Source organism: Oncorhynchus gorbuscha, linkage group LG07 (genome assembly GCF_021184085.1).
Source record: "Oncorhynchus gorbuscha isolate QuinsamMale2020 ecotype Even-year linkage group LG07, OgorEven_v1.0, whole genome shotgun sequence".
NCBI lineage: Eukaryota > Metazoa > Chordata > Actinopteri > Salmoniformes > Salmonidae > Oncorhynchus > Oncorhynchus gorbuscha.
In genome coordinates, this window is record NC_060179.1 from 43,096,583 (window position 1) to 43,240,761 (window position 144,179).

Below are 144,179 nucleotides of genomic sequence, written 5' to 3' on the forward strand. Positions count from 1 at the left end.
TGTGTGTGTGTGTGTGTGTGTGTGTGTAATGAGTAGGTATAGCTATTGGTTTTAGCTACTGTTTATTGATTGCAAATCTGTACCATTTGATTTAATCAAATCAACCAACTAATACGGTTCAACTCTAATTCCTATTCCCTTGATGCCGATTTATTGTGTGCGTATGTGTGTGTTTCGTGCGTGGTTGCTTGCATGCATGTGTTGTCAGTCACTCAAGTCTTCTTTTGAAACCTGCCTCTGTCAGTCTGAGCCCACAGTGTTTTGTGTTTTCATCTGATCCATCTTCATGACAGCAGTGGGATTAGTCCCTCCATCAGTCTCTGCTGGCTGACAGGATGACCTGTACTGACCCATACAGCCCTAGGCTCCCTGGGCTGTGAGAGACAAGGCCTTATCTCTGCTGCTGGCCCTCTGAGAGAGGCCTTATTTAGCCTACTGTATTACAGTAGTAGTGTGGCCACACCAATCAGCCAATACATAGAAAATATTTGGTTTAAACCTGAGCTCTACATGACGTAGTTAGTGGGTGGAGCTAGGCATCAGATCAAATCACAACAGATCGTAATAACTTTATATCCTGCACCTTATTGTACCATATCCTGTAACTTTGACCCAAACGGTCAATGTGAAACCAGCTCACACTGTAGCCTATCTCTACAGTAGGCACACAGCAGAGACGCTGATCTCTACAGTAGGCACAGAGTAAAGTAGCCTATCTCTACAGTAGCCACACAGCAGAGTAGCTGATCTCTACAGTAAGCATACAGTAGAGTGGCCTATCTCTACACAACTGACTGACGTCCCTGAGCATCACTTGCCAGAGGGCACAGAGGTTACATGCCCAGAGATCAAACACAGAAAGTATGCTACAGGTCCTGTCAAACACACACAATGCATAATATGAGAGTACGGTTAACCAATATGTCTGCAACTCAACACAATCTCTCTGAGCACATTGCTGCGGTTGGCTACTTCAGGACAAACCTTTCAAAAACTCTGTGGATCAAACTACCCTAGTGAATATCAAACACATATGATATCCAAACAACATAAAACAGTGACAATGTCGAGCGGAAAGGTTATGTTAGTTCCACCTGGCCCCCGAAATATACATGTGCTTAGGGGGTAGTGAGATAGGAGTTGTTACTGGACAGGTCTGTGAAAGTTAGAGCTTCGCAGAGAAAAGCAAATTTAACAGTGTCCTCTAGTGGTCAGTACAGTTGACATTTATCTTCCATTCCAGTTCAACGTGAATGTTCTCCTCAATTCGACAGGCATTGAATTAACCAACTATGTTATTTGTTATCAGGCAACTAGATAAGCTTGATAAATGAGATAATATTGACTGTTCGCTGAATGATGACTTGATTTGAGGGACACCTTTGACAAGGTAAGGCAGACAGCATGACCCTTGATTGGATAGGCCTGTCCAGTTTTGTGTTAAAACTGTGTCTTAAATACTTTACATTGAAATGGGTTATGCAAAGGTAGGGCTGTGAAGACTGGTGTCCTATACAGTGAATGGTGGTACAGTAGATTGCACCACGTCCATTTGCGCCCCTACTGGATGGAAACTACAAGTGTAATGGCTGTGCTCAATGCAATGGCACTTATAAATGTAGCTCCTTCAAACAACCCCCAAACAGGGAAACAGATCCCAATAAAAGGTGTTATCACGCGCTCCACTAAGGCAGTTATTTATCTTATAACTTGTCCTTGTGGTAAAAATGATGTGGGTAAAACAAAGCCGCAAATTAAAAGTACGAATTTCGGAGCATCGTAGCATCATTACGTGCAAAAACTCGACTTACCAAGTTGCGGCCCATTTTTGGAGCAAAAACCACTCGATTCCGTCTCTACATGACATTGGCATCGAACATGTCACTCTCCCTAGGAGAGGGGGTGACCTTGATCACTTATTGTTAAAACAAGAGGCTGCCTGGATCTTTCATTTAAAGACCCTTACTCCCTTCGGTCTCAACGTAAACCTTGATCTGAAACCATTCGTGTGATTGTTGTGATTTTGCTGTCCATTGTAAATGTTTTGTAGGCTGATGTAGCCAAATTGTATCTATGATCGTACGCTATCCATTTATGTTTTTTAATATGCTATTTTAACATATGAAAATCAACCAATGATATTAGGCCAAACTTGTCCATGATTACAGACACCTTTGTGTGTCTTCTAACACTATATAAACGAGTCACCCCACAGTGTTTGTCATTATACCCTGATGAAGACAGCTTGTCTGTCGAAACATTGGACATTACATTTTTGCATCTGAGCTACTAGGGTGTGTGGCTCTCCTTTATTTTCCAACAGTAGATTACAGTATCTGGTCTGTACACACTCATTCTCTAGGCCTACCTGCACATGGTCCAGAGGAAACAAATCATCCAAGCCAATTTATCAAACTTTACAACCTATACCAAAAGGTATTTACATTTCTGGCTATATTTCATGTCATGGTGTGGGTGGGTGTCAGTATCAGTCTTCTCTTAGATGTGTGTGTGTAGTGGTTTCTTTCAGTCTGTAGCACACAGGAAACTAGATCCTATCTCACCTCAGCTGGTTCTGATCAGGTTGGCTGTAGGACAGTTTCAAATGCGAAATAAATCACAATAAATGTCTGAGGGCCCTTTGGAATCCCCCCCCATTGGCGTGGGTGACTGGCGAGGGTGGGTGTGGTGGACGGTAGCATTGCGTGTTCATGGAATACCTTCCTTCCTGTCAGTCTGTGTGTCTGTCTGTTCTCGTCCTGTTCCAAACAGCACTGGGCTGGACTTCCTCCTTGGGGGGGCCGGACACTTTGAAGAGACGGACTGAGCGCGCTCCCCAGACGGTTCTCAGGATCAGGCTGGGCCAACAAACAGCCCAACAGGGAACACCCTCACTGGGCCAAACACTTCCTTAAATGCCAACACCAACAAACACCCAGGGTTGGGTTACGCCCATTTACACCCCCGAGACCCATGCAGGAGCAGAGCTGGTCAAGCTCCCATGCCAATGCCCCCCAGTACAGGTTTCCGACAACTAGAACTAGCCTTTGATATTGTAAACATATAAAACACACATGCGCACACTACCCCTCCCTACCCCTACTGTAAGCAACAGAACGTAATATTTTCATTTTAACATCTCCACATCTTAGTGCTGTGTAAATGAGTTTGTTGTGTCAGAGCCGTAGCATCCTGTTGGTGTCTTTCTGTGAACGTCACTGCACAGCTATTTTCAGGTCTCTCCAGAAATGTTTGATCGGGTTCAAGTCCAGCCTCTGGCTGGGCCACTCCAGGACGTTCAGAGACTTTTTCCGAAGCCACTCCTGCGTTGTCTTGGCTGTGTGCTTAGGGTCATTGTCCTGTTGGAAGGTGAACCTTCGCCCCCCAGTCTGAGGTCCTGAGCGTTCTGGAGCAGGTTTTCATCGACGATCTCTCTATATTTTTCTCTGTTCATCTTTCCCTCAATCGTGACTAGTCTCCCAGTCCCTGATGCTGAAAAACATCTCCACAGCATGATGCTGCCATCACCACGCTTCACCGTAGGGATGGTGCCAGATTTCCTCCAAACATGACGCTTGGAATTTAGGCCAAAGAGATCAGTCTTGGTTTCATCAGACCTAAGAATATTGTTTGTCATGGTCTGAGAATCCTTCAGGTGCCTTTTGACAAACTCCAAGTGGGCTGTCATGTGCCTTTTACTGAGGAGTGGCTTCCGTCAAGACACTCTACCATAAAGGCCTGATTGGTGGAGTGCTGCAGATATGGTTGTCCTTCTGGAAGGTTCTCTCATCTCCTCAGAGAAACTCCACAGCTCTGTCAGAGTGACCATCGGATTCTTGGTCAACTCCCTGACCAAGGCCCTTCTCCCCTGACTGCTCAGTTTGGCCGGGTGGTCAGCTCTAGGAAGAGTCTTGGTTGTTCCACACTTCTTCCATTTAAGAATGATGGAGGCCACTCTGTTCTTGGGGACCTTCAATGCTGCCGAAATGTTTTGGTACCCTTCCCCAGAGCTCTACAGACAATTCCTTTGACCTCATGACTCTGACATGCACTGTCAACTGTGGGACCTTATATAGACAGGTGTGCCTTTCCAAATGATGTCCAATCAATTGAATTTACCACAGGTGGACTCCAATCAAGTTGTAGAAACATCTCAAGGATGATCAATGGAAACAGCATGCACCTGAGCTCAATTTTGAGTCTCATAGCAAAGGGTCTGTATACTTATGTAAATAAGGTATTTCTGTTTTCAATTTGCAAAAATGTCTAAAAACCTGTTTTTGCTTTGCATTATGTGATATTGTGTGTAGATTGATGATGATATTTCCGAATAAGGCTGTAACTTAACTAAATATGGAAAAGGGGAAGGGGTCTGAATACTTTCCCGAATGCACATATACACTGAGAATACAAAACATTATGAACACCTGCTTTTTCTGTGACATAGAGAGTCCAGGTGAAAGTGATGATCCCTTGTTGATTTCACTTGTTAAAACCACTTCAATCAGTGTAGATGAAAGTGAGGAGACAGGTTAAAGAATGATTTTCAAGTCTTGAGACAATTGAGACATGGATTGTGTGTGTGTGTGCGCACATGCATACAGAGAGATGAAGGATGAACATGAAGGATTGCCACACAGTCAGGCAGCTGCAATGTTGTCCTCAGTCAAACACACAAGAGGGCATGAGAAAACCATACTGGACAGTACATGACCATGGACAGGCAAACAAAACGTCGACAGTTAGCCAGCTGACGCCTTTACGACGAAGGATACTGCACAAGCTGGAACACCAGTGAGTCACCCCTCAATCAAAAAAAAAAAAAAAAGGAGGAGAGGGAAGAACAGGAAAGAAATTCCAGATGTCAACAGTAAAGTTTGTCCAGCTCCGGTCTGTGGCCACAGGAGCTTTGTGTACCTGGCCCTGCTAAAGCAATTACTCTACGGAGGGAACGACACAACAAACCCAGAGAATTCTCGGAAGCCTTTCAATCAGGCCCTCCGCTGCCTCTCACTGGAACTCCGTGCCAGGCTTCTTCTCGCCCCCCTCCCCAGCACTGTGAACCACTACTAATTTGACAGGGAGAGGTGTGTATGTGTGTGTGGGGGGGGCAGGTGGGTGGGGAGGAGGGGGTTGTGGTGTGTGTGTGTGTGTGTGTGTGTGTGTGTGTGTGTGTGTGTGTGTGTGTGTGTGTGTGTGTGTGTGTGTGTGTGTGTGTGTGTGTGTGTGTGTGTGTGTGTGTGCGTGCGTGCATGTGTGTGTGTATCAAAGAGTAGAAGTGGGAAACCTGGATGGAGAGCATTGGCGGAAGCTGTAGATCCGCGCCTGCATGGGTCTCGGGGGGGTGTTGTGTTGTGTTGTTGAAAGGTGTGGGAATCTGACTGGAGTTTAAATACAGCACAGCAAACCTCTCGACGGATGTACTGCACGGTGCTGTAGTCGTTGTGTCTCAACGTTTTCCTACTAGTTCCTCCCATGGTCTTGCTCCCAGTCTCACCACAGCCCCCACCCATCATGTTGGGAGAGGCATGGCCATCATAATCATCTGGAAATGAAATGAACCAGATCCCTGCTGCAAAGTAAACTGTAAAGCTTTCTTTGGTTTCCCTTAATCTATCTAGTCCAACAGGGACCCCTGTTTATTACCCATAGAGATTTTACAATCAAAGAAAGAGAGATTATTGGATAAAGAAAGAGAGAGAAAGAGAGATTATCTTTCTGACTACTAGTTTAATAGCATATACATAAAGACCATTGTTCTTTGTGCTGTGGTCATGCTTGTCAATACTGTACTGTGGTCATGCTTGTTATATATTTATATATATATTCAATGTAGTATTTTTTATAGTACATGATAATAACTAAGAACATATATACCAAGACACAAGGTCATCAGAATTACTGAAACATACATGACTCCAGATATTAGACAAGACTGCCATCTGCTGGAAAACGGAACAAATACAGTTATTAAACTAGGAAACTCAGGCTGACAGATGTTCAATACATGTAGATGCATAAATAATATGTACCTTTACAGTTGTTTACAATCGCTAGGACCCATTTCTCAATACTTAGGTCATTTTTTCAAAACTCTTCACACAGTGAGCATAACTAACTTTCAGCTTGGCACAGCAGTTAATTTCCCGTTCAACATGCCCTAAAACTACCAAAACACTACATACATGTCTCATGTGATTCCAAAATACAATAATTTGTATATACACCATCTACCGATACAGATACAGTAGCAATGCTAGTAAACCCTGTCATGTGCATCTGGCCACAGGTTCTCATCCACGTCACATCTTATGTCATCTTGGGCAAAACACCTAGGAATGAATATTGTTCCTGCCTGGTCCATCCCTGGCAATATTCTGCAGATATGTCCAGGCATCCAGCCTTCATTGTGTCCAGGAGGGACAATTGATCATGTGGATGGTGGTCATAAACCTTCCACCTCCATAAGGAAAATAATTCCTCTATGGGGTTGAGGAACGGAGAGTAAGGAAGGAGGAAGGAGGAAAAAGAAGATCATCCTGGGATGGGCTGCAAACCACTCTGTGACTGCAGGACTGGTGAAATGCCACATTGTCCCATACAATTACAAACATTTTTGCCACACTGTGACCCTCTCCTCACCTGGCACAACCCTTCCATAGAGGTCATCCAGGAATGAAAAGAGACGCTCGGTGTTGTATGTCCCAATTAGAGGTTAGTGTAACAGCCATCCATCTGAGAATATTGCTGCACACATTGTGATATTGGCACCCCTCTGGCCCGGGACATCCACTGAGGCTCTTTTCCCAATCACATTCCTTACTCGCCACCGTGTTTTGGCCAAGTTGAAACCAGCCTCATCCACAAAGATGAATATGTGGGGTGTTTGCCTGGCTTCAATCTCCATGACTCTCTAAAATAAATCCACAAGACAACATAAGAGTTTGGCTACTACGGTAGTTTACATTATACCTTAAAACATGCCATTGTGTGCCTCTGCCCTGTTTGGTTTTGTTCAAAACCAGTACCATATTTTATAGTCATCTTACCTGGACTTATTGGTTCCTGAGTTGCTTGACTCGTTCAGAGTTCCTCTCAAAGGGGACAGTGCGCAACTGCTTCATCCTGACTTGATGTTGTTTCAGGACTCTAGAAATAGTTGTCATGCTTACATTGTCTGCCAACACTCTGTCCTGAATCGCTGTGAGTTTTATGCCATTGTTTCTGATGACCATATCAATGATTGCAGTTTCCTGCACAGCAGTGAGAATCCTACCTCTCCCGCCTGTAGGAGGTAACAGTTGGGTCCTAAGCAGAAACACAATAACAATTACACACAAGTAGGTTTGGAGGCTTTGTTCAATACACTTCTGTTATGTGCAGTTCAGTCAGATGCCCTTGCAGAATGCACATCTTACCTGTTGTTTTGCCGGAAATTTCTCAGAATAAATGCCACTGTTGAGTGTTGCAGATTCGGCTGCACTCTCAGACCAGCCTCTCTCATTGATAGATCAACATATATTACATGATCAATTATAGTAGCCCTAATCTCATCTGAGACTACAGCTCTTGATCTTCCTCTCGGTCTTCTTCCACCACTCATATGTACTCCTCTCCCTCTCCCAGCCACTCTTCTTCCTCTGTTAGCCACTTCTCTATCTCTGGCTGGGTCCATGTTTACATTACAGTACAGTATTATTCTTAAATGTCCCCTTTTGTATAGATGGTAATGAAATGGAAAGACTAACACCTGGGTAGGTTTTCATCTACAATGGGAATCAGCTGTGGTTGGTCTAATTGTTTTGATAGTATTTCATTTTTTAGATTTGGAAAATATTTCAATTCGCTATTACTGTTGAAATGTAGCAAATTTATGTCTTATTCAATTTTGTGTAATTTTAGGTTTTGAATTTAAGTTTAACAGTTTTGAAAAGAGTATGTAAACATGTGCAAATTGGCCTGTAGGTACATAGAGTTTTGGTGGTGGTTGTGTCTGAGTGAGAAAAGAGTGTCATGCAGGTGAAAGAGGACCCAAAAGCGACTTAACAGAAACAGAGTTTATTCAAGTCCAAACATGGGAATAACAGAAATCCTCTAGTCTGGAGACAGGGGAATAACAGGGAAGGGACTCCACAGCCCGGTGGAAGAGAAGCGGCCACAGACTGCAGGTCGTTAAACTCAAGAGGAGCGATGGACCGTTCAGAGAGGCAGGGGGAGAGAGGGAAACGAAAACAGAATCATCTCCTCTTTAAAGCTGGACTTGTTAGAGCAGCTCAGTAGGGGAAACCCAATCTCACATCTAGAGCCAATCAGTGAAGTGCGGATGACTGTCCAGAGAGGTCGGAGGCTCGGCTCTCCAGTCCCCGAGAACGCATGTCCATGTTGGTAAATTGACAGAGACACCTGGGACACGAAGCATCTGATGAAGGCTTAACAAGGAACATGGAACGACCAGGACAGGGCGGAACACAATCACAGCACGGTGAATTCTGGGAAACAAGGAACCGACAGGACAGGAACGGAGTGGAAAGCCACAACACAAAGGAATAAATAGGGACTCCAATCAGGGGAAAGGATCGGGAACAGGTAACCCAGTGGGAAGACTAAATGATGATTAGGGGAATAGGAACAGCTGGGAGCAGGAACGGAACGATAGAGAGAAGAGAGAGCGAGAGAGTGAGAGAGGGAGGGGAGAGAGAGGGATAGGGGAAAGAGTCCGGGCAGGCGCAGGGAAAGAACCTAATAAGACCAGCAGAGGGAAACGAATAGAATGGGGAGCACAGGGACAAGACATGATAATAAATGACAAACATGACAAAGAGTTTATGAAAATTGAAAGATGTAGTCATTGAATGCATTTTGTGCCATATCAATGAAAAATGATCCATAGTTTAGCCCACATAAACTGCTGTTATGCTCACTGGGTGAAGAATTTTGAAAAAGTGACCTAAGTACTGAGAAATGGGTCCGAGCGATTGTAAAAAACTGTAAGTTTGCGACGAAATGTGAATTGAAACTGTATATAGTGACAAAAAAAGTAACAATATAAATCGATTGCTATTGTAAATAGTAAAAATAGTCATTGAATGAAGACATGATAAAATATTTAATGAGGAAAAATTACAGAGAAATATGTAACATGTTTATCTCATGTTAAACAACAACTGTGGTGTGTGTGTGTGTGTGTGTGTGTGTGTGTGTGTGTGTGTGTGTGTGTGTGTGTGTGTGTGTGTGTGTGTGTGTGTGTGTGTGTGTGCGCGCCCATGTGTTTGTGTGTGTGCGCGTGTGCGTGCGTGTGTGTGTGTGTGTGTGTGTGTGTGTGTGTGTGTGTGTGTGATCCCTCCCAGCTGCATAGGCTCAGTCTCAAAGCCAGGAGGAGAGCGATGTGTGTGTGTGTGTGTGTGTGTGTGTGTGTGTGTGTGTGTGTGTGTGTGTGTATGCGCGCCCGTGTGTTTGTGTGTGAGCTGAAGTCATCCTCTGAAAAGCTGGTCAGGTTCACACCATCAAATCATCTTCGTTTATGCAGCAGAAAAGTCGACGGAAGAATCTCATAACTCTCCTTTTCTTTGGTTTAATGACCACAACATCTTCTGGAAATGAGAAGTGTCATGTTAAATAAAACAATAACTAATACCTTATATTACAGAGGGAAATGATAACCTGTCAAAGTGTTAATGTAACTCACCTGACAGGAATTCAACTGGTTCATCCGTAACCTTAAGGTGGACTGGATTAGTGGCCAGGGGTGTTGTGATGTTGTCCACCCTAAATGGGGCATCAACCAGGGGTGTTGTGATGTTGTCCACCTTAACTGGGGCATCAACCAGGGGTGTTGTGATGTTGTCCACCTTAAATGGGGCATCAACCATGGGTGTTGTGATGTTGTCCACCTTAACTGGGGCATCAACCAGGGGTGATGTGATGTTGTCCACCTTAACTGGGTTATCAACCAGGGGTGTTGTGATGTTGTCCACCTTAACTGGGGCATCAACCAGGGGTGTTGTGATGTTGTCCACCTTAACTGGGGCATCAACCAGGGTTGTTGTGATGTTGTCCACCTTAACTGGGGCATCAATCAGGGGTGTTGTGATGTTGTCCACCTTAGCTGGGGCATCAACCAGGGTTGTTGTGATGTTGTCTATCTTAACTGGGGCATCAACCAGGGGTGTTGTGATGTTGTCCACCTTAACTGGGGCATCAACCAGGGGTGTTGTGATGTTGTCCACCTTAACTGGGGCATCAACCAGGGGTGTTGTGATGTTGTCCACCTTAACTGGGGCATCAACCAGGGGTGTTGTGATGTTGTCCACCTTAACTGGGGCATCAACCAGGGGTGTTGTGATGTTGTCCACCTTAACTGGGGCATCAACCAGGGTTGTTGTGATGTTGTCCACCTTAACTGGGGCATCAACCAGGGTTGTTGCTGTGTTGTCCAGCACTTTGTCATGGATAGTGGTCAAGGGCTTTTTGATGTCTGGCAGTGACAAGGGTTGAAGCATCTCCAACACCTTGACAGGGTTAGGGACAAATTTGATGTTGATTGCCAGGTTCATGTCCACAGGCTGAAAGCAAAAATATGAAATATTTAAGATGGTTATTATTTAACATAACATTTGCAACATTGCAGATGTACTATTTTTATTTTATTTTTTTACCAATATTGACAACAATACATTTTTGGATCAGAGACAACTGAATGAGTGGACTTTAATAAGATAAACACTTAAAACCATCGCTTACTCTATTGCTCCCTGAATCTTCAGCCTCGTCGATGTCTGCTTCTGAGAGGAACATCTTGGGGTACAATTTCTTTGCAAACAAGTTGGCCACCATTAAACATCGCTCCTCATCACATGTGAAGGCTTCAATCCCCAGGCACTGGGATGATAAGTACCTCTTCATGGACTCCCAGTAGAAGGTGTAAGCCCAGTACTGCTTACTGTCAGAGTCGGTACACTTCTCCAGCTCCTCATTAACGATGTTGCGGAATCTGTCAGTGATGCTTTGAAACAGCGTGCAGATACGATCGGCGATAGTCAGAAACTCTGACTCAAGGTCGTCTGATGCAGGAGGGAGCCTCTCCAAGAATAGCAGGACCATTTGTTTCAGGATGATTTTCGTGCCAAAGCCTGGCTTGGCATTAGTGGCGGAGCTCGGCGATGCGGTGCAGGATGTCAGGGCAAAGCCTGAGGGTGGAATGCAGGGTCCTGGGGAAAATCCTGGAGGTGGAATGCAGGGTGCCGGGGCAAAGCCTGTTGTTGGCGAACAAAGTGAAGATCAGTCTTAAATAAAAACCAAGGCTTTATTGTTGGGTTGTTTACATACAAGTTTGGTGATCGACCAGTCGATTGCGATTGGCCGGTTGGTGACCACTGCTTTAGTGTGTGTACTTTACTGGATTCATACTTGGGATATCGCTTTTCAACAGGAAAGTTCAACACTCTCTGGAAGACGTCTTTAACTTAATTACCAAACTGTCTAGTTATAAAACTTGAGCCAGTAAGTAACATTACAGTGAAAATGATCACCTGTCAAAGTGATTGTGACAGTGTAACTCACCTGACTGATGGACAAGTGTTTCATTCAAAACCTCAAGGTTGACTGGATTAGTGGTCAGGGGTGTTGTGATGTCTACCACTTTATCAGGGTTAGGGGTCTCTGGGATCGCCAGGTTCAAGTCCACAGACTGAAAGCAACAAGGACACAATATTTAACAGAACATTTGTTACATTTCATATCTCCTCTTTAACAACATTTACTTGTATTTCTATCAGAGAAAATTGAATGAGTGGACTTTCATAAGGATAAACACTTGTGATCGTTGCTTACCCCACTGCTCCCGACTTCATCCACATTGAAGTCTTCCACTGAGAGGAGCATCTCAAGCTGGAGGTTGTTCAGCAATATTCTGCCGATTATGTTGGTCACCACTAAAAATCTCTCCTCATCAAATGAGAAGGCTTCAATCCCCTGGGGTGATGGGTACATCTTCATGTACTCGCAGTAGAAAGTGTCAGCCCAGATGCTCTTACTATAAGAGTCGATACACTTCTCCAGCTCCTTATTGACGATGTTGTTGGATCTGGCAGTGATGCTCTGAATTAGAGTGCAGATATGATCCGCGATAGTGAGTGGTGGGTGGCATGACGCCGGGGGAAAGCCTGGTGGTGGGTGGCACGACGCCGGGGAAAGCCTGGTGGTGGGGGGCATGATGCTGTGTTAAACACTGATCGTGGGGGCAGGATGCCTGGGCAAAGCCTGGTGGTGGGGGACAGGATGCCTGGGCAAAGCCTGGTGGTGGGGGCAGGATAGAGGGGCAAAGCCTGGTGGTGGGGGGCATGATGTCGGGGCAAAGCCTGGTGGTGGTGGGCATGATGTTGGGGAAAAGCCTGGTGGTGGTGGGCATGATGACGCGGCAAAGCCTGGTGGTGGGGGGCAGGATAGAGGGGCAAAGCCTGGTGGTGGTGGGCATGATGACGGGGCAAAGCCTGGTGGTGGGGGCAGCATAGAAGGGCAAAGGCTGGTGGTGGGGGCAGGATAGAGGGGCAAAGCCTGTTGGTGGGGGCAAGATAGAGGGGCAAAGCCTGGTGTTGGGGGCAGGATAGAGGGGCAAAGCCTGGTGGTAGGGGGCAGGATAGAAGGGCAAAGCCTGGTGGAGGGCAGGATAGAAGGGCAAAGCCTGGTGGTGGGGGCATGATAGAGGGGCAAAGCCTGGTGGTGGGGGGCAGGATGCCGGGGTAAAGCCTGGCATTGGGGGGCAGGATGCCAGGGGAAAGCCTGGCGTTGGGGGGCAGGATGCCAGGGCAAATCCGAGGGGTCGCTTGCAGGATGCAATGGCAATTCCTGGGGGTGATATGCATGGTGCCGGGGCAAAGCCTGCAGGTGGAATGCAGGGTGCTGAGTGATTTACCACAACATTCCCTTGATATTAGAAGGATAATATCATTCTCATACAAACACAACTTATTACGAAACTGTCGAGTTTCAAAACATTAGCTAATAAGTTATATTACAGTAAGACATGGACACCTGTCAAAGTGATCCGTGTCAATTTAACTCACCTGACTGGAGGTCAACTGGAGTCGTGGTCATGGTTGTTGTGATGTTGTCCACTTTAACGGGGTTAGTGATTAGGGGTGCTGTGACAGACTGAAGGCAACAAGGACATCGTATTTAACGTAATATTTGCGACATTGCAAATCTTCTTTTTTTTTTACCAACAACAACAAAAATGCTTTGTATGAGTGGACTTTCATAAAGATAAACACTTGTAATCATTGCTCACCTCACTGCTCCCTGAAGCTGGTGTCCCTTCATCCACGTCCTTCAGCTTTACCAGCTCCTCGACCACATGGTGAACCATGTGCCTCGTTAGCATGGTGGCCCTGGCAGATGTTGCAAACTTTAGTACCAGCCCTGTGCCAGTATAGTGGTGAAGATGAGTATGGATGTTTGTCACCATCTCAAGGATCTGGTACCAGCCAATGTGCCAGTTGGCCTTGCCCCCTTTCTTTGTGACTTTGACCCCACACAGTGACAGCTGGTGGATTATGTCGTTTATGAGGGGCCAGTAATGAAGGTTGATGTCTTCCTCTAGGTGGCCTTCGAAGACTACATAAACTATCATACCAATGATGTTCCTCAGGAGCTCCGAGGAGATTACCAGCTGGTCAGGGCACTTTGGACAAACCTCGCTCGCCTTGGGCTCTGATAGCCAGCTGCGGATAGAGCTTAATGGAATGTAGTCAGCAGGAGCTTCAAACAGCCTCTGGACTTTGGTGCTCACAGCTGCAATGATGGTGCTGATCAAGGTGGAACTTTGGGTGAAAAGAGCTCTCCTAAGGTCCTCAGGGCTGCTTAGGCACTGGATCTTACGGTTGAGTGAGTGGACCATCCTGACACCAGTGGAACGGGAGTAGTAGACTTGAGCGACAGGAGGAGCCTTCAGAACTCTAGAGAGGTTCTCCACTACTGCCAGCACTATGGTGACACTCATGTCACTCAGGGCCATGGAGGACCGGTCACAGGGGCTTTCCATCTGGCAGGACCAGAGGGCCTGGAGCAGCCTGGACACGATGTCCACCACCACCTTAGAGGGACAGCACAGCTCAGAGTACGGCTGGAAGGCCAGGCTCTGGGAAATGCTCTTTAGAGCTCTTACAACTTCATCGCAGCCCTCAGGGTTTCTAAAATATACAAGCCAGATAGAGACAAGAGGAAACACTTTTATGCAAATTGAAACGCATCCTCTGTAAGAAATGTGATACATACAGTAAATTAAGTTTGATTGATATTGGCCCCTGCACTCGTCATTTCATTTAGCATCAGTGGATGGATAGAATAATACATAGACCAAACAACTGTAACATAAAGAGTGAATGTGACTCACAGGTAGGAGAGATCAGCAGTAAAGTCAAGTGAGTTAATGGCCTGACTAAGGTCGGTGGCCAACTCAGTAAAAGCCTCATGTTCAACATCCCTCATTCTGAGTTGAGTGTTCACCTCCCAGGTCTGTCACAGGAAACAAGGGGTGCCATTAATGCCCATAGCAGTGAGGGGAAAATATTGATATCAATGTACCATGAGCCAATGCTAAATAACGACATTGTTTATTAGAAAGGATAACTCACTAACTGTATTTTATCTCCACTTAACTTATACTGTAGACATCTTTCTAATCTCTTACCAGGTGACTTATGTCATTCCCTTCCTCTGCTTCCTTTCTGAACCTTAAAATCAAATACAGAGCAACTGAACATTCCTGCCTTTTTTATCCTTCCTCTACTTTCACATTGATTTCCCATTGAGCCTATGACAGTGATTCAGTGGTGTAGCCAGACATTTGTTTGGTGGGTGGGCCTGCAGACATTTGGGTGGGCCAGAAAATTCCTGCTATTGTACACATTTTGCCATGAGGCTGAGAGAAAATGTTGCAGTTTTAAAGCTAACCAAAGCTACAATATAGATATGTTGACTGATAACGGCACTGAATTATTTTATTTTATTTTTATTTCACCTTTATTTAACCAGGTAGGCAAGTTGAGAACAAGTTATCATTTACAATTGCGACCTGGCCAAGATAAAGCAAAGCAGTTCAACACGTACAAAGAAACAGAGTTACACATGGAGTAAAACAAACATACAGTCAATAATACAGTATAACAAAGTCTATATACGATGTGAGCAAATGAGGTGAGATAAGGGAGGTAAAGGCAAAAGAAAGGCCATGGTGGCAAAGTAAATACAATATAGCAAGTATGATACTGGAATGGTAGATTTGCAGTGGAAGAATGTGCAAAGTAGAAATAAAAATAATGGGGTACAAAGGAGCAAAATAAATAAATAAATAAAATAAATACAGTATGGAAAGAGGTAGTTGTTTGGGCTAAATTATAGGTGGGCTATGTACAGGTGCAGGAATCTGTGAGCTGCTCTGACAGTTCGTGCTGAAAGCTAGTGAGGGAGATAAGTGTTTCCAGTTTCAGAGATTTTTGTAGTTCGTTCCAGTCATTGGCAGCAGAGAACTGGAAGGAGAGGCGGCCAAAGAAAGAATTGGTTTTGGGGGTGACCAGAGAGATATACCTGCTGGAGCGCGTGCTACAGGTGGGTGATGCTATGGTGACCAGCGAGCTGAGATAAGGGGGGACTTTACCTAGCAGGGTCTTGTAGATGACATGGAGCCAGTGGGTTTGGCGACGAGTATATGAAGAAAGGGCCAGCCAACGAGAGCGTACAGGTCGCAATGGTGGGTAGTACATGGGGCTTGGGTGACAAAACGGATTGCACTGTGATAGACTGCATCCAATTGGTTGAGTAGGGTATTGGAGGCTATTTTGTAATTGACATCGCTGAAGTCGAGGATTGGTAGGATGGTCAGTTTTACAAGGGTATGTTTGGCAGCATGAGTGAAGGATGCTTTGTTGTGAAATAGGAAGCCAATTCTAGATTTAACGTTGGATTGGAGATGCTTAACGTGGGTCTGGAAGGAGAGTTTACAGTCTAACCAGACACCTAGGTATTTGTAGTTGTCCACGTATTCTAAGTCAGAGCCGTCCAGAGTAGTGATGTTGGACAGTGGTGATTGATAGAGTCGAAAGCCTTGGCCAGATCAATGAATACAGCTGCACTGTAATGTTTCTTATCGATGGCGGTTAAGATATCGTTTAGGACCTTGAGCATGGCTGAGGTGCACCCATGACCAGCTCTGAAACCAGATTGCATAGCAGAGAAGGAATGGTGAGATTCGAAATAGTCGGTAATCTGTTTGTTGACTTGGCTTTCGAAGACCTTAGAAAGGCAGGGTAGGATAGATATAGTTTTGTTGCAGTTTGGGTTAAGAGTGTCCCCCCTTTGAAGAGGGGGATGACCGCAGCTGCTTTCCAATCTTTGGGAATCTCAGACGACACGAAAGAGAGGTTGTACAGGCTAGTAATAGGGGTGGCAACAATTTCAGCAGATAATTTTTTAGAAAGAAAGGGTCCAGATTGTCTAGCCCGGCTGATTTGTAGAGGTCCAGATTTTGCAGCTCTTTCAGAACATCAGCTGACTGATTTGGGAGAAGGATAAATGGGGAAGGCTTGGGCGAGTTGCTGTGGGGGATGCAGTACTGTTGAACGGGGTAGGAGTAGTCAGGTGGAAAGCATGGCCAGCCCTAGAGAAATGCTTATTGACATTCTCAATTATAGTGGATTTATCAGTGGTGGCAGTGTTTCCTATTTTCAGTGCAGTGGGCAGCTGGGAGGAGGTGTTCTTATTCTCCATGGACTTTACAGTGTCCCAGAACTTTTTTGAGTTAGTGTTGCAGGAAGCAAATTTCTGCTTGGATAAGAGCGTCTGCTAAATGACTTAAATGTAAATGTAAATGTAAAAAGCTAGCCCTGGCTTTTCTAACTGCCTTTGTACAATGGTTTCTAGCTTCCCTGAACAGCTGCATATCACGGGGGCTGTTCGATGCTAATGCAGAACACCATAGGATGTTTTTGTGTTGGTTCAGGGCAGTCAGGTCTGGGGAGAACCAAGGGCTATAACTGTTCCTGGTTCTAAAGTTCTTGAATGGGGCATGCTTATTTAAGATGGTAAGGAAGGCATTTAAAAAAAATCAGGCATCCTCTACTGACGGGATGAGGTCAATATCCTTCCAGGATACCCCGGCCAGGTCGATTAGAAAGGCCTGCTCGCTGAAGTGTTTCAGGGAGCATTTGACAGGGATGAGTGGAGGTTGTTTGACCGCTGACCCATTACGGATGCAGGTAATGAGGCAGTGATCCCTGAGATCTTGGTTGAAGACAGCAGAGGTGTATTTAGAGGGCAATTTGGTTTGGATGGTATCTATGAGGGTGCCCGTGTTTAAGGCTTTGGGGAGGTACCTGGTAGGTTCATTGATAATTTGTGTGAGATTGAGGGCATCAAGCTTAGATTGTAGGATGGCTGGGGTGTTAAGCATGTTCCAGTTTAGGTCGCCTAGCAGCACGAGCTCTGAAGATAGATGGGGGGCAATCAGTTCACATATGGTGTCCAGAGCACAGCTGGGGGCAGAGGGTGGTCTATAGCAGGCGGCAACGCTGAGAGACTTGTTTTTAGAGAGGCGGATTTTCAAAAGTAGAAGTTCAAATTGTTTGGGTACAGACCTGGATAGTAGGACAGAACTCTTCAGCTGGCTAGCTCCGGAATAATTTATGTTTGCTCCGGAATCGACGAAAGCCAATAGTCACATGGATAGCAGCTAGCTAACTGCGAGATCCAGGTATGAATGTCCAGAGTTAGCGGTTGAAGTCCGGGGACATGGAGAGAAAAATAGGTCCGGTATTTTCCGGTCCGAGTCTCGCCATACAAAGATTTTCGAGCTAAAGGATAGCTGATGACCACAAACCGCTGTTAGCTGAATACTAACGATTAGCCAGTAAAGAAGCTTCTGGATTAGCTTCTGGCTAGCTTAGGGTTAGCTTCTGGTTAGCTTCTTTGGAGGATTACAGATTTGAGGTAAATAATACTTTCTTTAAAAATATATATATATTGGTGAGGCGGGTTGCAGGAGAGTTTTTTGAAGATGAGTTTATGGAAAATTCAAAAATATATATATAAAAAGGTATTTCGAAGAAAGTTGTAAATATATATATATATACGGGACACAACAGGACAAAAGACGTCTGAACTGCTATGCCATCTTGGAGCATTCCAGCGTTAGACACTGGACAACTTTATTACAACTCTAGATGAAGGTAATAAGCTAATTGCGCCTGAAGTGTTCTGTGTAACACCCCTCAGCAAATAACATTAGCAAAGCAACAGATTAAATTATGAGCTGTCTTGTTTTCTAAATTAACAAATGAACAAATTAAATAGGTAGTGACATGGTGCCACTATATATGGCTCAATGCAGCCATATTTTTGGCTTATTGGGAGTGTGGCTTTCAGTTAGTTATTTTTGGCAACCCATCCCGTGAGAGTGAATGTCATTCCAGATCATGTGTTCTGTTATATTTCATCAAATGTGTGCACTTATTGCTATGAACTCTATATGATGGTGTTTGTATGTTTAGGTAAAAAATAAAAAACATGGCATTGAGGTCCTATAAAAGTAGAGGGACTCTGTCATAAACCCTCAAAGTTACAGAATGGGAGGAAAATAAATAAGAAATGGGGTGAACTGCAGTACAGCAGAATGGCCTCAAATGCTAGACGCAACACAGTAAATTTAAATCTGTGACACTCAAATGAGTATGATATTTATCTTTATTTAACTAGGCAAGTCTGTTAAGAAAAAAATCCTATTTTCAATGACAGCCTAGGAACAGTGGGTTAACTGCCTGTTCAGGGATAGAAGGACAGATTTGTACCTTGTCAGCTCGGGGATATGAACACTCTAACACTCTAACCACTAGGCTACCCTGCCGCCCCAATAATGATATGTTACATTGTACATAAGAAGTAAGAGTTTTTAAGCCAAAAACAAAATGAGGGAGGTTGGTTGGGGAAGACCCAAAGGTTTCGTGTTCGAATCACAACATGGACAACTTAATTTTTTTAGCTAATTAATTAATAATTTTAGCTAATTAGCAACTTTGCAACTACTTAGAACATTTTAGCTACTTTGCAACTACTTAGGATATAATATACCCCTTCCCCTAACCATAACCCCTAACCCCCAGCCTAGCTAACGTTAGTCACCTAGCTGACGTTAGCTGTTCCATCCTCTGTGTAGCCTGCTGCTAGAATGGACGGAGAGGTATCCCTCGAGTTGCAACAAAATGTAATATAACGTTGGGGATAAAGTTCGGAATGATACAATTCTGCCCCACCTGCCCTGAATGACGGGTCGCCACTGTAGCTAACAAACATACTGTGCAGATAATCTTCAAATTCATTGTTTTACACAATATTTTATCATAGCACTGGCTGACCACTGGCTTACCAACTCCCTTACCAAAATGGCTGACTTTTTATACTGTCATATGAAGGTTCATGTTCATTCTAGTATTCTGATTCCTAATTATATGGTACATAGTACAAGTAGCTGTACTCACCGCTCCAGGGACTTGTTCTTAACAAGCCAGTTGCTCATGTCCTCCACGGTGGTGTGGTGAGGGACATGACACTGGAGGCCTTGGCTCTGGAGCACCAAAAACTGCTTCATCAGCTTCTTCTGCAAGACAAATCATGTTGTCAAAAAGACAATCTGGAGTTTGCTTTAGCCGGTCTGAATTGACAGGTGGGCGGGGTTTGTACTAGGGATGTGCCAGCAGCAAACCACCATGCATCCCACTGCTGGCTTCAATCTGAAACTAAGCAGGGTTGGTCCTGGATGGGAGACCAGATGCTGCTGGAAGTGGTGTTGGAGGGCCAGTAGAAGGGACTCTTTCCAATTCCCCAGTGTAGTTATTGGGGACATTACCCTGTGTAGCGTGCCAGCTTTCACATGGGGAGTTAAAAGGGTGTCACTAAAGATCCCTTGGAACTTATGGTAAGAGTAGGGGTATGAACTCCAGTGTCATGACTAAATTCCAAATCTGCCCCTCATACCATCATGGCCACCTAATCATCCCCAGCTTCCAATTGGCACATTCATCCCCTTCCTCTCCCCTGTAACTATTCCCCAGGTCGTTGCTGTAAATGAGAATGTGTTCTCAGTCAACTTACCTGGTAAAATACATGTGCATCTTTCGTTTTCAAGGTAATTTGATATGTAGTGGCTTCATACAGGAATCAGTAAGTTTTAATTTTAAGCGGTTTGTTTCGGAGAACAAATCGCTGCACTGACATAAGTTGAAAAAACACATACATTTTCCTTTTGAAATAAAAATGTGCTGTTGTTGATGGAGCTCATGAGCTGGACCTCACTGAGCTGGAAATGTCTGAGCTGACTTCTCTCTCTCTCTCTGTGTGTGTGTGTGTGTGTGTGTGTGTGTGTGTGTGTGTGTGTGTGTGTGTGTGTGTGTGTGTGTGTGTGTGTGTGTGTGTGTGTGTGTGTGTGTGTGTGTGTGTGTGTGTGTGTGTGTGTGTGTGTGTGTGTGTGTGTGTGTGTGTTCGTGTGTTCGTGTGTGTGTGTGCGTGCGTGTGCGTGCGTGTGCGTGTGTGTGTGTGTGTGTGTGTGTGTGTGTGTGTGTGTGTGTGTGTGTGTGTGTGTGTGTGTGTGTGTGTGTGTGTGTGTGTGTGTGTGTGTGTGTGTGTGTAAATGATGTACAGTAATATAAGTACCCCCCTTGAGTTACAAAGTGGGATCTTTTGTCAATGATCTACACAAAATACACAATGTAAAAGTGAAACGAAACACATTTACAAATGAATAAAAATGAAATAACTAAAATATAATTGTTGCATAAGTATTCACCCCCTTGTTTAGGCAAGCCTAAATTTGTTAAGGAGTCAAATGTGGCTTAACAAATCACATAAATTACATGGACAGTGTGTAAAAATAGGGCATGGCCTTGGAACTAAAGTTCTATCTGACATTTTGGGTCAAAAATGAGTTATTCACATAGAGATTCCCTTTAGGTGGTCCTTTTCAAGTGAGATATGTCCGATTGTTTTTCCACAGTTACTCTGTGGAGATGGGAGAACCTTCCAGAAGGACAACCATCTCTGCAGCACTCCACCAATCAGGCCTTTATGGTAGTGGCTAGATGGAAGCCACTCCTCAGTAAAAGGCACATGACAGCCCGCTTGGATTTTTCCAAAAGCTTTCTCTGATCATGAGAAACAAGATTCTCTGGTCTCATGAAACCAAGAAAGAACTCTTCGGCCTGAATGCCAAGCGTCACATCTGGAGGAAACCTGTCACCATTCCTGATGCATGGTGGTGGCAGCATCATGCTGTGGGGATTTTTTTCAGCATCAGGGGCTGGGAGACTAGTCAGGATTGAGGGAAAGATGAATGGAGCAAAGTACAGAGAGATCCTTGATGAACACCTGCTCCAGAACGCTCAGGACCTCAGATTGGGGCGAAGGTTCACCTTCCAACAGGACAACCACCCAAAGCACACAGCCAAGACAACTCAGGTGTGGCTTTGGGACAAGTCTCTGAATGTTCTTGAGTGGCCCAGCCAGAGCCCGGACTTGAACCTGACCGAACATCTCTGGAGAGATCTGAAAATAGCTGTGCAGCGATGCTCCCATCAACCCTGACAGAGCTTGTGAGGATCTGCAGAAAAGAATGGGAGAAACTCCCCAGATACAAGTGTGCGAAGCTTGTAGCGTAAAAGCCAAGAATTTTCAAGGCTGTAATCTCTGCCAAAGGTGCTTCAACAAAGTACTGAGTAAAGCGTCTGAATACTTACGCAAATGTGATATTTCTGTTTTATATTTTTGAAAACGTTTTTGTAATGTAACAAAATGTGGAATAAGTCAATGGGTCTGAATACTTTCCAAATGCACTGTATTTATTGAGTCATGAAGAGGAAGACATCAATAGACAATTCTGAGATCTGGGACTTGAATAATACCCATTATCTCAAAACCTTACATTTTGCATTTACTTAGATTTTTTTCCACAACTTTTTCAGAAGAATGGCCATAACGTAGCCACCCCCCACCCTTAAAAAAACAGATTTACAAATGGCTTAGGATTTTGATACTCAGCACTTTTAGGTACCTTTAAGGTGAGGACCTTACTGGGTTATGAAAGAAGAATGAACTACAAAACAGTTCTGAGATCTGCGATGTGAACACTTTGATGCTCAATATCTCAGATCTATGCTTTGTACATATAGAAACGTATAGTCCCAAGGTCTGAAGGGGATGACATGATTTTTTTAATGACTACCATTTCTTCTGTCCCCTGTACATACAACATCTGTAAGGTCCCTAAATCAAGTATAGAATTTCAAGCACAGATTCAACCACAAAGTCAAGGGAGGTTTTCAAAAGCCTCGTAAAGAAGGGCAGTGCTTGGTAGATGGGTAACAATAACAATTAGACATTGAATATCTCTTCAAGCATGGTCAAGTTAATAATTATGTCGTCCTATTTGACCTAAATGCAGCCCATGTTTGGTGCAAATCCAACACTTCACATCACGAAGTAACTGCCTCCTTATTTTCAAGCATCGTGGTGGCTGCATCATGATATGGGTAGGCTTGACATCGACAAAGACTGGGGAGTTTATCAGGATAAAAAGAAATGGGACGGAGCTAAGCACAGGCCAAATCCTAGAGGAAAACCTACATTGCACCAGACACTGGGAGATGAATTCACCTTTCAGCAGGACAATAACCTAAAACGCAAGGCCAAATATACACAAGTTGCTTACCAAGAAGACAGTGAATGTTCCCGAGTGGCCAGGTTACAGTTATTACTTAAATATACGAGTAGCAGCAGTGAGAGTAGCGGTAGACAATGCAAATAGTTCGGGTAGCCACTTGATTTGCTGTTCAGGAGTCTTATGGTTTGTGGGTAGAAGCTGTTAAGTAGCCTACAGTACCAGTCACAAGTTTGGACACACCTACACATTCCAGTTTTTCCTTTATTATTTACTATTTTCTGTAGAATAATAGTGAAGACATCAAAACTCATATGGAATCAGTGGTGAAAAGTACTTAAGATAAAATACTTTAAGTAGTTTTTAGAGGAATCTGTACTACTTTTCCTTCACTTACATTCCTAGAGAAAATGATGTACGTTTTACTCCATCCATTTTCACTGACACATAAAAGTTCTAGTTACAATTGGAATGCTTACCAGTACAGGAAAAATGTCCAATTCGCACACTTATCAAGACAATGTCCCTGGTCATTCCTACTGCCTCTGATCTGGTGGACTCATTGAACATAAATGCTTCCTTTCTAAATGATGTCTGAGTGTTGGAGTGTGCCCATGGCTGTTAAAAACGTAATAAAAAAGGAGTCTGGTTTGCCAAATATAAGGAATTTGATGTATAGCATTTACTTTTACTTTGTACTTTTACTCAAGTATGACAATTGAATGTTTTTTCCACAACTGTACTTAAGTATATTTCAAATCTGATACTTTTAGACTTTTACTCAAGTAGTATTTTACTGGGTTACTTTCAATTTTACTTGAGTCATTTTATATTAAGGTATCTTTTCCTTGTACTCAAGTATGACATTTGAATACTTTTTCCACCTCTGTATGGAATCATGTAGTAACCAAAAAGGTGTAAACAAATCAAAACATATGTTATATTTGATTTTTTAAAGTAGCCACCCTTTTTGCCTTGATGACAGCTTGGCACACTCTTGGCATTCTCTCAACCAGCTTCCTGAGGTAGTCACCTGGAATGCATTTCAATTAACAGGTGTGCCTTGTTAAAAGTGCATTTGTGGAATTTCTTTCCTTCTTAATGTGTTTGAGCCAATCAGGTGACATTGTCTGTAATTGATTTAGAATTCAGGGCACACCGCATGGCTACCACAGCATTTTACAGCGATACCATAATTTGTTTTTTAACACGACAATGACCCAAAACACACCTCCAGGCTGTGTAAGGGCAATTTGACCAATGAGAGTGATGGAGTGCTGCATCAGATGACCTGGCCTTCACAATCACCCGACCTCAACCCAATTCAGTTGGACCGCAGAGTGAAGGAAAAGCAGCCAACAAGTGCTCAGCATATGTGGGAACACTTTCAAGACTTTTGGAAAATCTGGTTGAGAGAATGCCAAGAGTGTGCACAGCTGTCATCAAGGCAAAGGGTCCCTACTTTGAAGAATCTCAAATAAAAAACATATTTAGACTTGTTTAATAATTGTTTGGTTACTAGATTATCCCATATGTGTTATTTCATAGTTTTGATGTCTTCACTGTTATTATACAATGTAGAAAATAGTAAAAATAAAGAAAAACCCTGGAATGAGTAGGTGTGTCCACACTTTTGAGTGGTACTGTATATACAGGCTATATATACAGTATATCCTGTAAATATCTGAAACAGGAAGGCAATTTGCATGGAATGGATGGAGAGAGACTGCTTATGCGTGATCTGATTTAAAGCAACGATATTAGAGTGATAGGCCGTTTTAAAACACTGCGGCTGCAAATAAAAAATATAGTGTTCCCAGAAAGCCAGATTGAGATGTTTAAATTAGACATACATTTAGACCTTATGTTACCCTAACCTTCTGGCCCACAGCCCTGTGTGCTATCAACATTCCCATGTTGCCATGTAATGCTTACAGGATGATTAACCATTTATAAGCCTCATATCTAAGGCTCTTGTCTGTCCAAGAAGTTAGGGTAAAAGGTAGACATGTTATCTGTTATCCACTTAGTTTTAGTTAATATTTTGGGTATATGGGAGGGTCACTATATTTTAAAGTAGGGTTTTAGGTCAAATATATTTTGCTGAAGGGAGGGCCATCCATTTTCATTTCAGAATGGTTCGATTTCCTCCATGTAAGTCTTATCATAAATAACGTTCACTCCCTACAACATTCACATTTACTCCACTGTAACATACACTTTCGATATGGTGTAAGTGTTTTCTGAAATGAAGATGATTTAATTTTACCTGCTCATTGTAGTAGTTCTTGTCCCAGCACCGCTCTACAGTCTGACGGTATTCAGCACTCAGACTGAACATCTTGAGAACAGAAAAACATACCAGGACTTTCTACAAGGACATAATTGAACGATTAAAACTCAAATAAGATATATCATAGGATTTACCTGAGCAGATGTAGAAAGGGCACGCGGGATTTTATTGCTAAAATCCATGAATTATTTGAAGAAATGATAGATGGACTTTTGACAATAACTCAAAATAAAGATGAGTAATCGTAGCTAATTCGCAAAGGTGTTTGTGCTTGGGTTGGCGCAAACTAATGTTTTTAGCTAACATTCTGACATTCTGGAGAAATCAAACATTCCATCTCCATAGAAATTGATTGCGAACATACTGTTATGGAGTGTGCGTATTGTTGCGTAATACTGTAGGCTACTGGTTCGATAATTGTCACACACTGTGTGTGACAGGTGATGCGCTGCGCTCTAGTTCCTCACTCGTAAAAGCTAATGCAAAAATGCATGATGTCGATGATCAAATAACGAAAACATCAACATAGGAATAATTGTCAGCAAAATGATTTGTTTGATTTGATTGACACCTGCATAATTAAATATACAAACATGTATTTATTATCAAACATTAATGACAATGGCAATGGTTAGCCTTTAAGTTAAATACAATCTACATTTATTTACACGTGCAAATAGCCTACATCTATAATCTATTTGCAAATAACAATAATGTATATGATTGTTACAGTCATTTGATACACTGATGCAACGAACCACAACCGTGTTTTGTTGGGGGTGTTGTTTTGGGGGTGTTGTGTTGTGTTGTTGAAAGGTGTGGGAATCTGACTGGAGTTTAAATACAGCACAGCAACCCTCTCGACGGATGTACTGCACGGTGCTGTAGTCGTTGTGTCTCAACGTTTTCCTACTAGTTCTTCCCATGGTCTTGCTCCCAGTCTCACCACAGCCCCCACCCATCATGTTGGGAGAGGCATGGCCATCATAATCATCTGGAAGTGAAATGAACCAGATCTCTGCTGCAAAGTAAACTGTAAAGCTTTCTTTGGTTTCCCTTAATCTATCTAGTCCAACAGCGACCCCTGTTTATTACCCATAGAGATTTTGCAATCAAAGAAAGAGAGATTATTGGATACGGCCTTATCTTTCTGACTACTAGTTTAATAGCATATACATAAAGACCATTGTTCTTTGTGCTGTGGTCATGCTTGTCAATACTGTACTGTGGTCATGCTTGTTATATATTTATATATATATTCAATGTAGTATTTTTTATAGTACATGATAATAACTAAGAACATATATACCAAGACACAAGGTCATCAGAATTACTGAAACATACATGACTCCAGATATTAGACAAGACTGCCATCTGCTGGAAAACGGAACAAATACAGTTATTAAACTAGGAAACTCAGGCTGACAGATGTTCAATACATGTAGATGCATAAATAATATGTACCTTTACAGTTTTTTACAATCGCTAGGATCCATTTCTCAATACTTAGGTCATTTTTTCAAAACTCTTCACACAGTGAGCATAACTAACTTTCAGCTTGGCACAGCAGTTAATTTCCCGTTCAACATGCCCTAAAACTACCAAAACACTACATACATGTCTCATGTGATTCCAAAATACAAGAATTTGTATATACACCATCTACCGATACAGATACAGTAGCAATGCTAGTAAACCCTGTCATGTGCATTTGGCCACAGGTTCTCATCCACGTCACATCTTATGTCATCTTGGGCAAAACACCTAGGAAAGAATATTGTTCCTGCCTGGTCCATCCCTGGCAATATTCTGCAGATAAGTCCAGGCATCCAGCCTTCATTGTGTCCAGGAGGGACAATTGATCATGTGGATGGTGGTCATAAACCTTCCACCTCCATAAGGAAAATAATTCCTCTATGGGGTTGAGGAACGGAGAGTAAGGAAGGAGGAAAAAGAAGATCATCCTGGGATGGGCTGCAAACCACTCTGTGACTGCAGGACTGGTGAAACGCCACATTGTCCCATACAATTACAAACATTTTTGCCACACTGTGACCCCCTCCTCACCTGGCACAACCCTTCCATAGAGGTCATCCAGGAATGAAAAGAGACGCTCGGTGTTGTATGTCCCAATTAGAGGTTAGTGTAACAGCCATCCATCTGAGAATATTGCTGCACACATTGTGATAATGGCACCCCTCTGGCCCGGGACATCCACTGAGGCTCTTTTCCCAATCACATTACTTACTCGCCACCGTGTTTTGGCCAAGTTGAAACCAGCCTCATCCACAAAGATGAATATGTGGGGTGTTTGCCTGGCTTCAATCTCCATGACTCTCTAAAATAAATCCACAAGACAACATACGAGTTAGGCTATTACGGTAGTTTACATTATACCTTAAAACATGCCATTGTGTGCCTCTGCCCTGTTTGGTTTTGTTCAAAACCAGTACTATATTTTATAGTCATCTTGCCTGGACTTATTGGTTCCTGAGTTGCTTGACTCCTTCAGAGTTCCTCTCAAAGGGGACAGTGCGCAACTGCTTCATCCTGACTTGATGTTGTTTCAGGACTCTAGAAATAGTTGTCATGCTTACATTGTCTGCCAACACTCTGTCCTGAATCGCTGTGAGTTTTATGCCATTGTTTCTGATGACCATATCAACGATTGCAGTTTCCTGCACAGCAGTGAGAATCCTACCTCTCCCGCCTGTAGGAGGTAACAGTTGGGTCCTAATCAGAAACACAAAAACAATTACACACAAGTAGGTTTGGAGGCTTTGTTCAATACACTTCTGTTATGTGCAGTTCAGTCAGATGCCCTTGCAGAATGCACATCTTACCTGTTGTTTTGCCGGAGATTTCTCAGAATAAATGCCACTGTTGAGTGTTGCAGATTTGGCTGCACTCTCAGACCAGCCTCTCTCATTGATAGATCAACATATATTACATGATCAATTATAGTAGCCCTAATCTCATCTGAGACTACAGCTCTTGATCTTCCTCTCGGTCTTCTTCCACCACTCATATGTACTCCTCTCCCTCTCCCAGCCACTCTTCTTCCTCTGTCAGCCACTTCTTTATCTCTGCCTGGGTCCATGTTTACATTACAGTACAGCATTATTCTTAAATGTCCCCTTTTGTATCGATGGTAATGAAATTGAAAGACTAACACCTGGGTAGGTGTTCATCTACAATGGGAATCAGCTGTGGTTGGTCTAATTGTTTTGATAGTATTTCATTTTTTAGATTTGGAAAATATTTCAATTCGCTAATACTGTAGAAATTCAGCAAATTTATGTCTTATTCAATTTTGTGTAATTTTAGGTTTTGAAAAGAGTATGTAAACATGTGCAAATTGTCCTGTAGGTACATAGAGTTTTGGTGGTAGTTGTGTCTGAGTGAGAAAAGAGTTTATGAAAATTGAAAGATGTAGTCATTGAATGCATTTTGTGCCAAATCAATGAAAAATGATCCATAGTTTAGCCCACATAGACTGCTGTTATGCTCACTGTGTGAAGAATTTTGAAAAGTGACCTAAGTCCTGAGAAATGGGTCCGAGCGATTGTAAAAAACTGTAAGTTTGTGATGAAATGTGAATTGAAACTGTAAATAGTTACAAAAAATAACAATACAAATCGATTGCTACTGTAAATAGTAAAGATAGTCATTGAATGAAGACATAAATCATTTAATGAGGAAAAATTATAGAGAAATATTTAACATGCGAAACTCATGTTAAACAACAACTGTGGTGTGTGTGTGTGTGTGTGTGTGTGTGTGTGTGTGTGTGTGTGTGTGTGTGTGTGTGTGTGTGTGTGTGTGTGTGTGTGTGTGTGTGTGTGTGTGTGTGTGTGTGTGTGTGTGTGTGTGTGTGTGTGTGTGTAAATTATGTACAGTTGGTATCATAAGTACCCCCCTTACGTTACAAAGTGAGATCTTTTGTCAATGATCTACACAAAATACACAATGTAAAAGTGAAACGAAACACATTTACAAATGAATAAAAATGAAATAGCTAAAATATAATCGTTGCATAAGTATTCACCCCCTTGTTTAGGCAAGCCTAAATTTGTTAAGGAGTAAAATGTGGCTTAACAAATCACATAAATTACATGGACGGTGTGTAAAAATAGGGCATGACCTTGGAACTAAAGTTCTATCTGACATTTTGGGTCGAAAATGAGTTATTCACATAGAGATTCCCTTGAGGTGGTCCTTTTCATGTGAGATATATCCGATTTTTCTTGAAATCCATTTACATTGAAATAAAAATGTATGATCTGAAAGTTCTGTCTGAACAAACATCTTTTCACTGGGTGATATGAGGTTCTGTCTGCAATCCAATTACACAATACTGATTTGTCAGTAAAAAATAATTGTCTGTAAGGTGATATAGAGCACATTTGGAAAGTATTTAGACCCCTTGACCTTTTTCACGCAGTTACATTACAGCCTTATTCTAAAATTGATTAAATTACATCTTTTCTTCATCAATCTACACACGATACCCCATAATGACAAAGCAAAAACAGGTTTTCAGACAAGTTTGCAAATGTATTGAAGGTAAAAAAAACAGTGATACCTTTTTTACATAAGTATTCAGACCCTTTGCTATGAGACTCAAAATTGAGCTCAGGTGCATCCTGTTTCCATTGGTCATCCTTGAGATGAGTCCATCTGTTATAAATTCAAATTATTGTACATGATTTGGAAAGGTACATACCTGTCTATATAAGGTCCCACAGTTGACAGTTCATGTCAGAGCAAATACCAAGCCATGAGGTGTAAGGAATTGTCCGTAGAGCTCTGAGACAGGTTTGTTTTAAGCATTGAAGGTCCCCAAGAAGACAGTGGCCTCCATCATTCTTAAATGGAAGAAGTTTGGAACTACCAAGACTATTTCTAGGGCTGGCCACCCAGTCAAACTGAGTAATCGGGGGATAAGGGCCTTGGTCACCTTCCAACAGGACAACCACCCTAAGCATACAGCCAAGTGTCATGTTTTGTCATTGATTATCATGTCTTGTCATTACATTTACATTTAAGTCATTTAGCAGACGCTCTTATCCAGAGCGACTTACAAATTGGTGCATTCACCTTATGACATCCAGTGGGACAGTCACTTAACAATAGTGCATCTAAAACTTAGGGGGGGGGTGGGGTGAGAGGGATTACTTATCCTATCCTAGGTATTCCTTAAAGAGGTGGGGTTTCAGGTGTCTCCGGAAGGTGGTGATTGACTCCGCTGTCCTGGCGTCGTGAGGGAGTTTGTTCCACCATTGGGGGGGCCAGGGCAGTGAACAGTTTTGACTGGGCTGAGCGGGAGCTGTACTTCCTCAGTGGTAGGGAGGCGAGCAGGCCAGAGGTGGATGAACGCAGTGCCCTTGTTTGGGTGTAGGGCCTGATCAGAGCCTGGAGGTACTGAGGTGCCGTTCCCCTCACAGCTCCGTAGGCAAGCACCATGGTCTTGTAGCGGATGCGAGCTTCAACTGGAAGCCAGTGGAGAGAACGGAGGAGCGGGGTGACGTGAGAGAACTTGGGAAGGTTGAACACCAGACGGGCTGCGGCGTTCTGGATGAGTTGAAGGGGTTTAATGGCACAGGCAGGGAGCCCAGCCAACAGCGAGTTGCAGTAATCCAGACGGGAGATGACAAGTGCCTGGATTAGGACCTGCGCCGCTTCCTGTGTGAGGCAGGGTCGTACTCTGCGGATGTTGTAGAGCATGAACCTACAGGAACGGGCCACCGCCTTGATGTTGGTTGAGAACGACAGGGTGTTGTCCAGGATCACGCCAAGGTTCTTGGCGCTCTGGGAGGAGGACACAATGGAGTTGTCAACCGTGATGGCGAGATCATGGAACGGGCAGTCCTTCCCCGGGAGGAAGAGCAGCTCCGTCTTGCCGAGGTTCAGCTTGAGGTGGTGATCCGTCATCCACACTGATATGTATGCCAGACATGCAGAGATGCGATTCGCCACCTGGTCATCAGAAGGGGGAAAGGAGAAGATTAATTGTGTGTCGTCTGCATAGCAATGATAAGAGAGACCATGTGAGGTTATGACAGAACCAAGTGACTTGGTGTATAGCGAGAATAGGAGAGGGCCAAGAACAGAGCCCTGGGGGACACCAGTGGTGAGAGCGCGTGGTGAGGAGACAGATTCTCGCCACGCCACCTGGTAGGAGCGACCTGTCAGGTAGGACGCAATCCAAGCGTGGGCCGCGCTGGAGATGCCCAACTCGGAGAGGGTGGAGAGGAGGATCTGATGGTTCACAGTATCGAAGGCAGCCGATAGATCTAGAAGGATGAGAGCAGAGGAGAGAGAGTTAGCTTTAGCAGTGCGGAGCGCCTCCGTGATACAGAGGAGAGCAGTCTCAGTTGAATGACTAGTCTTGAAACCTGACTGATTTGGATCAAGAAGGTCATTCAGAGAGAGATAGCGGGAGAGCTGGCCAAGGACGGCACGTTCCAGAGTTTTGGAGAGAAAAGAAAGAAGGGATACTGGTCTGTAATTGTTGACATCGGAGGGATCGAGTGTAGGTTTTTTCAGAAGGGGTGCAACTCTCGCTCTCTTGAAGACGGAAGGGACGTAGCCAGCGGTCAGGGATGAGTTGATGAGCGAGGTGAGGTAAGGGAGAAGGTCTCCGGAAATGGTCTGGAGAAGAGAGGAGGGGATAGGGTCAAGCGGGCAGGTTGTTGGGCGGCCGGCCGTCACAAGACGCGAGATTTCATCTGGAGAGAGAGGGGAGAAAGAGGTCAGAGCACAGGGTAGGGCAGTGTGAGCAGAACCAGCGGTGTCGTTTGACTTAGCAAACGAGGATCGGATGTCGTCGACCTTCTTTTCAAAATGGTTGACGAAGTCATCTGCAGAGAGGGAGGAGGGGGGGTCGGAGGATTCAGGAGGGAGGAGAAGGTGGCAAAGAGCTTCCTAGGGTTAGAGGCAGATGCTTGGAATTTAGCGTGGTAGAAAGTGGCTTTAGCAGCAGAGACAGAGGAGGAAAATGTAGAGAGGAGGGAGTGAAAGGATGCCAGGTCCGCAGGGAGGCGAGTTTTCCTCCATTTCCGCTCAGCTGCCCGGAGCCCTGTTCTGTGAGCTCGCAATGAGTCATCGAGCCACGGAGCGGGAGGGGAGGACCGAGCCGGCCTGGAGGATAGGGGACATAGAGAGTCAAGGGATGCAGAGAGGGAGGAGAGGAGGGTTGAGGAGGCAGAATCAGGAGATAGGTGGGAGAAGGTTTGAGCGGAGGGAAGAGATGATAGGATGGAAGAGGAGAGAGTAGCGGGGGAGAGAGAGCGAAGGTTGGGACGGCGCGATACCATCCGAGTAGGGGCAGTGTGGGAGGTGTTGGATGAGAGCGAGAGGGAAAACGATACAAGGCAGTGGTCGGAGACTTGGAGGGGAGTTGCAATGAGGTTAGTGGAAGAACAGCATCTAGTAAAGATGAGGTCGAGCGTATTGCCTGCCTTGTGAGTAGGGGGAAGGTGAGAGGGTGAGGTCAAAAGAGGAGAGGAGTGGAAAGAAGGAGGCAGAGAGGAAAGAGTCAAAGGTAGACGTGGGGAGGTTAAAGTCGCCCAGAACTGTGAGAGGTGAGCCGTCCTCAGGAAAGGAGCTTATCAAGGCATCAAGCTCATTGATGAACTCTCCGAGGGAACCTGGAGGGCGATAAATGATAAGGATGTTAAGCTTGAAAGGGCTAGTAACTGTGACAGCATGGAATTCAAAGGAGGCGATAGACAGATGGGTAAGGGGAGAAAGAGAGAATGACCACTTGGGAGAGATGAGGATCCCGGTGCCACCACCCCGCTGACCAGACGCTCTCGGGGTGTGCGAGAACACGTGGGCGGACGAAGAGAGAGCAGTAGGAGTAGCAGTGTTGTCTGTGGTGATCCATGTTTCCGTCAGTGCCAAGAAGTCGAGGGACTGGAGGGAGGCATAGGCTGAGATGAACTCTGCCTTGTTGACCGCAGATTGGCAGTTCCAAAGGCTACCGGAGACCTGGAACTCCACGTGGGTCGTGCGCGCTGGGACCACCAGAGTAGGGTGGCCGCGGCCACGCGGTGAGGAGCGTTTGTATGGTCTGTGCAGAGAGGAGAGAACAGGGATAAACAGACACATAGTTGACAGGCTACAGAAGAGGCTACGCTAATGCAAAGGAGATTGGAATGACAAGTGGACTACACGTCTCGAATGTTCAGAAAGTTAAGCTACGTAGCAAGAATCTTATTGAATAAATGATTAAAATGATACAGTACTGCTGAAGTAGGCCAGCTGGCAGTGGGTGCTTTCCTTCTATTCGTTTCCCTCTGCTGGTCTTATTAGGTTCTTTCCCTCTTTCTATTCCTCTCTCTCCCCCTCCCTCTCTCCCTCTCTCGCTCTCTCTCTCTATCGTTCTGTTCCTGCTCCCAGCTGTTCCTCATTCTCCTAACTACCTCATTTACTCTTTTCACACCTGTCCCCTATTTTGCCCTCTGATTAGAGTCCCTATTTCTCCCTCTGTTTTCCGCTTCTGTCCTTGTCAGATCCTTGCTTGATGTTCGCTGTTCTGTGTCCTTGTTCCGCCCTGTCGTGTTTTACCTTCTTCAGATGCTGCGTGTGAGCAGGTGTCAAAGTCAGCTACGGCCGGTGCCTTCCCGAAGCGACCTGCAGTCTGTGGTCGCGTCTCCAGTCATTCCTCTCTACTGACGAGTGGATTTCAGTTTTTCTGTTTTTGCATTAGGATTATCGCTTTTGTTTAAGACGTGAATAAAGACTCTGTTTCCGTTAAGTCGCTTTCGGGTCCTCATTCACCAGCATAACAGAAGGATCCGACCAAGAATGGACCCAGCGACTACGGATTCTCGCAACACTGCCGTCGAGATCCAGGGAGCAATGCTCGGCAGACACGAGCAGGAATTGTCTGCTGCTCGTCATGCCGTTGAGACCCTGGCCGCTCAGGTTTCCGACCTCTCAGGACAGTTTCAGAGTCTTCGTCTCGTGCCACCAGCTACTTCCTGGTCTTCAGAGTCTCCGGAACCTAGGGTTAATAACCCACCATGTTACTCTGGGCAGCCCACTGAGTGTCGCTCCTTTCTCACCCAGTGTGAGATTGTGTTCTCACTCCAACCCAACACATACTCAAGAGAGAGAGCTCGGATTGCTTACGTCATTTCACTCCTTACTGGTCGGGCTCGGGAGTGGGGCACAGCTAACTGGGAGGCAAGAGCTGAGTGTTCTAACAATTATCTGAACTTTAAAGAGGAGATGATACGGGTTTTTGATCGTTCAGGTTTTGGTAAGGAGGCTTCTAGGGCCCTGGCTTCCCTATGTCAAGGTGATCGATCCATAACGGATTACTCTATAGAGTTTCGCACTCTTGCTGCCTCCAGTGACTGGAACGAGCCGGCGTTGCTCGCTCGTTTTCTGGAGGGACTCCACGCTGTGGTTAAAGATGAGATTCTCTCCCGGGAGGTTCCTTCCAGCGTGGACTCTTTGATTGCACTCGCCATCCGCATAGAACGACGGGTAGATCTTCGTCACCGAGCTCGTGGAAGAGAGCTCGCGTTAACGGTGTTCCCCCTCTCCGCATCTCAACCATCTCCTCCCTCCGGCTCAGAGACTGAGCCCATGCAGCTGGGAGGTACTCGCATCTCGACTAAGGAGAGGGAACGGAGGATCACCAACCGCCTTTGCCTCTATTGCGGTTCGGCTGGACATTTTGTCATTTCATGTCCAGTAAAAGCCAGAGCTCATCAGTAAGCGGAGGGCTACTGGTGAGCGCTACTACTCAGGTCTCTCCATCAAGATCCTGTACTACCTTGTCGGTCCATCTACGCTGGACCGGTTCGGCTGCTTCCTGCAGTGCCTTGATAGACTCTGGGGCTGAGGGTTGTTTTATGGACGAAGCATGGGCTCGGAAACATGACATTCCTCTCAGACAGTTAGGGAAGCCCACGCCCATGTTCGCCTTAGATGGTAGTCTTCTCCCCAGTATCAGATGTGAGACACTACCTTTAACCCTCACAGTATCTGGTAACCACAGTGAGACCATTTCCTTTTTGATTTTTCGTTCACCTTTTACACCTGTTGTTTTGGGTCATCCCTGGCTAGTATGTCATAATCCTTCTATTAATTGGTCTAGTAATTCTATCCTATCCTGGAACGTTTCTTGTCATGTGAAGTGTTTAATGTCTGCTATCCCTCCTGTTTCTTCTGTCCCCTCTTCTCAGGAGGAACCTGGTGATTTGACAGGAGTGCCGGAGGAATATCATGATCTGTGCACGGTCTTCAGTCGGTCCAGAGCCAACTCCCTTCCTCCTCACCGGTCGTATGATTGTTGTATTGATCTCCTTCCGGGGACTACTCCCCCTCGGGGTAGACTATACTCTCTGTCGGCTCCCGAACGTAAGGCTCTCGAGGATTATTTGTCTGTTTCTCTCGACGCCGGTACCGTGGTGCCTTCTTCCTCTCCCGCCGGAGCGGGGTTTTTTTTTGTTAAGAAGAAGAACGGTACTCTGCGCCCCTGCGTGGATTATCGAGGGCTGAATGACATAACGGTTAAGAATCGTTATCCGCTTCCCCTTATGTCGTCAGCCTTTGAAATTCTGCAGGGAGCCAGGTTCTTTACTAAGTTGGACCTTCATAACGCTTACCATCTCGTGCGCATCAGAGAGGGGGACGAGTGGAGAACGGCGTTTAACACTCCGTTAGGGCATTTTGAATACCGGGTTCTGCCGTTCGGTCTCGCTAATGCTCCAGCTGTCTTTCAGGCATTAGTTAATGATGTACTGAGAGACATGCTGAACATCTTTGTTTTCGTCTACCTTGACAATATCCTGATTTTTTCACCGTCACTCGAGATTCATGTTCAGCACGTTCGACGTGTACTCCAGCTCCTTTTAGAGAATTGTCTCTACGTGAAGGCTGAGAAGTGCGCCTTTCATGTCTCCTCTGTCACATTTCTCGGTTCTGTTATTTCCGCTGAAGGCATTCAGATGGATCCCGCTAAGGTCCAGGCTGTCAGTGATTGGCCCGTTCCAGAGTCACGTGTCGAGTTGCAGCGCTTTCTAGGTTTCGCTAATTTCTATCTGCGTTTCATTCGTAATTTCGGTCAAGTTGCGGCCCCTCTCACAGCTCTTACTTCTGTCAAGACGTGCTTTAAGTGGTCCGGTTCCGCCCAGGGAGCTTTTGATCTCCTCAAGAAGCGTTTTACTTCCGCTCCTATCCTTGTTACTCCTGACGTCACTAAACAATTCATTGTCGAGGTTGACGCTTCAGAGGTGGGCGTGGGAGCCATTCTATCCCAGCGCTTCCATTCTGACGATAAGGTCCATCCTTGCGCTTATTTTTCTCATCGCCTGTCGCCATCGGAACGCAACTATGATGTGGGTAACCGCGAACTGCTCGCCATCCGCTTAGCCCTAGGCGAATGGCGACAGTGGTTGGAGGGGGCGACCGTTCCTTTTGTCGTTTGGACTGACCATAAGAACCTTGAGTACATCCGTTCTGCTAAATGACTTAATGCACGTCAAGCTCGTCGGGCGTTGTTTTTCGCTCGTTTCGAGTTCGTGATTTCTTATCGCCCGGGTAATAAGAACACCAAGCCTGATGCCTTATCCCGTCTCTTTAATTCTTCTGTGGCTTCTACCGACCCCGAGGGGATTCTCCCTGAAGGGCGTGTTGTCGGGTTGACTGTCTGGGGAATTGAGAGACAGGTAAAGCAAGCACTCACTCACACTGCGTCGCCGCGCGCTTGTCCTAGTAACCTTCTTTTCGTTCCTGTCTCTACTCGTCTGGCTGTTCTTCAGTGGGCTCACTCTGCCAAGTTAGCTGGCCACCCCGGCGTTCGGGGCACGCTTGCTTCTATTCGCCAGCGGTTTTGGTGGCCTACTCAGGAGCGTGACACGCGCCGTTTCGTGGCTGCTTGTTCAGACTGCGCGCAGACTAAGTCAGGTAACTCTCCTCCTGCCGGTCGTCTCAGACCGCTTCCCATTCCTTCTCGACCATGGTCTCACATCGCCTTAGACTTTATTACCGGTCTGCCTTCGTCTGCGGGGAAGACTGTGATTCTTACGGTTGTCGATAGGTTCTCTAAGGCGGCACATTTCATTCCCCTCGCTAAGCTTCCTTCCGCTAAGGAGACGGCACAAATCATCATTGAGAATGTGTTCAGAATTCATGGCCTCCCGTTAGACGCCGTTTCAGACAGAGGTCCGCAATTCACGTCACAGTTTTGGAGGGAGTTCTGTCGTTTGATTGGTGCTTCCGTCAGTCTCTCTTCCGGTTTTCATCCCCAGTCTAACGGTCAAGCAGAAAGGGCCAATCAGACGATTGGTCGCATATTACGCAGCCTTTCTTTTAGAAACCCTGCGTCTTGGGCAGAACAGCTCCCCTGGGCAGAATACGCTCACAACTCGCTTCCTTCGTCTGCTACCGGGCTATCTCCGTTTCAGAGTAGTCTTGGGTACCAGCCTCCTCTGTTCTCGTCCCAGCTCGCCCAGTCCAGCGTTCCCTCCGCTCAGGCTTTTGTCCAACGTTGTGAGCGCACCTGGAGGAGGGTCAGGTCTGCACTTTGCCGTTACAGGGCGCAGACTGTGAGAGCCGCCAATAAACGTAGGATTAAGAGTCCTAGGTATTGTCGCGGTCAGAGAGTGTGGCTTTCCACTCGTAACCTTCCCCTTACGACAGCTTCTCGCAAGTTGACTCCGCGGTTCATTGGTCCGTTCCGTGTCTCTCAGGTCGTCAATCCTGTCGCTGTGCGACTGCTTCTTCCGCAACATCTTCGTTGCGTCCACCCTGTCTTCCATGTCTCCTGTGTCAAGCCTTTTCTTCGCGCCCCCGTTCGTCTCCCCCCGTCCTTGTCGAGGGCGCACCTATTTACAAGGTACGGAAGATCATGGACATGCGTTCTCGGGGACGTGGTCACCAGTACTTAGTGGATTGGGAGGGTTACGGTCCTGAGGAGAGGAGTTGGGTTCCATCTCGGGACGTGCTGGACCGTTCGTTGATTGATGATTTCCTCCGTTGCCGCCAGGGTTCCTCCTCGAGTGCGCCAGGAGGCGCTCGGTGAGTGGGGGGTACTGTCATGTTTTGTCATTGATTATCATGTCTTGTCTCTGTGCTTTCCTTCTATTCGTTTCCCTCTGCTGGTCTTATTAGGTTCTTTCCCTCTTTCTATTCCTCTCTCTCCCCTCCCTCTCTCCCTCTCTCGCTCTCTCTCTCTATCGTTCCGTTCCTGCTCCCAGCTGTTCCTCATTCTCCTAACTACCTCATTTACTCTTTTCACACCTGTCCCCTATTTTGCCCTCTGATTAGAGTCCCTATTTCTCCCTCTGTTTTCCGCTTCTGTCTTTGTCGGATCCTTGCTTGATGTTCGCTGTTCTGTGTCCTTGTTCCGCCCTGTCGTGTTTTACCTTCTTCAGATGCTGCGTGTGAGCAGGTGTCAAAGTCAGCTACGGCCGGTGCCTTCCCGAAGCGACCTGCAGTCTGTGGTCGCGTCTCCAGTCATTCCTCTCTACTGACGAGTGGATTTCAGTTTTTCTGTTTTTGCATTAGGATTATCGCTTTTGTTTAAGACGTGAATAAAGACTCTGTTTCCGTTAAGTCGCTTTTGGGTCCTCAATCACCAGCATAACACCAAGACAACGCAAGAGGGGCTTTGGGACAAGTCTCTGAATGTTCTTGAGCCCGGACTTGAACCTGACCGAACATCTCTGGAGAGACCTGAAAATAGCTGTGCAGCGACCCTCCCATCCATCCTTCCATCCAACCTGACAGAGCTTGAGAATTGGAGAAACTCCCAGGTACAAGTGTGCCAAGCTTGTAGCGTAAAAGCCAAGAAGACTCAAGGCTGTAATCTCTGCAAAAGGTGCGTCAACAAAGCACTGAGTAAAGCGTCTGAATACTTACTTAAATGTGATCTTTCTGTTTTGTATTTTTATACATTTGCAAAGATTTCTCGTTTTGGGGCATTGTGTGTAGATTGAAGAGGGGAATTATTTTTACATCCCATTTTGAACAAGACTGTAACATAATAAAATGTGGAATAAGTCAACGGGTGTTGTGCAGGTGAGTGAGGACCCAAAAGCGACTTAACAGAAACTGAGTTTATTTAAGTCCAAACAGAAATAACATAATCCTCAATCCTTTACAGGAAATGTCCAAACGAGGAAAACAGAAATCCTCTAGTTGTAGAGGGGAATTGCAGGATAAGCGGCAACAGACTGCAGGTCCCTTCGGGTAGGCGCGGGCCGTAGCTGACAGAGACACCTGCTCACACGCAGCATCTGAAGATAAGGCAAAACACGACTGGACGGAACAAGAACACAGCAAACAGCAAACAAGAATCCGACAAGGACAGAAGCAGAAACAGAGAGAGAAATAGAGACTTAATCAGAGGGCAAAATAGGGGACAGGTGTGAAAGAGGTCGTTAGGAGAATGAGGAACAGCTGGGAGCAGGAACGGAACGATAGAGAGAGAGAGGGATAGAGAGAGGGAAAGAAACCTAATAAGACCAGCAGGGGGAAACGAATAGAAGAGAAAGCACAGGGACAAGACATGACAATATATGACAATACATGACAACGGGTGTGAATACTTTCCAAATGCACTGTATTTATTGTGTCATGAAGAGGAAGACATCAATAAACAATTCTGACTTGAATAATACCCATTATCTCAAAACCTTACATTTTGCATTAACTTTGATTTTTTTCACAACCTTTTCAGAAGAATGGCCATAACGTAACCACCCCCCACCCTTACAAAAACAGATTTACAAATGCCTTGGATTTTGATACTCAGCACTTAGGTACCTTTAAGGTGAGGACCTTACTGGGTTATGAAAGAAGAATGAACTACAAAACAGTTCTGAGATCTGCGATGTGAACACTTTGATGCTCAATATCTCATATCTGTGCTTTGCACATATAGAAAGTTATAGTCCCAAGGTCTGAAGGGGATGACATTATTTTTTAATGACTACCATTTCTTCTGTCCCCTGTACATACAACATCTGTAAGGTCCCTCAGTCAAGTATAGAATTTCAAGCACAGATTCAACTACAAAGACAAGGGAGGTTTTCAAAAGCCTCGCAAAGAAGGGCAGTGCTTGGTAGATGGGTAACAATAACAATTAGACATTGAATATCTCTTCAAGCATGGTCAAGTTAATAATTATGTCGTCCTATTTGACCTAAATGCAGCCCATGTTTGGTGCAAATCCAACACTTCACATCACGAAGTAACTGCCTCCTTATTTTCAAGCATCGTGGTGGCTGCATCATGATATGGGTAGGCTTGACATCGACAAAGACTGGGGAGTTTATCAGGATCAAAAGAAATGGGACGGAGCTAAGCACACGCCAAATCCTAGAGGAAAATCTACATTGCACCAGACATTGGGAGATTAATTCACCTTTCAGCAGGACAATACCCTAAAACACAAGGCCAAATAGACACTGGAGTTGCTTTCCAAGAAGACAGTGAATGTTCCTGAGTGGCCAAGTTACAGTTTTGACTTAAATCTGTTTGAAAATCTATGGCAAGACTTGAAACCTGCTGTCTAGCCATGGTCCCCATCACCTCCTAGACAGACATTTAAGAATTAAAACAGTAATCTTGGGTACATTTGGGCGACTTGTGTGGGACACCTGGGTAACTTCATGCTAAATGTCATGTCGCTCACCCATTCCTGAAGTTATCAGTCTGAAATCCTATCTGACTGCTATTCTAGTACATGTGAAAGATGATGCTTACAACAATAAAAAACAGAAAACGTATGCTCTTTCTTTCTCTTTCCTTCCACCAGATCTACTGTGTTATATTATCCTACATTCAATTAACATTTCCACAAACTTCGGAATGTTTCCATTCAAATGATACCAAGAATATGCATATCCTTGCCTCTGGGGCTGTGCTACAGGCAGTTAGATTTAGGTATGTCTTCAGGCGGAAATTGAGAACAAAGGGTTGCAGCCATAAGAGGTTAAATGAAATTATGGGCAGAATCATTTGATGATGGCAATTATTTTAATGATTATTTCATTGGCAAAGTGGGAAAACTTAGGCAGGAAATGCCCATGACAAACAGTGAGCAATTATATTCATGCAAAAAATAATAATAATGAAAGAACACCAGTGCAAGTTTGAATTTTGTAAAGTTAGTGTGGGAGAGGTGGAAAAATAATTGTTATCGATCAATAATGACAAACCCCCTGGCACTTACAACTTAGATAGAAAGCTACTGAGGATGGTGGCTGACTCTATAACCACTCCTATCTGTCATATTTTTAATCTGAGCCTAGAGGAAATCTTTGTCCTCCGGCCTGGAGGGAAGCCAAAGTAATTCCGCTACCCAAGCGCTGGTTGGTGCCCCCCTCGGGTCCATGCCGTGGGGGAGATCTTCGTGGGCTATACTCAAACTTGTCTCAGGGTAGTAAGTTGGTGGTTGAAGATGTCCCTCTAGTGGTGTGGGGGCTGTGCTTTGGCAAAGTGGGCGGGATTATATCCTGCCTGGCTGGCCCTGTCCTGGGGTATAGTTGGAAGGGGTCACAGTGTCTCCAGACCTCTCCAGTCTCAGCCTCCAGTAATTATACTGCAATGTGTGTCGGGGGGCTAGGTTCAGTCTGTTATATCTGGAGGATTATATCTTAGCCTGTGTCCTGTGTCAATGTAAGTATGCTCCCTCTAATTCTCTCTCTTTCTCTTTCTCCTTCTCCTTCTCTTCTTTCGTAGGACCTGAGCCCCAGGACCATGCCTCAGGACTACCTGGCCTGATGACTCCATGCTGTCCCCAGTCCACCTGGCGCTAGGACCATGCCTTAGGACTACCTGGCCTGATGACTCCATGAGCCCAGAATGCCACGTACTGTGTACGCCGTGGACCGCTCGATGTCCAGAGGGGGCGGAGGGACCACAGGCACCTCACCTTCCTGCAGGGGACCAGCCACCACCGGCCTGAGGAGAGACACATGAAACGAGGGGTTAATACGGTAATACCTAGGAAGTTGTAACCTGTAACACACCTCATTTATTCTCCTCAGGACTTTAAACGGCCCCACACACTGTGGCCATGTCTTCCAACAGGGCAGGCAGAGGGGCAGGTTTCGGGTCGAGAGCCAGACCCGGTTCCATGGTGCGAACACGGGGCCTCACTGCGGTGCTGGTCAGTGCTCCACTTCTGCCGTTCTCCCGCTAGTCTTAGCGATTGCTGGACGGCTTTCCATGTATCCTTGGAGCGCTGTACCCATTCCTCTACCGCAGAAGCCTCGGTCTGGCTCTGATGCTATGGCGCCAGGACCGGCTAGGGGACATGTTCGTTGAGGAGTGGCGGAGGGAGTTCTGAGCGAGCTCAGCCCAAGGAACATACCCACCCACTCACCAGGCCGCAGAAACCTGCCCACATCCTGGTTTACACACTCCACCTGCCCATTACTCTCGGGGTGAAAGACTCTTGACACTGTAAAATAATGATTTAATAGCCTACAGTTTTCTTGGCATGTTGTGTTAAATGTGTTAGGCACCCGTTTTACTGGTACGACATACCCCCACTATTTATTTTGCCGGGACGCCGTACAGGACTGTACCGGCTTACTTTCTTCCCCCTCCATTCAATATTTTTGTTAAACAGAAAACCCAGACATATGGCAGCAGATCCACAAGGTCTGCCATGAGAGGTGACTGTATAGTTCCCCTAAGGAAAAGCACCTTTAGTAAATCTGCATTCTCTGTGAGAGCTTCCCATGTCTGGAATACACTGCCATCAGACACACATAACTGCACCACATATCACACTTTCACAAAATGCTTGAAGACATGGCTAAAGGTCAATCAGATTTGTGAACATGGTCCTTAGCTTTGTGTAGTCGCTTTCCATGTTGTCTGTTGTCTGTAGCTTGTGAGGTGTGGAAACACTTTGTTGCTTTTATGAATTTTGTCTTGCTGCTTTTTGTTCTATGTTGCTCTGTCTGTATGCTACGTCTTGGTTGTCCTATGTTGCTATGTCTTGCTTGTTCTATGTTGCTATTGTCTATATTGTAATTGTTTTTAATAACCTGCCCAGGGACTGCGGTTGAAAATTAGCCGTCTGGCTAAAACCGGCACTTTTACTGAAACGTTGATTAATGTGCACTGTCCCTGTAAAAATAAAAAATAAACTCAAACTCAAACTCAGACCATAATTATATTCAACCATTTCTGTAAAATCAGGTATTTCAAGATCATGACTGTACTGCCACTTGTTTCAGTTAGATTGGTTTGAATTTCTCCCTGACCAATATGGCTGTACTCTATACCATCTACTGCATCTTGCCATCTTGATGTAATGTATCACTAGCCACTTTAAACAATGCCACTTTATATAATGTTTTCATACCCTACATCACTCATCTCATATGTATATACTGTACTCTATACCATCTACTGCATCTTGACTATGCCGTTCGGGCATCACTCATTCATATATTTTTATGTACATATTCGTGGAAGGTAGTTGTTGTGAAAATTGTTAAGTTATATTACTTGTTAGATATTACTGCATGGTCGGAACTAGAAGCACAAGCATTTCGCTACACTCGCATTAACATCTGCTAACCATATGTGACAAATGCATTTGATTGGATTTGATTTGGCCTTTTCCCCCCATTTCTGGAAGTTTGAGGGTTTATGATACAGCCCCTCTAGTAATTTCATAGGATTTCTTTTCACTAATCACTGAAGATGACTGACGTCAAGATTTGACCTCGTTTTTCCCCGAGTTCCCAGTTGTCTTGAAAGCACCAATAACACTGGGGAATTGAAAGCAACATATAGGGCAAGGATAGTTACACCGACGGCGGCAATACAAAACAGAGAGAGACCATAGACCACAAGGTTAGGGAGATGACATTTCATGTTTGCATTTTTTTGCCAAGCTCTACAGTCAATGATCACAAGCTCCCTCTTTGGCCTCATGAGTGGAATGTTATTCAAATTTTTCATCATTTCATAATCATGATTTTAACATGTATATTTTTTGACGAAAATCCAGTGTTTCTGTGTCAAACAGTTTTGTTATATTTCAGTCTTCTATGATGTATATGAAGTGTAATATTGGGATGCAAACTCAACATGGAATACAGTTCAACTCTATATCTGACATGGTACACATTTCTTCTTTTTTAAGCCCATAACAATGTGTGTACTTTTGTTTCAAAGTAGATTTGTTTAACAGCACCAAGAATCACTCTGTGTGGCCCTGATTTAGCCCACTGCAGTAAAAGGTTAATTAAGCATGACAGGCTGATGTGCACAATGTCCTTTTATAGAGCAAAACAGTGACAGAGGGAAGCAGCTCCACACTTCCTCTGCTAAAAAGGTGCTTTAACTATCTCATTTGTAGTTTATATTTTATTTTCTATGCAGTAATCTATTTGCTTTAGTTTACATAAATACTACTGTACTCAGTGTTGGAAAAAGTTTTCAATTTTCATACTTGGGTAAAAGTAAAGTTACCTTTATAGAAAATGACTCAAGTAAAAGTGAAAGTCACAGAGTAAAATACTACTTGAGTAAAAGGGCCATTTTATTGTTCTGCTTTGCAATCAAAATGTAATGACTATTTTTGGGTGTCAAGGAAAATGTATGGAAAAGCACATTATTTTCTTTAGGAACATAGTGAAGTAAAAGTAATCAAAAATATAAATTGTTAAGTACAGATATCCTAAAAAAATACATAAGTAGTACTTTCAAGTATTTTACATAAGTAATTAACACCACTGACTGTACAATTCCAAATAAAACTCTCAGAGGACAAAGCTTGCAAGTGGTGTGATCTGACTGGTACATCTATGCACATGTTCTGGGAGGGTCCAACTGTATGAGATCTATGGAACTTTGTCTTGCCCATACGTTTCTGTCCTGGATTACTCCTATCTAGAGAAACTTTAGGTATCAGTTTAAACTTAAAAAAAACTCCTATCTACTTATGGCTGCCCTCACAACAGCAAAAATAAACATTCCGAGTGCATGGTTTGATCAGGAGGCTCACCTGAACAATCTGTGGATCTACTACTATCTTGACAACTTAAACCTGGAGAGGTTCACTGCTAAAATCCACAGAGCTAAGGGCATTATAATACCCACCTGGTTGTCAGCTAGCACATTTAGAACACCAAAACAAAGGAGAGGAGTCCGTCCGCTCATGACCAAATGCCAAACTTTCTCATCCGTAGTTAAGGACATGATTTTGAGTCGGCATAATATATTGTAGCGACCCGCACAGACAGCTGTGCGTTATGTGTTAGGCTAGGAGGTGGTTGTGTTGTACTGACCAGTACCCGGTGTTCGCGGGGTCCGACATGTCAATCAACCTGCTATCTGCCAATCACGGGAATGCCTGGAATGTTCTGATGCCGGGCATCCTGGTGGTTGGCGGAGTGGCGTGGAGGGGGGTTGGGCAGGGGGGGTGGAGCATTGGAAGTTAAGACCAGGTTCAGCCTTTGTTCTCTCTCTCTTACGTCTGGGCTTCACAAGAGAAGGTCACGATTGGCTTGTGGGTTATCTGTCATCTATTTGGCATGTGCTACGACCCAAACAGTAGCCTGTGTAAAGTTGGTTTAATAAACCGTCAATTCGCAAACTCAAGCCTCTGTCTGGACAATTGTTCATTTATGATCTAGTCAGGTCATTACATTGGTGTCAGAAGTAAAAACGTTGATACAAGTTAGCCAGCTAGCTAGCTGACTTATGTGGCTAGCTACCGTAGGTGAGAACGGGGATTGAAAATGCTTCGAGGGAATCCGAAAGTGAAGGTGGAGGTAGGGGACGATTATGGCCAAGGAGGTGCGTGTGAATGGACGTCGGGGGTTCTGTCTGAGGAGATCGCCAGGGCGTCGGAGCGCAGAGGCTGCTTGAGGGAGGACGTTAGAGAGATGGCGGCTGAAGCGGGCATGAGTGCTTCGTCGACTGTATTTCGCGCAGTTGGCTTTATGCCTCACGGATGAAGCTCTGGCCTGTTTGATATTGATTAGCCCCGAGGACAGGCATGATTATAGTGCTTTAGTGGGAGCACTGAGGAGGCGCTATGGACAGTGTGTACAGCCCGGGCTACTGCGCTCCGAATTGAGTAATAGACACAGGCAGCCTGGAGAGCCTCTACGGGTGCTAGCTAATGACATTGAGAGCCTCTCTCGGCGGGCATATGCTCACATGCCCCCCTCCGTGCAGAGCGAGCTAGCACGGGACCAGTTCATACAGGCGCTCTCTCCTACGGAGCTGCGCATACAGACCCAGCTGGCTCATCCTGAGTCATTGCAGACAACCTTGGAGATGGCTTTGGAGAGGGAGCTGGTGTGAGCTGGGGCTTCAGCTGGGGCTTTGGTGGGGGTGCAGGGAGACACACCCTCTGTGCGAGCTGGGGGGCAGAGCAGCCCGGAGCCGGAAAAGCCTGCTTGGGTGGCCGAAATGACAAAACTCATTCGTGTTGTGTCGCTACAGGCGGCACGAAACACATGCCCTGGTCCCAGGGTCTGCTGGGATTGTGGCCAGCCAGGCCATCTGCGCCGAGATTGCCCCATGTCCCCCAGAGCTCAGGGAAACGGCTCGGGGTCCGCATAGACCAGGTAGTGCGGACCCCTGGCTTTCTATCCCAACCACCATCATCTTCAGGAGGAGCCCACCGGCACAGACGGGGAAGCAAGGCTCCACTTCCCCCAGAAGCAGACGAGGGCAAGCGGATGGAGCCTGTTGTTGTGGTGGGCCAGACCTGTGTTGGGGACTTTTGTCATGTCCCTGTCACTGTGGAGGGGGTGCCCTGCTCCGCCCTGGTGGACACTGGGTCCACAGTAACCCTGGTGAGGCCAGATATTGTCCCAGGTTGGACTCAGTGTGAGCCTACAACTGTGCAGCTCCGCACAGTCACAGGTGAGCTGGCACCCATGAAAGGGAAGGGAATAATGACTCTGACAGTAGGGGGCAGGACTGTGCGTCATCCTGTGTGGGTGGCGGCTGTGCAGGACCCTTGTATCCTGGGGTTGGACTTTCTTAGGAGCACAGGCTGCCAGTTAGACCTAAATAGGGGCACACTGAGCTTCCAGGGAGGGACGGAAGTCACCATGGCCCCCCTAATGTCACATTCACTCAACCCAACAAACCCTTTACTCCAACAGTTAAAGCAGCAGAGACTCATGGCTGCGCCCCTCCCCCACAGCTGTGTGTGACTTTTCCCCAGTCCCCCTGTCACCTACGGCGGTGTGTTACATTCCCCCAGCTACGTCCATGACACAGCCCTCTGTGAGCCCGGGCCGCACCCCCCCAGCCCAGCTACCCCAGATGGGAGAGGAGAGGACACTGTCTGCAGTGAGGGAGATATGGGGGAGGAACTGTGTTGGTCTTGACCCCGAGCAGCAGCAACAGTTGTGGCAGTTGCTGTTTGAATTCAGAGACAGCTTTGCGTTGAGTGAGGAAGAGGTGGGTCAGACTCATCTGGTGCAGCATGAGATCGACACAGGTGATGCTCGACCCATCAAGATGCGTCCCCGCCGTATCCCGCTGGCACGCCTGTGCTTTGGCCTGTGCAACGCTCAAACTACTTTTGAGCGTTTGATGGACAGGGTGCTGGATGGCATCCCCCGACAGCAGTGTCTGGTATACCTTGATGACATCCTGGCCCATGGCAGCTCCTTCCAGTCAGCCCTGGGGGCGCTACGGCGTGTGCTGGAGAGGGTGGCTGCCGCAGGTCTGAAGCTCCACCCCGAGAAGTGCCACTTCATGAGGAGAGAGGTGTCCTTCTTGGGCCACCGAGTGGGGAAGGAGGGGATCAGCACCATGGAGGACAAGGTAGGGGCTGTCAGAGACTGGCCCACCCCCACCGACCAGCGTCAGCTGAAGAGCTTCCTGGGCCTGGCCTCGTACTACAGGAGGTTTGTATGGGGCTTCTCAAGCGTTGCTGCTCCACTGAACCGCCTGCTGCCGAAGGACAAGGCTTTCACTTGGACAGTGGAGTGTGAGGAGGCGTTCAACACCCTCAAACGTGCACTGATCGAGGCCCCGTGCTCGCCCCCTGACCTCACCTTGCCCTTTATCCTGGACACAGACGCGAGCAATGTGGGCATGGGTGGGGTGCTGGCCCAGGTGGGGCCAGAGGGGGAGAGAGTGGTGGCGTACTTCAGCAAAACATTTGACAAACATGAGCGCCGCTACTGTGTCACCCGGCGGGAGCTCTTGGCTGTTGTGGCTTCCGTCAAACACTTCAAGTACTACCTGGGTGGTCTGCCCTTTACTGTAAGGACTGACCACTCTGCTCTCCAGTGGCTCATGTCTTTCAGAGAGCCAGAGGGGTAGGTGGCACGCTGGTTGGAGGAGCTTCAGCCGTATGACTTCACGGTGGTGCACAGGGCAGGGGCACGCCACTCCAACGCCGACGCCATGTCCCGTCGGCCCTGTACTGCAGACGGCTGCCGCCACTGTGAACGGAGAGAGGGACTGGAGAGAGAGCTGCGGGCAGAGGAGGGTGTCTGTGCCACAGTGTGTCGGGCGAGCGGGCCTGTCTGCTGTGAGCTGCAGACTATCGACGTGGCTGAATGGCGGCAGCAGCAGGGACGGGACACAGACCTACAGCCAGTGCTACAGTGGGTAGAGGCGCAGGTGAGGCCACCATGGGAAGAGGTGACAGCGCTCTCACTCGCGACCAAAGGGTTGTGGTCGAAGTTTGAGAGACTGCGGCTGGCTGAGGGTGTGCTACAGCGGGCATGGAAGGAGTCAGCTACGGGAGAGGAGAGGTGGCAGGTGGTGGTCCCAAAAGCATTGCGGGAGGCTGTGCTCCAGAGTACTCATGGGGGGGTGGGGACTGGACACTTTGGGGTCACAAAAACACTGCGCCGTCTCCATCAGGGCTTCTACTGGGGGCAGCACAAGAGGGATGTGGAGGACTTTTGTCGCCGCTGTGACAACTGCACAGCGAGAAAGGGCCCCCCAGGCCGCTCTCATGCTCAGCTCCAACAGATCCCAGTGGGGGCTCCCATGGAGAGGGTGGGAGTGGATGTAGTTGGGCCGTTCCCCACCACAGACAGTGGAAACCGCTGGGTGCTCACGGCCATGGACTATTTCACAAAATGGCCCGAGGCCTATGCTCTGCCTGACCAGGAGGCAGAGACCATCGTCAACGCCCTGACAGCTGGGATGTTCAGCAGGTTTGGAGCTGAGAGTCCATCCACAGCGACCAAGGCAGAAACTTTGAGTCCCGTGTGTTCGCCACCATGTGTGAGAGGCTGGGTATGCACAAGACCCGCACTACTCCTCTCCATCCTCAAAGTGATGGCCTTGTGGAGCGCTTCAACAAAACGCTTGGACAGCAGCTGGCCATCGTCTCTTCCAAACACCAGCGTGACTGGGACAAGCACCTGCCTATGGTCCTCATGGCATGCCGCTCCGCTGTCCAAGACTCCACCTCCTGCATGCCTGGCCCTCCTCATGCTGGGGAGAGAGATCCGCACCCCTGCGGAGATGGCGTTTGGTCGGCCCCTGGATAGCCCTCATGTTCCTCCGGGGCCGGAGTATGCCCGGAGACTCCAGGACCGCCTGGAGACAGCCCACACCTTCGCCAGAGAGCAGCTGGTGAATGCAGGTGTGAGGCAGAAAAGGAACTATGACGTGCACACCCGGGGAAGGCACTTTGTGGCTGGGGAGCTGGTCTGGTTCTACAGCCCCCTAAGGAAAAAAGGCAGATGCCCCAAGTTGGACAGTCACTGGGTGGGACCCTGCAGTGTCCTGGAGAGGGTAGGGGAGGTTGTGTACCGGGTGCAGCTTCCTCCCAGGGGGAGAAAGGTGGCACTGCACCGGGACAGGTTAGCCCCATACAGAGGGGCCTCTTCTCCCCAAACCCCAGGAACCCCCAAAATTCCCCTCTCTGGCAATGACATTCTCCAGGCACCCACCCTCAGGTGCCGCAGACAAGGCTCCAGACAGCCCACTCCCCGGTCTCCCCCCCTGTGTCACCGCGTGGTTCCCCAGAGCCACGGACTGTATTACCCGTTCCCGCTTCCTTGTCCCCCATATCCCTGCCTTCATCCCCTGGTTCCCAGAGGGGCACTCTGCGACCATCACGGCCACGCAGGCAAAGGAGACCTCCGGGTCGCTTCAGAGACTTTGTTTGTTCCCTTGGGGACGAGGGACTTTGTGGTGGGGGGGCTGTGTAGCGATCCGCACAGACAGCTGTGTGTTATGTGTTAGGCTAGGAGGTGGTTGTGTTGTACTGACCAGTACCCGGTGTTCGCGGGGTCCGACATGTCAATCAACCTGCTATCTGCCAATCACGGGAATGCCTGGAATGTTCTGATGCCGGGCATCCTGGTGGTTGGCGGAGTGGCGTGGAGGGGGGTTGGGCAGGGGGGTGGAGCATTGGAAGTTAAGACCAGGTTCAGCCTTTGTTCTCTCTCTCTTACGTCTGTGCTTCACAAGAGAAGGTCACGATTGGCTTGTGGGTTATCTGTCATCTATTTGGCGTGTGCTACGGCCCAAACAGTAGCCTGTGTAAAGTTGGTTTAATAAACCGTCAATTCGCAAACTCAAGCCTCTGTCTGGACAATTGTTCATTTATGATCTAGTCAGGTCATTACAATATATTCTGGCTGTATTATTCGTTTGATCTTTTAGTTTTGTTCTTGTGTTGTTATTTTTGTCTAAATATAGCAAAACAGCGCAGTGAAACAGTCCTCGCTTTTATAGTTCTCTTTGCTGAACAAGAAAACACGTTTGAGAACAGAGAGAAAGGAGGCCACCACTGTAATTGGGAGGAAGCGATGACACACAAAAGTGAAAACTAGGACAAGAACAGTGAATGACTGGTGTCTGAAAAAAAGGAGGAGAGATAGAGATACAGAGACAGAGGGTCTGAGAAACCATCAGTAAACCCTGTAAATGTAGAAAAACTATATTCACTAAACCCAAACGTTAAATGTAGGAATTCAAACTGAACATGGATAATCTTAAAACAATTTCCATGTTGAACAACCTAACCTAGATTCAGCAACCAAATTCATCAATAATGTGTTTGAAATATTGGCCTCATTTTCAAATATTAGGATAAACAATAACAGAACAAACAAACAAACAAAACATTTAAAATAAGTGTGGTTTGATAAACAATGTATCTCCTCCACAAATGTTTTACTAATGCTCTCCAACAAAAAACACAGAGAGCCAACCAACGAGGAGTTGCGTCTAAACTATTCACATACATTGAAAGCAAATTCAAATAAAAATAAAAGAAATTGAAGAGGCTATTGATCAAAACTCATTCTAGGAATTATACCAAAACCTTGATAACAATGAAACAGAATTAGCTATTCAAAATGGAACAATCTGGAAAACTTACTTTGAAAACCTTTACAGTACATTTCAAATCAAAGATCTAAACCCCTCCCTGTCATGCCCTGATCTGTTTCACCTGTCCTTGTGTTTGTCTCCACTCCCCTCCAGGTGTCGCCCATCTTCCCAATTATCCCCTGTGTATTTATACCTGAGTTCTCTGTCTGTTTGTTGCCAGTTTGTCTTGTTTGTTCAAGCTTACCAGAGTTTCTCCTGTCAACTCCTATCATTTCTCAGCCTCTCTTTGCTAATCCTCCCGGTTTTGACCTTTGCCTGTCCTGACCCTGTACCTGCCGGCCTGACCTCTCTGCCTGATCCTGAGCCTACCTGCCGTCCTGAATCTTTGCTCCACCTCTGGATTACTGAACCCTGCCTGTCCCTGACCCGGAGTCTGCCTGCCGTCCTGTACCTTTGCTCCACCTCTGGATTACTGAACCCTGCCTGTCCCTGACCCTGAGTCTGCCTGCCGTCCTGTACCTTTGCCTCACCCTTTTTGACTCCTGCCTGCCTTGACCTGTCTTTGCCTGCCCCTGTTGCTACAGTAAACAGTATTACTTTGACAGTCTACATCTGGGTCTTTGATTCCTCATACTCCCAGATTAACACAAAGGATTGAGAAAGAACCATTAAGCCCAACAGAATCCTCTAGACTTCCCCATCAAATTTGATCAAATCAAAACGTGAAAATGAACCATGAGAAACCCAGACAATTTTCCTTGCATAAAAGAAATCTGGATTGATAGGATTGCTCAAGGAGACCCCAAATAACATATTTCTGAAGAAAAATATACATACAAAAATGTTGGTATACAAAAAATCTATGCAAATGTTTGGTATGCATCACTTAATGCCCAATGTTACAAATATGTATCAAACTTTTAAGTGACTATACTTCGCCAAAATATAATACATCAACAACAAAAATACTAAGGCATTTTAGAAATGTACCTTTTTGACAACGTACGAGACCATTCAGGGGAGCAGAATTTAGGTTGTATTTTATTTTAATTTTAGATTTTCAACACCTCTCTCCAATAGTGTAATTACAATGGTTGGTGCTAAATGGCAAAAAAATGTAAATGTAAGAGAGTGGCTTCCTTTTATGTATTGATCGCTAAAGACAATGTTACATAAATGTGACATTGGCCTTTATTAAAGTAGTCATGCGGACCAGACAACACCAGTAATGAAATGCTGAAAGTGAGCTGGCCTAAACTGGTAGATGCACCGCTTCAAATATTTACCTTAATACTGGAAACTGGATGCAAAATTACAGACTTTTTTTTACCCAAGGACGTGGAGTTAGGCAAGTATGCAGCCTGAGTCCAACACTGTTTTAATATTTATTATAAATGAATTAGCAACAATGTTGGAGCAATCTGCAGCCCGAGACCTCACCCTACATAACACACAGATGAAGTGCCTGTTATACGCTGACGACTGAGTATTGTTGTCACCCACAGAACCAGGATTACAACAGAGCCTTTGAAGACCAGTACTGCCAAAGATGGGCACTAACAGTAAACTTTGAAAAGACTTAAACCATGATCTTTTCAGAAGAAAGCCAGATCCCAGGGAAACCATTACCAGTTTACCGACACTAAAGCACAGTACCGGCTGTAATTACCTGGGCCTGGAGATGAGCTCATCAGGGAGTTTCAGACTGGCTACAAAGGCACTGAGTAAAAAGAAAACAGAAGAGCATTTTATGCTATCAAATCCAAACTCAGCAATCAAAATATCCCAATATGTTTATAAAAAAAACATTTCTACTTCATTCTGACCCCAATACTACTGTATGGTAGGGAAATATGGGGACCCATCTTTGATCCTAACTTAAAAAATGGAAAAAGGCTTCATTGAGACATTTTTGTTCGAATTTATCTAAAGTATTTCCAGTGTCCACCAAAATACTCCGAACAACACCTGCAGGGCAGAACTGGGACTTTTCCCTCTGCACATTCAAGTGCAGAATAGAGCATTTCAATTCTGGCAGCATTTAATATAATATAATAATAATAATATAATAATAATATATGCCATTTAGCAGACGCTTTTATCCAAAGCGACTTACAGTCGTGTGTGCATACATTCTACGTATGGGTGGTCCCGGGGATCGAACCCACTACCCTGGCGTTACAAGCGCCATGCTCTACCAACTGAGCTACAGAAGGACCATTTAAATCAAGCATACCAGAGCTCCATTAAATAGAAATCATTTTTGAGTAACAATTTCTCCCAAGAGGATGATGTCCTAGATCAGCTTGCTCTGCAGCTAAAAAAAACAAAGACCAATCAAAAAACTGTTCCATTCCTAAAACCAAAATCAAACAAATTGACTACAAATTGAAAAACTACATTGAAAACTGGACAAACAAAATTAAATTACAAACTAGACTTGATTGTTATCTGTCTATAAATCTAAAAACGTACATTGGCAGAATATCTAAAACTCCAAGATGTAAAACTAAGAAAAAAAATATCTAGGTATTGTAATTTACACTAAGTAGAAACTGAGATGCACTTTCTATGTTCCTACCCAAAATATGACAACCTAAGAAGGGAAACATTGTCACACTGTTCGTAATAATGATGGTCGGACCAAGGCACAGCATATGTTGAGTTCCACATATTTTAATGAAAGTGAAACTAAGCAATGTCAAAATCAAATAAACAATAAACTAACCATGAACCGTGACTACAGATACAGTGGGGCAAAAAAAGTATTTAGTCAGCCACCAATTGTGCAAGTTCTCCCACTTACAAAGATGAGAGAGGTAATTTTCATCATAGGTACACTTCAACTATGACAGACAAAATTAGAAAAAAAATCCAGAAAATCACATTGTAGGATTTTTTATGAATTTATTTGCAAATTATGGTGGAAAATAAGTATTTGGTCACCTACAAACAAGCAAGATTTCTGGCTCTCACAGACCTGTAACTTCTTCTTTTAGAGGCTCCTCTGTCCTCCACTCGTTACCTGTATTAATGGCACCTGTTTGAAATTGTTATCAGTATAAAAGACACCTGTCCACAACCTCAAACAGTCACACTCCAAACTCCACTATGGCCAAGACCAAAGAGCTGTCAATTGGTGGCTGACTAAATACTGTTTTGCCCCACTGTATGCTATGTGCACAAACTCAAAACACATACATTCAAACAATATCCCATAACCCACAGGTGGAAAAAATGCAACTTAAGTATGATCCCCAATTAGAGACAACGATTACCATCTGCCTCTAATTGGGAATCATACACAAACCCCAACATAGAAAATAAACCTAGAACCCCACATAAAAATAATAAACTAGACTAAAACCCCTAGTCATGTCTTGACCTACTCTACCATAGAAAATCTAGGCTTTCTATGGTCAGGATGTGACAAACATACTACCTAGATTTAGAAAAATATATACATCAAACTTTAGACAGATCTCTGATGTTCTTGTTCCTTGTTCTTCATGATGCTCTCTGCGCTTTTAACGGACCTCTGAGACTATCACAGTGCAGGTGCATTTATACGGAGACTTGATTACACACAGGTGGATTGTATTTATCATCATTAGTCATTTAGGTCAACATTGGATCATTCAGAGATCCTCACTGAACTTCTGGAGAGAGTTTGCTGCACTGAAAGTAAAGGGGCTGAATAAGTTTGCACGCCCAATTTTTCAGTTTTTGATTTGTTAAAAATAAATATCCAATAAATGTCGTTCCACTTCATGATTGTGTCCCACTTGTTGATTCTTCACACAAAAAAATACAGTTTTATATCTTTATGTTTGAAGGCTGAAATGTGGCAAAAGGTCGCAAAGTTCAAGGGGGGCGAATACTTTCGCAAGGCACTGTACATATGAGATGAGTAATGTAGGGTATGTAAACATCATATTAAGTAGCATTGTTTAAAGTGGCTAGTGATATATTTTACATCAATTTCCATCAAATCCCATTATTAAAGTGGCTGGAGTTGAGTCAGTGTGTTGGCAGTAGCCACTCAATGTTAGTGGTGGCTGTTTAACAGTCTGATGGCCTTGAGATAGAAGCTGTTTTTCAGTCTCTCGGTCCCAGCATTGATGCACCTGTACTGACCTCGCCTTCTGGATGATAGCGGGGTGAACAGGCAGTGGCTCGGGTGGTTGATGTCCTTGATGATCTTTATTGCCTTCCTGTAACATCGGGTGGTGTAGGTGTCCTGGAGGGCAGGTAGTTTGCCCCTGGTGATGCATTGTGCAGACCTCACTACCCTCTGGAGAGCCTTACGGTTGAGGGCGGAGCAGTTGCCGTACCAGGCGGAGATACAGCCCGCCAGGATGTTCTCGATTGTGCATCTGTAGAAGTTTGTGAGTGCTTTTGGTGACAAGCCAAATTTCTTCAGCCTCCTGAGGTTGAAGAGGCGCTGCTGCGCCTTCTTCACGATGCTGTCTGTGTGAGTGGACCAATTCAGTTTGTCTGTGATGTGTATGCCGAGGAACTTAAAACTTGCTACCCTCTCCACTACTGTTCCATCGATGTGGATAGGGGGGTGTTCCCTCTGCTGTTTCCTGAAGTCCACAATCATCTCCTTAGTTTTGTTGACGTTGAGTGTGAGGTTATTTTCCTGACACCACACTCCGAGGGCCCTCACCTCCTCCCTGTAGGCCGTCTCGTCGTTGTTGGTAATCAAGCCTACCACTCTTGTGTCGTCCGCAAACTTGATGATTGAGTTGGAGGCGTGCGTGGCCACGCAGTCGTGGGTGAACAGGGAGTACAGGAGAGGGCTCAGAACGCACCCTTGTGGGGCCCCAGTGTTGAGGATCAGCAGGGAGGAGATGTTGTTGCCTACCCTCACCACCTGGGGGCGGCCCTTCAGGAAGTCCAGTACCCAGTTGCACAGGGCGGGGTCGAGACCCTGATGACGAGCTTGGAGGGTACTAAGGTGTTGAATGCCGAGCTGTAGTCGATGAACAGCATTCTCACCTCCTCAAAAGTATATCTGTCGTTGCGAATGTCAGACTCCACTCTGTGAGGCACATCAATCTGCAGGTTGAACATGGTATGATTGTAGACTCCTAAATTGTTAGTGCAGTTTGTTTAGGTGATTTTACAGCTAACTAGCTACCTTACATGCTGATATAATCTTTGGTATTATTGTGTGTAGTTAAATTTTTAGCTACCAAGCTAGCTAGCCAGTGTGGCATTCTGTGTTTTACATTATAGCCATTACCATATATATATATGATTAAATATTATCTGATGTTGGCTGTGTGAAGTATCTGCATTTGTGCACTTGAGCATCATCATGAGATTAAACAACTGCTTGCTACATCTACTTGCCTGTTTGTGTGTGTGACAATAACTGAGTAACATGGTGTGGCCTGCATGTTGCAAAACTGTAGATAACAGCCCAGCAGATGCTTTGTCCTTGTGTTTGTATGTGACAATATTGAGCACATGGTGTGACTTGCTGTATCTTACAAAGTTGTGGTTAATCAGGTATAGGGAGGGGTGGTCATCACGAGCTTTAACTGAGATGGAAAAATACTGAACAACACAATAGGAGGAACTGAGCAACTGTTATAACTAGGGGGTGATACCAAAATGAATCTATACATCGACGGAGGGAGGACTCCAAGAAGCGGCAAGAGGCGAGGACCCGCTTGCGCGCCTGCGATAGGCTGAGCAAGTCTAAACCACGCTCAGCCTCTACTGTGATAGGCCAACAGACGGGTTGGAACAATGTCTATCACAGTATAAGAACAACTGTTTACGTACATCCTGTCAGTTCCCTGTTCTGCCCTGCGTGGCATTACAGTGAGCCCATATATCCAAAAGTTGCATTTGCCATTTATTACTTAGCGAATAAAAAATACATAGTATACAATCGGTGACTCATTGTTATATTTATCCTGATACCAGATTCGAATTTACACAACTCTAACACCAGCCACCCCACAGAGAGCATTGCATTGTTGATTTTTTTCCCACAGCAATTTCCCATGTTGCTACCAACCTTATAATGCCAAAATGAAACAAAAAATATTGTTCTCACATATTATTGTTATTTAACACCGTAAATTAAAGGAATCAATGGTTTTGGGAGTATTTTTCCTTTAATATTTGTTTTTTTTAGATTATCACATTAATATTACTATTTGTGTTTATTCATCTTATTTCTATACATAAAAAACGATTGTAATATTTCTCTAATCACCATCACTATTGTTATCATAATTTATCTTTTTACTGTTATGGTCATTATCTCACTTCGCTTTAGCAACAGTGGCTTTGGCATTCATGTTAATAAAGCTTATCTAGAGAGAGAAATCGTAAATAAAACCCATGTTTTCTTTGGATTTGTAATGTCTTTATTATTTTGTGAGTGTAATGTTCACTCTAGATTTGTATTGTTTATTTCACTTTCGTTTATCATCTAGTTCACTTGCTTTGGCATTGGAGAGAGAGAGAGAGAGAGAGAGAGAGAGAGAGAGAGCTGTTGCTCTATTTGTTCACAGCTCATATGAACTTATTTGACCCACACTGCTCCCTGTTGTCATCCCACAGTATTTACCCTTTAACATGGTTTATGACAACCCGGTTCCCACGGTAACCCAGAGGAAACTCTCAGCCTCATTGCTTCTTGCCCAATTCCCAGAGAGAAATCTTGAACCTCTCAAAAGGTGACAACATCTAAACGATGATATCAACTATAACTGTCTTTTCAGTACATATTCCTTGAACAGGAATATACTGCAACATAATACCCTGATGGCACTGATATTGTTTCAAGATATAGGCAAGTCATATTCTTTGCACTGTCATAGTTGTTACCTAGACTGATGCTCCTTTTTCTTTCCTCTTCTGTGTGTGCAACCATCTTATTTTTTGACACCCTGTAGGCCTAGGCTGTCTTAGTTCTGGAGCAGTGGGTTTTGAGTGGAACAAGTGCACTGCCTGAGGGGGATATTTTTAAATATATTTTTTACCTTTATTTAAATAGGCAAGTCAGTTAAGAACAAATTCTTATTTTCAATGACGGCCTAGGAACAGTGGGTTAACTGCCTGTTCAGGGGTATGATGAAGAGAGAGAGAGAGATGAAGAGTTCCCAGGGGTACGATGAAGAGTCCCCAACAGTTCAACTACTCTACTCATCAACCATTCTGATCCGTGATTTCTTATGATGCTCTCAAAGGATTAGTGGAAGACTATGCTCTAAGGTTGTCCCTGTTATTCCAATCCCATTCCACTAATCCAATCTATTTGGGTTGACAAAGATGACTGGATGCTTTTGCCTGTTGTTAAACATGGAACCACCAACCAGTAGGCTAAATTAATTGAAAGTCATGCCCCAAATGTTACCTATAATATGGACACTTGGCAAAGTCACTGTGAAGAAGTACTTGAGGGCATAAGCGTCTGAATTATGCAACAGTCATTGGTGTAGTAGGCAAACTGGGCGCTAGGACCCAGTGCACGTTAGCGCTGCTGCTGCCAGAAGATGGAGACCAGACGGGAGGGAACAAGAGGAAGAGGTAAAGCAAGAGGTTTTACTCCGCCCAATTATGTCCTCGTGAGATAAGACATTTTTGTTTGGACGTCTATGAGAGCGTGTCGGATTACGTGAAGCTTATTTGATCAAATATGCATTTCATAATGTTTAGGCTGTTGCAAATGTAATGATATAAGTGGATGATGCATTCCGGCAACTTTCAGAAAAACTACTTGGTTGTCCCTGTTGTTCACACGTGTATCTGCACTCTCATTGGCTAGAATTGTAACACCTGATCTCGTCTGCCTTCAATAATTGAGGACATGTATTTCCATTGTTAGAGCGGTCCCTCGGCTATCTTGTAGGCTAAATAGAACATATCATCTTTGGGAACAATGAAAGAGCTGTCTGGTAGTGCCACAGAGAGATTGAGATTGTGAACAGTTGTGAAAGGGATAGTAAAAAACGAACCACATATTCCCTTACTTGGAGTAACAGACAATACCAGCCTGACGCATCGAGGAGAAATTGAGACACAGTGAATAGGTGCAGATAGAGAGTCGGGTCATTTTCCACGCAGGTTGAAAAGTATGCTGCAAATGAATGAATTTCATGTGGTGCTGAATTGGGTCATGCAGACCACAAGAAAAGCGAAAGACACACACACCCGCCTCCCGTTGCCTTGCAGGTTGAGCGGTGTGCGCTTTCCATAGAGGAACGGAGCATCTTGCCACCCATTACCAAACCGTAGAAGATAACGGTGTCAATTCTCCATTGGCACCGAATAATCCAAAACAGAAGAGTGCCTTTAAGCACGGAACCAGTCAGAGAATTACCAACACAGACGAGAAAACGAGACACAAACCCGGACCGCAATTCAGTTCACAGTGTAGGCTATACTTTTTTTTCAGATGAAATAACACAGCGTAATTGTGCTTTTATTATAAACTGTCATATTATTGACTCATTCGTTAATGTTGAAATATGATTCATTTAATTTAAATCAGAATAGATCTAAAACAGGAGATATCGTCGACCAGACCCCAGTGAATCAACCGGTCAATTGAAGAGTGCAGGTGCTCCTTGCACCGCGCGAATGCAGGACCACGGAGGAGAGAGACAGGTCGCCAGCAGGTGAGTTTAGTTTCAACATCTGATCAGATTATCAAACACAGATCATTTGAAAGTTACCTGATTAACATAGGCTAGCCATACATCGTGTAAGATATGATGCAATGGCAACTTAAATCATATGAACCGTTATTTATTGGTCAGTATAGGGTTTGTTTGTAGGCCTATGATGCTTTAGGCTATATGCATCACAGAGAAAGATCCCTAATATTTTTTGAAAAAGTGCATCATTTTTTGGTGTAGTCTGAAGATTTCCAGTGGACTTGATTGTGGAATATTCATTCAGCAGATTGGGGCCATTAGGCCTATTTCCCATATATTTAAGGAACATGTTCTCTATACTTTAACTATACACCATGCAATGTGTTTTCTTTGAGGAAAAGGTGACATCTTCATGATAGCTTTAAGGGGCAAGGGTATGAGGTCAGGTCAATGTAAAAGTGATCTCTTCTGAACCAAACTCACTGCGACAACACCACCATCCTTTTCATCCCCCAACATGTATTAATCTATTGGCTGTACATTTTAAATCAGGCAGGATATCCTTTACCGGGCAGCACTCTGCATTTGCTATTCAGTACCATTATACACAAACAGATTAATGAAATTGGCACTCAGGAGGCATCATAAAGTGAGTGTACAGTCTGGTCAGTGGCGGGAATATCTCACTGGTAATGCCCTGAAATGCATTTAAATGAGTGTCTGACTCTTGAACAAAAAAACAATAAAAGCCGCAAGCCTTCTGGGGAGTAATGCACTCTAAATGAAACATGATGACAGCGAAGAGTTGGACATTCATTTAATTCACCATGTATTGCTTGATGACGAAACAATACTTCCTTGCCTTGACCTTGTATGGCAATAACAGTACCATACTTTGTTTAAACCTTTACACACGTGGAAATAGGCCTATGGGCCAAATGTAAATGTTTCTAACTGAATAAATATGGTAGCAATTGAACGAGAACACTTTGGAGATTATGGAGAAATGATCAGACCAACGGTGAGGAGACAACAGTTCTCCTGACTGAAGACTGAATTCAAACATTAAAACTGTTGATTTTATGTGCATTTGACATTTACTGTACTTTTTGCAACATTGGTCAATAATGGAATCTGAAAATACTCCGGATACATTCAGTAACATAATAACAATATTCATGAAAATGTTGAGGTAGGTGCAGCATATAAGAAAAAAATATTACAAAGGTTTGAGTGAGAGGCCTAACTGGTGTCTCCAAGTGGACACACATCTGTCCAAACTGTGCACAGTTCCTTCGTAATGTCAATGCACTTTTATGACTCAAGGAAAGCGCCTTCAACTATAAAGGTGCTTTTCTTTAAGCTCCTAGCTTTGCCATTGAGGAACTGAAGCAGGTAAAACTTATCGTTTTCTGTTTGGAACACAGCCCTGCATCCCCACCATCAAACAATTACTGTTGTTGTTTAGGCAATCCCCCCAAAAACATCCATTATAAATCTCAGTCTGGGTCAGGTGGGCATCATTTGTGAACATGACTAGCTGAGATACACTAATATGATCTTACAGCGTTAGGCTTTCACAAGGCACTTCAACTAAACATTTTGTAACTTTGGTGCACATAGAATGGACTTATGAGTGCACATTTCCTTCAAAATATGACAAACATAGGCTCATTCTGTTTAGGACAACCCAGGGTATGACACATGTCATCCTTGTAACTGTAAATCAAACATAGCGATCAGAAATGTTGATATTGTAAATGACATAATGTTGAAATATGGAAATGCAAAGTTCATATTTGGACTCACGGGTGTGTGGTTGCATCCAATGTCAGCATTACAGGGATTGTCAAGGACATCAGCTACACCTGCACATCTATGCAATATCACCAGACAAAATGAGAGTGAGAGAAAACCAAATAAAACAGACAAACAAGGAATATTCAATGACCTTAAAATACCCTATACTCAATTCCAAGAATCAACACCTTTATTTATTATCATACGAAGAAAGCCTGTGTAAATGGTTAGTGGGTTTGGATGCAGGTTAATGTTTATTGTCATAAGTCTTGTCCTGGAGGGAGAATGGAGCGATTTTTTTATATTTTTTTTATTTTTTTATAATTCAAATTTTTATTTACATATTATAATATTTTTTTTAAATTCTCGTTAGTAGGGACGTCAAACGTTCAGCCTGCTGCATAGGACCTATGGATGCTCTAGTCTAGAGCACCTGGTTAAATTGAGCTTAGGAGGATGTTTTTGAATCTCTAAATGGTTAAACTTGTGAAATATTTGATAATTAAAATATGCGAGTTTGCTTTATTTACTATCATCCTAAATTAAAATATTGAATTATTTTGTCATATCTAATTAATCTACAGTATATTACGCTACTTTACATGACGTGGACAGTATGTGATACTACATTACACAAGCTGACATTTTGACCACATCGAATTTGGAGGGAAATCACACATCCTTTTTACCTCAGATTGCTGATGTTAGTATAAAAGCTTATAGTCACAATGACCTGAGCAATTCCTTAAAACAGATCAATATCTTTGGCTTTGTACTGTTGATTTTGTCATAGTCGCTGGGGCTCGCAGGACTTAGAACGCAGCTATCATTTTCTTTCTGAAATGGAACGGATCATTTGGACGGTCTCTTTTATAAATGTCGCTGGCCACACACCAATACACAGATTTGAAAGTCAAACTTTAGTCACTGTTGATATCCTATGGCCAGTCTTGATTTGTTGAAGTTAACAGAAAAATGTGTTTGCTCTCTTTTTCCATGATGGCGGTCACCCAAAATCAACATCTGCCATTCCAAAATGTAGATAGAAGCCTTCTACAAATTCTCATCTAACCAACATGTACAGTGGCTTGCGAAGGTATTCACCCACCTTGGCATTTTTCACATTTTGTTGCCTTACAACCTGGAATTAACACAGATTGTGAAACAAACAAGAAATAAGACAAAAAAACAGAACATTTGAATGTGCATAACTATTCACCCGCCCAAAGTCAATACTTTGTAGAGCCACCTCTTGAAGCAATTACAGTTGCAAGTTTCTTGGGGTATGTCTCTATAATCTTGGCACATCTAGCCACTGGGATTTTTGACTGTTCTTCAAGGCAAAACTACTCCAGCTCCTTCAAGTTGGATGGGTTCCGCTGGTGTACAGCAATCTTTAAGTCATACCACAGATTCTCAATTGGATTGAGATCTGGGCTCTGACTAGGCCATTCCAATACATTTAAGTGTTTCCCCTTAAGCCACTCAAGTGTTACTTCACTTTAGCAGTTAGGGTCATTGTCCTGCTTGAAGTTGAACCTCCGTCCCAGTCTCAAATCTCTGGAAGACTGAAACAGATTTCCCTCAAGAATTCTCCTGTATTTAGCGCCATCCATCATTCTTTCAATTCTGACCAGTTTCCCAGTCCCTGCTGATGAAAAACAGGGTTCTCAGGGTGATGAGAGGTGTTGGGTTTGTGCCAGACATAGTGTTTTCCTTGATGGCCAAAAAGCTACATTTTTGTCTCATCTGACCAGAGTACCTTCTTCCATATGTTTTGGGAGTCTCCCACATGCCTTTTGGAAAACACCAAACGTGTTTGCTTATTTTTTTATTTAAGCAATGGATTTTTTTCTGGCCACTCTTCCATAAAGCCCAGCTTTGTGGAGTGTACGGCTTAAAATGGTCCTATGGACAGATACTCCAATCTCCGCTGTGGAGCTTTGCAGTTCCAGTTATCTTTGCTCTCTTTGTGGCCTCTCTGATTTAATGCCCTCCTTGCCTGGTCTGTGACTTTTGGTGGGCGGCCCTCTCTTGGCAGGTTTGTTGAGGTGCCATATTCAATTTTTTAATAATGGATTTAATGGTGCTCCATGGGATGTTCAAAGTTTTTGATATTTTTTTATCTGATCTGTACTTCTCCACAACTTTGTCCCTGACCTGTTTGGAGAGCTCCTAGTGGTGTTGCAGACTCTGGGGCCTTTCAGAACAATTGTGTTTGTATATATACTGAGATCATGTGACACTCAGATTGCACACAGGTGGACTTTATTTAACTAATTATGTGACTTCGGAAGGTAATTGGTTGCACCAGATTTTATTTAGGGGCTTCATAGCAAACGGGTGAATACATATTCTCGCACCACTTTTCCGTTTTTTTATTTTATTTTAATTTTAAATTTTTAAATAAAAAACAACAACATTTTACCACATTTTCTCCCCAATTTTGTGGTATCCAATTGTTAATAATTTCTATCTTGTCTCATCGCTACAACTCCTGTCGTGGAAATTTCCTGTATTACCAAATTATGAGAGAGCAAACCACACACAAGTCAGAGTTACAGTGGGGCAAAAAAGTATTTAGTCAGCCACCAATTGTGCAAGTTCTCCCTCTTAAAAAGATGAGGCCTGTAATTTTCATCATAGGTACACTTCAACTATGGCAGACAAAATGAGAATAAAAAAATCCAGAAAATCACATTGTAGGATTTTTTATTAATTTATTTGTAAATTATGGTGGAAAATAAGTATTTGGTCACCTACAAACAAGCAAGATTTCTGCCTCTCACAGACCTGTAACTTCTTCTTTAAGAGGATCCTCTGTCCTCCACTCATTACCTGTATTAAATGGCACTTGTTTGAACTTGTTATCAGTTTAAAAGACACCTGTCCACAACCTCAAACAGTCACACTCAAAACTCCACTATGGCCAAGACCAAAGAGCTGTCAAAGGACACCAGAAACAAAATTGTAGACCTGCACCAGGCTGGGAAGACTGAATCTGCAATAGGTAAGCAGCTTAGTTTGAAGAAATCAACTGTGGGAGCAATTATTAGGAAATGGAAGACATACAAGACCACTGATAATCTCCCTCGATCTGGGGCTCCACGCAAGATCTCATCCCGTGGGGTCAAAATGATCACAAGAACGGTGAGCAAAAATCCCAGAACCACACGCGGGGACCTAGTGAATGACCTGCAGAGAGCTGGGACCAAAGTAACAAAGCCTACCATCAGTAACACACTACGGCCGCCAGGGACTCAAATTCTGCAGTGCCAGACGTGTCCCCCTGCTTAAGCCAGTACATGTCCAGGCCCGTCTGAAGTTTGCTAGAGAGCATTTGGATGATCCCGAATAAGATTGGGAGAATGTCATATGGTCAGATGAAACCAAAATATAACTTTTTGGTAAAAACTCAACTCGTCGTGTTTGGAGGACAAAGAATGCTGAGTTGCATCCAAAGAACACCATACCTACTGTGAAGCATGGGGGTGTAAACATCATGCTTTGGGGCTGTTTTTCTGCAAAGGGACCAGGACGACTGATCCGTGTAAAGGAAAGAATGAATGGGGCCATGTATCGTGAGATTTGAGTGAAAAAAACTCCTTCCATCAGCAAGGGCATTGAAGATGAAACGTGGCTGGGTCTTTCAGCATGACAATGATCCCAAACACACCACCCGGTGCAACGAAGGAGTGGCTTTGTAAGAAGCATTTGAAGGTCCTGGAGTGGCCAAGCCAGTCTCCAGATCTCAACCCCATAGAAAATCTTTGGAGGGAGTTGAATGTCTGTGTCGCTCAGCAACAGCCCCAAAACATCACTGCTCTAGAGGAGATATGCATGGAGGAATGGGTCAAAATATCAGCAACAGTGTGTGAAAACCTTGTGAAGACTTATAGAAAAAGTTTGACCTCTGTCATTGCCAACAAAGGGTATATAACAAAGTATCGAAATAAACTTTTGTTTTTGACCAAATACTTATTTTCCACCATAATTTGCAAATAAATTCATTAAAAATCCTACAATGTAAATTTCTGGATTTTCTTCTCATTTTGTCTGCCATAGTTGAAGTGTACCTATGATGAAAATTACAGGCCTCTATCATCTCTTTAAGTGGGAGAACTTGCACAATTGCTGGCTGACTATAATACTTTTTTGCCCCACTGTATATCTTAAAGTCCACATTTAATTATATGAGCTTCACCATAGCCCTATGACTCTCAGATCAATTCAGTGTCTATAAATGAATTGTCTGAGAGTGCTTACAAAACAGTTCTTAGTATCATTTATAGCTAAGACACACCCATCTCAACTCACATGACGAATAACAGATCTTAGGATCATTACACAAATAACCTTTTACTTGAAAGAGGAGTATATTTATAGCATTAGCTATAAATTATTGTTCAGTTTAGTCTCCTAAACAAAGTTCTTATCTCGCTCTTGGTACAACATAGTACCAAACCTTTACCTTATCCAATGGAATATATCAATTGTCAATTCTAGATATTCCCATCTCAAATACACACCCTCCTGGACAAGCTCACCGAGACATTGAGCCTCTGAAGGTCATATACTAGATCAAGATAAGGGCAACCTCAGAGGGGACATGTAATAGTTACAGACACATTCCCATAAGAAGACAAGGCTGACCTCTCCCCTCTCTGGGCCCCTAGTGACTATGCCCTAGCAGAGAAGGGATAACTGCAAACTGCCAACAGTATTATCCAAAAGAAGACATCCTAACATACAAATACCTCACCTAAGCATTATTATGTAAATAAAACATCTTATTTATGAATGTTACCTAACTATTTCTGATTCATCCCTAACAATCCCCTCTCAAGGGACATTTTCCCTTCTGGAGAATCAGAACATTAAATACATACTTAATATTTAAAATAAAATAAAAAATAAAATCCCTTCAATGTCAAATACCTTAGCTAATATGTAAGCTTTCTCCCTTCTGAAACTAAGTGTACAACCTTTATTCTACAAGACTGAATTGCACATATTTAATAACACAGAATAATCCATTTGAGGAAAATAAAAACATAACATAACATAGAAATGCTCCATGAGAACATGAGAACCAGTATCTAAACACAGGCCTCATCACAACATATAGGACAGTCATCCCTCTAAGTCCTTGTGCTCAGAGATGTAGTCAGGAATAGAGAATAGGTCAGGGAAATCATTCATATTCCAAATCATAATTAACAACCCAACTATTTATCCAACCAAAATGTAGAATTACATTCCTCAGTGATTCAAATTGGTCTTATCACGCAAAGTAAAAAACTCAATTTAACACACATCAATATTAGCAGAATTTACATTCATATTGACATTCAGTATAATTATCCCATAATTCTACTATTAACTTTTTAAATCATGATTATAATACAGATCAGTATCTCAATGCATTCTTAATATAAATTACTATAATTTTACATGGTGTAGACATCTACAATCAACCTGATACCACAGAAGTCTAAAACAATTTTAGTGGCACAGTTGACCAACCCCCTCTCTCAGGCACTGATTCTTCTGGCGTCCTTTTCGTTCTTCTTCAGATAGCTTTACAGTTCAAAGTGGATAGCCCATGATAATGTCCCAATTTCAATGTCTCATCTTTACCACTCATTATGTCTTGTCCAGTCATCAACCAGTATACCAGCAACATAAGAAAAGGTTAGAACAGATCTCTCTCCATGCTCACTCCACGTGGACTCCTCTCACGCTCCTGAGAGAAACATGAAAGAAAAGCAGTTGATAGCTTAGATCTGATGCTGTACACCGATTTCTGGCTTGGTTCCTTTCTCTCAGTAGAAGTGGTTTTGGAAGGGCCTTATGCAATGCCTTTGTCACTCTTCTTCAGCCAGTTACAGGAGGTTTTGAGGTACACACACTTCTGTCCAAATATCTCTTCCATGCATTAAGATATCGTCTGATGTCACTTTTCATGATAACCTCGAATGAACAGATCAGAACAACAGTTTAGTTCAGTTCAATAACTACATGATAAATTATTACTTTTACCAATTATTCTTAATACACATATCCATACCTAAACATATTTCAAAGAGAAAAGATATACTCCGCATCACACTGTCAACTCCACCGTAGAGCCAAGGATCACGAAGTTAGACTTTTATCCCCTCGGGAATAGAACAGAACAAACACAACCATACAATACACTCAACAATACAACACACTCCTTCACATATCACTCAAGGTGTATAAACTTCAATCCAAAACCTCACAAAACGGAATCCTCCCCCATGTCTTACACATATCTCTCCATGAGAATAATGTAAAAAACAAACTACTTACTGGAAAAAAATAAAACAAAATTTCAAATAACCTAATCAAATAAAAATCACTAAACTGAAAAAACCCATATGGTCATAGGAAAATAAACTTAAAGCAGCATACCCTTAGTTAAAAGCAATGCCCTCTCCTTCTTCACATTGGTCCAAATTACAAATATGGCTAAGAACTATAAACTCAAACATATTTATCAATAACACAAATGATCTTGAAATCAGTATTACAATTGACCATACATTCATTATCCAAATGGCCTTCCAATGAGGGTGATCAAGCCACAACGGAAGGTCATTATAGAGGTCATAGGTCATACAAAACCTTTCAAATAAGTATTTTTTACTATATTAGACAAATTGCAAAAATAGTCAATTATTTCCTACTTGCTTGTATCTCAGTTTCTCAGTACATTCCTTTATTTAAAGAATTAACGTGTTTAATTAAAACTCGTAAAAAAATCCATGTGCGTGCATGCCCCTTTAAGATACCTTTGCACTAAAACAAATGGAAAACTCACCAAACCCAAAGGATTAAAAAAAAAAAAAAATCAAACATAGTATTTTTTTTAAACACCAACAAATAGTCATAAATGTTTTATGTGTGTATTTGCAAACCTTAATGAAAAAACAAAAAGTTCCAGGCCCTTTTCAATTTGGTAGTTTATGGCCTCAATCTCACTCACTCTCCCCAAGATTATAGTCCCAGGACACATTTCAAAGAGAGACCATGAAACACCTATTTTCCCAGAAAAAAAACACAAAACACTTTGTTAGTATTCATGATACTACATTGATTCAGAAACTCAAGTGAACTATAAACCAAACCTAATGATAATTCCACTGTACCTCAAATCATTAATCGTAAGTTTTAATCAACATCAAAGTATATGTATGCTTAAATGAACATGCTACCCTTCGATACAATTATCCTGATATCATTACTATCTAAATGTAATACTTTTTTCCTCTGTCGCAAATGTAGTACATTTCTCAGCGTAAGGAATCAGTCGTTTAATCCCAGGCATTTAATAAACACGTAAACGTGTTCTTCCACGGCTCATTCAATTTACATATTTTAGATGACTTCCATCCGTCCTAGAAGAAGGAATCGTACTCAAACACATCAGATAATACAATGTTTAATTAAGTAAAATCAACTCCTAAAATCAACAATAAACAGTAAATAAATAAACAAACCCCTTTAATCAGCAATCTAATAATTTCAACCTGTTGATATACATTTAGTAAAAACTATCCTGATAAAAATCTAAACAAACTTTTTTCCACTCATATCCACAATGTTTTCATTCCCCAAAGTTCAATACTGTTCAGCGCATACATTAATGATCTTCCTTCTGTCTGTACAGGGTCTGAAGTTCCAATGTATGCAGATGATACAGTGGTACATGCATACAAATAACAAACAACAAACTTCACAAGAACACACTACTATAATGGTTCAGATGACAAACTTGCTCAGAGACTCATGTTTGCATCTCAATAAAAAAAACAGTCTGCATGTTTCTCACAAAGAAAACAACTGATGCACCTGAGACAGATCTCTATGTATCAAGGGAAAAGCTCCCGGGGGTATCTGATTTTAAGTACCAAGGCATCACTGTGCTTCTTTACACCTGCATTGCTTGCTGTTTGGGGTTTTAGGCTGGGTTTCTGTACAGCACTTTGAGATATCAGCGGATGTACGAAGGGCTATATAAATACATTTTATTTTTTTATTTGATAAATTCGATTCATACTTGATTTCAACCTCTCTTTTAAAAAGCAAATAAAAAAGGTAACTCAAATAACCATATTCAACCTAGCTAATTTCCCAAACACATATGCAATTGGTTTTGACTATAGAGGTAACAAAACTATAATTCAAATCTATGATACTCCCCCTGGAACTCTAGGGGCAGTATTTCATTTTTGGATGAAAAAACGTTCCCCTTTTTAAACAAGATATTTTGTCACGAAAAGATGCTCGACTATGCATATAATTGACAGCTTTGGAAAGAAAACACTCTGATGTTTCCAAAACTGCAAAGATATTATCTGTGAGTGCCACAGAACTGATGCAACAGGCGAAACCAAGATGAAACTTCAAACAGGAAGTGAGCAACATTTTTGAGGCGCTGTTTTCCATTGTCTCCTTATATGGCTGTGAATGCGCCCTGAACGAGCCTACACTTTCTGCCGTTTCCCCAAGGTGTCTGCAGCATTGTGAGACGTGTTTGTAGGCATATCATTGGAAGATTGCCCATAAGAGACTACATTTACCAGGTGTCCGCCCGGTGTCCTTTGTCGAAATTGGTGCGTAATCTTCAGCTGCAAGCATTCTTCCATGTGATTCAGAGGAGAAAGCAGACTTCCACGAACGATATATCATCAAAGAGATATGTGAAAAACACCTTGAGGATTGATTCGAAACAACGTTTACCATGTTTCAGTTGGAGCGAGTGGTCGCATCTGCACGTCGCTCCAACGGGTAGTATAACTTTTTCATTATATTTCATTATATCACAACGGTTTGATTTGTCTTATCCTAGCAATTTCTTCTCAGCTAGCTACATAGCCGTCTTTGTATCAAAGATAATTGCGTAATTATCGTATTTCGCCGTCCTAACGTAGTCTTCACTAGCCAGCTAGCTAACGTCCACTGATTAGCTGCACTGGGAAAACTATTACACTCAACTGAACGACTTGATTAGTTTAGTGTTAGCTAGCTACATAGCTGTCTTTGCTGTCTTCGTATCATCGTATCCAAGATAATTGTGTTGTTTAGGTTTAGAGTGTGTAGTCTTAGAGTGATTATCTTAATTTACCGAGGTTAGCTAGCCAGCTATTTGTCGTCCTTAACGTAGGTGACTCTGCTAGCTAGCCAACAGCTAGCCAACGTCTTCTGTATAGAACTCAACTACCCGGTCGCATTCACAGGTTGTATCACATTTTCACTTCATTTCATTACAGTACAACGGTTTGATTTGTTTGATCGTAGCTAGCTACTTAGCTAGCTACATAGCCGTCTTTGTATCAAAGATAATTGTGTAGTCTAGAGCGATTTTCTAGGTTCGCTAGCCATCTATTGTCGTTCTTTTAACGCAACGTAACGTAAACAACACTGCTAGCTAGCCTGCTAGCCCCCGAATAGCAACACTGCAGAAACTATTCACTCAACGGAACGACTTGATTAGTGTAGTGTCAACAACGCACCCACTGCCAGCTGGCCTACTTCAGCAGTACTGTATCATTTTAATCATTTTAGTCAATAAGATTCTTGCTACGTAGCTTAACTTTCTGAACATTCGAGACGTGTAGTCCACTTGTCATTCCAATCTCCTTTGCATTAGCATAGCCTCTTCTGTAGCCTGTCAACTATGTGTCTGTTTATCCCTGTTCTCTCCTCTCTGCACAGACCATACAAACGCTCCTCACCGCGTGGCCGCGGCCACCCTACTCTGGTGGTCCCAGCGCGCACGACCCACGTGGAGTTCCAGGTCTCCGGTAGCCTCTGGAACTGCCAATCTGCGGTCAACAAGGCAGAGTTCATCTCAGCCTATGCCTCCCTCCAGTCCCTCGACTTCTTGGCACTGACGGAAACATGGATCACCACAGACAACACTGCTACTCCTACTGCTCTCTCTTCGTCCGCCCACGTGTTCTCGCACACCCCGAGAGCGTCTGGTCAGCGGGGTGGTGGCACCGGGATCCTCATCTCTCCCAAGTGGTCATTCTCTCTTTCTCCCCTTACCCATCTGTCTATCGCCTCCTTTGAATTCCATGCTGTCACAGTTACTAGCCCTTTCAAGCTTAATATCTTTATCATTTATCGCCCTCCAGGTTCCCTCGGAGAGTTCATCAATGAGCTTGATGCCTTGATAAGCTCCTTTCCTGAGGACGGCTCACCTCTCACAGTTCTGGGCGACTTTAACCTCCCCACGTCTACCTTTGACTCTTTCCTCTCTGCCTCCTTCTTTCCACTCCTCTCCTCTTTTGACCTCACCCTCTCACCTTCCCCCTACTCACAAGGCAGGCAATACGCTCGACCTCATCTTTACTAGATGCTGTTCTTCCACTAACCTCATTGCAACTCCCCTCCAAGTCTCCGACCACTGCCTTGTATCCTTTTCCCTCTCGCTCTCATCCAACACCTCCCACACGGCCCCTACTCGGATGGTATCGCGCCGTCCCAACCTTCGCTCTCTCTCCCCCGCTACTCTCTCCTCTTCCATCCTATCATCTCTTCCCTCCGCTCAAACCTTCTCCCACCTATCTCCTGATTCTGCCTCCTCAACCCTCCTCTCCTCCCTCTCTGCATCCCTTGACTCTCTATGTCCCCTATCCTCCAGGCCGGCTCGGTCCTCCCCTCCCGCTCCGTGGCTCGATGACTCATTGCGAGCTCACAGAACAGGGCTCCGGGCAGCCGAGCGGAAATGGAGGAAAACTCGCCTCCCTGCGGACCTGGCATCCTTTCACTCCCTCCTCTCTACATTTTCCTCCTCTGTCTCTGCTGCTAAAGCCACTTTCTACCACGCTAAATTCCAAGCATCTGCCTCTAACCCTAGGAAGCTCTTTGCCACCTTCTCCTCCCTCCTGAATCCTCCGCCCCCTCCCCCCCCTCCTCCCTCTCTGCAGATGACTTCGTCAACCATTTTGAAAAGAAGGTCGACGACATCCGATCCTCGTTTGCTAAGTCAAACGACACCGCTGGTTCTGCTCACACTGCCCTACCCTGTGCTCTGACCTCTTTCTCCCTCTCTCTCCAGATGAAATCTCGCGTCTTGTGACGGCCGGCCGCCCAACAACCTGCCCGCTTGACCCTATCCCCTCCTCTCTTCTCCAGACCATTTCCGGAGACCTTCTCCCTTACCTCACCTCGCTCATCAACTCATCCCTGACCGTTGGCTACGTCCCTTCCGTCTTCAAGAGAGCGAGAGTTGCACCCCTTCTGAAAAAACCTACACTCGATCCCTCCGATGTCAACAATTACAGACCAGTATCCCTTCTTTCTTTTCTCTCCAAAACTCTTGAACGTGCCGTCCTTGGCCAGCTCTCCCGCTATCTCTCTCTGAATGACCTTCTTGATCCAAATCAGTCAGGTTTCAAGACTAGTCATTCAACTGAGACTGCTCTCCTCTGTGTCACGGAGGCGCTCCGCACTGCTAAAGCTAACTCTCTCTCCTCTGCTCTCATCCTTCTAGATCTATCGGCTGCCTTCGATACCGTGAACCATCAGATCCTCCTCTCCACCCTCTCCGAGTTGGGCATCTCCGGCGCGGCCCACGCTTGGATTGCGTCCTACCTGACAGGTCGCTCCTACCAGGTGGCATGGCGAGAATCTGTCTCCTCACCACGCGCTCTCACCACTGGTGTCCCCCAGGGCTCTGTTCTTGGCCCTCTCCTATTCTCGCTATACACCAAGTCACTTGGCTCTGTCATAACCTCACATGGTCTCTCTTATCATTGCTATGCAGACGACACACAATTAATCTTCTCCTTTCCCCCTTCTGATGACCAGGTGGCGAATCGCATCTCTGCATGTCTGGCAGACATATCAGTGTGGATGACGGATCACCACCTCAAGCTGAACCTCGGCAAGACGGAGCTGCTCTTCCTCCCGGGAAGGACTGCCCGTTCCATGATCTCGCCATCACGGTTGACAACTCCATTGTGTCCTCCTCCCAGAGCGCCAAGAACCTTGGCGTGATCCTGGACAACACCCTGTCGTTCTCAACTAACATCAAGGCGGTGGCCCGTTCCTGTAGGTTCATGCTCTACAACATCCGCAGAGTACGACCCTGCCTCACACAGGAAGCGGCGCAGGTCCTAATCCAGGCACTTGTCATCTCCCGTCTGGATTACTGCAACTCGCTGTTGGCTGGGCTCCCTGCCTGTGCCATTAAACCCCTTCAACTCATCCAGAACGCCGCAGCCCGTCTGGTGTTCAACCTTCCCAAGTTCTCTCACGTCACCCCGCTCCTCCGTTCTCTCCACTGGCTTCCAGTTGAAGCTCGCATCCCCTACAAGACCATGGTGCTTGCCTACGGAGCTGTGAGGGGAACGGCACCTCAGTACCTCCAGGCTCTGATCAGGCCCTACACCCAAACAAGGGCACTGCGTTCATCCACCTCTGGCCTGCTCGCCTCCCTACCACTGAGGAAGTACAGCTCCCGCTCAGCCCAGTCAAAACTGTTCGCTGCCCTGGCCCCCCCAATGGTGGAACAAACTCCCTCACGACGCCAGGACAGCGGAGTCAATCACCACCTTCCGGAGACACCTGAAACCCCACCTCTTTAAGGAATACCTAGGATAGGTTAAGTAATCCCTCTCACCCCACCCCCCCTAAGTTTTAGATGCACTATTGTTAAGTGACTGTCCCACTGGATGTCATAAGGTGAATGCACCAATTTGTAAGTCGCTCTGGATAAGAGCGTCTGCTAAATGACTTAAATGTAAATGTAAATGTTAATTTGGAAAAAAGTTTGGCGTTTTGATGACTGAATATTCGGGGTTTTTTTGGTAGCCAAACATGATGAACAAAACGGAGCGATTTCTCCTACACAAAGAATCTTTCAGGAAAAACTGAACATTTGCTATCTAACTGAGAGTCTCCTCATTGAAAACATCTGAAGTTCTTCAAAGGTAAATGATTTTATTTGAATGCTTTTCTTGTTTTTGTGAAAATGTTGCCCACTGAATGCTACGCTATATTCTACGCTAGCTATCAATACTCTTACACAAATGCTTGTTTTGCTATGGTTGAAAAGCATATTTTGAAAATCTGAGATGACAGTGTTGTTAACAAAAGGCTAAGCTTGAGAGCTAGCATATTTATTTAATTTAACTTGCGATTTTCATGAATAGTTAACGTTGCGTTATGGTAATGAGCTTGAGGCTGTATTCACGATCCCGGATCCGGGATGGCTAGTATCAAGAGGTTTTAACATACTACCTTACTAGTCTGGCCCAAGCTTGCTCTTCAACATTAATACCCATTCAGTCCTCTGCCAACAGGCTCTCAAACTACTTGTTAGGAAACCCAATAGCTATAGAAAGCATTAAGCTCCTGATTTGGAAAAAATCTTATGCAATACACTGACGCCTGTCTTGTATTCAAGATTCTAAATGTCCAGGCTCCCTCACTCTCAGTACTTTTATTGAAAATAAAATCCAAACTTTAATTTAACAGCATACGAAATGACTGTATAGTTCCTTTAAAGAAAAGTACCTTTAGTCAATCTGCTTTCAGTGTGAGAGTTAACCATGTCTGGGATACCCTGCCATTAGACACACACACACAACTGTGATTAACGATGCACTGTCCCTGTAAAAATAAAAACTACTCAAACTGCAATCAACTTTAATGACCTGACATTGTTCCACATAATGGAAACAGATTATAATGTTAGACGACATGAACGTTCTTGCTCAAATTCACTGGTGTTCACTAAACAATCAAACCAAGAATCAATAACTATCAGAATATATTATCAAAATGTTTCCTTACACACACCTGAATCACTTTCAGGTCAACATATCCTATTCCTTTTTTTCTCAGTGGGCAAAAATTGAACCCCTCTCATTTCAACGTTTTTCCTTACCTCTATCGTAAGATTAAACCAAACTTTACAACTTTCTCTTCTCTTTCCTCTTCACACTTATGAAATGTCCAAGACTTTAAAAATAACACACACAGTGCCAAAATTATAACATGTGTCAGTCAATCTATAAGAATGAAAAACATTTCGGTGGGCACCACTCTATCGCCATTATCTCTCCGCTACTATTTAGAATTTCTTTAATTTAGTTAACTGTCTCCTCTATTGATACAGTCATTTAAATACGACTCCATTCTCAATACATTATTCCAGCAGATAATTTAGTGAACAGACACCGTCTTGCATCAAAATTAGCTTCACTATTATTTTAAGTTGAATGAATGAGTCTTTCAATTTGAACCAAACAAGCTATTTAAAACAGTCCGTTTATATCTTCACCAAACACTAGCGACCGTATCTTTCCAGGCAAAACATACAAATAGTTTAATTACAATCAAAAACTCAGATTTTAGTTAGAGCATTGGCTAGGAACCAAACCCGGGCCTCCAGCTTGGGCGGCAGCTATGCTCACCACTATACCACCAACGCAATGTGAATGACTAAGATTTTTCGCAAATAAACCCACTTTACAATTGTCTGTATTCGTAAAATCAAGAACCGTCACTTTCGGCAATTCCCAGAAAAATAGCCCTAATTTAAAGGCCCAAGCTTTACTCTGGGTATGATTCTCACATGCCAAATGAATAGATTAGCAATCAAAGACTAAAAATCGACATTTATAGACTAGGAAACAGATCTTGCGCCTTTTAGTAAAAGTAGATTATTTTCTCTTGCAACATATTTCAATTACTTTACTACATCACATTAATCACGCAATGATAATTAGTTTGATGGAAAACCTTAGGCTTTGTATGACATTATCAATTACGTCTAGATTCCCTCTTAATTCGCTCTAATTTATGGAAAACAGTTTATTCTATAAATCCCGCAACTCCTCTCATACTATGAAGAAAAAATAAAACATTTTCAGACCTTAAGGGCAGTTTTATTTAAAATGTTGTACCTAGATGGAAATAATCCAATAAGCGTTTTATAGTTACATCGTTCGGGTAAGATAACCAAAAGTGGACACACTCTAATCAGTTTCTAGAGCTCAATTTCCCAGATTTTGTAGACTAGTTTAATAGTGCTTAAAACCTGTTAAGTCTACCCCCCACTTTTTCGAACATTCTGTTAAAAATCGCGCAACATTTCAGCGTCCTGCTACTCATGCCAGGAATATAGTATATGCATATGATTAGTATGTGTGGATAGAAAACACTCTGACGTTTCTAAAACTGGTTAAATCACGGCTGTGACTATAACATAACGTGTGTTTCATCGAAAAGTACAAGAAAAACTGATCAATGAAAACTGGAAAATATATCAATGCGCCACTTGCATGTATTGTCTATTGGAAAGCAAATTACATGGAGCTGAGATTGCAAGTCCTACAGCTTCCACACGATGTCGCCAGTCTTGTCAATTGCCTGCGCTTTGTTTCTTGGTCAAACGAGTGAGAGAGAGCCCATTCCTTCCGGTCTCCGACAGGATGTTTTGGATGAGAAATTTCCGACCATGATTTGAAGACGTGGAGCTATTGAATACACATCTCCCCGTGATCAATTTGATAGATTATTAACGTTTACTAATACCTAAAGTTGGATTACAAAAGTATTTTGAAGTGTTTTGTGAAGGTTTATCGTCAACTTTTTTAATAAAAAAAAAATGACATTGCGTTTTAAAACGCTGTTTTTTCCTGGATCACACACTCTTCATAGATCGATATTTAGGGTATATATGGACCGATTTAATCGAAAAAAAGACCCAATAGTGATGTTTATGGGACATCTAGGAGTGCCAACAAAGAAGATCGTCAAAGGTAATGAATGTTTTATATTTTATTTCTGCGTTTTGTGTAGCGCCGGCTATGCTAATTATTTTGTTTACGTGCCCTTCAGGTATTTCGGGGTGTTGCATGCTATCAGATAATAGCTTCTAATGCTTTTGTCGAAAAGCATTTTAAAAATCTGACTTGTTGGCTGGATTCACAACGAGTGTAGCTTTAATTCAGTACCATGCATGTGTGTTTTAATGAACGTTTGAATTTTAACGAGTGCTATTAGCATTTAGCGTATTGCATTTGCATTTCCAGATGGCTTGATGAGAGAGCAAACCACACTTAAGTCAGAGTTATATCATAAAGTCCATATTTAATTATATGAGCTTCACCATAGCCCTGTGACTCTCAGATCAATTCAGTGTTTGTTTTTGTTTTTTGAATAAGGTTATTTTTTTCATGTCACTTCACCAATTTGGACTATTTTGTGTATGTCCATTAAATTAAATCCAAATAAAAATCAATTTAAATTATAGGTTGTAATGCAAAAAAAATGGAAAACCACCAAGGGGGATGAATACTTTTGCAAGGCACTGTCTGATTAATATTGTTGCACATGTACTGTATGTGTAAATATGTTTAGGTTTTCAATATATCACAAACAGTTTTTCATATTGATTGTTAATTTGGACACAACTGTATTTTAACATTGGGGTATTTATCAATATGTCTTGTTAACAGAAAGCAGCGAAAGCATCAAGTTTCATGAATATAAATTGAATTTCAGGTTATTGTACTTAATCGGGTAAAAACTGCTGAATGAGTCCAAAAATGATGTGATGTGATTTTCTTGTATGATATACCAGAAATCACCAAGATAGTCTATCTGCAAAGTCAAAATTGGCTATATTGTAAAAGTTCTGGATTTTTTGTTGTTGTTTCTTTTTGTTAGGGCTAGGCATTAGGGTTAGCAATGTGGTTAGGGTTAGGTTTAAAAATCAGATGTTATGACTTTGTGGCTGTGCTAGCTAGTGACCACTGCAGAGCTGTCTCCAGAACAAGATTCATGACGAGAAAAGCTGACCTGTAGTTTAGATATCCGTCTTACTCCAAAACAAAATTGTAACTGTTAAGTAGTGTCTAATAAAAATAATTAGCAGAATGTCAGGTGTTAGGGCTGGGCTGGAACAGAAACCTGCACAACCAGTAGATCTCTAGGAGCAAGGTTGGCCGTGGATGTTCTAGGCCTATGCATTGTTACTTGTTGTATTGAATTGTTGTAGTCCTACAACCATAAAAAAATATTGGATGGCTGTCTATCCTATTTATATGTAGCTAGCTAGCTAACGTTACCTAGAATAGATGGTTAACTTGATAAACAACTTACCCATGTGCTACACATCATTGTGGCCTTCACATCCTGCTGCTAACTTTACTATCAATTCAGGTACTTCACCCCGCTGCGATTGCTTCTTTGGGAAATCTATCAACTTTAATTTTGAAAAATAGATTCGTTCCCAGTCGTAAGGATCATCCCACCCTCGAATAATATGGTCAATATGCAAATTTTGACCTTGAGAAAACAACTAGACTAAGTTAACTATCTTAGATAGCTGTTTACAGCCACAATGGAACACTGTTGTTTACAAATGTACCAATAGTTATTTGGGTTTCACGGTTCTCTTGCGCTCCTCCTCAAAAAGCCTTTAAAAAGTTGTATTGAGATGTGCCTTTGTTAAGTAAATCAGGTGTTCAATGAGGGGAAAAGGAGACTGGAGTGCCACGTTAAATGTTAACTAGCAGCTTTGTAAAGCCAATATGCAACTGTACTGTATGAATGAATCACAGCACAGTTTCACCTTATTTACAGGAAAATTGTTCAGTACCATACTATATTATTCATAGTAGCCTATCATACACCGGAGCATACGATATATGATAGAACATGCTGTACTGGAAACATTACACACACCACTGCCCTATTTGGCAATTGTCACACATCTACTGTAGCCTATGTCCTGTGCCGGGGGCAGGTTGGAGAGCTGGTAGGATGGTACAGCATGACACACTTTGGTGGCAGGTAAGGCGATGCATTTACAGTGTAGCTGCATGGATAGGTATTATATTAGATCAGGCCCTGCAGCGGCTGCATTCCATTCGGAATCGACAAGGTCCGAGGAAAGGGGAAGACAGCGAGTGGTAAGATTGGACTGGATTGCAATTGCAGCACTTCTGGCTCAGCAACCAAAAGCAGTCGACACAACAGCAGGGATTGATGTCACCACAGGGTTGGCATTTGGTGGTAGGATCCCCCCATCGTCATGGTAATCGATCAAGATCTGGTTTTCTGGTTACCTTGGAGCCCTTCAGCAGATGTCTGAATGCTTGGCAAATGGCCAAATTCCTCAGTTCCTCCTCATCATATAATACAGCCAAACCGTCTCTCTCCCAGCCTATAGTAGACTCCAGTCTATTCCAGTACAGCCTTGGAGTCAGAGTACCCCATCCATTTCACATCAAAGGGATGGATTCTCCTCCCTGCCTATAGTGTCAGTCATGACATGAAACATTCCTACACTGTAGAATACATGCAAGGTGAGGGGGTTCTATAATCTACAGTATATTTTCCTGAGTGCAGTTACTTGACTGTTGAGTGGTTTTGTGTGTCTATATCTTGTTAATTGCTTTTGTTTGATGTAGACTAGCTATTTCATGTTGAATGGTGCTCTGTAGCTCTACAATCAGTGGTCTCCAACAGGTCGATCGCGACCAGCCCACTTATGAGTAGCTCGCCAAACAATTCTGAAAGTGCATCTATTTTTCACGTGTTCCACCGCAAACTGTCATAAACAAATCTCACAAGTATCATACACATCAAGCTCCCTGCTACTATCGAATCAAATCCACATTAACATTATTCCACCCCTAGTTAGCCACAATTGGCTTAAAAAGCTAAACGTAACACAATATCTGCCAATTAATTTCCAGCAATATTGCCTCTGTATGTATGTGTGGTATGCGTGTCTACTATGCACATAGTGTAGCAGAATTATATCATGATTGTATCAATCGGGTGGGCTTTTGTTTAGCAAACTCTGTCATGACAAATGTTTTGCAAAATGCACAATTAAAGGGGTATTAGACTCAATTTGAAAGCTGTGAAAAATTTACGATTAGCCCACGACATGTTTCAGAATTTAAGGTAGCATTTGTAGTTAGCAGTAGCACACTGCCTAGTCTAGTGTCTCTGAATCTAACTGCTAAACTCACAATAGAGCAATTGTAGATGGACAGTTGACTGCTCTCTGGTTGTTTATCTTTGGGGGTTAGGTTTCAGTTCTGCGGTCCATGTGGTCCGCTCATGCTGTTACATAGACGATTCAGTTATTTACTACTGAGTGGTGGACCGCAGAGCTATATGACACTCACTCAAGAACAGGACGCTCTGATTGAACAGGGTGTTTATTGAGGTTATATGGAATAAAGTGTTTAGTTGTTCCTCTCAAGCAGGTCCCCAGTGCTCACAAAGTGTGATTGTGTGTGTGAGAGAGAGAGACCTTCACCTGTTGTGTGAGAGACAGTGTGACCCAATGTGAATGTCCTTGTCTTTGACTGGAAACTGTACACCGCTAGATCATTCTTAACTGCTAATGAATCTTCAGCTGAGACGAGAGGTAGAGTCTGTTTGGGCCTGGGAGAGAGAAGTGAGTCAGACTATGAAATCAAATGATTTGTTTATTTAGTCTATTGTTTACATTTCTCAAGACTTTTGGGGGAGTTGGACTGAAAAAGCGCTGCAGAGAGCAATCTCTCTCTATTGATTTGCTGTTTAAGACACCCACTCCCCCACTTTTTAAAGTGATTATGCCATTTCCCCAGAATGGAATGCAACAAACATCCGTGTTGTTTCATTTCATTGAAGGTTTTTTACCCCTCCAACCCATCAGCACACATTGCTGTTTGGCTAAAAACCAAAGAGGTTACATTGGCCTAAAATAGACCGAAATGATGATGAATGCATCTATGGTTGATGAGCCACCCAAAATAGTGCCCCAGTTTACATGAAATTTGCCAAAGCTTTTCAATATAGTTATATATTTTTTATATCCATTATGTTGGCTGATTTGCCTAAACTCAAGCATGCTAGCAGATACGCATAGACTTCCAGTCATTGCGCTATCGCTAATTAGCATTGGCTCGCAAAACTGACTCTAACTCCCTTCGCACTGGCCACAGAGACATAACAATTATATCCCTTCAACCCTTAAATTTAAAATTTGACGTTTGGAGCAACTTCAACATTTGAACGAGAAACGGAACGATGCTGAGTTCGATGAGCAACCCAGGTTGTCAAAAACACTTAGAAATTTGACGTTTAGAGCAACTTGAAATGTGACTTTTGGAGAAACATGGATAAAGATCAGAATCTGAAGTCAGATTGGTAAAACCGTGAGGTACACTATACAGTTGAAGTCAGAAGTTTACATTAGACTTAGGTTGGAGTCATTAAAACTCCTTCTTCAACCACTCCACAAATTTCTTGTTAACAAACTATAGTTTTGGCAAGTCAGTTAGGACATCTACTTTGTGCATGACACAAGTAATTTTTCCGACAATTGTTTATAGACAGATTATTTCACTTATAATTCACTGTGTCACATACATACACTAAGTTGACTGTGCCTTTAAACATCTTGTAAAATTCCAGAAAATTATGTTATGGCTTTAGAAGCTTCTGATTTAATTGAAAGAATTTGAGTCAATTGGAGGTGTACCTGTGGATGTATTTCAAGGCCTACCCTCAAACTCAGTGCCTCTTTGCTTGACATCATGGGAAAATCAAAAGAAATCAGCCAAGACCTCAGAAAAACAATTGTAGACCTCCACAAGTCTGGTTCATCCTTGGGCGCAATTTCCAAATGCCTGAAGTTACCATGTTCTTCTGTACAAACAATAGTATAAACACCATGGGACCATGCAGCCTTCATTCCGCTCATGAAGGAGACGCTTTCTGCCGTACTTTCGTACTGCCGTCCTTACTTTGGAAGCACGGGGGTGGCAGCATCATGTGTTGGGTGCTTTGCTGCAGGAGGGACTGGTGCACTTCACAAAATAGATGGCATCATGAGGTAGGAAAATTATGTGGATATATTGAAGCAACATCTCAAGACATCAGTCAGGAAGTTAAAGCTTGGTCAAAAATGGATCTTAGCACATAAAAATAATCTGTCCTCAGTTGCAACACTCACTACCGAGTTCCAAACTAACTCTGGATGCAACGTCAACACAAGAACTGATAATCGGGAGATTCATGAAATGGGTTTCCATAGCCAAGCAGCCGCACACAAGCCTAAGATCACCATGTGCAATGCCAAGCGTCAGCTGGAGTGGTGTAAAGTTCGCCACCATTGGACTCTGGAGCAGTGGAAATGTGTTCTCTGAAGTGATGAATCATGCTTAATCATTTGGCAGTCGGACAGACGAATCTGGTTTTGGTCAATGCGGAGAATGCTACCTGCCCGAATGCATAGTGCCAACTGTAAACTTTGGTGGAGGAGGAACAATGGTCTGGGGCGGTTTTTCATGGTTTGGGCTAGGCCCCTTAGTTCCAGTGAAGGAAAATCCTAACCCTACAGCCAACGAAGACGTTCTAGATGATTCTGTGCTTCCAACTTTGTGGCAACAGATTGTGGAAGGACGTTTCCTGATTCAGCATGACAATGCCCCCGTGTACAATGTGAGGTCAATACAGAAATGGTTTGTCTAAATCGGTGTGGATGAACTTGACTGGCTTGCAACAGAACCCTGACCTCAACCCCATCGAACACCTTTGGGATGAATTGGAACGCCAACTGCGAGCCAGGCCTAATTACATTTTACATTTACATTTAAGTCATTTATCAGACGCTCTTATCCAGAGCGACTTACAAATTGGTGCATTCACCTTATGGCATCCAGTGGAACAGTCACTTTACAATAGTGCATCTAAATCTTAAAGGGGGGGGTGAGAAGGATTACTTATCCTATGCTAGGTATTCCTTAAAGAGGTGGGGTTTCAGGTGTCTCCGGAAGGCGGTGGTTGACTCCGCTGTCCTGGCGTCGTGAGGGAGTTTGTTCCACCATTGGGGGGCCAGAGCAGCGAACAGTTTTGACTGGGCTGAGCGGGAACTGTACTTCCACAGTGGTAGGGAGGCGAGCAGGCCAGAGGTGGATGAACGCAGTGCCCTTGTTTGGGTGTAGGGCCTGATCAGAGCCTGGAGGTACTGAGGTGCCGTTCCCCTCACAGCTCCGTAGGCAAGCACCATGGTCTTGTAGCGGATGCGAGCTTCAACTGGAAGCCAGTGGAGAGAGCGGAGGAGCGGGGTGACGTGAGAGAACTTGGGAAGGTTGAACACCAGACGGGCTGCGGCGTTCTGGATGAGTTGTAGGGGTTTAATGGCACAGGCAGGGAGCCCAGCCAACAGCGAGTTGCAGTAATCCAGACGGGAGATGACAAGTGCCTGGATTAGGACCTGCGCCTGCTTCCTGTGTGAGGCAGGGTCGTACTCTGCGGATGTTGTAGAGCATGAACCTACAGGAACGGGCCACCGCCTTGATGTTAGTTGAGAACGACAGGGTGATGTCCAGGATCACGCCAAGGTTCTTAGCGCTCTGGGAGGAGGACACAATGGAGTTGTCAGCCGTGATGGCGAGATCATGGAACGGGCAGTCCTTCCCCGGGAGGAAGAGCAGCTCCGTCTTGCCGAGGTTCAGTTTGAGGTGGTGATCCGTCATCCACGCTGATATGTCTGCCAGACATGCAGAGATGCGATTCGCCACCTGGTCATCAGAAGGGGGAAAGGAGAAGATTAATTGTGTGTCGTCTGCATAGCAATGATAGGAGAGACCATGTGAGGTTATGACAGAGCCAAGTGACTTGGTGTATAGCGAGAATAGGAGAGGGCCTAGAACAGAGCCCTGGGGGACACCAGTGGTGAGAGCGCGTGGTGAGGAGACAGATTCTCGCCACCCCACCTGGTAGGAGCGACCTGTCAGGTAGGACGCAATCCAAGCGTGGGCCGCGCCAGAGATGCCCAACTCGGAGAGGGTGGAGAGGAGGATCTGATGGTTCACAGTATCGAAGGCAGCCGATAGGTCTAGAAGGATGAGAGCAGAGGAGAGAGAGTTAGCTTTAGCAGTGCGGAGCGCCTCCGTGATACAGAGAAGAGCAGTCTCAGTTGAATGACTAGTCTTGAAACCTGACTGATTTGGATCAAGAAGGTCATTCAGAGAGAGATAGCGGGAGAGCTGGCCAAGGACGGCACGTTCAAGAGTTTTGGAGAGAAAAGAAAGAAGGGATACTGGTCTGTAGTTGTTGACATCGGAGGGATCGAGTGTAGGTTTTTTCAGAAGGGGTGCAACTCTCGCTCTCTTGAAGACGGAAGGGACGTAGCCAGTGGTCAGGGATGAGTTGATGAGCGAGGTGAGGTAAGGGAGAAGGTCTCCGGAAATGGTCTGGAGAAGAGAGGAGGGGATAGGGTCAAGCGGACAGGTTGTTGGGCGGCCGGCCGTCACAAGACGCAAGATTTCATCTGGAGAGAGAGGGGAGAAAGAGGTCAGAGCACAGGGTAGGGCAGTGTGAGCAGAACCAGCGGTGTCGTTTGACTTAGCAAACGAGGATCGGATGTCGTCGACCTTCTTTTCAAAATGGTTGACGAAGTCATCTGCAGAGAGGGAGGAGGGGGGGAGGAGGATTCAGGAGGGAGGAGAAGGTGGCAAAGAGCTTCCTAGGGTTAGAGGCAGATGCTTGGAATTTAGAGTGGTAGAAAGTGGCTTTAGCAGCAGAGACAGAGGAGGAAAATGTAGAGAGGAGGGAGTGAAAGGATGCCAGGTCCGCAGGGAGGCGAGTAATTGCCCAATATCTGTTCTTAACCTCACTAATGCTCTTGTGGCTAAATGAAAGCAAGTCCTCACAGCAATGTTTCAACATTTGGTGGAAAGCCTTTCCAGAAGATAGCAGTAAAGAGGGAATAAACGCCGTATTAATGTCCGTGAGATGTTTGATGAGCAGGTGTCCACATACTTATGTAATCTATTTATTTAAAAAAGAATTAATTAAAATCACAGTAAGGTACTTAAATGTTACCCAGAAATTATTTGATATTGAGATAACTGCATTGGACATTTGAAAGTGTAAGAGAGAGATGTCCACTTGAAGTTGCCTAGCTGCATCTATTATCAGAGGAGACAGTTCCCATGGAAATGTAATGTTAATTTCACACCAATATGACTAGAGATGAATAGACACTCAAACAGAACAGAATTGTAAGATAGATGAGACAAGGCAGGATGGATCAATTATAGATTCAAGACAAACAATGTCTAGACAAAACAATGCCACGTTTAGTGAATAACAAAGAGGACATAGAGGCCGAAATAATGTAAACATTTTATTTTTGTTATATTTATTCATTTAAAAATAACATTTTAGGGGGTAGATCCGCTTTAATATTACAGATAGATTGTAGCTTCCATCAATGTAATTATCTGCATCACTTCCAATCCCCCATATATTCTTTGGCATTTTATATATACACACACACAGTTGAAATCAGGAAGTTTACATACACCTTTCCCAAATACATTTAAACTCAGTTTTTCACAAACCTAGTAAAAATTCCCTGTCTTAAGTCAGTTAGGATCATCACTTTATTTTAAGAATGTGAAATGTCAGAATAATAGTAGAGAGTGATTTATTTCAGCTTTTAATGCTTTCACCACATTCCCAGTGGGTCAGAAGTCTACATACACTCAATTCGTATTTGGTAGCATTGCCTTTAAATGGTTTAACTTTGGTCAAAGGTTTCGGGTAGCCTTCCACAAGCTTCCCACAATAAATTGGGTGAATTTTGACCTGGTGTAACTGAGTCAGGTTTGTAGGCCTCCTTACTCGCACACACTTTTTCAGTTCTGCGAACATATTTTCTATAGGGTTGAGGTCAGGGCTTTGTGATGGCCACTCCAATACCTTGACTTTGTTTTCCTTAAGCCATTTTTGACACAACTTTGGAAGTATGCTTGGGGTCATTGTCCACTTCCTGACTGATGTCTTGAGATGTTGCTTCAATACATCCACATAATTTTCCTCCTTCATGATGCCATCTATTTTGTGAAGTGCACCAGTCCCTCCTGCAACATGATGCTGCCTCTAGAGGTTGAGCGATTAATCAGAATGGCCGATTAATTAGGGCCGATTTCAAGTTTTCATAACAATCGGACATCGGTATTTTTGGACACTGACCTGGCCGATTTTTTAAAATTTATACATTTTTTTTACACCTTTATTTTATCTTTATTTAACTAGGCAAGTCAGTTCAGAACACATTCTTATTTTCAATGACGGCCTAGGAACGGTGGGTTAACTGCCTCGTTCATGGGCAGAACGACAGATTTTCACCTTGTCAGCTCGGGGATCCAATCTTGCAACCTTACAGTTAACTAGTCCAATGCTATAACCACCTACCTCTCGTTGCACTCCACAAGGAGACTTCCTGTTACGCGAATGCAGTAAGCCAAGGTAGGTTGCTAGCTAGCATTAAACTTATCTTATAAAACAACTATCAATCATAATCACTAGTTAACTGCACATGGTTGATGATATTACTAGTTTCTCTAGACTGTCCTGTGTTGCATATAATCTGACTGAGCATACAAGCATACAAGTATCTGACTGAGCGGTGACAGGCAGCAGCAGGATCGTAAGCATTCATTCAAACAGCACTTTTGTGCGTGTTGCCAGCAGCTCTTCGTTGTGCGCCAAGCATTGCGCTGTTTATGACTTCAAGCCTATCAACTCCCGAGATGAGGCTGGTGTAACCGAAATGGTTAGCGGGATGCGCGTTAATAGCGTTTCAAACATAATTTGCTCTGAGACTTGGAGAGGTTGTTCCCCTTGCTCTGCATGGGTAACGCTGCTTCGAGGGTGGCTGTTGTCGTTGTGTTCCTGGTTCGAGCCCAGGGAGGAGCGAGGAGAGGGACGAAAGCTATACTTTTACGCTGGCAATACTAAAGTGCCTATAAGAACATCCAATAGTCAAAGGTTAATGAAATACAAATGGTATAGAGGGACATAGTCCTATAATTCCTATAATAACTACAACCTAAAAGTTCTTATCTGGGAATATTGAAGACTTATGTTGAAAGGAACCACCAGCTTTCATATGTTCTCATGTTCTGAGCAAGGAACTTAAACGTTAGCTTTCTTACATGGCACATATTGCACTTTTACTTTCTACTCCAACACTTTGTTTTTGCATTATTTAAACCAAATTGAACATGTTTCATTATTTATTTGAGGCTAAATTGATTTTATTGATGTATTATATTAAGTTAAAATAAGTGTTCATTCATTATTGTTGTAATTGTCATTATTACAAATAAATAAATAAAAATCGTCCGATTAATCGGCATCGGCTTTTTTTGGTCCGTGTCGGCGTGGAAAAATCATAATCGGTCGACCTCTAGCTGCCACCCTCGTGCTTCACGGTTGGGATGGTGTTCTTCGGCTTGCAAGCCTCCCCCTTTTTCCTCCAAACATAGCGACGGTCATTATGGCCAAACAGTTTTATTTTTGTTTCAGATCAAGGACATTTTTTCAAAAAGTACGATCTTTGTTCCCATGTGCAGTTGCAAACCGCACTCTGGCTTTTTATGGTGGTTTTGTAGCAGTGTCTTCTTCCTTGCTGAGTGGCCTTTTAGGTTATGGCGATATAGGACTTGTTTTACTGTGGATATAGATACTTTTGTTTCTCCAGCATCTTCACATGGTCCTTTTGTTGTTGTTTTTGGGATTGATTTGCACTTTTCACACCAAAGTTTGTTCATTTCTTGCAGACAGAACGAGTCTCCTTCCTCAGCGGTATGACGGCTGCGTGGTCCCATGGTGTTTATTCTTGTGTACTATTTTTTGTACAGATTAACGTGGTACTTTCAGGCATTTGGAAATTGCTCCCAAGGATGAACCAGACTTGTGGAGGTCTACAATTTATTTTCTGAGGTCTTGGCTGATTTCTTTTGATTTTCCTATGATGTCAAGCAAAGAGGCACTGAGTTTGAAGGTAGGCCTTGACATACATCCACAGGTACACCTACAATTGACTCAAATTCTGTCAATTAGCCTATCAGAAGCTTCTAAATTCATGACTTCATTTTCTGGAATTTTCCAAGCTGTTTTAAGGCCCTGTCAACTTAGTCTATGTAGACTTCTGACCCACTGGAATTGTGACACAGTGAATTATAAGTGAAATAATCTGTAAACAATTGTTGGACAAATTATTTGTGTCATGCACAAAGTAGATGTCCTAACCGACTTGCCAAAACTGTAGTTTGTTAACAAGAAATTTGTGGAGTGGTTGAAAACTGATTCTTAATGACTTCAACCTAAGTGTATGTAAACTTCCAACTTCAACTGTGTTTGTATATATATGTATATATGTAAATATACATGTATGTATGTATATATGTAATATATACATACATGTTCAAAAGTTTGGGGTCACTTAGAAATGTCCTTTTTGAAAGAAAAGCACATTTCTTTTGTCCATTAAAAAAACATAACATTGATCAGAAATACAGTGTAGACATTGTTAATGTTGTAAATGACTATTGTAGCTGGAAACGGCTGCTTTTTAATGGAATATCTACATAGGCGTACAGAGGCCCATTATCAGCAACCATCAACCATGTTCCAATGACACGTTGTGTTAGCTAATCCAAGTTTGTCATTTTAAAAAGCTAATTGATAATTAGAAAACCCTTTTGCAATTATGTTAGCACAGCTGAAAACTGTTGTGCTGATTAAAGAAGCAATAAAACTGGCCTTCTTTAGACTGGTTGAGTATCTGGAACATCAGCATTTGTGGGTTTGATTACAGGCTTAAAATGGCCAGAAAAAAATAACTTTCTTCTGAAACTCGTCAGTCTATTTTTGTTCTGAGAAATGAAGGTTATTCCATGCGAGAAATTGCCAAGAAACTGAAGATCTTGTACAACGCTGTGTACTACTCACTTCACTTCAAATCACAAACTGGCTCTAAACAAAATAGATAGAGGAGTGGGAGGCCCCGGTGCACAACTGAGCAAGAGGACAAGTATATTAGAGTGTCTAGTTTGTGAAACAAATGCCTCTCAAGTCCTCAACTGGCAACTTCATTAAATAGTACCCGCAAAACACCAGTCTCAACGTCATCAGTGAAGAGGCGACTCCGGAATGCTGGACTTCTAGGCTGAGTTCCTCTGTCCAGTGTCTGTGTTCTTTTGCCCATCTTAATCTTTTCTTTTTGTTGGCCAGTCTGAGATATGGCTTTTCCTTTGCAACTCTGCCTAGAAGGCTAGCATCACAGCATCTTCACTGTTGACATTGAGACTGGTGTTTTGCGGGTACTATTTAATGAAGCTGCCAGTTGAGGACTGTTTCTCAAACTAGACACTCTAATGTACTTGTCCTCTTGCTCAGTTGTGCACCGGGGCCTCACACTCCTCTAACTAGAACAGAAAGAAACAGTTTGCGCTGTTTTGTGATGGCTGTTCATCCATAGGATGACAGTGCCCCCATCCACAATTGAACACGGTTGGGAGATTCTGGAGAGGCGGCTGAGACAGTATTTTTTTCCATCCCCATCAACAAAACACAAAATTATAGAATTTCTTGTCAATTAATGGTGCCGCTTCCGTCCTATAAAGTTCCAGACACGTGTATAATCTATGCCAAGGTGCATTGAAGCTGTTCTGGCTCGTGGTGGCCCAACTCCCTTTTGACACTTTATGTTGGTGTTTCTTTATTTTGGCAGTTAGCTGTACATGAGACAGATACACAAACTGAGGACAAAAAATAGACCATTTGGCATTCAGCTCTATTCTATTCTCAAGCCAAGAGTTTGTTCAGTAAAGGTTGTCTGGCTGTTCCACTAGCCATCTTGTGTCTATGCATGTGGAGGTCCAAGCTGTTACCCTTTTGGTGTGTGTGTGTGTGTGTGTGTGTGTGTGTGTGTGTGTGTGTGTGTGTGTGTGTGTGTGTGTGTGTGTGTGTGTGTGTGTGTGTGTGTGTGTGTGTGTGTGTGTGTGTGTGTGTGCGCACGCACGCACGCTTACACAGGTTCTGTCTGTTTGTTAATGTGAATCAGAGGAGGTTGGTAGGAGGAACTATAGGAGGACAGGCTCATTTTAATGGCTGGAATGGAATTGTTTCTAACACATCAAACATATGGAAGCCACATGTTTGACTCCGTTCCATTGATACCAATCCCGCCCTTACAATGAGCACATCCTCCTTTAGCTCCTCCCACCTGCCACACCTGGTGCAGACTATTCTGGACCTTAAAGGGTATGTTTTTGTCCGTTAGGGGCATTCTGGTCTTTAAAGGGGATATCTTCGCACTGGGCACACCACGTCATTGCAACATGGAGAAGTGGGTAATATTTGGCTAGATATGTTAATCAATGAGATTCCAACCTATTTTGACACACTCAAAAAGACAGCGAAAAGTTTGTTGAATTCCCAATGTGTTATCACTATGCTTTCGAACATCAAAGCACCACCAAATTCCAATGGAAAATCAATGTCTGATTTTTGGTTTACTTGTCACCTAAATGTGTTATCGCTGCACTTTCAAACATTTGTAAAAGGACAACAAAGTTAAAATGGGAATACAATTTCATATCTTGTTTATTTATACAACAACTTAATGTGTTATCACTGTGCTTCATCTAATAACCTGGATTACAGTTGAGATTACATTGAAGTACATGGTGCAAGTGATCAATGCTGTTTGAGATTATGCACAGATTATTATAGCAATTGTGAAGATTTCCACACACCTGCGACCCTGAACATGGAGGCTTTCTATGTATATGACTACATAAGACATTTATTGTTACAGTAATCTAAAAATGTGGTCATGGATGTGTTACTCATTTTAAGGTTGAATAAATACTGTTACATTAGTTTGTAAGATAGCCTTAACATTAGACTATTTACTGTCTTACAAAAGTAATACTGAATTGTGCTTGGTTGTCAACAAACCAAATATCAGCATTTGAAGGAGAAGTTTCTTCTGCTTGGAGAGCTCCATCTGTGCCACTGAGTCTGGCTATAGTTCCAGTTTGTCTACAGGCTACCTAAGTATGGTTCTCAATCAGAGACAACGATAGACAGCTGCCTCTGATTGGGAACCACACCAGGACAAACACAGAAATACAAAACATTGAACAAAACATAGAATGCCCACCCCAACTCACGCCCTGACCAAACAAAAAATAGAGACATAAAAAAGGAAATAAGGTCAGAACGTGACACACGTTAATAATAAATATGCTAGAGTCTAGTCTTGAGCAATGAGGGTTCAGAGGTGCTAAGAATTACATTTTTTAAATTTATTATTTCACCTTCATTTAACCAGGTAGGATAGTTGAGAACAAATTCTCATTTACAACTGCTGACCTGACTAAGATAAAAGCATTTGACACATACAACAACCCATAGTTACACATGGAACAAACAATCAATAATACAGTCTATACAGTGTGTGCAAGAAAAAGTCTATACAGTGTGTGCAAGGGAGGTAAGGCAATAAATAGGCCATGGTGGTGAAGTAATTACAATATAGCAATTAAACACTGGAGTGATAGATGTGCAGAAGATGAATGTGCAAGTCGCTCTGGATAAGAGCGTCTGCTAAATGACTTAAATGTAAATGTAAATGTAATGCAAGAAGAGATACTGGGGTGCAAAGGAACAAGATAGATAGATAAATAAATACAGTATGGGGATGAGGTAGTTGGATGGGCTTTTTACAGATGGGTTATGTATAGGTGCAGTGATCTGTGAGCTGCCCTGACAGCTGGTGCTTAAAGTTAGTGAGGGAGATATGAGTCTCCAGCTTTAGTGATTTTTGCAGTTCGTTCCAGTCATTGGCAGCAGAGAACTGGAAGGAAAGTCAGACAAAGGAGGAATTGGCTTTGGGGGTGACCAGTGAAATATACATGAATAGGAAATGTGAGACTGGAGTAGATCTGCAATCCGCTCACCCATTTTTTATTGACATACCTATATTTAAGTGTTTTGATCCAAGTAGTGAAATTTGTTCATGAATCATTTGAGTGTGCAGACTCTTTTCAGTTATTTTACTGGCTCAATAAACTCCGGGACATGAGGATCTCACACAAGTGAAATCCCTATATATCCATGCTGCCTCTCTTTTATACAGTAGGTGCTAAGGACAGAGTAGCACAGGGCAGAATGGGAGCACAGTGGGGCATGTGGCCTTAGCTGAACACTAATGTTGAGTCGTGAGGAAAGAGACCCGGTGGAGACGCTCGGCCTCCCTCACGCAGCGCCGCAGCTGCTCTCTGGGAGATATGGGAACACAATGGCCCTTTGATAGTGTCACTGCAGGACTGTGTGCACAGGGGCACACACACACAAACAAACACATGCGGTACGCACACATACACCAATGTATGTGCAAACTGAGCTCACATAGTCACACACTTGTACACACTCAAACATTCACAACACATTCAGTGCACGCATTCATCCAAACTTAGACTCACACATAACCCTCTATCAACACACCCACAAAGCACTTTGCAGGATCCCATTTAGAACATTATACTGCAGCTGATGGCATCTCTCTTCCCCTCATCCCATTCTGGGTCTCTTAATAATGTTCTGCAAAGGAAATGAGGTGGTTGCGTCTTAGGTTGGGAGGTGTTTTTGTCTTCGTGCAGGCTGAGTAATGCAATTAGATTTGATGCCAGAATGTTGCATGTTCCACCCTGGAGCCCTATGCGGCTGCAACTATAGCTAGCCAGCTAGCGCTTAAGGAGTGCCAGTAAACAAACAGCCCCTCATCTACTGGGTTCATTATGATTGATGGGTCAGGAGCGGGATGGGGAGTCTGGTCTACTCAATCAGTTAAAACATTTTTTTAACCCAACCTGTTCAAAGCTTTTTTTTTACAACAGCAAATGAGCTACATATACAATGAGTATACAATAACATTTTAAGGACACCTGCTCTTTCCATGACATAGACTAACCAGGTTAATCCAGGTGAAAGCTATGATCCCTTATTGATGTCACTTCAATCAGTTTAGATGAAGGGCAGGAGACCGGTTAAAAAATGATTTTTAAGCCTTGAGCCAATTGAGACATGGATTGTGTATGTGTGCCATTCACAGGGTGAATGTGCAAGACAAAATATTTTAACGGGGTATGCATTGTCTATAGAATATATACTGCATAGACAACGCACTGTACAGTTTTCACTCCTTGGCAGAAGACATGCTGTTACTTAATGTTTATTTCTCGGTCTTGGCTCTAATCGTGACTGAGTAAAGGAGCATATGTGTTCTGATAGAAGATACTTAGCGAGGAACACTTATATTTTGGCTTTGTTTAGTCCAAGCGTGTGAAGATCTGGCAGCTCCAAATAGTTGCACCCAATTGCAGTTTCTTCCCTCTAATTAATAATGTATTATTTATGACTTTCTTCCCACAAGATAGCTGAGTAATCTTAATTGGACGAGAGGAAGAACAAAGAACAAAAGCTGGGCTGTGGAGGGAGGGAGAAAGAGCCTTCAATGAACTAGTCTTTCTTTGTCTGTGTGTGTGCGAGAGAGATTGCTCGCTTACCAATGGCCCATCTGTGTGGGAAATACACACTGATGGGGTGTGTGAGTGTTGTGATATCCATGCACAATAGATGACATCTCCGTGTGAGATCAGCCTTATCAAAAACCCTATCTGTGTGTACAATACGTAACCACACAGCACATAAAAACAGTCACACACAATGTCAAGATTAATTACGTTAGTTTCTTTTTTTTTAGGTCCGCCTTGCATTCCAATTAGCTCATCTTTTTCTGATATATATATATATATATATTCTTTTTTATTTTTATTTTTCTTTTTTTTTCTGAAGTTTTACAAAATGTACATCATTGTAAGTACAAAGATTTTACCATATCCCAACCACCCTCCCTTCCTCCCTCCACCCCCTAGTCCCTTTGTCAAGTTCTTTCAAAATTGAACCCAGAAGCAGACCAGGACAAGGAGAGTAGGAAGAAGGTGAGTATTTATTTACAAGTGAATGTGAATGGGTAGATAATATCCAGGTGGCGTAGCGGGCAGCGGTGGTGAGTTGATGGGAGTAAATAGGTGGATCCAATGGGGTAGCGGAATCCTCCGACGACCAGGCGGGAATGGGGTAAATGATCCGGGTGAGTAACTGAAGACAGAACAAACGGCGGTAAGTTTAAGGCAAGCTATACGTAAAAAACAACAAATTCTATCCAACTTGAGGCTGATACTATGGCACAACATACTGTTCATGGCTAACGATCCGGCAGGGAATGGATGTCAGGTCCGGGCTTATGAAGAGGAGAGATGATGATCAGGACCAGGTGTGCAGATAGCTGATGGGATACAGGTGCGGGTAATCAGAACTCCCAACTGGCTACATTGCCCGGCAACCAGACAGGGTGCGTTCCAGGACGCCGGAAAAAACACTCCAGGACAGAACACAGGCAAAAAAACAGACTCAGGAAACGGGATTCGTGACACCCACCCCTACCTCAGTCCACCCACCCCACACCCTCCTTCAGGTCCCAGAGATAACATGAAGTGTTGTTTTGTTAGAGCAAATCCTTTTTCATATCCTAAAAGGTCCATAGCATGCACGATCGATTTTGTATTTCCACTCAATCAATTCGTAAAGAAAGGAATCTGTGATAATCTCACCCTAAACGTTGTTTCAACCAGTCAAATCTTGTTCGTATGTATTCCTCAGAGATCCTAGAACGTAATGAGACTTCACTATATCATTAGGGGTGTAGTATATCTTATAGGACGCCATATTTGGTCAGAGAGCAACGCCTTCATGGCCGACCGATGACGCGGGCGGTCTTCATTTGAACGACTCTACCTTTGTCAAATAAGCACCAATTTGGGTCAAACAAAGCTAGCTAGATAGCCAATGAGCTGAGCTTTACGGGAGTATCTGGAAACCATGTATCTGCCCTAAAATGTAGCTACTAACCTTGTACGACAGCATACTATTTCATTTTGGACAAAAACTATAAGAGTATTCAGAGTTATGTAGTGATGAAAACTAGTTGTTTTGCAAATGTTGAACTTATAATATGGCTAATAATACTGGAAAAGCTAAATCAAAGTCCAAGTATACAGATTTGATGATATTCTTGCAGAAAAAATGCAATATGAATGCAAGTGTCTCTCACAATTTGCCCAAATGGGTAACTGGGTGACTTCACACTAAACGTCATGTAGCTCGCTCATACTTCAAGTTACCCATCTGGAACTTTGCACATACCCTGCCGCCATCTTGTGGACACTATTGGAATTAGAACCAGAGTGATGGCTGGAACAGGGACCTTTCTGTTGCATTTTAAAAATGGTGGTAGAAAAAAAAACGTTTTTTTTCTCTTTGTATTTTCTTTTACCAGATCTATTGTTATATTCTCCTAAATTCAATTCCCATTTCCACGAACTTCAAAGGGTTTCCTTTTAAATGGTACCAAAAATATGCATATCCTTGCTTCAGGGCCTGAGCTACAGGCAGTTAGATTTGGGTATGTCAGTTAGGTGAACATTTAAAAAAAGGAGGCTATCTTAACCAACAATGCAGTTAAAAAAGTAAGAGATTAGAATAACAAATAATTAAAGAGCAGCAGTAAATAACAATAGCTGGGCTATATACAGGGGGTACCGGTACAGATTCAATGTTCGGAGGCACCGGTGTCGAGGTAATTCGTATTTTACCTTTATTTAACTAGGCAAGTGGATTAAGAACAAATTGTTATTTACAATAACCCATTGTTCCTAGGCTGTCAACTGCCTTGTTCAGGGGCAGAACAACAGATTTTTACCTTGTCAAATCAGAGATTCGATCTCACAACCTTTCTTTTACAGGTCCAACACTCTAACCACTAGGCTACCTGCCACCCCAAATTGAGGTAATATGTCCATGTAGGTAGAGTTATTAAAGTAACTATGCATAGACAATAACAGAGAGTAGCAGCATCCTAGATTTTTTAAATGTTTTAATTTCACCTTTATTTAACCAGGTAGGCAAGTTGAGAACAAGTTCTCATTTACAATTGTGACCTGGCCAAGATAAAGCAAAGCAGTTCGACACATACAACGACACAGAGTTACACATGGAGTAAAACAAATATACAGTCAATAATACAGTATAAACAAGTCTATATACGATGTGAGCAAATGAGGTGAGATAAGGGAGGTAAATGCAAAAAAGGCCATGGTGGCATAGTAAATACAATATAGCAAGTAAAACACTGGAATGGTAGATTTGCAGTGGAAGAATCAGCAAAGTAGAGATATAAATAATGGGGTGCAAAGGAGCAAAATAAATAAATACAATAGGGGAAGAGGTAGTTGTTTGGGCTAAATTATAGATGGGCTATGTACAGGTGCAGTAATATGTGAGCTGCTCTGACAGCTCGTGCTTAAAGCTAGTGAGGGAGATAAGTGTTTCCAGTTTCAGAGATTTTTGTAGTTCGTTCCAGTCATTGGCAGCAGAGAACTGGAAGGAGAGGCGCCCAAAGGAAGAATTGGTTTTGGGGGTGACCAGAGAGATATTCCTGCTGGAGAGCATGCTACAGGTGGGTGCTGCTATGGTGACCAGCGAGCTGAGATGAGGGGGGACTTTACCTAGCAAGGTCTTGTTGATGACCTGGAGCCAGTGGGGTTGGCGACGACTATGAAGCGAGGGCCAGCCAACGAGAGCATACAAGTCGCAGTGGTGGGTAGTGGTGGGTAGTATATGGGGCTTTGGTGAAAAAACGGATGGCACTGTGGTAGACTGCATCCAATTGATTGAGTAGGTATTGGAGGCTATTTTGTATATGACATCGCCAAAGTCAAGGATCGGTAGGATGGTCAGTTTTACGAGGGTATGTTTCGCAGCATGAGTGAAGGATGCTTTGTCGCGAAATAGGAAGCCAATTCTAGATAAAACTTTGGATTGGAGATGTTCGATGTGAGTCTGGAAGGAGAGTTTAGACACCTAAGTATTTGTAGTCCACATATTCTAAATCAGAACCGTCCAGAGTAGTGATGCTGGAAGGGCGGGCAGGTGCAGGCAGCGATCGGTTGAAGAGCATGCATTTAGTTTTACTTGTATTTAAGAAGAGTTGGAGGCCACGGAAGGAGACTTGTAATTGCATTGAAGCTTGTCTGGAGGGTTGTTAACACAGTGCCCAAAGAAGGGCCAGAAGTATACAGAATGGTGTCGTCTGCGTAGAGGTGGATCAGAGACTCAAAAGCAGCAAGAGTGACATCATTGATGTACAGAGAAGAGAGTCGGCCCAATAATTCAACCCTGTGGTACCCCCATAGAGACTGCCAGAGGCCCTCCGATTTGACACACTGAACTCTAACAGAGAAGTAGTTGGTAAGCCAGGCGAGGCAATCATTTGAGAAATCAAGGCTGTCGAGTCTGCCGATGAGGATGTCGTGATTGACAGAGTCGAAAGTCTTGGCCAGGTCAATGAATACGGCTGCACAATATTGTTTCTTATTGATGGCGGTTAAGATATCGTTTAGGACCTTGAGCGTGGCTGAGGTGCACCCATGACCAGCTCTGAAACCAGATTGCTTAGCAGAGATGGTGCGGTGGGATTCCAAATGGTCGGTAATCTGTTTGTTGACTTGGCTTTCGAAGACCTTAGAAAGGCAGGGTTGGATAGATATAGGTTTGTAGCAGATCATTTTAGAGAGGAAGGGTCCAGATTGTCTAGCCCGGCTGATTTGAAGGGTGGGCGAGTTGCTGTGAGGGGTGCAGTGCTGTTGACTATAATTGAGTGAAGTCCACACAATTATAGTGGATTTATTTGTGGTGACAGAGATTCCTATCCTCAGTGCAGTGGGCAGCTGGGAGAAGGTGTTCTTATTCTCCATGGACTTTACAGTGTCCTAGAACTTTTTTGAGTTTGTGTTGCAGGTGTGTCAGCATGATGGATGTGTTGTTACCTACCCTTAACAGCTGGGGGCGGCCCGTCAGGAAGTCCAGGATCCAGTTGCAGAGGGAGGTATTTAGTCCCAGGTTCCTCAGCTTAGTGATGAGCTTTGAGGGCACTATGGTGTTGAACGCTGAGCTGTAGCCAATGAATAGCATTCTATAATATAATAATTCTCACATACAGTGGCACAAAAAAGTATTTAGTCAGCCACCACTTAAAAAGATGAGAGAGGCCTGTAATTTTCATCACAGGTACACTTCAACTATGACAGACAAAATGAGAAAAAAAATCCAGAAAATCACATTGTAGGATTTTTAATGAATTTATTTGCAAATATTGGTGGAAAATAAGTATTTGGTCAATAACAAAAGTTTTCTCAATACTTGTTATATACCCTTTGTTGGCAATGACAGAGGTCAAATGTTTTCTGTCAGTCTTCACAGGGTTTCACACACTGTGTCTGGTATTTTGGCCCATTCCTCCATGCAGATCTCCTCTAGAGCAGTGATGTTTTGGGGCTGTTGCTGGGCAACACGGACTTTCAACTCCCTCCAAAGATTTTCTATGGGGTTGAGATCTGGAGACTGGCTAGGCCACTCCAGGACCTTGAAATGCTTCTTACGAAGCCACTCCTTCGTTGCCCGGGCGGTGTGTTTGGGATCATTGTCATGCTGAAAGACCCATCCACGTTTCATCTTCAACGCCCTTGCTGATGGAAGGAGGTTTTCACTCAAAATCTCACAATACATGGCCCCATTCATTCTTTCCTTTACACGGATCAGTCGTCGTGGTCCCTTTGCAGAAAAGCAGCCCCAAAGCATGATGTTTCTACATCCATGTTTCACAGTAGGTATGGTGTTCCTTGGATGCAACTCAGCAATCTTTGTCCTCCAAACACAATGAGTTCAGTTTTTACCAAAAAGTTATATTTTGGTTTCATCTGACCATATGACATTCTCCCAATCTTCTTCTGGATCATCCAAATGCTCTCTAGCAAACTTCAGATGGGCCTGGACATGTACTGGCTTAAGCAGGGGGACACGTCTGGCACTGCATGATTTGAGCCCCTGGCAGCGTAGTGTGTTACTGATGGTAGGCTTTCTTACTTTGGTCCCAGCTCTCTGCAGGTCATTCACTAGATCCCCCCGTGGGAATGATCTTGTGTGGAGCCCCAGATCGAGGGAGATTATCAGTGGTCTTGTATAATTGCATAATTGCTTGTATAATTGCTCCCACAGTTGATTTCTTCAAACCAAGCTGCTTACCTATTGCAGATTCAGGCTTCCCAGCCTGGTGCAGGTCTACAATTTTGTTTCTGGTGTCCTTTGACAGCTCTTTGGTCTTGGCCATAGTGGAGTTTGGAGTGTGACTGAGGTTGTGGACAGGTGTCTTTTATACTGATAACAAGTTCAAACAGGTGCCATTAATACAGGTAACGAGTGGAAGACAGAGGAGCCTCTTAAAGAAGAAGTTACAGGTCTGTGAGAGCCATAAATCTTGTTTGTTTGTAGGTGACCAAATACTTATGGTCCACCATAATTTGCAAATAAATTCATAAAAATTCCTACAATGTGATTTTCTGGAAGTTTTTTTTCTCATTTTTCTGTCATAGTTGAAGTGTACCTATGATGAAAATTACAGGCCTCTCATCTTTTTAAGTGGGAGAACTTGAACAATTGGAGGCTGACTAAATACTTTTTTTGCCCACTGTAGGTGTTCCTTTTGTCCAGGTGTGAAACGGCAATGTGGATTGCAATAGAATATAATAAATAATAATATATGCCATTTAGCAGACGCTTTTATCCAAAGCGACTTACAGTCATGTGTGCATACATTCTACGTATGGGTGGTCCCGGGGATCGAACCCACTACCCCGGCGTTACAAGCGCCATGCTCTACCAACTGAGCTACAGAAGGACCATAGAGATTGCATCATCTGTGGATCTATTGGTGCGGTATGCAAATTGGCGTGGGTCTAGGATTTCTGAGATAATGGTGTTGATGTGAGCCATGACCAACCTTTTAAAGCATTTCATGGCTACGGACGTAAGTGCTACATGTCCATAGTCATTTCGGCAGGTTACCTTAGTGTTCTGCTGGTATTACAGACTCAGTCAGGGAGAGGTTGAAAATGTTAGTGAAGACCCATGCCAGTTGGTCAGCGCATGCTCGGAGTATACATCCTGGTAATCCATCTGGCCCTGCGGCCTTGTGAATGTTGACCTGTTTAAAATGTCTTGCTCACATCGGAGAGTGTGATCACACAGTTGTCCGGAACAGCTGATGCTCTCATGCATGTTTCAGTGTTGCTTGCCTCAAAGCGAGCATATAAGTTATTTAGCTTGTCTGGTAGGCTTGTCTCACTGGGCAGCTCTCGGCTGTGCTTCCCTTTGTAGTCTGTAATAGTTTTCAAGCCTTGCCACTTTATATAATGTTTTCATACCCTACATTACTCATCTCATATGTATATACTGTACTCTGTACCATCTACTGCATCTTGCCTAAGCCGTTCGGCCATGACCCATTCATATATTTTTATGTACATATTCGTATTCATTCCTTTATATTTGTGTGTATAAGGTAGTTGTTGTGAAATTGTTAGGTTCGTCGGAGGTGATATCGGGATTTCTTATAGGCTTCCGGGTTAGAGTCCTGCTCCTTGAAAGTGGTAGCTCGAGCCTTTAGCTCAGTGCAAATGTTGCCTGTAATCCATGGCTTCTGCTTGGGGTATGTACTGTACATAGTCACTGAGGAACGATGTCATCGATCCACTTATTGTTGAAGCCAGTGACTGATGTGGTGTACTCCTCAATCCCGGAACATATTCCAGTCTGTGCTAGCAAAACTATGCTGTAGTTTAGCATCTGCTTCATCTGATCATTTTTTTACCCACCGAGTCACTGGTGCTTCCTGCCTAATTTTTTTTGCTTGTGAGCAGGAATCAGGGGGATAGAATTATGCCAAATGCAGGGCGAGGGAGAGCTTTGTACGCATCTCTGTGTGTGGAGTAAAGGTGGTCTAGAATTTGTTTTTATTTTATTCCCTCTGGTTGCACATTTAACATGCGGATAGAAATGAGGTAAAACTGATTTAAGTTTCCCTGCGTTAATTAAAGTCACCGGCCACTAGGAGCGCCGCCTCTGGATGAGCGTTTTCCTGTTTGCTTATGGTGGTATACAGCTCATTGAGTGCTGTTTTAGTGCCAGTCTCGGTCTGTGGGAGTATGTAGACAGCTATGAAAAATACAGATGAAAACTCTCTAGGTAAATAGTGTGGTCTACAGCTTATCATGAGATACTCTGCCTCAGACGAGCAAAACCTTGAGACTTCCTTAGAAATCGTGCACCAGCTGCATAGGATGCCGCCCCGTGTATTACCAGATGCTGCTGTTCTTTCCTGCTGATAGTATATAACCCACCAGCTGTATGTTAATAATGTTGACGATCAGCCACGACACGGTGAAACATAAAATATTAAAAATGTTAATGTCCCATTGGTAGGATATACGTCCTTTTAATTTGTCCAATTCATTTTCCAGTGATTGAACGTTAGCTAGCAGTACGGAGTACAAAGGCAGATTAGCCACTCGTCACCTGATCCTCACAAGGCACCCTGATCTCTTTCCGCAAAATCTCAGTTTCCTTCTCCAGCGAATGACTGGGATGAGGGCCTGTTCGGGTGTTTGGAGTATATCTTTCCTGTCCAACTCATTAAAGAAAAAGTTCTTCGACTCTGGGATGCTGGCCTTCTTGGCAGAGTTCCTCTGTCCAGTCTGTGTTCTTTTGCCCATCTTAATCTTTTATTTTTATAGGCCAGTCTGAGAAATGTCTTTTTCTTTGCAACTCTGCCTAGAAGGCCAGCATCCCGGAGTCGCCTCTTCACTGTTGACGTTGAGACTGGTGTTTTGCGGGTACTTTCATGAAGCTGTCAGTTGAGGACTTGTTTTGTTGATGGTGGTGGAAAACTGTCTCAAACATCACTCCAGAATCTCCCATAAGTGTTCATTTGAGTTCCTTGCTCAGAACATGAGGACATATGAGAGCTGGTGGTTCCTTTTAACGTGAGTCTTCAATATTCCCAGGTAAGAAGTTTTAGGTTGTAGTTATTATTGGACTATTTCTCTCTTATACCATTTGTATTTCATATACCTTTGACTATTTGATGTTCTTATAGGCACTACCAGCCTAATCTCGGAGTTGATAGGCTTGAAGTCAAACAGTGTGGTCTTCAAGCATTGCTGGCAAACGCAGGAAAGTGTTGTTTGAATGAATGCTTCTATCCCTCATTTACTCAAGTGTTTATTTTATTTTGTCAGTGAATATTGCAGATGGGGTCAAAGACTGTACTTTTTGGAGAAATGTCCTCTGATCTGTTTGGCCATTATATAATATATAACGGTTTGGCCTTAATGACTATCGTTATGTTTGGAGGAAAAAGAGGGAGGCTTGCAAGCAGAAGGACACCATCCCAACTGTGAAGCACGGAGGTAGGAGCATCATGTTGTGCAGGTGCTTTGCTGCAGGAGGGACTGGTGCACTTCACAAAATAGATGGCTTTATGAGAAAGGAAAATTATGTGGATATATTGAAGCAACACAAGACAATAGTCAGGAAGTTAAAGCTTGGTCGCAAATGACCCCAAGCATACTTCCAACGTTGTGGCAAAATGGCGTAAGGACAACAAAGTCAAGGTAATGGAGTGGCCATCACAAAGCCCTGACCTCAATCCTATAGAGAATTTGTGGACAGAACTGAAAAAGCGTGTGCGAGCAAGGAGGTGTACAAACTGTTACATCAGCTCTGTCAGGAGGAATGGGCCAAACTTCACAAAACTTATTGTGGGAAGCTTGTGGAAGGCTACCCAAAATGTTTGACCCAAGTTAAACAATTTAAAGGCAATGCTACAACATACTAATTGAGTGTATGTAAACATCTGATTATTCCGACATTTTACATTCTTAAAATAAAGATCCTAACTGACCTAAAACAGGGATTTTTTTACTAGGATTAAATTACAGGAAATGTGAAAATCTGAATTTAAATGTATTTGGCTGAGGTGTATGTAAACTTCTGACTTCAACTTTATGTCTATTTCAGTAGTACTGTTATTAGCCTTCTAAATCACTGTGAATGACAGATTCTAGAGTAGACCCATTTTGGCATGTCAAAACATAAAAAGAAACAAAGTATTTTAATTTGGGATTGTTCATCTTCAATTTGGAACGGTTGAAACTTCACTTTGGGATGGTAATGAGCCCTGCCTCTGTCTTCTAATGGTCAGTCTATGCTATTGAAAAGTCTTAACAATTTCTTCAGGGTTCAGGAAATTGAATCAGCATCCAACTTTCTAAAAGCTAGCCCAGAGCTGCAACAAGTCAAATATGTTTACTGGGCACATCTCAAGTAATCCCTTCACTCCTGCTACGCTATCAATTGTATGGACATGGATATGTACTGGAAGCTTTTATCCCACCTCTCAGCCACTCTCAGCCCATCCCACCTATCACCATAGACCACCCTCGTGGCACTTTTAAATGTGAGAGCAATCATAAGTAAAACCTTCCTTGTGAATGACCTCATTACTGAGCGCAAAGTTGATTGGATGTTTCTCACATTTAAAGTGGCGTTTAAATACAAAACAACTTTCATAACAGTTGCGCACCAATAAAAATAATAGGAAGAATAGTAAGAAATAGTAAGAATAGTAAGTCAGAAATAAGATATAAAACATTAAATAGCAAGAACTGATGAGAAGTTCATCTGCCCTAGCCTACCACGCAAAGGCACTATGGATTTATTTTCCCTGGTTGACACAGATATGCTCAGGAAAATTATATCACAATTTAAGCCTTCTACCTGCCTTCTCGAACCTATCCCCAACACTCTCTTCAAAACTTTTTTTAATTGCATATCTGACGAAGTGCAATCTGTTGTTAAAATCAATCCCTGTTTACAGACACTTTCCCCACTGCACTAAACTGCAATGGTGAAACCCCTTCTGAAGAAAAGTAATCTAGATTATTCAGCTTTTAGCAATTTTCGGCCAATCTCCAACCTTACATTCTTAAGCAAAATTCAGGAAAAAGTGCCAACTGTAATTTTGAAAAATACCAATCTGGTTTTCGTGCCCAGCACAGAGACCATGGTAAATTATCTAAAAGCCAACACAGATAGCAAACAGCTCTTTGTCCTTGTACTCTCAGATTTAAGTGCTGCAATCAACACTGTTGACCATGATGTCCTTCTGGACTGAGTGGAGAGTTGGGTTGGCCTCTCCGGTCCTGTTCTAAATTGGTTTAGGACCTATTTAACCTGTCAAGAGTTTGTCTGTCACCCTTGGTGACCATAACTCAGAGAAAGTACATAACACATGTGGCGTTCCACAAGGTATGATTTTGGGTCCGGTACTGTTCAGTTTTTACATATGTTCCCTCTTGGCAGCATTATCAGAAAGCACAGCATTGATTTTCACTGCTACGCAGACGATACACAACTTTACATTTCTGTGTCACCAGAGGATTTTAGCTCCACTGATCAATTATTAGACTGTACTAGTGATTTAAAAATATATTTTTACCACCTGAGGAACATTGCCAAGAGCCGGCCGTTTCTCTCTCAGGCTGATACAGCGACTTTATTACTGCAGGTAGCCTAGTGTTTAGAGCGTTGGGCCACACACACTGAATGACATTCAAGGTCAAGTTGTCACATTTATTTTTGATATCGCCAATAAGCCTGCTGTATTTAGCGTAACACAGTTTTTCTTGTTTCAGACACATTATTTTATGTTGTCTGTCTGTGTTCTGTTCCGTCCCTAGTTTGCCCCACAGCGTCAAGGTGAGCCTGTCTCTGTTGGGGCCGGGCAGGGTGGGTGGTGTAGGCTCTCCCAACTCCAAGGTGGGCTACTGCGGTGGAGTGCCTGTGGAGGACATGCAGGCCCTGGCCATTACCTCCCTGCCGGGTGCAGACGTGGCAAAACACTATGAGCACATCCGCGAGCTGGGCAAGGGCACCTATGGCAAGGTGGACCTTGTGGCACACCGCACACAGGGTGAGTCAGAGGGCATGGCTGTGGTGAAGGGACATTGTTGGCGGCAAAAGTTTCCATAGAGTCAACGGTCAATGAAAAAGGGCACTACAGTGACAAGGCATTGTGAGGTCAAAGGTCGCCATAGTGTAAGATGTCAGGATGAAAGGGCTCTTCAGGTTGAAAGTTAATTACAAGGTTACATGCCATTAAGCTGAAGAGGGCATTAGACTGGGTAAAAGTGAAGGCCTTAATGCTCAAATTAGTTTTGTTTTTCAAATCCATTTTGGACTATTGATTGTCCAAACAGCAAGTTACAAGGGACCAAATCCGATTTGTGTGTGTTCAGACCGCAGTCATTTGCTGAGAAGGCTACCATAGCTGTCATAGTAATGGCGGGTATGTGTGCAGTGGTGTAGGCTGATTGGTGGTGGTGCTCATGCAGCAAGCTAAGGTGACAATGCCTCCAATGGACGTTTCCCAGTTGCTTTGAATGTTCAAAATCATAGGGTAAGAACACTTTCAAAGCCTCAAAGGATGATGATCCAACTTTCAAAACAAGTCCTTTTTGGCTAGCCACAACAGTCAACTAGGCAGCTAAGTAGCTGTTTAGCTTTCTAGCACGTTCAGTAATTTGTTGTTTTTTAAACAATTAACAAGTCAGTTATCTATCACATGTTCTTGTCAAACTGTCAACAGAGTAGCTAGGAAATGTCAAGATATGCGAAATAAGAGTCGAAAAACCACTTGAGGGCAAATAAATCAGATTTGACCATTCAGTCACATGGCCAGGAATCAGATTTCTGACGTTAAACCACCTATGAAGGTGGCTTGAAATATCCGATTCCATGTGCTTTTTGGCTGTTAAGACTGCAGGAAAAATAACAAGATTCAAATCGTATCAGATACACAGAATCAGATAGAACAGGCATATTTAGTTCAATTAACTTAATACGTGTCAGTTAAGTTTATATTGCCTTGCCTAAGATATTTATCTGATACTGTACAGCAAGGTTATAATAATAAACTGAAACAAAGTAATCATGAAAAAAATATTTAGTCAACTGAAATAAAATAATTAACAAACCAGTTTGTAAAACGGAAACTATACTGAAACTATTATCTCTGTCTCCAAAACAAACTAAAATAACATTTGAGTTTTTCTTCTAAGCTTTGGGGAAAAAATCTAATGGGGTTTTCAATCTACTGAATCTGACAGGTAGATGCTGCCAGGAGATGCCAATGTTTCAAATAAGTCTAGTTTGTATCACCATTAGTCTCCCTAGAAAGACCGGTTATAATACTTCAAGGTCTGGGATATCCGAGATGACATCACACCCACTTGAAAAAATCGTTAGGTTGCTAACTTGAAACTATACAACACAAATGGCTCCAAGCCGGGCCCACGCATACTTTCTGTCTCTAACACTAAAACTGTAATGTAATAATATAAAAATGAAATAATAATTACTTTATACAACTGAAACAGGTCTAAAAACAAATTGAAACTAAACTGAATTCCAAATACAAATCCCAACACTAATAGAAATAAAAACGAAAATAAAACAATGTTTAATAATCTTGCTATACAGAATGTTGATACAGTATGTGAGTTGTAATGTTATTAACTCAGGCGTGTTTGTGAGCGTGTGCTTGCTTCTGTGTGCGTGCATGTCTGCCTGTCTATCTTCTGAAATGTTGCCAAACAAATTTCCCTATTGGACATTCAATTATTAATTCATTAATTCTGTCCATCACTGTGTGTACATATCAGGCACCAAAATGGCTCTGAAGTTTGTGACCAAGAGCAAGACAAAGCTGAAGAGCTTCCTGAGGGAGTACAGCCTGACAGGAACACTGAGCTGCAGCCCATTTATCATCAAAGTCCTGGACGTACTCTTCGAGACCGAGGATAGCTACGTCTTTGGACAGGAGTATGCCCCCGCTGGAGACCTGTTTGACATCATTCCTCCCCAGGTACTGGGTACCTGTACTGGATCGTACTTAGCTCCACACCAATCACTTTTCTCCCATACCCTAGCCAATCAAGCACAATGTTTCAAAGCACTGGTTCTGGGTTTGCAGCCTTGTCCTTGCTCAGACTTGAGCTGCATACTCATTTAGTGTACTGTAGAGCTCCGTTTAATTTCAGTGGAGGGACTGGTACCCAGACGCAAAGGTTCTTATTCTAGGTTGTTAAAGATGAGTGCAATATGATGCTTAACAAGAGCCTCTTTGTCCCACTTAAGTCCCTCTACGACTCTTCTATTTCTTTCTAATTTCATTTATTGTACTTCGTTTTCTTCCCCTACTGTAAAATCTAAAACTAACACCCTTTTCTCTTTCATCACTCCTTCCTCCTCTCCTCCCTGTAGGTGGGTCTTCCGGAGGAGATGGTGAAGCGCTGTATGCAGCAGCTGGGTCTGGCTCTGGACTTCATGCACAGCAAGAACCTGGTTCACCGTGACGTCAAGCCCGAAAACGTCCTCCTCTTCGACCGCGAGTGCCGACGCGTCAAGCTGGCTGACTTCGGCATGACGCGGAGAGTGGGCTGCCGGGTGAAGCGCGTGAGTGGCACCATCCCGTACACAGCGCCGGAGGTGTGCCGTGCCAGTCGTGCCGAAGGCTTCCTGGTGACCACCAGTCTGGACATCTGGGCGTTCGGAGTGCTTGTCTTCTGCATGCTGACCGGTAACTTCCCCTGGGAGGCAGCGCTGCCTACTGACGCATTCTATGAGGAGTTCTGGCGCTGGCATCGTGCGGGGTGTCCCACGGCGGCCTACCCATCCCAGTGGCGCCGCTTCACTGACGACGCCCTGCGCATGTTCCAGCGGCTGCTAGCTGCCGAACCTGAGAAGCGATGCGGCGTGAAGGACGTCTTCTGCTTTGTCAAGTACGAGCTGGTCAGCGAATTCCGACGCCGTGCCTCCTGCCGAGCCAAGCGAGGCGAGAGGTCCAGTTCATCTGGTGTATGCCCTGCAGGCTGCACCTCTACCTCCTCTTTGACCTCCTCCTCAATGCGCTCTCACAGACACCCAGAACCTTCCACTCCCCCAGGAAAGACCTCACACTTGCGCCCAGCGCCCCTGAAGAGGAGCGTCCTCTCTGACCCTCAGTCCCCTCGGGAGGAGTCTCCTGGCCAGCACCACTCTTCTCTGGGTCGAGAGAAGACCAAGGTGATGGCCACTGCCATAGAGATCTGCGTCTGACAGAGACTGGATGAGCAGCGGTATCTGTGGGCGTTGCCATGGCGATAGGAACCTGTGCAAGGTACTTGTAACGGCCATTTTGACTGGAGTTGAAGGTTGACGCTGCTGAGAAGAAGCCCAATATCAAATTCTTGACTGTGACACAGATTGGTATCAGCACTCACGGCAGTACACTCTTGGACAAGTCATCACTAGCACATGCGTTTGTTATTTTGATTTGTGACCGTAGACTGTTTTCTGAGTTGGAGAAGCGACATTCAAGAGTCCACTGACTGACGTCGTTTTTTTCACAGCAACTCGTTCCACTGTTCAGCTATTTTGCTTCTTGGTACACACATTAACACGGCTAATGATGCTAATAGAAACAGTTCTAGCCATTTCTAAACATTGGGTTCAGTAGAAACATTCAATGCTCCCTGACGACACATTTCCATTCTGCCTCCCTTCTCCCTAATTTCTCTTATTTTTATATTTCTTCTTCTGCTTCTCTCTCTCTATATATAAATACCTTTGACCTGGGGAGGCCCAAACCTTAGCTGATCTAGTGACATGCTTTAGATCCAATAGCGATCCAATAGGTCAAATTGATCTTCTGTCTGACTGACATATCGCTGAACAAATGGGAATCCATGGCAGTTCCGTCCATTTCCAAAGTGTGAAAATGGTTTTGGACATAGGGGAGAATGATTGCTTTTCAAAAGGAGAAAATATGTGAAGGTGACTCTCCAATGTAGCAGTCACTATGACAATGGGACATTGCTCATCTAGACTGTCTGAACTGAGACAGGACCCTGCTGTCAGACATCTCAGGACATCTCAGCGGTTACTTCCTGTCTCAGAGTAACTTCCTGTTGAGGGTTACAGGTGATTTCCTGTAGTAGACCACTGTTTAAAAGGACACATTTCATTCTGTAATAGTGCCTAAATAGTTCATACAGGCATCTTCCAATGTGAAAAGAAATAAGAAAATATATAATTGCTTCTGTTGACATTCAAATGCTTGGAAACTGTTATAGAATAGAGGGAGTGTTTATTTTATATTTGCTGTGTGTGTGTGGGGGGGGGTGTTTGAACAACTAAAACACAATCTCTTTGTAAAGGGGGAGAATTTTTAAAAAGTGCATTATAGATATTTACTATGTTAAGCGCCACACTGTATTATTGTCAGGTAGTTCAACCATGTAGCTCTATTAATATTGTTTACTACTGGGAGAGGTTACAGGGATCAACTCACTGAATGTAGTATAAAATAATATGACATGTACAGTATATGGACATTCTAAAATTATATAATGCTCTATAGTGGTGCCAAAAATGGGGTGGACAGTAGCAGCCTTTAGAGTATGGTTGGGATGGGACCAGGGCCTATTGGAATAGTACTGTTTAACACGTGTGTGATGTCTCTCCCTGAGCACATTCTGAACACTGTGACCTTAGCCCATCTTAACCATCAATAGTCCCCTTCCTCTGTCAATACAACTCAACTCAAATCAATCAACTACTTTACTGAGTTACTGCTTTACTGCACACATGCATCCTGTATAACATTACCGAAGCAATTCCAATATAATTGGTCATAGATCCCATGTTCGCTCCAGGCTCCTCAAACTTCCAGCCAACCAATCTTCCTCCACCCTTCGTCCTTCACCTTCATCTATCTCTCACTCACTCGCTCTCTTCCTCCCTTCCCCATTTGCTTGTCTTTCTCCTGCACTTGAGTCTCTGAGCCATTCTGTGTTGTCTGGTAGGATGACCTCTCTCTCCCCCCTTTGGCACGCTGTGGGCTGATGATCAATTGAGGCCGCCACACCGCGAGTGTCTCAGCTAGCGAAAAAAGAAAACAAATTATGTAAGCATCTAAAAAGCGCACTGTGTGCTGCTTTATCAAGCGTTCATCTCTATTTATCGGCTAAGTTGCTGCTGTTATGTCAGACAGGTGTGTTTTGTGCGTGTCCCACCCTTCCCTTCTTTCCTTTCCCCGATGACAGCCCATCATCCCTGTCGCTATAGTGACAGTCAGTGTTTTTATGGTTAGTTTCTCAGCTCCTGTCCACTCCCGAAACATCAAACATAATTGTCTGGTCTGGTCATTCTGCAACAACACCAGTATTATTAACAACACTGCCCTGCTAGCCAGGAGTTCTCATAGCAATTGCCTTCCACATATAATGTGTAGTATACAGTATGTCTGTTCCACTATGTCGGCAATGTCAGTCTCATTCTATCACATATACTAACTATATACATACATCTGTTGTACTGTTTACGTTTGTCAAAATCTGTCCAATTCACCTTCCTTCTTCCTCCATCGTCTCTAGAACACCTACCTGCTAGTCATGAAGTCAGTGCTCTTGTCATATGTCACACTTTAAGGATGACCATAGTCAGAGGAGAATGGTGGTTCATTGACCTCAATCTGGGCAGAGATTTTCTGTGATCACTCATAGGGTGAATGCGTGCATAACTTGCATATGTAGCCTCTACTTATGTCAAGATGCATACACTGTTTTGCTGTGTGAATTGTGAATATTTATAGTTTTGTTCGATATTGCACAACCGTATACATCAGAACAGTGTTATGTCAGTTGTCGTAAGTGTCAAGTTTTTGTCAGATTGTTATAATAGGTTATGTAGGCATTATGATCAAATTGTGTAATGTTCATTTTAGTTTTGTAGCCTACTGTTTACCTCAGTTATGTCCTGATCCTACTAGCTGGTCTCCACCAGCAAGTTGAATTATGTAAATGTGCAAATGTATTAAGTCTTTAACACAGAAACAAATAAAATGTTTAATATTGAGTTCAAATCAAACTTTGTGTACCAGAACTGATACAAACTTGTATTATTTTTGGCAATATGTTAAAATGACCAGTGCATTAACATCTATAAATGGCTGAATGTCTTTGTTTATCCCCTCCCCCTCTTCCCCGCATTTAATTCTACTCCACCTATATGTGTATGCAAATCCAGTCCAACTCTAGGTGTTTCCTTTTGACTGCACATTAGCTGAAGGTCAGGTCAAAGCGGGTCTCATTTCCTGAGTCTTTGGTCTGGTGCATGTGCAGGCTGCTTTAATAAGCTGACTTCCTGCTGAAAGACCAATTAACACACCCGTAGATAAGTTATCTGGCGGTCCTCAAAAAAGTGGGATGAGAGTGAGGCAGTGTGAATATCCCACCATAAACGAGAACAATTATCAGCCACCCCCTTCAGCGAGTGTTAATGTTGTCTTCTCTGAGCTGAGGCATTAGCATTATAGGCATAATGGGGCTGAGTTGGACGTCTGGGAAATGGTGGGTTTTAGCGGCTACTGTGTTAAGCTAATCACGTCAGACAGTACAGAAGCACTTGAAAGGTCTACGTGGCAGAGAGAGAGATGGGGTTAGCATGTGGAATCTAGCCATGTGCAATAGCCTGTTCTCCCGCTCTTTGAAGGACTGGTGACCTCAGGTAACTAGCTACAGTAGCGACTGAATTGCAGGTTAATTGAGTTAGTATAAGATGCTCTAATAGCCTATACCTCAGATCTGGCTGGAGAGAAATAGGATTTCTAAACCAAGGCTGTGTGGAGCTGATAGGCAAGGGTGGATGGAGCCTAGATGTTTCATGGATGGATGGAGTTGTCAAGCTCAGCAGAGGTGCTGTGGAGATGCTAGCTAAATCACTAGGAGGGAGAGGCGGCTGGTGGGAGGAGCTATAGGAGGACAGGGTCATTGTAATGGCTGGAATGGAATTAATGAAACATGGTCTCCATATGTTTTTATTTTATTTATTTATTTCACCTTTATTTAACCAGGTAGGCAAGTTGAGAACAAGTTCTCATTTACAATTGCGACCTGGCCAAGACAAAGCAAAGCAGTTCGACAGATACAACGACACAGAGTTACACATGGAGTAAAACAAACATACAGTCAATAATACAGTATAAACAAGTCTATATACAATGTGAGCAAATGAGGTGAGAAGGGAGGTAAAGGCAAAAAAGGCCATGGTGGCAAAGTAAATACAATATAGCAAGTAAAACACTGGAATGGTAGTTTTGCAATGGAAGAATGTGCAAAGTAGACATAAAAATAATGGGGTGCAAAGGAGCAAAATAAATAAATAAAATACAGTTGGGAAAGAGGTAGTTGTTTGGGCTAAATTATAGGTGGGCTATGTACAGGTGCAGTAATCTGTAAGATGCTCTGACAGTTGGTGCTTAAAGCTATTGAGGGAGATAAGTGTTTCCAGTTTCAGAGATTTTTGCAGTTCGTTCCAGTCACTGGCAGCAGAGAACTGGAAGGAGAGGCGGCCAAAGAAAGAATTGGTTTTGGGGGTGACCAGAGAGATATACCTGCTGGAGCGTGTGCTACAGGTGGGAGATGCTATGGTGACCAGCGAGCTGAGATAAGGGGGGACTTTACCTAGCAGGGTCTTGTAGATGACATGGAGCCAGTGGGTTTGGCGACGAGTATGAAGCGAGGGCCAGCCAACGAGAGCGTACAGGTCGCAATGGTGGGTAGTATATGGGGCTTTGGTGACAAAACGGATTGCACTGTGATAGACTGCATCCAATTTGTTGAGTAGGGTATTGGAGGCTATTTTGTAAATGACATCGCCAAAGTCGAGGATTGGTAGGATGGTCAGTTTTACAAGGGTATGTTTGGCAGCATGAGTGAAGGATGCTTTGTTGCGAAATAGGAAGCCAATTCTAGATTTAACTTTGGATTGGAGATGTTTGATATGGGTCTGGAAGGAGAGTTTACAGTCTAACCAGACACCTAAGTATTTGTAGTTGTCCACGTATTCTAAGTCAGAGCCGTCCAGAGTAGTGATGTTGGACAGGCGGGTAGGTGCAGGTAGCGATCGGTTGAAGAGCATGGATTTAGTTTTACTTGTATTTAAGAGCAATTGGAGGCCACGGAAGGAGAGTTGTATGGCATTGAAGATTGCCTGGAGGGTTGTTAACACAGTGTCCAAAGAAGGGACACTGTTTGATACACTGTTTGATATGTATAAGACAGTTCCATTTACTCCATTCCAGCTAATACAATGAGCCCATCCCCCTGTAGCTCCTCCCACCAGCCTCTTCTACAAGTAGGCAGTTAGCAGAAATGGAAGACTGGTTTGTGGTCAAAGGATGATATTTAGCATTGTTGTAGTACTCGAGTTCAGGTCTCGAGACCACATATTGAGTGTCTAGGTCTTGCTTTGGTGTCGGATACATTTGTACTCGGTCTCACAGTGAGGACTAGTATCAGGAATCAAGGAAAGACCCAGATGCAGACTGTCGAAGTAACACTGTTTATTGTAGCAACAGGGGCAGGCAAAAACAGGTCAAGGCAGGCGGGGGTTGAAAATCCAGTGTGAGGCAAAGGTACAGGCAGACTCAGGGACAGGCAGGGTTCAGTAATCCAGAGGTGGAGCAAAGGTACAGGACGGCAGGCAGACACAGGGTCAGGCAGAGAGGTCAGGCCGGCAGGTACAGGGTCAGGACATGCAAAGGTCAAAACAGGGATGACTAGCACAGAGAGGCTGGGAACCGATAGGCGCTGACAGGAAAACCACTAGTAAGCTTGAACAAACAAGACGAACTGGCAACAAACAGACAGAGAACACAGCTATAAATACACAGGGGATAATAGTGGAAGATGGGCAACACCTGGAGGGGGTTGGACAAGGACAGGTGAAACAGATCAGGGCATGACACTATTAATGTATTCCCGTAACCAGCCAAGACCAGTAGAGTAAAACACTCATAATTGTCAGCTTCCATTCAGTCAGTGCATAAAACCGCTTCGCCAAGCCAAATATATACTCTTTTCTTTTTAAACATTAATATCTTATATATGCCATTTTAGCAGACGCTTTTATCCAAAGCGACTTACAGTCATGTGTGCATACATTCTACATATGGGTGGTCCCGGGAATTGAACCCACTACCCTGGCATTACAAGCGCCATGCTCTACCAACTGAGCTACAGAAGGATCTTAACAGCCTTTATATCTTTTACAGATATGTTTGCACAGTGGTGGGACAGGTTCATGATTCTGAAAGGACAGCAAACGTAATACCAGCACTTTTGGTAAAACACAAAGAGCCAGTGGTGTAGTGTTTTTTCAGTGGGCATTAATCTGTATTGATGCGTATCAAAGTAGTGGAGGTATACGACTTAGCAATTATGTAGTACGATACAGAGATCATACACAAAGTAGCCTACACAATCGCAAAGCACGTGAAATATATTCACATGCGTGCCGCACCCAGCCTAGTTTCAGCGGAATATCATCTGCAGTTTGCAGCTCTCAATTTTTTTTTTTTCTTTTTTTCCCCACCTTTATTTAACCAGGTAGGCAAGTTGAGAACAAGTTCTCATTTACAATTGCGACCTGGCCAAGATGAAGCAAAGCAGTTTGACAGGTACAACAACACAGAGTTACACATGGAGTAAAACAAACATACAGTCAATAATACAGTAGAAAAATGTATATATACAATGTGAGCAAATGAGGTGAGATAAGGGAGGTAAAGGCAAAAAAGGCCATGGTGACGTAGTAAATACAATATAGTAAGTAAAAAATAAATAAACACTGGAATGGTAGATGATAGTTTTGGTATGGATCCGCTCACAGAAGAATAACATCGGTAGTTGGTAGGGTAGGAAAGATGTCTCAACTCATCTACCAGTAAATGCTAACTAATTCAACACTGGGTATGCAAACCAGGTATTGAAATTTTTTTGTCCCATGTCTTGGTTAGTAAGTAGGCTATTTGTGACCAACCGGCTCGATTCAATCTTGTCGCAAAATTTTAAATGGTGTTTTTTGCTTTTGATAAAAGTAGAAACTCAGAGGTAGAAGATGGTATATCAAACACTACAGTTGAGAAACGTTTAACCTGCACCTGCTTCTCAACTCACAGCGTCTCCATTACAATACCCAAAGGGCTCCTAAAATTCTAAATCAAATAGCTAAGCATATGCTAATTTCAACTTGAAAACATCATAGAATATGGATTGATGTGATATTGTGGTAATATTACCTCAGTGTTTGAAAAATGCACCAAAGACTAAACTGGAGGCTTGCTGGTGAAATGTGAATGCATCTGTAGCCATACAGCTGTTGTGCCTTTGAGGCCTCGTAACCTGGTTTGCGTCAGTAAATATCCAGCTGTATGAATGGGTAAATATGTTAAATATGAGTGATTCACTATGGTTAAAAGGAAATAATTAGCAGCTTAGTAAATGCAAATCGTATTATTTCAATGTTTTCACAGCAGTTACAAATATGTGATGGAGATGGTATTTTATAGGAATATTTTGACATTTCCACAACAGTGGAGTATCAGACACACTGTAGAAACTAGACACCATCTCTGTGGAAAAGAGGGCACAATAATGTGCCATAGCAGTAGGAAACACTGATGAGAAATGAGTTGATTCCATAAGTCACCAGACCCTCATATCTAACCAAGCCACCCAAGCAGACAGACAACCTGTCCAAGGCTTTTAGGATTATCTCCATATTGGAGGTAGAAGTGAATGAGCTTCGAGGTGAGAGGACAGTTCTGAAGTAGGATAAGGTGGCAACGGTCGAGAGCATCATGAGAGCGTTGGCTGACATCAGGGAGGAGCTACAGAAAGTTGTCAGTAGTCATAGAATTGCTTCAATACAAATACCACCATCCACACTCTAAGAGAACACAATCCCCACTACCACACCCTCACATCCCCTCATCAGCGGTAACACTGCTGCTCACTGTGACCCTCTGGAACTCATACAGACTCATACTGAGGAAGACACGGAAAGGCCACCTGTGGTCCCCACCGCACTCCCTCCAAAGAACATCACAGACAAATGAAATCCAATTGTATTTGTAGACTAACAGTGAAATGCTTACTTACTCATTTAGTCCTTGTGTTGTGTATATATATATATATATATATATATATATATATATATATATATATATATATATATATATATATATATATATATATATATATATATATATATATATATATATTTTATTCTGTGCATTGTTGGGAAGAACAACAAAGAGTGAAAAAGATTGAAAAATATAAATACTACAAGGAATATATATAGAAAGAGTAACTATGTTGGCTATATATAAACAGTTGCAGCAGCATGTGATGAGTCAAAAGAGTTAGTGCAAAGAGGGTCAAAGTCTGATGACTTGGGGTTAGAAGCTGTTCTGGGTCCTGTTGGTTCCAGAATTGATGCATCGGTACCACTCACCATGTGGTAGCAGAGAGAACAGTCGATGACTTGGGTGGCTGGAGTCTTTGACAATTTTTAGGGGCTTCCTCAGACACCGCCTGGAATAGAGGTCCTGGATGGCAGGGAGCTCGGCCCCAGTCATGTACTGGGCCATATGGAATAGTGGAGCTCTGTGGAGTGGTTCTGAATGGGCAGCGCCTCTGACTAGTTTACATAAGTATTCAGACCCTTTACTCAGTACTTTGTTGAAGCACCTTTGACAGTGGTTACAGCTTTGTGTCTTCTTGGGTATGATGCTACAAGCTTGGCACACCTGTATTTGGGGGGTTTCTCCCATCTTTCTCTGCAGGTCCTCTCCACAGCTATTTTCAGGTCTCCAGAGATTTTAGATCGGGTTCAAGGACATTCAGAGATTCGATCCTGACTAGTCTCCCAGTCCATGCCGCAGCAAACACCATGCTTCACTGTAGGGATAGTGCCAGGTTTCCTCCAGTCAGGACTCTTGGCATTCAGGCCAAATAATTCAATCTTGGTTTCATCAGACCTGAGAATCGTGTTTCTCATGGTTTGAGAGTCTTTGTGCCTTTTGGCAAACTCCAAGTGGGCTGTCATGTGGTTTTCACTGAGGAGTGGCTTCCGTCTGGCCACTCTTAAGGCCTGTTTGGTGGTGCTGCTGAGATGGTTGTCCTTCTGGAAGATTCTCCCATCTCCACAGAGGAACTCAAGAGCTCTGTCAGAGTGACCATCATGTTCTCGGTCACCTCCCTGACTAAGGCCCTTCTCTCCCGATTGCTCAGTTTTGCTGGGCGGCCAGCTCTAGGAAGAGTCTTGGTGGTTCCAAACTTCTTCCATTTAAGAATGATGGGGACCATCAATGCTGCAGAAACTTTTTGGTACCCTTCCCTAGATCTGTGCCTCAACACACTCCTGTCTCAGAGCTCTACAGACAATTCCTTCAACCTCATGGCTTGGTATTTGCTCTGACATGCACTGTCAACTGTGGGACATTATAGACAGGTGTGTGCCTTTCTAAATCCTGTCCTATCAAGTTGTAGAAACATCTCAAGGATGATCAATGGAAACAAGATGCACCTGAGCTAAATGTTGAGTATTCTAGCAAAGGGTCTGAATACATTTCTAAAAACCTATATTCGCTTTGTCATTATGGGGTATTGTGTGTAGATTGATGAGAAAAAAAATATGTCATCCAATTTAGAATAAGACTGTAATGTAACAAAATATGGAAAAAGTCAAGGGGTCTGAATACTTTCCGAATGCACTATATATGAAAATCCTAACTTGCACGCAGATCTTTAGAAATGGTAGTTTCAATTTTAAACTGGCACTCCATTATGAAAAAGGTTGCCGAACTCCTGCTATAGGCTATATGAAGCCACCCTTGTGGAAAGTACTGTGACAGTGTCGTTGCCTGTGCTCCTGTGCTTCCCACCAACATTGTCTTGTGCACTTCAATATAATCTTTTTATTTGTCTGCTGCATTATTCAACAGGAAAGGGAAACATTCTACGAATATTGAAGCATTGTATCAACAAGGTGGCTCTGAGAACATTGTATCAACGAACAAGGCGGCTGTGAGAATTTTGAAATATATTGTATCAACAAGGCAATGCCGAGAATATTGAATGTGGGCGGCTCCCCCAGGCCAGATTGTCTCGCGTCCGATATTGTTGCCTACGCAGTAGTTGCACTCTCTGGTGATTATATACATATACCACACTATAGCTAAATAACCTAGCAATATTTAATTACGTTTTGCCAGCAATATTGTTCTGTAAGAATTACTCATTTTAATTGAGGAAGATGGACAAGCAATACTGATAGAGTGAGAGGTGGAAATTCATTATACCAGAGGTAGGTAGGCTACAGGTACGGATTAGGGATGCAGGCAGAGGATGATGATGAAGTATGTGTCATGCCTGCTCCCGCTCTTCCACCCTGGTGCTCAAGGGCGCCAGGCTGCCCTGCATTACGCACTCCTGCCACCATCAATTACACACACCTGCCTTCCCTCGTCACGCGCATCAGCGATATTGGACTCACCTGGACTCATCCAATCCCCTGTTTATTACCTCCCCTATATTTGTCATTTCCCCATCTCTGTTCCCCGCTGCTGCATTGATTGTAATTTGTTTCTGTCTCGTTCTATTAAATGTTTGACTCCCTGTACTTGCTTCTCCTCTCCAGCGTCATCCCTTGACAGTATTGCCTAAAAAGTTAGCCCAACTAAGTAATCATTCATGATTTGGATTATCTCAATTATCATTCTGTCACTGCATGACAATGTATATTTGTTATAGCCTACTGTCTTCAAAGCCAAAACCAGGACATGTATTTTGTGGAAACGCTCTAAATAGCAAGTTGTTCAGTTGTGTTTATTTTTATACTAATACATAACACCAAGATTGCACAAGCCTACTGGGCAAATAAATTAAATTATAAATTAGGTTTACAGCTAACACAGCTTATATTTTAATAGCCATAAAGTGACTTTCGGTTTTGAATGGTCACCAAAAATGCAGGTTTCCCCACCTCCCAATTCAATTAACAATAAAGGGAGTCGGGTGGGCAACGGTGTTGGGGGCTGTAACAATGGTGAGGTGTAAATGTCAGGATAACTTAATGAAATGGGTCAGGCTGGACACATTGGCAGTCAGGATCTCTAGTCTCTACCAAGTTTTCTTAACACACCATGTTCCCCTTATCCTACAGTCAGTGGACAAATCAACTTTTGAGTGTTCAGAAATAAAAACTTAATTTCTTCTGACTGGCATGGAAGTGGCTAGAGTCTACAGAGTTGTAATGTTATGCAGGTGAATGAGGACCCAAAAGCGACTTGGCGAAAACAGAGTCTTTATTTCAGTAAAGGAAATAGGCAATACTCCTAGACAAATCGGAGCAGAAAACAAAACATAAAAAACTAATTCCACTCGTAGTGACGAGGACAGACTGGAGACTCGACCATAAACTGTAGGTTGCCTCGGGAAGGCACCGACCGTAGCAGACTCAGACACCTGCTCACACGCAGCATCTGAGGGAAACAAGACACGACAGGGCGAGACAAAGACACAGCACGGCGAACAATATACAAGGATCCGACAGGACAGAAACGGAAAACAAGGGGAGAAATAGGGACTCTAATCAGAGGACAAGATAGGGAACAGGTGTGGAAAGACTAAATGAGTGAGTAGGAGAATGAGGAACAGCTGGGAGCAGGAACGGAACGATAGAGAGAGAGAGAGAGAGGGAGGGAGAGAGAGAGGGATAGAAAAAGGGAACGAACCTAATAAGACCAGCAGGGGGAAACGAACAGAAGGGAAAGCATAATGACAAGACAATATAAGACAAAACATGAAAGTACCCCCCCACTCACCGAGCGCCTCCTGGCGCACTCGAGGAGGAATCCTGGCGGCAACGGAGGAAATCATCAATCAGCGAACGGTCCAGCACGTCCCGAGACGGAACCCAACTCCTCTCCTCAGGACCGTAACCCTCCCAATCCACTAAGTATTGGTGACCCCATCCCCGAGAACGCATGTCCATGATCCTACGTACCTTGTAAATAGGTGCGCTCTCGACAAGGACGGGGGGGGGGGGGAAGACGAACGGGGGTGCGAAGAAAGGGCTTGACACAGGAGACATGGAAGACAGGATGGACGCGACGAAGATGTCGCGGAAGAAGCAGTCGCACAGCGACAGGATTGACGACCTGGGAGACACGGAACGGACCAATGAACCGCGGAGTCAACTTATGGGAAGCTGTCGTAAGGGGAAGGTTACAAGTGGAAAGCCACACTCTCTGGCCGCAACAATACCTAGGACTCTTAATCCTACGTTTATTGGCGGCTCTCACAGTCTGTGCCCTGTAACGGCAAAGTGCAGACCTCACCCTCCTCCAGGTGCGCTCACAACGTTGGACAAACGCTTGAGCGGAGGGAACGCTGGACTCGGCAAGCTGGGATGAGAACAGAGGAGGCTGGTAACCCAGACTACTCTGAAACGGAGATAACCCGGTAGCAGACGAAGGAAGCGAGTTGTGAGCGTATTCTGCCCAGGGGAGCTGTTCTGCCCAAGACGCAGGGTTTCTAAAAGAAAGGCTGCGTAATATGCGACCAATCGTCTGATTGGCCCTTTCTGCTTGACCGTTAGACTGGGGATGAAAACCGGAAGAGAGACTGACGGAAGCACCAATCAAACGACAGAACTCCCTCCAAAACTGTGACGTGAATTGCGGACCTCTGTCTGAAACGGCGTCTAACGGGAGGCCATGAATTCTGAACACATTCTCAATGATGATTTGTGCCGTCTCCTTAGCGGAAGGAAGCTTAGCGAGGGGAATGAAATGTGCCGCCTTAGAGAACCTATCGACAACCGTAAGAATCACAGTCTTCCCCGCAGACGAAGGCAGACCGGTAATGAAGTCTAAGGCGATGTGAGACCATGGTCGAGAAGGAATGGGAAGCGGTCTGAGACGACCGGCAGGAGGAGAGTTACCTGACTTAGTCTGCGCGCAGTCCGAACAAGCAGCCACGAAACGGCGCGTGTCACGCTCCTGAGTAGGCCACCAAAAGCGCTGGCGAATAGAAGCAAGAGTACCTCGAACGCCGGGATGACCAGCTAACTTGGCAGAGTGAGCCCACTGAAGAACAGCCAGACGAGTAGAAACAGGAACGAAAAGAAGGTTACTAGGACAAGCGCGCGGCGACGCAGTGTGCGTGAGTGCTTGCTTAACCTGTCTTTCAATTCCCCAGACTGTCAACCCGACAACACGCCCATAAGGAAGAATCCCCTCGGGATCAGTAGAAGCCACAGAAGAACTAAAGAGACGGGATAAGGCATCAGGCTTGGTGTTCTTACTACCCGGACGGTAAGAAATCACAAACTCGAAACGAGCGAAAAACAACGCCCAACGAGCTTGACGTGCATTAAGTCGTTTGGCAGAACGGATGTACTCAAGGTTCTTATGGTCTGTCCAAACGACAAAAGGAACGGTCGCCCCCTCCAACCACTGTCGCCATTCGCCTAGGGCTAAGCGGATGGCGAGCAGTTCGCGGTTACCCACATCATAGTTGCGTTCCGATGGCGACAGGCGATGAGAAAAATAAGCGCAAGGATGAACCTTATCATCAGACTGGAAGCGCTGGGATAGAATGGCTCCCACGCCTACCTCTGAAGCGTCAACCTCGACAATGAATTGTTTAGTGACGTCAGGAGTAACGAGGATAGGAGCGGACGTAAAACATTCTTTGAGAAGATCAAAAGCTCCCTGGGCGGAACCGGACCACTTAAAACACGTCTTGACAGAAGTAAGAGCTGAGAGAGGGGCAGCAACTTGACCGAAATTACGAATGAAACGCCGATAGAAATTAGCGAAACCTAGAAAGCGCTGCAACTCGACACGTGACCTTGGAACGGGCCACTCACTGACAGCTTGGACCTTAGCGGGATCCATCTGAATGCCTTCAGCGGAAATAACAGAACCGAGAAAAGTGACGGAGGAGACATGAAAAGAGCACTTCTCAGCCTTCACGTAGAGACAATTCTCTAAAAGGCGCTGGAGTACACGTCGAACGTGCTGAACATGAATCTCGAGTGACGGTGAAAAAATCAGGATATCGTCAAGGTAGACAAAAACAAAGATGTTCAGCATGTCTCTCAGAACATCATTAACTAATGCCTGAAAAACAGCTGGCGCATTGGCGAGACCAAACGGCAGAACCCGGTACTCAAAATGCCCTAACGGAGTGTTAAACGCCGTTTTCCACTCGTCCCCCTCTCTGATGCGCACGAGATGGTAAGCGTTACGAAGGTCCAACTTAGTAAAGAACCTGGCTCCCTGCAGAATCTCGAAGGCTGATGACATAAGGGGAAGCGGATAACGATTCTTAACCGTTATGTCATTCAGCCCTCGATAATCCACGCAGGGGCGCAGAGTACCGTCCTTCTTCTTAACAAAAAAAATCCCCGTCCCGGCAGGGGAGGAAGAAGGCACTACGGTGCCGGCGTCAAGAGACACAGACAAATAATCCTCGAGAGCCTTACGTTCGGGAGCCGACAGAGAGTATAGTCTACCCCGAGGAGGAGTGGTCCCCGGAAGGAGATCAATACTACAATCATACGACCGGTGAGGAGGAAGGGAGTTGGCTCTGGACCGACTGAAGACCGTGCGCAGATCATGATATTCCTCCGGCACTCCTGTCAAATCGCCAGGTTCCTCCTGAGAAGTGGGGACAGAAGAAACGGGAGGGATAGCAGACATTAAACACTTCACATGACAAGAAACGTTCCAGGATAGGATAGAATTACTAGACCAATTAATAGAAGGATTATGACATACTAGCCAGGGATGACCCAAAACAACAGGTGTAAAAGGTGAACGAAAAAAGGAAATAGTCTCACTGTGGTTACCAGATACTGTGAGGGTTAAAGGTAGTGTCTCATATCTGATACTGGGGAGATGACTACCATCTAAGGCGAACATGGGCGTAGGCTTCTCTAACTGTCTGAAAGGAATGTCATGTTTCCGAGCCCATACTTCGTCCATAAAACAACCCTCAGCCCCAGAGTCTATCAAGGCACTGCATGTAGCACCCGAACCGGTCCAGCGTAGATGGACCGACATAGTAGTACAGGATCTTGATGGAGAGACCTGAGTAGTAGCGCTCACCAGTAGCCCTCCGCTTACTGATGAGCTCTGGCTTTTACTGGACATGAATTGACAAAATGTCCAGCAAGTCCGCAATAGAGGCACAGGCGGTTGGTGATCCTCCGTTCCCTCTCCTTAGTCGAGATGCGAATACCTCCCAGCTGCATGGGCTCAGTCTCTGAGCCAGAGGAGGGAGATGGTTGCGATGCGGAGCGGGAAACACCGTTAACGCGAGCTCTCTTCCACGAGCTTGGTGACGAAGATCTACCCGTCGTTCTATGCGGATGGCGAGAGCAATCAAAGAGTCCACACTGGAAGGAACCTCCCGGGAGAGAATCTCATCTTTAACCTCTGCGTGGAGTCCCTCCAGAAAACGAGCGAGCAGCGCCGGCTCGTTCCAGTCACTAGAGGCAGCAAGAGTGCGAAACTCTATAGAGTAATCCGTTATGGATCGATCACCTTGACATAGGGAAGCCAGGGCCCTAGAAGCCTCCCTACCAAAAACTGAACGATCAAAAACCCGAATCATCTCTTCTTTAAAGTTCTGGTAATTGTTAGAACAATCAGCCCTTGCCTCCCAGATAGCTGTGCCCCACTCTCGAGCCCGGCCAGTAAGGAGTGATATGACGTAAGCAACCCGAGCTCTCTCTCTAGAGTATGTGTTGGGTTGGAGAGAGAACACAATATCACACTGGGTGAGAAAGGAGCGGCACTCCGTGGGCTGCCCGGAGTAACAAGGTGGGTTATTAACCCTCGGTTCCGGAGGCTCGGCAGACCAGGAAGTAACAGGTGGCACGAGACGAAGACTCTGGAACTGTCCAGAGAGGTCGGAAACCTGAGCGGCCAGGTTCTCCACGGCATGACGAGCAGCAGACAATTCCTGCTCGTGTCTGCCGAGCATGTGGCTCCTTGGATCTCGACGGCAGTGTTACGAGCATCTGTAGTCGCTGGGTCCATTCTTTGGTCGGATCCTTCTGTTATGCAGGTGAATGAGGACCCAAAAGCGACTTGGCGAAAACAGAGTCTTTATTCCAGTAAAGGAAATAGGCAATACTCCTAGACAAATCGGAGCAGAAAACAAAACATAAAAAACTAATTCCACTCGTAGTGACGAGGACAGACTGGAGACTCGACCATAAACTGTAGGTTGCCTCGGGAAGGCACCGACCGTAGCAGACTCAGACACCTGCTCACACGCAGCATCTGAGGGAAACAAGACACGACAGGGCGAGACAAAGACACAGCACGGCGAACAATATACAAGGATCCGACAGGACAGAAACGGAAAACAAGGGGAGAAATAGGGACTCTAATCAGAGGACAAGATAGGGAACAGGTGTGGAAAGACTAAATGAGTGAGTAGGAGAATGAGGAACAGCTGGGAGCAGGAACGGAACGATAGAGAGAGGAGAGAGAGGGAGGGAGAGAGAGAGGGATAGAAAAAGGGAACGAACCTAATAAGACCAGCAGGGGGAAACAAACAGAAGGGAAAGCATAATGACAAGACAATATAAGACAAAACATGACATGTAAGGTTAATTAGGAGTCTGAAAGTAGGGTGTTTGTTAGTGTAAACAAATAAAGGTATTTTCTTGGTGACCTGAACTTAGACTGGTTATCATCTAGCTGTCCTCTCAAGAGGAAGCTTCTAACTGTGACTAATGCCTGTATTATGACCCAGGTTATCACTCATCCATCCTGTGACATCCACTTGTATTGACCATATATTCACTAATGTTGCAGAGCTTTACTCCAAAGTAATATAAGTTCCCATTGGCTGTAGAGTCATTCCATATAATTTCAGCAGCAATGACACCCACCATCTCAGATTGCTCTAAAAATCAATCCTGTAGTTAGAAATAGGTAAGATTTGCTATCCTAGCATATTATTTTGCTGAAATTGTATTTAATTTAGGAGAAATTAAAGTAATTGATTGCACTCAAATTGGCTCTTTGAATGTATATAATTTAGATAATAATCTAATTATAAACCGGGCACTTATCTGCTTCACTGACTGGTGTGCAGAAAAAGGGAAAACAACAAAAACGCAGCTGAACGTCATTCTACGGGACTTGTATAGTTCAGTGAGAAACATGAATTTTTTGTTTTATTTATTTATTTCACCTTTATTTAACCAGGTAGGCAAGTTGAGAACAACTTCTCATTTACAACTGCGACCTGGCCAAGATAAAGCAAAGCAGTTCGACACATACAACAACACAGAGTTACACATGGAGTAAAACAAACATACAGTCAATAATACAGTAGAAAAATAAGACTATATATGATGTGAGCAAATGAGGTGAGATAAGGGAGTAAATACAATATAGCAAGTAAAACACTGGAATGGTAGATTTGCAGTGGAAGAATGTGCAAAGTAGAAATAATGGGGTGCAAAGGAGCTAAATAAATAAATAAATATATACAGTAGGGGAAGAGGTAGTTGTTTGGGCTAAATTATAGATGGGCTATGTACAGGTGCAGTAATCTGTGAGCTGCTCTGACAGCTGGTGCTTAAAGCTAGTGAGGGAGATAAGTGTTTCCAGTTTCAGAGATTTTTGTAGTTCGTTCCAGTCATTGGCAGCAGAAAACTGGGGCGCAGTGCATGCTAACCAGGTCGTCAGGTGCACAGTGTTTCCTCCGACACATTGGTGCGGCTGGCTTCCGGGTTGGATGCGCGCTGTGTTAAGAAGCAGTGCGGCTTGGTTGGGTTGTGTTTCGGGGAATGCATGGCTTTCGACCTTCGTCTCTCCAGAGCCCGTACGGCTGTTGTAGCGATGAGAAAAGATAGTAACTATTAACAATTGGATACCACAATATTGGTGAGAAAAAGGAGGGTACATTTTTTAAATAGATAAAAGTTACTGGAGGCCAAGTCTGTAAACGGTGGAGCACTATTAGCTCAGACAACACAGCAGCAGGTCCCCCAGTTAAAAGAACCACATCAATTTCCAGCAGCCAACAAACGACAACATGGGCAAGTCAACAAGAAACAATAACATGGGACAATTTTTCATTCACTCTATAGTTAATTGAATTGTATTGCTAATTTATAACACAACCTTTTGATATAGCCAATCATTTTCATAGACATTTCATAGACAAAAAAATACAAGTGAACTACTGACTTTCAGCTTGCATATAGGAAAGGGCACTCAACTTGTACTGCACTCTCAGATAACTGATGTTTGGATAAAATAAATGGATAATAAGATGGTTCAAAACATTCTCTTAAACCTAAACCTCAACTGGAGTTGTGCATAAAGGGTGTGACCCAGTAGCATGCTGTGGTTCTGGGGACTGGGCCTTCAGTGAAGTCCTACACAGTCCCACCCGAATTAATCCACCTCTTATTACCATCATTATGATGCCATGGCTCTAGACACTATAAATTTAGACAGAAACGCAGTATAACCAGGCGTTGCGTCACCTTGAAATTGACATTTTTATTCAGAGAATTGCAGGGGAAGAGTACAATACCTTTTCATTGTGCAGCTTCGTTGCCCTGCGCGCTTGTTCGTTGAGCTGTAGATCCCCAAAAGTTTTAAAAAGCACCATTGCTTGTAAGTGCCCAGCCGTACTTTGGTGTCTCGTTGCTGCCTTGGTTAGACAACTCAGGTTTGCAAAGCCAGTGTGGCTCCAAACACCAAATCGATCACTTGCAAATAATAGGCATTCCCAGCAGTACAGTTTGCAGTGCTTCTCGGAGCCTGTGAGTCATTCATAGTTGAAAGTGGCGAACGAACCCCTTTCCCGCCTGTGACAGGCTTTGTAGCGTCGGCGTCTACCTCTCCTGACAATGTCTAACTTTTCTTGAAAAGTTTGTCTTGAGAATGGCGTTATAATTATATCTTCGACCAAATCGATATCTTCTCCTTCCGCCATTGTGGGTTGAAAAGCTTGAACAGCTTAGTAGTACGCGAATTAATTCGTTGATCAATTTCAGTTTCCTAGTTCTGAGACCTGCCCATTTAGGACCTGCCTCTCAATATTGGTAATCCAATCAAAAGACGTGCACGCACTACGCCTGCTAGCTGGCTCCTGTGTAACACTGGAGCCAGCCAGCAGGTGTACAATAGCCAACTCTAAAGCTGATTGGTTGACACAAATGTTTTATTTCCATTCAATTTAAGCTACAAGTGCCCACACTGTTGATTCTGAAGGCCTGGGGGCAGATTTTAGACCCCTGGCAACACATGATGGCTGAATATGATTGGATAAAAGATCTAACATAAAGACCAGCCCTCCAAATCTCAACCTGGGGCTGGAAGCAGTGCAACCAAGAGGAACGCTATGAAATGAAGAGTGTAACTCTTACTCTGGGGAATAATTTCATACATATTTGTGGGAAAATATATTTTAAAAATATATATATTCTGATGATGTTTAGGCCAGCAGAGAAGGCCTTGCTGGCCCTGACGGCCCACCACTGGTGTGACCATTGAGCAAGTTGAAGAAGCTGAACTCATAGGAGTACAATTGGATGGTCAGTCATCATGGTGAAGTCATATTGACAAAGTTGTTGCATTTTTGACACAAAGCTAAATGGAACTTGTTGTTCAGATTCTGAGCCCCGGTTTCCCGACTGATGGAATTTAGGCCTACTGATGCATGTTTCCTACAACGGCTGAAGATTTAACATGCGTTTCCCAAAACACCAGATATAAAGTTCACTAAGTACATTGTTGAATTGTGTCGATACTGATAGGTTTGAATGAAAGACAGCGCTGCACTCAGATCAGCGTTCTCACTTTCAAATCTTACCTTAACATTAGAATTATTCCATAATACTGACAACGGATCAGCTTCTATGAGATCGTATCACCTATTGCTATAAATATTGAGGCTGCTTATCCTTACCCTTGTCACGCCTTGGTCATTGTATCTTGTGTTTTTGTTATATGTTTGGGTAGGCCAGGGTGTGACATGGGTTTATATGTTGTATTTCGTATTGGGGTTTGTAGTAATTGGGAGTGTGTATTATTAGGGGTGTGTCTAGTTAGGCTTGGCTGCCTGAGTCGATTCCTAATTGGAGTCAGCTGATTCTCATTGTCTCGGATTGGGAACCGTATTTAGGTATCCTGAGTGCGCGTTGTATTTCGTGGGTGATTGTACCTGTCTCTGTGTTAGTCACCAGATAGGCTGTATTAGTTTCACTCGTTTGTTGTTTTCTTCTTCAGTTATTTCATGTACCGCATTATCTTCATTAAAAGTCATGAGTAACCTACACGCTGCATTTCGGTCTGACTCTCTTCAAACAACAGACGAACTACGTTACAACCCTAACATAATGCACTAAACAAGCTTAGACACATCATTGCTTTGCTACATGACAACTTTACATTTTTTACTTTTTAATTACCGTTAATATTTTTAGTTTTCCCCTCACTCAACTTTTTTTCATTCAACTTTTTCACTCCGGAGGATTTATCTGGACATGATGATATACAGGAGACTCATAATATACAGGAGAAAGAGAAAGGAGAAAATTGTCTTACGGCGAGGATAGCTGTGCTGCAAGCCCAGCTTTAGACGCAATCATTAGGCAAGGGTAATTTCAGAGTAGGAAAGGATGAAACAGTGTCTGTGCCACCAGTAAGTATAGATAGTAACGTTAGTATAAATCCCCTCACACGGTCCCCGCAGCCGGACAATTTTCTCATGGTTTCTGGAGGGAACTGCTGCAGGAATGCTCAACCGGTGTCGCTCATTCAGCCGACAGAAACTTCCAACCGGTTCTCCCCATTAAGCAGCGAGTCGGAGTCAGAGGCCGAGCCTTCTCTGGTCTCTACTCCTCCCGTTACGTGGTCTGAGACGCCGAAGCTTCCCACCATTAGCTCTGACAAATTGAAAACCCTAGTCATTGGCGACTCCTTTACCAGCAGTATTAGGCTTAAAATGAATCATCCAGTGATCATACACTGTTTACCAGGGGGCAGGGCTACCGACGTTAAGGCTAATCTGAAGAGTGTGGAGAGTATAGAGATATTGTTATCCACCAACGATGTTAGGATGAAGCAGTCAGAGGTCACCAAGCACAACATAGATTCTGCGTGTAAATCAGCTAGAAAGATGTGTCGGCATCGAGTAATGGTCTCTGGCCCCCTTCCAGTTAGGGGGAGTGATGAGCTCTACAGCAGAGTCTCACAACTCAATCACTGGTTGAAAACTGTTTTCTGCCCCTCCCAAAAGATAGAATTTGTAGATAATTGGCCCTCTTTCTGGGACTCACCAACAAACAGGACCAAGCCTGGCCTGTTGAGGAGTGTTGTTAGCCAGCCTGTCAGCTTAGTGGAGTATGCCACTTGCACAGTCATCCCCATTGAGACCGTGTCTGTGCCTCGACCTAGGTTGGGCAAAACTAAACATGGCGGTGTTCGCCTTAGCAATCTCAGTAGAATAACGACCTCCTCTATTCCTGCCATTACTGAAAGAGATCGTGATACCTCACATCTCAAAATAGGGCTACTTAATGTTATATCCCTCACTTCAAAGGCAGTTATAGTCAATGAACTAATCTCTGATCATAATCTTGATGTGATTGGCCTGACTGAAACATGGCTTAAACCTGATGAATTTACTGTGTTAAATGAGGCCTCACCTCCTGGTTACACCAGTGACAATATCCACCGTGCATCCCGCAAAGGCGGAGGTGTTGCTAACATTTACGATAGCAAATTTCAATCTACAAAGGTTTTCGTCTTTTGAGCTTCTAGTCATGAAATCTATGAAGCCTACTCAATCACTTTTTATAGCTACTGTTTACAGGCCTCCTGGGCCATATACAGCATTCCTCACTGAGTTCCCCGAATTCCTATCGGACCTTGTAGTCATAGCAGGTAATATTCACATTTTTGGTGACTTTAATATTCACATGGAAAAGTCCACAGACCCACTCCAAAAGGCTTTTGGAGCCATCATCGACTCAGTGGGTTTTATCCAACATGTCTCTGGACCTACTCACTGCCACAGTCATACCTAGTTTTGTCCATTGGAATAAATGTTGGGGATCTTAATGTTTTTCCTAATAATCCTGGACTATCGGACCACCATTTTATTACGTTTGCAATCGCAACAAATAATCTGCTCAGACCACAACCAAGGAGCATCAAATGTTGTGCTATAATTTCTCAGACAACCCAAAGATTCCTTGATGCCCTTCCAGACTCCCTCTGCCTACCCAAGGACAAAAATCAGTTAACCTCCTAACGGAGGAACTCAATTTAACCTTGCACAATATCCCAGATGCAGTTGCACCCCTAAAATGTCATGTATTGTCATGTTATGTCTTGTTCCTGTTCTTTCTCTTCACTTCGTTTCCCCCTGCTGGTCGTATTAGGTTACCTTCTCTTCCTTTCCTTCCCCCAGCTGTTCCTCATCTCCTCTAACTACCTCGTTTACCCTCTCCCACCTGTTCCCTTTTCCCCTCTGATTAGGTCTCTATTTCTCTCTCTGTTTCTGCTTCTGTCTTTGTCAGATTTTCGTTTGCTTCACCCTTGTCCCGTCCTGTCGTAATCTGCCTCTTCATCAGATGCTACGTGTGATCAGGTACCTCTGTCCTCTACAACCCGCGCCTACCCGGAGAGACCAGCAGTATGTTGCCGCTAACCCTGCTATTCTCCTCTGCTGCTAGAAGGGGACTCTCCTGTAAAGATCAGAGGACTTTATGATTTATTTGTCGCCCTCTCTGCGGGTTGTCTATTTTGTCAATTGATACATCTGAAGAGGATCTATGTCTTCCCTGTGTTTGGACATTAAAAGACTCTGTTTCTGTTAAACCGATTTTGGGTCCTCACTCACCTGCATAACATAAAAACTAAAAACATTTGTCATAAACTAGCTCCCTGGTATACAGAAAATACCCGAAGTCTAAAGCAAGCTTCCAAGAAATTGGAACGGAAATGGCGCCAGAACCAAACTGGAAGTCTTCCGACTAGCTTGGAAAGACACGACCGTGCAGTACTGCTGCTCGATCATCCTATTTTTCCAACTTAATTGAGGAAAATAAGAGACATCTGAGAAAAAAATGTATACTGTCGCAAAGCTAACTAAGAAGCAGCATTCCCCAAGAGAGGATGGCTTTCACTTCAGGAGTAATAAATTAAGGACTCCTCTTTAAACCTGCGTATTCCTCCAAACCTCAGTTGTCCTGAGTCTGCACAACTCTGCCAGGACCTAGGATCAAGGGAGACACTCAAGTGTTTTAGTACTATATCTCTTGACACAATGATGAAAATATCTATGGCCTCTAAACCTTCCAGCTGCATACTGGACCCTATTCCAACTAAACTACTGAAAGAGCTGCTTCCTGTGCTTGGCCCTCCTATAGTTGAACATAATAAACGGCTCTCTATCCACCGGATGTGTACCAAACTCACTAAAAGTGGCAGTAATAAAGCCTCTCTTGAAAAAGCCAAACCTTGACCCAGAAAATATAAAAACAATGGTCCTATATCGAATCTTCCATTCCTGTCCTTTCTTTTAGAAAAGGCTGTTGTGCAGCAACTCACTGCTTTCCTGAAGACAAACAATGCATACGAAATGATTCTGTCTGGTTTTAGACCACATCATAGCACTGAGACTGCACTTGTGAAGGTGATATATGACCTTGTAATGGCGTCAGACCGAGGCTTTGCATCTGTCCTCGTGCTCCTAGACCTTAGTGCTGCTTTTGATTACCATCGATCACCACATTCTTTTGGAGATTGGAAACCCAAATTGGTCTACATGGACAAGTTCTTCTTTAGATCTTATCTGTCAGAAAGATATCCGTCTGTCTCTGTGAATGGTTTGTCCTCTGACAAATCAACTGTAAATTTCGGTGTTCCTCAAGGTTCCGTTTTAGGACCACCATTGTTTTCACTGTATATTTTAACTCTTAGTGATGTCATTGGAAAACATAATGTTAACTTTCACTGTTATGTGGATGACACACAGCTGTACATTTCTATGAAACATGGTGAAGCCCCAAAATTGCCCTCGCTAGAAGCCTGTGTTTCAGAAATAAGACAGTGGATGGCTGCAAACTTTCTACTTTTAAACTCGGACAAAACAGAGATGCTTGTTCTAGGTCCCAAGAAACAAAGATCTTCAATTGAATCTGACAATTAATCTTGATGGTTCTACAGTCGTCTCAAATAAAACTGGACCTCGGTGTTACTCTGGACCCTGATCTCTCTTTTGACGAACATATCAAGACTTTTTCAAGGACAGCTTTTTTCCATTTACATAACATTGCAAAAATCAGAAACTTTCTGTCCAGAAATGATGCAGAAAAATTAATTAATGCTTTTCTTGAATCTAGGTTAGACTACTGCAATGCTCTACTTTCTGGCTACCGGGATAAAGCAATAAATAAACTTCAGTTAGTGCTAAATACGGCTGCTAGAATCCTGTCTAGAATCAAAAAATTGGATCATATTATTCCAGTGCTAGCCTCCCTACACTGGCTTCCTGTTAAGGCAAAGGCTGATTTCAAGGTTTTACTGCTAACCTACAAAGCATTACATGGGCTTGCTCCTACCTGCCGTACATAACTACATGTACGCTACAGTCACAAGACGCAGGCCTCCTAATTGTCCCTAGAATTTCTAAGCAAACAGCTGGAGGCAGGGCTTTCTCCTATAGAGCTCCATTTTTATGGAATGGTCTGCCTACCCATGTGAGAGAGGCAGACTCGCTCTCAACCTTTAAGTCTTTACTGAAGACTCATCTCTTCAGTAGGTCGTGTAGTCTGGCCCAGGAGTGTGAAGGTGAATGGCAAGGCTCTGGAGCAACGAAATGCCGTTGCTGTCTCTGCCTGGCCAGTTCCCCTCTCTCCACTGAAATTCTCTGTCTCTAACCCCATTACAGGGGCTGAGTCACTGGCTTACTGGTGCTCTTCCATGCCGTCCCTAGGAGGGGTGCGTCACTTGAGTGGGTTGAGTCACTGATGTGGTCTTCCTGTCTGCCACAGTGTCTCCTGACCCCTCCTGTCTCAGCCTCCAGTATTTATAGTTTGTGTCGGGGGGCTAGGGTCAGTCTGTTATATCTGGAGTATTTCTCCTGTTTTATCCAGTGTCCTGTGTGAATTTAAGTATGCTCTCTCTAATTCTCTCTTTCTCTCTTTCTCTCTCGGAGGACCTGAGCCATAGGACCATGCCTCAGGACTACCTGGCATGATGACTGTTTGCTGTCCCCAGTCCACCTGGCCGTGCTGCTGCTCCAGGTTCAACTGTTCTGCCTGTGGCTATGGAACCCTGACCTTTTCACCGGACGTGCTCCCTGTCCCAGACCTGCTGTTTTCAACTCTCTAGAGACAGCAGGAGCGGTAGAGATTAATGATCGGCTATGAAAAGCCAACTGACATTTACTCCTGAGGTGCTGACTTGTTGCACCCTCGACAACTACGGTGATTATTATTATTTGACCATGCTGGTCATTTTTTTACATTTTAAGCACCGTGGTCATGTTCTGTTATATTCTCCTCTCTAGGTTTCTTGTTAGGTTTTGGCCTTTCTAGGGAGTTTTTCCTAGCCACCGTGCTTTTACACCTGCATTGATTGGTGTTTGAGGTTTGAGGTTTGAGGCTGGGTTTCTGTACAGCACTTTGATATATCAGCTGATGTAAGAAGGGCTATAATAAATACATTTGATTTGATTTGCTTGAGCACATCTTGTTACCCTTGTTGCCCATCACGAAATGTATTGAGGCAAAATTACACATTTTTATCCTTTATCCAATTAGCAGAATGAACACTAAATTGATTTCAACATTATTGAGTTATAGACATCTAACCTATACAGTAGGATATTGATATTTTAATGCAGTCATCTCGGTTTTCATTTAGTAAAGCATATTTTTTATCCTTTGATTGTTCATAGCAATTGCAAAGACATTGACAACTTTGTATTTGTAGTCAAGTAATTTGTGAAGTTATCTGTGGTCAGAGAGAGACAGAACATCTTGATTCTATGTTTAGAGGAGATCTTCTGTGTATAAAGTGATACTTAGCTGTTCCACTCGTGGTCTGAGGCATTCCGTAAATAACAAGCGTTTTCAAGTGCGACTTTAGTAACAATGGATTTGGGAAACCGTTCGGAGAATTAACAATGCTCCTACAAAGTTTCTAACGATGAACTGAGCCTTAAGATGCTTTCGGGAAACCAGGCCCTGACCCATAATACCAACGCAACGTTTTTTTCTACAAATACCGGATCCCTGGGACCGTTGTAAAACTACTCATTAATCATTTGTTTACACATTGTCCAGACATGTTACCTCATTGACTAACTAGCTAACAACCTGATAACTTTACCAGTATATCCCAAAAATTGTGGGCACAGAAAGAAAGGAAAGGGGATAGTTTATTTAGGAGATTAATGATCATATCAATGATAGAACTCTTGCATGTTGTCATCACAAACCTGACGTTTTTAAAGAGACATTGTTCAATTTTCAATGTAATGCATCTCAATAGAAAAATAGTGGTTTTACGCAATGTAAAAAGCTGAAACCTAATATTCCACTAATTACTTTGTCATTTCACTGACAAGCATTCGTATCAACATTTGAGCTTTTATAATAAATAAATGTCTTCACAGTACTACATATTAGTTTCTAGGGCCCAACAGTGTCATGCAGGTGAAAGAGGACCCAAACGCGACTTAACAGAAACAGAGTTTATTAATGTTCAAAACGGAATAACAGAAATCCTCTAGATTGTAGAGGGGAAAAACAACTGGAGAAGCGGCCACAGACTGCAGGTCGCTTCGGGTAGGCGCAGGCCGTAGTCGACTGAGACACCTGCTCACACGCAGCGTCTGATGAAGGCACAAAACACGACAGGACAGGGTGATACACAATCACGGCAAAAACACGACAGGACAGGGCGAAACGCAATCACAGCATGGTGAATACAATACAAGGAACCGACGGAACAGGAACGGATCACAAAGGAATAAATAGGGACTCTAATCAGGGGAAAGGATCGGGAACAGGTGTGGGAAGACTAAATGATGATTAGGGGAATAGGAACAGCTGGGAGCAGGAACGGAACGACAGAGAGAAGAGAGAGCGAGAGAGTGAGAGAGGGAGGGGGAGAGAGAGGGATAGAACCAAACAAGACCAGCAGAGGGAAACGAATAGCATGGGGAGCACGGGGACAAGACATGACAATAAATGACAAACATGACAGTACCCCCACTCACCGAGCGCCTCCTGGCGCACTCGAGGAGGAATCCTGGCGGCAACGGAGGAAATCATCGATGAGCGAACGGTCCAGCACGTCCCGAGACGGAACCCAACTCCTCTCCTCAGGACCGTAACCCTCCCAATCCACTAGGTATTGGTGACCCCGTCCCCGAGAACGCATGTCCATAATCTTATGTACCTTGTAAATAGGTGCGCTCTCGACAAGGACGGGAGGGGGGGAGGGAAGACGAACGGGGTGCGAAGAAAGGGCTTAACACAGGAGACATGGAAGACAGGATGGACGCGACGAAGATGTCGCGGAAGAAGCAGTCGCACAGCGACAGGATTGACGACCTGGGAGACACGGAACGGACCAATGAACCGCGGAGTCAACTTACGAGAAGCTGTCGTAAGAGGAAGGTTGCGAGTGGAAAGCCACACTCTCTGGCCGCAACAATACCTTGGACTCTTAATCCTGCGTTTATTGGCGGCTCTCACCGTCTGTGCCCTGTAACGGCAAAGTGCAGACCTCACCCTCCTCCAGGTGCGCTCACAACGTTGGACAAACGCTTGAGCGGAGGGAACGCTGGACTCGGCAAGCTGGGATGAGAACAGAGGAGGCTGGTAACCCAGACTACTCTGAAACGGAGATAACCCGGTAGCAGACGAAGGAAGCGAATTGTGAGCGTATTCTGCCCAGGGGAGCTGTTCTGCCCAAGACGCAGGGTTTCTGAAAGAAAGGCTGCGTAGTATGCGACCAATCGTCTGATTGGCCCTCTCTGCTTGACCGTTAGACTGGGGATGAAACCCGGAAGAGAGACTGACGGACGCACCAATCAAACGACAGAACTCCCTCCAAAACTGTGACGTGAATTGCGGGCCTCTGTCTGAAACGGCGTCTAACGGGAGGCCATGAATTCTGAATACGTTCTCAATAATGATTTGTGCCGTCTCCTTAGCGGAAGGAAGTTTAGCGAGGGGAATGAAATGTGCCGCCTTAGAGAACCTATCGACAACCGTCAGAATCACAGTCTTCCCCGCAGACAAAGGCAGACCGGTAATGAAGTCTAAGGCAATGTGAGACCATGGTCGAGAAGGAATGGGGAGCGGTCTGAGACGACCGGCAGGAGGAGAGTTACCCGACTTAGTCTGCGCGCAGTCCGAACAAGCAGCCACGAAACGGCGCGTGTCACGCTCCTGAGTCGGCCACCAAAAGCGCTGGCGAATAGACGCAAGAGTGCCTCGAACACCGGGATGACCAGCTAACTTGGCAGAGTGAGCCCACTGAAGAACAGCCAGACGAGTGGAAACAGGAACGAAAAGGAGGTTACTAGGACAAGCGCGCGGCGACGCAGTGTGCGTGAGTGCTTGCTTAACCTGTCTTTCAATTCCCCAGACTGTTAACCCGACAACACGCCCATAAGGAAGAATCCCCTCGGGATCAGTAGAAGCCACAGAAGAACTAAACAGACGGGATAAGGCATCAGGCTTGGTGTTCTTGCTACCCGGACGGTAAGAAATCACAAACTCGAAACGAGCGAAAAACAACGCCCAACGAGCTTGACGGGCATTAAGTCGTTTGGCAGAACGGATGTACTCAAGGTTCTTATGGTCTGTCCAAACGACAAAAGGAACGGTCGCCCCCTCCAACCACTGTCGCCATTCGCCTAGGGCTAAGCGGATGGCGAGCAGTTCACGGTTACCCACATCATAGTTGCGCTCAGATGGCGACAGGCGATGAGAAAAATAAGCGCAAGGATGAACCTTATCGTCAGACTGGAAGCGCTGGGATAGGATGGCTCCCACGCCTACCTCTGAAGCGTCAACCTCGACAATGAATTGTCTAGTGACGTCAGGAGTAACGAGGATAGGAGCGGACGTAAAACGTTCTTTTAGAAGATCAAAAGCTCCCTGGGCGGAACCGGACCACTTAAAACACGTCTTAACAGAAGTAAGAGCTGTGAGAGGGGCAGCAACTTGACCGAAATTACGAATGAAACGCCGATAGAAATTAGCGAAACCTAAAAAGCGCTGCAACTCGACACGTGACCTTGGAACGGGCCAATCACTGACAGCTTGGACCTTAGCGGAATCCATCTGAATGCCTTCAGCGGAAATAACGGAACCGAGAAAAGTAACGGAGGAGACATGAAAAGAGCACTTCTCAGCCTTTACGTAGAGACAATTCTCTAAAAGGCGCTGTAGAACACGTCGAACGTGCTGAACATGAATCTCGAGTGACGGAGAAAAAATCAGGATATCGTCAAGATAGACAAAAACAAAAATGTTCAGCATGTCTCTCAGAACATCATTAACTAATGCCTGAAAAACAGCTGGCGCATTGGCGAGACCGAACGGCAGAACCCGGTACTCAAAATGCCCTAACGGAGTGTTAAACGCCGTTTTCCACTCGTCCCCCTCTCTGATGCGCACGAGATGGTAAGCGTTACGAAGGTCCAACTTAGTAAAGCACCTGGCTCCCTGCAGAATCTCGAAGGCTGATGACATAAGGGGAAGCGGATAACGATTCTTAACCGTTATGTCATTCAGCCCTCGATAATCCACGCAGGGGCGCAGAGTACCGTCCTTCTTTTTAACAAAAAAGAACCCCGCCCCGGCCGGAGAAGAAGAAGGCACAACGGTACCGGCGTCAAGAGACACAGACAAATAATCCTCGAGAGCCTTACGTTCGGGAGCCGACAGAGAGTATAGTCTACCTCGAGGAGGAGTGGTCCCCGGAAGGAGATCAATACTACAATCATACGACCGGTGAGGAGGAAGGGAGTTGGCTCGGGACCGACTGAAGACCGTGCGCAGATCATGATATTCCTCCGGCACTCCTGTCAAATCGCCAGGTTCCTCCTGAGAAGTAGGAACAGAAGAAACGGGAGGGATGGCAGACATTAAACACTTCACATGACAAGAAACGTTCCAGGATAGGATAGAATTACTAGACCAATTAATAGAAGGATTATGACATACTAGCCAGGGATGACCCAAAACAACAGGTGTAAACGGTGAATGGAAAATCAAAAAAGAAATAGTCTCACTGTGGTTACCAGATACTGTGAGAGTTAACGGTAGTGTCTCAAATTTGATACTGGGAAGATGACTACCATCTAAGGCAAACATGGGCGTAGGCCTGTCTAACGGTCTGAAAGGAATGTTATGTTTCCGAACCCATGCTTCGTCCATGAAACAACCCTCAGCCCCAGAGTCAATCAAAGCACTGCATGTAGCACCCGAACCGGTCCAGCGTAGATGGACCGACATAGTAGTACAAGATCTAGATGAAGGGACCTGAGTAGTAGCGCTCACCAGTAGCCCTCCGCTTACTGATGGACTCTGGCCTCTTACTGGACATGAATTAACAAAATGTCCAGCAACTCCGCAATAGAGGCACAGGCGGTTGGTGATCCTCCGTTCCCTCTCCTTATTCGAGATGCGAATCCCTCCCAGCTGCATGGGCTCAGTCTCAAAGCCAGAGGAGGGAGATGGTTGCGATGCGGAGCAGGGAAACACCGTTGATGCGAGCTCTCTTCCACGAGCCCGGTGACGAAGATCTACCCGTCGTTCTATGCGGATGGCGAGAGCAATCAAAGAATCCACATCTGATGGAACCTCCCGGGAGAGAATCTCATCCTTAACCACTGCGTGGAGTCCCTCCAGAAAACGAGCGAGCAGCGCCGGCTCGTTCCACTCACTAGAGGCAGCAAGAGTGCGAAACTCAATGGAATAATCCGTTATGGACCGTTCACCTTGGCATAAGGAAGCCAGGGCCCTAGAAGCCTCCCCACCAAAAACTGAACGGTCAAAAACCCGAATCATCTCCTCTTTAAAGTTCTGGAATCTGTTAGAGCAATCAGCCCTTGCCTCCCAGATAGCTGTGCCCCATTCTCGAGCCCGGCCAGTAAGGAGTGAAATGACGTAAGCAACCCGAGCTCTCTCTCTAGAGTATGTGTGGGGTTGGAGAGAGAACACAATCTCACACTGCGTGAGAAAGGAGCGGCACTCAGTGGGCTGCCCGGAGTAGCAAGGTGGGTTATTAACCCTGGGTTCTGGAGGCTCGGCAGGCCAGGGAGTAACAGGTGGCACGAGACGTAGACTCTGGAACTGTCCAGAGAGGTCGGAAACCTGAGCGGCCAGGTTCTCCACGGCATGGCGAGCAGCAGACAATTCCTGCTCGTGTCTGCCGAGCATGGCTCCTTGGATCTCGACGGCAGTGTAACGAGCGTCTGAAGTCGCTGGGTCCATTCCTTGGTCGGTTCCTTCTGTCATGCAGGTGAAAGAGGACCCAAACGCGACTTAACAGAAACAGAGTTTATTAATGTTCAAAACGGAATAACAGAAATCCTCTAGATTGTAGAGGGGAAAAACAACTGGAGAAGCGGCCACAGACTGCAGGTCGCTTCGGGTAGGCGCAGGCCGTAGTCGACTGAGACACCTGCTCACACGCAGCGTCTGATGAAGGCACAAAACACGACAGGACAGGGTGATACACAATCACGGCAAAAACACGACAGGACAGGGCGAAACGCAATCACAGCATGGTGAATACAATACAAGGAACCGACGGAACAGGAACGGATCACAAAGGAATAAATAGGGACTCTAATCAGGGGAAAGGATCGGGAACAGGTGTGGGAAGACTAAATGATGATTAGGGGAATAGGAACAGCTGGGAGCAGGAACGGAACGACAGAGAGAAGAGAGAGCGAGAGAGTGAGAGAGGGAGGGGGAGAGAGAGGGATAGAACCAAACAAGACCAGCAGAGGGAAACGAATAGCATGGGGAGCACGGGGACAAGACATGACAATAAATGACAAACATGACAAACAGGTGCTTGAAAAGTAGCTAGAATTCATATAGGATGTAGGATTTCAGTCTGGACCTGGCTCCACAAGGGTGCTTAACCCTCTCAGTTCAAACTTGAGCTCCTTCAGTTTTACTTCTCTGTCCCTATGTTAAAATGAAAAAAAATCTGTATCTCTACTGTGCTGTGCCAGCACAATGGACAGGGAACGCCACGGTCTGTGTAGGGGGGCTATGGTAAGCCACAGGGTGTGGCTCCTTTGGGTTTCCATAAAAAGTGGGGGAAAAAACGGTTCTAATCTCTGTGGAAATTAAGTGAATAATGTGATTTGATTTATAAGGGGCAGGCCGCAGGGTCAAGTTTACTGTTTCACTTAACTCTGCCTCATGCCATACCACTACCGAGTTTAGTTTGCTTCTTAGCTAGCTGTAAAAAGTGTTATTAACTTTTGCGCATTTAGTGAGCTCAAACCAGTTAATCTGCCACAATGGATATCAGAACTTGGATTCGCCAAAGTACCCAAACAAAGGAGAATGAGTGAATGGGAGCGATGAGCAGAAGCAGCAACATTAAACCACCAAGGCCGCAGCCAAGCCCAGCAGCGATGATGCTGCCGAGCTCTAGCTAGCTCCGTGTGCAGAGCCTACCCACCCTTCCACAAGCGCTGCCAGGATAAGGGCTCCACAGCTGCCTCCACCTCTGACTGTTCCTGATGATTTGGAGCAGAGTTGCCGGCCTAGATTAGCATAGAAGCCTACCCTAGTCGCAGGTTTTCTGTCCAAGAACATTCATTAAATAGCAAATGGTTCAGAGGAAAAGAGTAACTGGAATACTCAGTTACTGCAGATGCTGCATTTTGTTTCCCATGTCAAAAGTTCTGTGTTGGGTCGAATGCTAACGCAGACAAGGATTTTACCCAAGCTAGGTGCTCTAACTGGAAGAATGCTATTGATGGTACCAAATGATTTGCTAGGCACGCATGAAACAAAGAGCATTTGAGACTGTTCTTGGATGATGTCATTGGTGAAATGTCAGTCAACGGGTGGAGGCCCTGTGTGCTGTTGACCCAGAGTGCCATGACTTTCTAGATGTGAAAAAGGTGAAACAACTGCTGGATGTAAGCTAAACAGATTTGATGGAGGCTGAGTTGCACTTGCCTATGTCGCTTGCCAGTTTTTCCAGACTGAAATCGCCTGCTCTGGCTCCAATGAAGAAAAATTGATAACCTGCAAAGATTCTCTGGGACTCCACAAGTTGCAGCCTCCTTGATGCTCTGTTGAACTTCCTGAGTAATCGATCATTCCATTCCCCCCGAAATCTTCTTGTAAGATCCCCCATCACAGCTGTGCATTTGTTTTTTTGTTTTTTGCATTATGTGCTATTGCTCTGTCTGTGTGCTACGTTTTGCTTGTCCTATGTTGCTCTGCTCTGTAAATTGGTATAGAATCAGTTTGATCCCCTCTGTCAAAGATGCTTGGATGTCCTTTTTTGATATTTTCAGTGGTATTGTTAACAAACCCGCCCCCGTAAGGAAATGAGGTTCAGCCCCTGGTTCGACTGTGATCTTGCAGAGTTACTACACCTCAAGAATTGTATTTGGCAAAAGGCTCGGCACACACATTCTCAGGCTGACTGGCTCTCGTTCAGGCAAATGAAAAATAAGTGCACTCAGGCTATCCAGAAGGCCAAAGTTAGTTACTTTAAGGAGCAGTTCTCTCTCTGTGGGTCTAACCCCAAGAAGTTCTGGAAAATAACCCCTCTTCCTCACATCTGCCCATGTCCCTTAATGTTGATGATGTGGTTGTTACTGACACAAAGCACATGGCTGAGCTCTTTAATCAACACTTCTTTAAGTCAGGAGTCCTATTTGACTCAGCCATGCCTCCATGCCCGTCCAACATTTCCTCATCTCCCACCCCTTATAATGCGACTAGCCCATCACAAGTCCCACTGATTGATGCTTATTTATAAAACCCTCTTAGGCCTCACTCCCCCCTATCTGAGATATCTACAGCAGCCCTCATCCTCCACAGACAAGACACTTTCTGCCAGTCACATTCTGTTAAAGGTCCCCAAAGCACACACATCCCTGGGTTGCTCCTCTTTTCAGTTCGCTGCAGGTAGCGACTGGAACGAGCTGCAACAAACACTCAAACTGGACCATTTTATCTCAACCTCTTCATTCAAAGACTAAATCATGGACACTCTTACTGACATTTGTGGCTGTTTTGCATGATGTATTGTTTTCTATACCTTCTTGCCCATTGTGCTGTTGTCTGTTCCCAATAATGTTTGTACCATGTTTTATGCTGTTGCCATCATACTGTGTTCTTATGTGCTGCTGCCTTGCTATGTTGTTGTCTTAGGTCTGTCTTTATGTAATGTATCTCTTGTCGAGATGTGTTTTCCCCTATATTTATATTTTATAAAAAATAAAAATAATTCCAGCCCCCGTTCCCGCAGGAGGCGTTTTGCCTTTTGGTAGGCCGTATTGTAAATAAGGATTTGTTCTTAACTGACTTGTCTAGTTAAATAAAAATGTCGTCACTGATCATTGTTTTTCTGTATTGTTATTGTAATTGTTTTTATATAATCTGCATAGGGACTGCGGTTGAAAATTAGCCGACTGGCTAAAACCAGCACTTTTACTGAAACGTGTAAAAATTGTTATGCAGGTGAATGAGGACCCAAAAGCGACTTGGCGAAAACAGAGTCTTTAATCCAGTAAAGTAAATCTACAATCATAAGGCATAATTCCACTCGTAATGACGAGAACAGACTGGAGACTCGATCAAGAACTGCAGGTTGCCTCGGGAAGGCACTTGAACGTAGCAGACTCAGACACCTGCTCACTACGCAGCATCTGAGGGAAACACGACACGACAGGGCGATACACAGACACAGCACGGTGAACAATAGACAAGGATCCGACAGGGCAGAAACGGAAAACAAGGGGAGAAATAGGGACTCTAATCAGGGAAAAAGATAGGGAACAGGTGTGGGAAGACTAAATGATTGATTAGGGGAATAGGAACAGCTGGGAGCAGGAACGGAACGATAGAGAGAAGAGAGAGAGGAAGAGAGAGAGAAAAAGGGGAACGAACCTAAAAAGACCAGCAGGGGGAAAACGAACAGAGGGAAAAGCAAAATGACAAGACAATCTAAGACAAAACATGACAGTACCCCCCCCACTCACCGAGCGCCTCCTGGCGCACTCGAGGAGGAATCCTGGCGGCAACGGAGGAAATCATCAATAAGTGAACGGTCCAGCACGTCCCGAGACGGAACCCAACTCCTCTCCTCAGGACCGTAACCCTCCCAATCCACTAAGTATTGGTGACCCCGTCCCCGAGAACGCATGTCCATGATCCTACGTACCTTGTAAATAGGTGCGCTCTCGACAAGGACGGGAGGGGGGGGGAGGGAAGACGAACGGGGGTGCGAAGAAAGGGCTTGACACAGGAGACATGGAAGACAGGATGGACGCGTCGAAGATGTCGCGGAAGAAGCAGTCGCACAGCGACAGGATTGACTACCTGGGAGACACGGAACGGACCAATGAACCGCGGAGTC

At 44.0% G+C, this 144,179-nt stretch overlaps 1 protein-coding gene across 2 annotated transcripts; it reads left to right on the forward strand.

Annotated features, from left to right (window-relative positions):
* The first annotated feature begins 59,021 nt into the window (after positions 1–59,021).
* LOC124039215 (serine/threonine-protein kinase SBK1-like) lies at positions 59,022–111,526 on the forward strand. 2 transcript variants are annotated; one of them, XM_046355121.1, is made up of 5 exons: positions 59,022–59,666; positions 59,790–59,911; positions 105,316–105,548; positions 107,299–107,501; positions 107,900–111,526. In XM_046355121.1, exons 2-5 carry the CDS (start codon positions 59,874–59,876, stop codon positions 108,731–108,733), a joined length of 1,308 nt encoding a protein of 435 aa, XP_046211077.1. In that variant the 5' UTR covers positions 59,022–59,666; positions 59,790–59,873; the 3' UTR covers positions 108,734–111,526. The 2 variants fall into 2 exon arrangements, with proteins under 2 accessions (XP_046211077.1, XP_046211076.1); XM_046355120.1 differs by having other exon boundaries at positions 59,023–59,666; positions 59,785–59,911.
* The last annotated feature ends 32,653 nt before the right edge of the window (positions 111,527–144,179 follow it).

Bases quoted from the DNA above. Each gene is read 5' to 3' on its own strand.
- LOC124039215 (XM_046355121.1), top strand. From the start codon at position 59,874: ATGCAGGACCACGGAGGAGAGAGACAGGTCGCCAGCAG. The intron at 59,912-105,315 runs GTGAGTTTAGTT...TTCCGTCCCTAG, and splicing joins GAGAGACAGGTCGCCAGCAG to TTTGCCCCACAGCGTCAAGG. The intron at 107,502-107,899 runs GTACTGGGTACC...TCCTCCCTGTAG, and splicing joins TTGACATCATTCCTCCCCAG to GTGGGTCTTCCGGAGGAGAT.